A 138367-nucleotide genomic window follows, 5' to 3' on the forward strand; every position below is an offset into this window, starting at 1 on the left:
TGAGACAGTTTCAATTGTCACAACTGGGGGAGGGGGGGAGGGGTGCTATTGGTATCTAGTGGTTAGAGGTCAGGGCTGCTGCTAAGCATTCTACATTCCCTAGGACAGCCTTTCACAACAAAGAGCTATCTGGTCCAAATGTCAGTAATCAGGGTTGATAAACTCTGTTCTAGAGACTAGAGGAATCTTTTACACCTTACTTTACAATTTTGCCCAGGGCCAGGCATTCAAATTAGAGAGGATGGATGTGTCAATTAAAAACATCACCATTGATGAAAAACCAAATCCTACTGTTGTAAAATAAATTAGAGGTCATCTGTTCTTTTTTTTTTTTTTTCATGTTTATTTATTTTTGAGAGAGAGAGAGAGAGAGAGAGATAGAGACAGAGCATGAGTGGGGGAGGGGCAGAGAGAGAGGGAGACACAGAATAGAAGCAGGATCCAGGCTCTGAGCTGTCAGCACAGAGTCTGACGCGGGGCTTGAACTCAAGAACTGTGAGATCATAACCTGAGCTGAAGTTGGACGCTTAATTGTCTGAGCCACCCATGCACCCCAAAAGTCATCTGTTCTAATCATTCAGTTGATATATATATAAATGTTTATTTATTTTGAGAGAGAGAGAGAGCATGAGCAGGGGAGAGGGGCAGAGAGTGAGAGAGAATCCCAAGCAGGCTCCACACTTAGTGTGGAGCCCAACGCAAGGCTCAATCCCACGACCCAAAGCAGGCTCTGTGCTGACAGCAGAGAGCCCGATGAGGGGCTTGAACTCATGAGCCATGAGATCATGACCTAAGCCAAAGTCAAACGCTTAACCGACTGAGCCACCCAGGCATCCCCAAACAAGAAAACTTTATAAAGGCAAGGTAAAATAGCCAAGAATCAACAAGGAGAACTTATTAATTTTGGACAGAATATAGGAAAAGTTTCTAATGAAAATAAACCGAAGATTCAGATGATAAGTAGAATAAAAAATAACATGGAGTATAAAATAATGAAATAAGGCAGAAAAAATATACACAAAGAAGGAAAAACAAAAGAAATGGAAGACAACTCCCATTAAGTAAATAGCATCTGAATTTTCAAGAGAAGCACTACACACAGATGGCTTAGTAGCAAGCCATCTAGTGTGAGGCCCTAAGAAATTATACAAGGAGGCCCTTCCCCCTGAATTTTTATACTGGGGGAAAGCTGGTTAAAATAAACACCAAGGGTGTCCTCTTCCTCCTCCCCTTCTAGGGTTAGGGGTAATGGGGTTGTGGTACAATCAGGGCTCTCCATAAAAAGGTGAACATACAGAAAGTATACGGGAGGGGCTAACATGAGGGGCAGTTCTACACATTTGCTTTAACAACTGGAATGTTTTTAATACAGTATTATAATGAAAAAACTAAACTAAAAGTGTTTTCTGCCTTTCCCCTCTTGCAGAGTCACTGCTCAGTCATAAGTAGCCCAGATTCCCTGTACCCTAGAGAGGGGCCTCTGATCAGTACAGGGCACAGATCCTGTCATGTTTATAGGAAATGTTGCCTCACACTGACCGCCCTGCCTCTGTCCTGCTCAAACCCGTCAATCAAATACCGAACTTGGAGGAGCATGGGCTGGGCAAGCCAAGATGAAGCGTGGACACAAAGCAACACCGAATGGGCCTAGCCAAGAAAAAGGAATCCAGAAACCCAACGGGGTAATCTCTCCTCGCTGAGATTAAGAACATCCCAGCCCTGGGATGGTAGAGGCAAGAGGCTGCGGATCATTCATCCGACCAGGCAGGCGAGGCGATCTCCCATTACTCCTGGGTAGTTGACGGTGGCTCAAGTCCAGCCCCGCAGAGCAGACACGGAGGCCTGCTGGGGTGAGGAGGACACGGAAGGGCCCTGCGCCTCCCGCCTGCTCGCCGCGTCCAGGTTCCCCGCCAGGCCACGGTGCCTCGGCCCTGGTGGACCCGCTGCAGGGGAGGGATATGGGGAGCATCTTGCTGCTTGAAGAGGTTCTTTCTCCAACTGAGCCCCTGCCACACGCCATTACCTTGCGGGAAGGCTCTTTGTGAGACCTCGACCCGGGCAGCCAAGAGGCCACGAGATGGCAGCAGAGGACACAGCCCAGCACAGAAACCCTAAACCATTTGCAAAAGCAGATATTTGATTTGGGAGATACCGTCTGTTGTCTATAATCTGTATTCAAGGCCAGAAAAAAATGACTGAATTTCAAAGAAATGAGGGCAAAATTCATCAACACGGAGAATTTCTCAATCACCACAGAATTCAGCTGCATATGAAGCCACATGTGAATCGATCATTTCTACAGTGCTTAAAGCAAGGGATAGGGGTCAAGGCCTTGAAAAACTGACGTCAGCAGGAACCTTGTCACAGTCACTTCTTTCTGTGAAGTTCCAATAGGCAGTAATTCAAGTAAAATATGAGTGACTTTCACAGAGGCTGCCAAAGTGATAAGGGTGATTGCTGGGAAGCATTGTAGCAAAGCAGAATGCTTTCCCGCAGCAGCCAGGACTCTGGAGACAAGCAGTGTGGGGGAGAATAATGAAGATCACAGGATGTCTCAGACCATCTTCATTCGCAGCTGGGAGAAGATAATGCATATGGAAGGGGCATTAGTAACACTGAGACTAAATCTCTGATCTTCTGACTTCTCATCTAATCATCTAATGCTCCTTCCATTCTAACCCCTCACCTGCCCCCAACACCAGTTGTTAAAACTAAAAATATCTCTAGACATTGCCAAATAACTCCTAGTGGGCAAAATGCCCCCTCCCTGAGAACTAATGCTGTAGAGAGATATTGATTTAAAAAAAAAAAAAAAAAAAAAAAAGAAAAAAAAGGTTAAGAACACAATGTCTCTCCAAGAGTCTTGAATTTCAGAAAAGACCTCGAAGGCCTACAAGAAGTGTATTGCACACCCAAAACCTGAATTCCCATCATATGTTTGAATAACAAGGAGACTAAAATTGAAAGACTCTAGGCTGAATCTGATCCTCAATTTGAAAAGAAAAATATTGTTCTCAACATTGAAAAAATTAAAAAAAAAATTTAACGATTTATTTATTTATTTATTTGTTTATTTATTATATTATTTATGTCTCACACGAGAGACAGAGTGTGAGCGGGGAAGGGGCAGAGAGAGGAAACACAGAATCTGAAGCATGTTTCAGGCTGTCAACACAGAGTCCGACAGGGGGCTCGAGCCCACAAACTGTGAGATCGTGACCTGAGCCAAAGTCAGACACTTAACTGACTGAGCCACCCGGGCACCCCTAAAATATTTTTTTTTAAGTTTATTTATTTCTGAGAGAGAGAGACAGAGACAGAGAGAGAGCATGAACGGGGAGGGGCAGAGACAGAGGGAGACACAGAATTAGAAACGGGCTTCAGGCTCTGAGCTGTCAGCACAGAATCCTATATAGGACTTGAACTCACGGACCGTGAGATCATGACCTGAGCTGAAGTCGGACGCTTAGCCGACTAAGCCACCCAGATGCCCCTCAACATTTTAAAATCAGAAGAGCTCACATTTAACAAGTTAGGATTTCTGACTTTTATAGGAAAATTGGAACTATGCCAGTACCAGGCCCACAGTCCCACATTTGCAATAATTGGGTAGAGTGGAGTAAGGGTAACTGAGGGTAACGTCTTTTTTTATTTTTGAGACAGAGAGAGAGATGGGGCGGTGGGGGGGGTGGTAGAGTGTGAGAGAATCTGCTGACAGTGTGGAGCCTGAAGCTGGGCTCCATCTCATGAGCTGTGAGATCCTGACCTGAGCTGAAACAGAGTCCTATGCGTAACCCACTGAGCCACCCAGGCGCCCCAAAGGGGAACATCTTGAAGTAGAATGTGTGCTCTCTGGTTTGCTACAGTTGCCACCAATCCCTGTTACTTCATACTCTATCTCTTTCACTCCTTTACGCTACTCCATAACCCTGTAGGCAATTTATTTTCAGCCTCTGGAGTGCCTTGTAGTTTCAAAGTATTTTTCCATGTGTGATTTTATTTATTTGTTATTCCTTGATATTCCAATAAGGCAGAGACGATAAATACTATGATTATAACCTCCATGTAAGCAAAATGTAGTTCCAAAAGGTTGACTTCCCAAAATGTACACAACAAAACCAGAATCTAAAGTTCCGGGATCCCAGTCCAATTATTTTTTTGAAAAGTTTCTATGAAGAACTGCATTTAGGGATGCCAAGCTGGCTCAGTGGGTGGAGCATGCAACTCTTGATCTGGGGTCTCTGAGTTCGAGCCCCATGTTGGGTGTAGAGATTACTTAAAAAATAAAATAAAATCTTTAAAAAAAAAAAAAAGAACTGCATTTAGTGGTTCATGTAAAAAAAAAAATTAGAGGTAGATATAGGCATAATTGCTGGAATGGATGAGTTCCAGCTGCTAAGCTGTTCAAGAATCACCACAAATGATTTAACATTCTTCCTTTTAATGAAATATTTCTGCTTCACTTCTTCCAGACATTTGAAAAGATTGCCCTTCTAGCCCTCTTCAAGTTGGGTGTGGCTATATGACTGGCTTTGGCCAATGAAGTGAGTGAAAGTGGTGTATGTCCTGTTGAGGCAAAAGCATTTAAGAGCCCATGAACAACTCATGCTTACTTCACTCGGGTGGGGGTGGGGAACTCTAAGTCTCATGGTGATTTAGGTAGGATCTCAAAATGGTGGTGCTCTAACAGCTTGGGTACCTTGAGTAACTTCTAAAGAGTAGAGCTCACTGCCAGACTACTCTAGACATGTACTGTGAGACCAACATTTGTGGTTGAAAGCCATTAAGACTTGGGCATTTTGGGAGCGCCTGGTTGGCTTAGTAGGGAAAGCATGTGACTCTTAATCTCAGGGTTGTGGGTTCAAGCCCCACTCTGGTCACAGAGCTTACTTAAGGGAAGAAAAAAACTGGCGCATTATTACCAAAGCCTAGCCTAACCTGACTGATAAGGTTCATTTGTACAGTGGTTGAGCTTCTCCAAGAACCAGAATTCCTAGACTTCTGATCCTATCACTAAAAGCTGTCAATCCTATCTGGAAGACACAGTGAATTGTGTGTGTGTGTGTGTGTGTGTGTGTGTGTGTGTGTGTGTTTACCCCCAATTTCCTCATCCACCACCATCTTCTGACTTCGAAGAAAATAATTTTCGGAGTCTTGCACACATAAGCTCTGCATTATTGTGGCGGTTAGACTGGGAGGAGAAGGGGGAGGCCCAGATCTTGTTTTCTCCATTCAAGAGCCTAATTCCAGAACTGTCTCCACCCACTAGTACTCACACAACCTTGTCATAGGGCGACTATCACCACTCCCAAGGTGTCACAAACAGGAGCTCTGCCGCTGGCACCACTGCAATGTTAGGGCAAGGCAGCCAGGCTGCGCTCTTTCCTCACTGATGCCTGGGCTTGACTAAGTTCGGAGAAGCAGCATTCTCTAGGGAAAGAAGCCTTCTCAAGTGGGAACAAAAATGAGTGTGAGGCGCACACCCATCCTGGGCACTATGTGAATTTGGGGTGAGTTCTCTTAGTACTCCAGCTGTGCTCAATTTCTAGTTTCTCTAGCGGCTGGTGCTACTGGGTCTCCCAGTTTTCCTGGGCTTTTCTCAAGCCCACTTGAGCTTGTCATCTTTGCACACGTGCAAAGGTCATAAACTGTGGGGGTTGAGCCCAACCAGAGCTTCAGCAACCGGACGCAGCCGGGATCAAAGGTCGGCGGGGCTGCGAGGGGCTGAGCCTGCGCAGTCCCGCTCCCGCCTTGGAGAGAAAGGGTGGCAGCAACGCGGGCTCGTTACACCGGCGTGCTCGCAAGAGGCGGGAAAATTTTAGCTCGGGTCGCCGCGTCCTTTCCTCTTCTTGCCCCGTCCACCCGTCTGCCCCACGCGCCTGTCCTCGTCCGGCACCGGGGCCCGAAGGGAGGGGGACGAGAAGGGCCTTGGGCTTCTGACTCATCATCTCCAACCCCTTTCTCGCGCGCGCTCCAAGTCTCAGGACTCTGGATTTGGGCTCTATGGGAGGGGGCGCGGCGCCAGCATTTGGGGCACGCAGCTTTGCCGAGGGCCAGCTCCCAGCCCCAGCTCGTCCCCGAAGCTGCCAGAGGGAGGGCTGTGGACCCACAGTCAGCTCTCAGTTGCCGTGATTGGGGCCGCGGCGCCCCCGCGCAGGATAACCCGCCCGGCTCCTCCCTGCACCCAGGGCCAGTGGTCGCGTCCGAGGAAACTCTCGGCTAGGCCCCGACTTACAGCGCCTGGCGTCACTCAGCAGATGTACAGCGCCCCCATCCCGGAGGGAAGGCTCTTTATTTCCCATCAGGCCAGGGGCAGAGGGGCATCCTGGGACTCGTAGTCTTTGTTAGAGTAGAAGGGACCGGGATCGAAAGAGAAAACTAAAGCCCCCGTGGATTGACTTCCAAGAGTGGACGCATACGGGAACCCGGGCTTGGAGTATGGGATTGTGAAATGTGGAAAGAAGAGAAATAAGTGAGATGAGACAGATGCGAAGCTGTATGGGGAGGCTATGGGTAAGGAGGGGAAGGATGGAAGGGAGAAGTGGGTACAGCTGAAAGTTGGCTTAAGGATGTCCTGCAGGCGGGCAGCTTTTCAGGCTAGTGAGGTGAGGGAATACTCTGGTTTAGGTATAGCTTCTCCTAGCGAGGAAGGGAAGAGAAAGGGGCCGAGTCCGAATGAAATTGAAGGCACTCCACTGGACTTCATGTAGGTCTCAGAGGACTGACTCCATCTAGCTTCTGAGTTCTGTGGAGTGGGGACAAGAGGGTCTGGAAACTGCTCCTGACGGGTAGCAGAGCAGGACTTCTCTGCCTCCCCTCGCCAGCTCACTCATTTGTTCCATTTGCTGTGCTAGCCACCGTGGGGCCATTCTCCAAATCAGCAACTTCCTCCAACTCAGAGAGACCCTAAAAGCCAGATAGGTGTGAGAGGAGCAAACTGTAGGGGTGAGAAAGGGGGGAATCCCAGACAGAAACAACTTCCTCCTGTTCTTCCATTTTTTCTTGTTCCAATAGTCCTTCCTTTTAGGCAGCTTCCTAACGCTGTCCCACATTTCTAGTCCCAGGCATTTAGATGCCCAGCTCCCTCTTACCCACCACTATGAGAGAAACGTCTAAAACCAGAAAACCAGTTTCTGGCTACAACTCCTTCTCCCTCTCCACCTCCCACCAACCCCATGGTTTTCCCTTAAGTGCCACTGACCACAATAGCCAGTGAAAAAATCAGCTGCTAGCTAACTGCTCCATACTGTCCTCCAAGCCCTGAATACCTCCTGCAACTCCTGGTAGTGCAGACTCTGGGTCCGGCAGCATCCTGGCTTCCTCTGGCTCAGCAGGAATAGGGAGTGTGCTGAGAGGAGCACTCCCCCTAAGGTGAAGGTCTCAGCACTGAGCTCCACCACCAGCAAGCCAGCCAGCTGCAGGTAGACAGGGCTGAGAATGCTACAGGGGACCCAGCACCTGTTTGCTCTTGCCCCTTTCCCTCTCCATCTCCTCTTGCCTCCTCATCCTCCCACCTTCTTTATTCACCCATACCTGGGAGGGGGCAGTTGGGGCTGGCCCCAAGGCTGTCTTCATCACCTCGACCACCACCACGATGAAGCCCAAGATCAGATTGAAGATGTTGAGTATCATCATGGCCTGCACCTGCCAGTGAGCCAGCTCAGCTCTGCCCAGCCTAGGGGACTCATTGCAATCCCAAGCCCCACCTACAGCCTAGCCCCAAAACAAAACTCAGCTCCTATTCCTCCACCTCCAAACAGGGCCATCAGCCCTCTAACTTTCTTGCTTTCTCTCCTTTTAGGCCAGTCAGGGACAGAGAGCTGACAGGATTAGTTAACATCTATCCACTTCCTGGGCCGAGTCCTGCGTGTGTGTGTGAGTGTGTGTGTGTGTGTGTGTGTGTGTGTGTGTGTGTGTGTGTTTGGTGGGGGGCAGTGTTGGAGAACAGTGCTGTATTCTCTTCCCCTCTCACCTTCCAGAGGCGGGGTGATCTGCGCAGCTCAAGGGTAACCATCCCAGTGAGGAGACCCTGAATGTTGAGAAAGGCAAATGTTGAGCTCTGCCCCGTTAGGGAGGGGCTTCCAGGATCTTCCTTCCACCCTTCCTTGTGGTGGGTCTTACCAAAGCCCCAGGCACAAGTGGCAGCGCCGTGGCCATGTGACAAGCAGAATTCAGGCAGGCAACAGAGACAGCAAAGGGCATCACAGCCACAGCCAGCCATAGCTGGCTCACCTGGAGGCCAGACACAGGGGAGTTGAAGGGGATCCAGAGATCAGCAATTGGGAGGAATGCATGTTGGCAGAAAGTAGTCAACCAAGGACAAGTAAAGGAATGGGATATTATTTAATATTTTCTGCCTCCTGTCCAATTTTAGTTACTTACCTATGTGTTTTCCCCACATGATGGAAGCTAGTTAGAGATTAAGGGTCCTGCTTCATTGTTCTATGCCTTCTCCACCCTCCTCCCACTCAGAGCCTAGCACAGTTTCAGGCACATGGTGGGTGCTCCCTAAACATGGACGGAATTGAATTGGGATACAAGTGGGCATGCTGAAGCTTGGGGTAGGGCAGCCTGGCCTCACCGCCAGCACCAAGAGGTGCCCACTCTGCCTGTGCCTTGCCCAGTGCTGTAGCTTTTCCAGACGAACACTGGGTCTCTCCTGTTCCCGCTGAGCAGCTCTCTCCTCCATGGTTCCCTTGACCACTGGAGTTCAGTGCTTCCTAGGCTGGGAGAAATGCATTATGGCACCTAGCAGGAGATAGCACATGCAGCAATATCTCTTTGAGCTGTCCCTCTGCCCGCTTCCAATATCCAGGGAGTTGAGCCTCAGGGCCTCACACCTACCTAGTCTGAAGGAGCTACTCCAAGGAGATGGGGCCCAGCCTGGCCTGGAGCTCCTAGCAGGGTCTGGTAGCTTAGAGCAGACAATAAACTTGTGCTGGCAGAGACAGGCTGTCAGGGCTGGGTGTGGTGGGGCAAAGGTCCCCATGAAGGCCTAAGGATCCAGGGAGTGGCCATGGGCAAACCCAGCCTCAGTTCATTCCACAAGGCAATTCATTCCTGCCTTGCTCTGTCCTTTCCTGTTGCCCCCCTCTCTGCCCATCCTGAGTCTTCTGATTATTCACCTCATCCCCATGGACACTACCACCCTGGGCCTCAGTTTCCCCACATTTCCATCTAATCTTTCTCCTCCCCTTGTTTGGTTTTTGTTTGTTTGTTTGTTTGTTTGTTTGCTTCCTCTTCAAATTACCGGCTGTTTCTAGGGAAATCCCATATTACTGTCTAGTTTGGTCCCCTGTCATTACCACTTGCAGATTTGTCTCAAGACCAGGCAAGGTTTAATTCCCCTGCCTTCCTGTCTCTCACTTTCTGGACAGTTTGTCCTCTCTCCTTCCTTTCTTGAAGGATTTACTTTGGATTGGATACTAAGTAGATGGGGATCCCTACTTATAGTGGGGATTGTTTCTCACTCAGTGTTAATTTGCAGCTAGATATGTATAAAAGATTGTCCCTAAATGGTCAGTTTTGGGAAGGACACCAATGAATATTTTTTAAGTTAATTTTAAAATTTATTTATTTATTTTGAGAGAGAAAGGGTGCACAAGTGTGAGTGCAAGCCGAGGAGGGCAGAGAGAGAGAGGGAGGGAGAGAATCCCAAGCAGGCTCCATGCTGTCAGAGTGGAGCCCAATGTGGGGCTCGATACCATGACCCTGGGATCATGACCTGAGCCAGAACCAAGAGTTGGACACTCAACGGACTGAGCCACCCAGGCACCCCTACTGATGAATATTTTTGAGAGACAGAAGTTGCCTTGCAGTCAGGTGCCTGGACTAGAATCTCAGCTCTGTCACTCCCAGCTGTGTGAACTTGGATACACTATTCTACCTATTTGAACCTCACTTTGTTCAACCTGAGTGATAAAAAGGGGGCTAATGATATGGCTATGAGAGGTTGTTGACTCGTGGAGGGTACTTAATAACCATCAGTGGTGTGACGAGGTCACACTGATGTGCCTGATGCCTGTATACTAAAAGCTTATTCAGAAGCTAAGTTGGGGGGGGGCATTTATTTCTACAGTGTGAAGCAGAACCAGCTAGCCCCAAATATATACTCTATGGAGCAAAAATAGGAAAGACACATCTTGGTGCAGAGCCTGAGATCTGAAGAAAACCGAACCTATGTTCAAATCCCAGATCTACCAGGGTGACCTTGGGCAAATTACTTAATGTTTCCTTATCTATAAAGGGAAGTTAATAATACTGATCTCAATACAATACTCAAGGGGTTGCCTTGAGTATTAAAAGAAAATGCAACGAACTAGCTCAGCCCAGTACCTGGCACATAAGTGCTCAACAATTGTTAGTGGCTATTATCATTATTATTACTGATGGTAGAAGACTGGGCAGAAGACTCCTGGGAGTTAGTACCAAGAGGCAGGGTCCTGGATGGCAAGCGGCCCTTTGAAAGCCACTTCTGTCCTGCTTAGTGCTGGTCCAACACTCATTGGAGCATTGTGTCCACTTTTCTTTCCTGTGGAGTGGGAATCACACTTAAAGGGATTTGGAGAAGTTGTGTGTCTACTCCCTCTTCAGTCCCCATGTGCATTAATTCTATTTGGTGGCAATGGCCTTACAGAATTTGAAATGTTAGGCTTGCTCTGATGATCCCTGAGCTGGTAGGCCAGTGGAAAGAGACGCTTCAGCTTCATTCTCCTTACCTGTATATGCAGACTGATTATATTTCAGAGTGTTATTGTAAGGATTCTACACTATTAAATATGTAAACAGGCATTCGGTAAATACTGATAAAATCTGAGTGTACTATTTACAAATTTGTAGCCCCCGTCTAGATTACAGTCTGCTCATGGGAGGGTATCACAACCCCCCTCATATGTTCATCCCCCACAGTGCTGAGCATAGTGCCTGGCACTTAGTAAGCAATCAGTAAATATTTGTTGTATTGAAGAGCCATTAAAGTGACTTAAGGAGTGGAAAAGAGAATTCGAGAGGAAGGAGCAGGAATTGTTTATCAAGAACAGAAAGGACCGAAGAGTAACTTTAATAATGTTTCTTATACGGCAGACATTAACTATCTCTATAATCGCCCCTCCTCCTCCTCCCCAAAAAGAGAGACAGAAATTGTAAGGGAGAGGCTTTGAGATAAAACCCCAGGAAGAACTTCCCGAGTCTGTGCATGTTGGGGCAGAAAGAGCGGCAGAGCCAACTCCTTCCCTGGTATGTCCGGGTTTAGGGTGGGAGGGGCAGTCCGGCTTGGAGGCTGGGGGAAGGACGAGATGACCTTTCAAAATCTCTTCCAGTCTCCCGTTGGAATCGTCTGTGCGTCCCACCCCCGCTCACTCCCTCCCTCCCTCCGACAGCGCCCCCAGTCTCCAAACTGCCCGCACCCCGCCCCTGGCGGCCGCCTCTCGCGGCTCCCGGGGTCCCCAGCTCCCTGTCCCCGGAGCCAGAGCCCCGCTCCCGCTCCCGCGCGGCTCCCAGCCCCGCCGCGCCGCCCCCCGCATGCTAATGGCCGGGCCGCCTCCCGCCGCACACAATGCGGGCCAGGGCCGGGGGCGGGGGACCGGGGAGGGGGCGGGGGCCGGGCCGGGGGCGGGGGGGCCGGGGCCCGGCGCATCTCCCCCGGCCCCACGTAACGCTGACGCCCGCGCCGCCGGCCCGCCGCCCGCCGCCGCCGCCGCCGCCGCCCGCTCCGCCGCCGCCCGCCCGGGGCTCGTGAGTAGCCGCTCCCCCCACTCCCGGCCCCCCCCCTCCGCCACCCGGCCCCCGCCCCCGGCCCCCTCCCCCCCACCCGGAGGGGGGGCCCGCTCCGCGCGCCCGGCTCGGAGCAGGTGCAGGGGGCGGGGGCGGGGGAGGGGCGCCGGCTCGGCCCCAAGCAAACTTCGCCCAGAGCTCCTGGGGGGGCGGGGTGGGGGCGGCGGCTTCGGAAGCCCGGAGAGCTGGGGGGCCTCGAGGAAGGGGGGGGCCAGGTGGGGAAGACGGGAAAGCGGACACCAAAGGGGAAAGGCCAGCGTTGGGGGGGGGCGCGCGGGCGTCTTTGTAGGGGCCCGAAGGCAGGGCGCGAGGGGCCTGGGGGTGCAGGGCGGCTGAGCCGGGAGCCAGAGTGGATGAGCGCCCCCCGGCCCAGGTAGGGCTGATGGAAGAGGGGGAAGGGACCCAAACTCTCCCCGGAGCGGGGGGGGGGGTGGGGGAGGGGAGAGGATGGGGGGTGCTTCCCTCTCTGCGTCCCAAACAAAGTGTCACAAAGAGCTCGGCCGGCGGCAGCGGCGGAGGCGGCTGCAACTCAGCTTTTGTTCTCCCGGCCCGGGTAGCTGAGCCCTGGCCTCCCAGTCTCCCAACCCTGCCCCCCCCCCCCATCATCCTTCTAGCTTATCTTCCCCGGGAGGGGACTGGGGTGCTGCTGGAAGAATCTCTTGTGCAGGATCACAGGTCCTGCCCTACTTGCCAACCTACTTCTGGGAGGGAGATTTTCCCAGAGGCTCTTTTGCCCACTCCCCCCACCCCCTAATCTGAGGACTGAGGCTCATATGGGTGCTAAGGCTCTGACCTTTCTAGGTTCAGCTCCAGGTAAGGGGACTTAGGGTTGGCTCTATGCCCCCTCCCCAAAATCAAGGTTCTCTAGAACTTTCAGAAGAGGGGTCAAGTTGGGACATGCCTCTGGAATAAGATTCCAGAGGTGTGGTGGGGTGGCAGTAGGTCAGCAGGTGAACCTTCCTCTTGTCTCCTGCTGCACATTTGGAGTCAATGACTGAGGTGCCATGCCCCCAAATCAGGACAGTGAGGATGGAGGGAAGGAAGCTTTAGCAAGGACTCAACGTAAAAGATGGGCATGCTGTGATGTGGGGTCAATTTAGAGGAATTCCCTGAGCAGTAAGGTTCAGAAGGCCATGGAGAGGAGACGATAAAAGTGAGCTACTGGCATGTGGTTGTGTGATAAAAGTGATCTTGACTCTAGACCCCCTAAGAAGCTCTCTTTCTTTCTAACGTCATCTAGTGTAGTGTTAATCATAATTGGTAGTGGACTTTGGAGGTGTAGGGTTCTCAACAGAGGGAAAAACATCAAGTATTAGAAATGAACAATGACAGAGGCTTAGTTACAACTATACCTCAGAAATCCTGAATCCTTGCCCCTTACACTCTGACTCTAAAAACTTTTGAACCACAGACTTGAAGGACAATCTTCTAGGTCCTTCAGTCAGCAGATGCTTCTTCGTACCTGACCTTGTTTCTAAGACTCCTCTCACCAACCCTTCCATTCTTCCCTAACTCGGTTAAGGTTTGATGGTCCACATCCCCCTTCCCCACCAGCTTTCCTAGCACATAAAAATAATTGGCCTGTTACTTTAGAAGGAATTATGATCCCTAGCCCTAGCCCTATATCCCTATAGAACCCAAATAAGGTCCAGATAACCCCTGATTCCCAGTGGGAGTGGAAAGTAGGTCAGTACTACTGTCTGGCCAAATCTCGTGGATGGTGTTTAGGGCTTGACTATAGAAAACTCTAATTATTGCTCACAGGCAAAACATGCATGATCTGGGTTCTAAGCCAGTTCATAGATCTTGGACCCTGTCAGTGCTGTCTCCTATTGAAAAACAAACAAACACAAACTCATGGGATCACATGCCTAGGACCTGCTTTGGTGGGGAGATGATTCAGGAGGTCTTGACTGGGCCTAGGAAGGTGTCTAAGTGGATTTTGTTGATTTGAGGCTACCCTCTGGGGTACCCTGTTTGGGAATTCACCTTCAATTTGGGCCTTCTTATATATCATTTTTTTTTCTGACCTGGAAAATGCTATGTGCAAAGCAAGTCTTTGTTTTTGTTTTGTTTTGGAGAAGGAGACTTTGCCCTGTTCCTGCTCTACTTGCCTTATATATGAGGTCAGCCTCCCATGAGGTATTTTGCTTGCTGTCCTATAGGCAGTTTTAGGGGCCCTAGAATCTTCTCAGAATCAGAATATGTGCCCATAGGTTAGTCAGCTATGACCATGCAGTATTCCCAGCCTCCCCCCCCCCCCTCCCCCACCATCTGCTTCCTCTGAATATACCAGATTGGCTGTACACCAGGATGTTCCGGGAATCCCCAGGAGAGCAACAGAATGTGATGGACCCAAATACGATGCCTCAGTAACTCATTCCAGGATGTACAAACTGTAACTGTCAGGACACTCCTTATAGCTAATTAAAATTCTTCTAGTTACATCTATTTTCTATTACATTTATCTATTTTCAGTGACATCCAAAAGGCCAAAATAATCCCTCTGGTATCACTGTTCCCCCGGCCCGCTTCCCCATGGTTCCCAGATAGGAATTTTTAAAAATCCTCTAGCTTTTCTCAGTGCTTTATCTGTGGTGCTAAAATGGCAAATGTGGCCCTTCTAGCACTTCCTAGCTCTTTCTATGGTACTGAGGTGGCCAAAGTGGCTCCTCTGGTAGCCCACTGCACTCTCCATGGTACTGAAGGGATGACCATTTATTTCAACATCCCTCTGGGGTCCAGAAGAGTCCTGTGACTCAGAACCACAAATTTTCAAGCTGGAAGGGACCATCAGTATAAATTAGTTCAACCTTCTTGTTTTACAGATGAGTAAACTGGGAGGTTAAGTGATTTACTGAAGGTTGCAGGGCTATTAATAGTCAGACTGGACCCACAATAGCCTGTACTCCTTGGTCCTACTCTTTAATTCACCTTTCCTGACACTACTCACTGAGTCTAGCTGGGCTCTTAGTCTCAGGAAAGGGGTTTATTTGGAGGATCCAGAAGATGACCATGGATGCTCTAATTTGGAACTACAGAAATGCAAATATTAAAGATGGTGGTGGAGGTTGTTTAGTGACCCTTGGATGAGGACACTTTGCCAGTCAACCTCCTGTTCATAAAATTCCCTTAACCCAGATTTCACATGTAACAGGTACCTGCCCCTTCATAGACTCTTATCACATTCATTAAATGTCAAAAATTAAAGAAGGCTTGGACCTCCAGAGGCTTTTCTCTTTGCTGATAAGCAGGGCTGACTCCTGGCCCAGTTCTCTTCTGTTAAAGATCCTTAAGCAAAGTAATGCTTGAGTCCTTTTCTTTCTCAGTAACCCATTTCAGTTTCACAATGGCTATTGTAAGGAAGTTCTTTATATCTCAAATATTCTTTCTATCTCAGGCAAGAAAAATAGGTTAGGTCTACATTCATCTGGCCTCGACCAGACACAATTCTATATGTAAGTAGGAAGTTAGGCTGGCTGACTTCTGGTTGTCCTCTCAGGCCTATTTCTATGAATGTTAATTCTGGGGTTGTTTCTAAGTCCTAATGCTAACCTCTGCAGCTTAGAATCAGGAGAGCCCTCCTCCCCGCCCCCCCCCCCCCCCCCCCCCATCTTCTCAGTGCTCTTCTCCTTCCTTAGAACTGGAGCTCTGCACATCCCAGGCCCAGGGAATTTCAGCCTGGAGAATTTTAACCCTTTCCTGCTCAGAGCATGTGCTGAGCCCCTATCTGTGCAGATGGCCCAGCCCCGCCCCCCGTCCCTCACTCCAGCCTCTTGAGCTCAGAGCCAGTGTAATCCTCCTCTTGTGTGAGGGAGCCTCTCCCCTGCAGAGAGGAGGAAAGCCTGCCTCGGAACAGCCCTGGACAAAGGGGCTGAGATGCCCCATCAAACTGCAGGCTCCAAGGTTTGAAACACGGGGATGAATCCTATCCGGTATTTGCAGTTTTTAACCCCTTCCCCAGGCCAGCAGAGCCCCTTAACTTCCACTCCTCCCCCAACTCTCTCTTCATTCCCTCTCCCTCTGGCTCTCTCCCCCTTCATGCCCCTCCCCCTCTGTCTGTCTCCAGACTCTCTGCTGCTGGGAGGTGTTTCTCTCCCATGCATGAATGAGTCTCTGTAATGAATGGAAATGAATGGATCAGGAATCCAGGCGGAGGGAGGGAGAATGAGGGGGAAAAGACAGGATAAGGGCAGAAGGAAGGACTGTGGAGTATGGAAGGTTGTTTGGCTGGCTGGTCAGTTAGGGGTCTGAGAGCAACTAGTCCCACTTGGATAACTGGGGAGCATGGCAGGCCCACCCCATTTGCTCATCAAGCTGTATAGCCCGACTTAAATGAGAGAGGGGTGTATTGTGATGGTTTCCACCACCAGGGGGTGGTGATGGTGGTGGTAGTTGGTGGTGGTGGTGGTGGTGGTGGTTAGTGGCAGAGGTGGTGGTGGTGGTGGTGGTTTGGACTAAGCATGTAAAATGAATAATTTGGGGGAAGACAGCTGGGTTATCAGGGAGCCTGTGGGCTGGGCAAATCAAGGAGTACAAGTTTTGAAGACAGTAGTCCCCTCCTGTCTCAGGATACAAGGAAGGAGAATGAAGGGATAGGTTTCAGCTAAGAGTGCTAAGAGTATGGGGTTGGGGGTGCCTCTTTCCACTGCTGAAAACCAGGGCTCATCTTTTCCTCCAAATCTGTCTCCCTTGCTTTAGCTCTTCAGCACCTGTTGCCTTCACTAGCAGCTTTTCCTCCTCCTCTTCCCTGCACTCCCAAGAACCAAAGAATGTGAAGGGGGTCCATGGAGGTGAGTGAAGAAGCTCTGGCTTGAACCTGCAAGTACTTACAACTATACTCCTCCCCCTCCCTGTTTCTCTCTCTCTCTGACCTCCCATTATTAGAAGTTATGTCTGTGGCCCCAACAGCTCAATTCCCATTCACATCCCACCTCCCCCACGGTGAGTGGGAAGGGCACTTGGTGTTCTTGATTCAGGCCCCAACCCACCCTCCCTCGGGTGTTCTTCTGGCCTTCTGCGCCCTTGCTTTTCCCACAGCTCTCCCTTCTCCACCCCTTGCACTGTTACCATCTTTTTTCACAGGGCTCACGTCCCCGTGCCCCGGGCGGCCACTTAGCGCCCTCGCCGCCAGCATTCGACGGCGAACTGGATCTGCAGCGCTACTCCAACGGGCCAGGCGTGAGCGCCGGGTCTCCAGGGATGGGAGCAGTGGGCTGGTCCGAGAGTCGCGCAGGCGAAAGGCGCTTCCCCTGCCCTGTATGCGGGAAGCGCTTCCGCTTCAACTCTATCCTGGCTTTGCACCTGCGGGCGCACCCGGGCGCCCAGGCCTTCCAGTGCCCGCACTGTGGCCACCGCGCAGCGCAGCGGGCCCTGCTGCGCTCTCACCTGCGCACGCACCAGCCCGAGCGCCCGCGTAGCCCGGCCGCACGCCTGTTGCTGGAGTTGGAGGAGCGTGCGCTACTGCGCGAGGCCCGGCTGGGGAGAGCCCGAAGTTCAGGGGGCATGCAGTCCACCCCTGCCACCGAAGGCCTGTCGCGGCCCCAGGCTCCTTCGTCGTCCACTTTCCGTTGCCCTTTCTGCAAAGGCAAGTTTCGCACCGCGGCGGAGCGCGAACGCCACCTGCACATCCTGCACAGGCCCTGGAAGTGCGGCCTGTGCAGTTTTGGCTCCAGCCAGGAGGAGGAGCTGCTGCATCACAGCCTGACGGCCCACGGAGCTCCTGAGCGCCCCCTGGCGGCCTCCTCGGCTGCGCCCCAGCCTCAGCCTCCACCCCAACCTGAACCCAGATCGGTCCCAGAGTCTGAGCCGGAGCCCGAACGTGAGGCAGCTCCCGCCCCCGCTCCTGCTGCTCCCGAGGACCCCCCAGCACCCCCGGAGTTCCGCTGTCAAGTGTGTGGCCAGAGCTTTACGCAGTCCTGGTTTCTCAAGGGCCACATGCGCAAGCACAAGGCCTCCTTCGATCACGCGTGTCCCGTGTGTGGCCGCTGCTTCAAGGAGCCCTGGTTCCTTAAGAACCACATGAAGGTGCACGCCAGCAAGCTGGGCCCGTTGCGTGCCCCGGGTCCTGGTTCCGGGGCGGCCCGGGCCCCTCAGCCTCCTGACCTGGGCCTGCTGGCCTATGAGCCACTGGGCCCCGCGCTCCTCTTGGCCCCAGCACCCACTCCGGCAGAGCGCCGTGAGCCTCCGAGTCTCCTGGGCTATCTGAGCCTGCGAGCTGGCGAGGCCCGGCCCAATGGTGAGGGCGCTGAGCCTGGGGCTGGCCGCAGCTTCGGAGGCTTCCGCCCACTGCCCTCCACTCTCCCGGCCCGGGCTCGCCGGCATCGCGCCGAGGAGCCAGAGGAGGAAGAGGAGGTGGTGGAGGCGGAGGAGGAGACCTGGGCCCGGAGCAGGGCGTTGGGCCCTCTGGCTTCACTGCATCCCCGCCCAGGCGAGGGGCCAGGGCACTCTGCGCCTGCCGCGGGGACCCAAGCAAGGTCCACCGCCACGCAGGGTATGTAAGGGGTCTTTTCTCTCCAAGGTTTCCACACCCTGGGCCCACTCTGATGCCACCACTGCCCTCCTGTCCCCTCCTTTTAAAAAGACCTGTCTCTTAATTCTCCATTTTTTTTCGCTCCTGGAGGCCACTTTTCACAGGCACAGCACCACTCACAACAAATCCACCCCCTCAGGTTCCCTCAAATGTACTGTTTGCTTCTGGGCCTGGAGGGGAAGGAATCCTAAAGGGTGGGTGTGGGGACGCATGGCCCCGATAGGGTTAGGGCAAAGGGCCATTCTGACTTCCTTAATGTGTGTATTGCAGAAGAGAATGGGCTGTTAGTTGGAGGGTCCCGGCCTGAAGGGGGCCGGGGAGCCACAGGAAAGGATTGCCCCTTCTGTGGAAAATCTTTCCGCTCAGCGCATCACCTTAAAGTGCACCTGCGAGTGCACACAGGTGAGGGGACCAGTCTCTGGGGTGGGGAGGGAATTGGAGGGCAGGAAGAGAGATGAGAGGGGTACCAGATCCGCTTGCTGCTTTGTTAAATCAGAGGGGGTGGGGTGGCAGTGTTTTGTTTTGTTTTGTTTTGTTTTTCTTCTGGTCCAGAGGGGTCTGTACCTAGAGCGAAATGTGGGTGGGGGTGAGCGGTGATTGTGCCTCTGTGACCCTGTCCCACCCGTTTCTCCAGGCGAGCGCCCCTACAAGTGTCCGCACTGCGACTACGCAGGCACCCAATCCGGCTCGCTCAAGTATCACCTGCAGCGCCACCACCGAGAGCAGAGAAGCGGAGCAGGCCCCGGACCGCCCCCGGAGCCACCGCCCCCTTCCCAGCGGGGTTCCGCACAGCCGTCGGGAGCCAAGACGGCTCCGCAGCCTGCGACCTGGGTGGAGGGCGCGGCGAACCCCCGGCCCCCTTCGAGCGCTGCGCCGGGGTCCCGTCGGAAGCCTGCCAGCCCCGGGAGGACCCTGCGCAACGGGCGAGGCGGTGAGGCCGAACCCCTGGACCTGTCCCTGCGGGCGGGGCCAGGAGGCGAGGCTGGGCCGGGGGGTGCCCTCCACCGATGCCTCTTCTGCCCCTTCGCCACTGGAGCGCCTGAGCTCATGGCCTTGCACCTGCAAGTGCACCACAGCCGCAGGGCTCGGGGCCGCAGGCCGCCCCAGGCCGATGCGTCCCCGTCCTACACCCCTGTACAGTCGGGAGAGACCCCTCCCAGTCCTCCGCAGGAAGGGGAGGAGGGCCCCGGGCTGTCGAGATCAGGAGAGGCGGGGCTGGGGGGACAGGAACGGTAGGGAGCCCTCTTAGGGGCGGTTAGCTTAGTGAGCTTACCCCGCGGGAGCGGGGGAGCGCTAGAGGTAGTTGGGTAGAGCAGCCAGCAGGGGGCAGCGTGGGACCCATATCCCAGCCCCAGGCGGACCAGAGGTGGAGGGGGTGGAGGGCGTAGGAGGGTGGGCGGGCGCTACCCACCCAGCCCAGGGGAGTCACAGTGCCTTAGAAGTGGCAGGGGTGAGGATCAAAGAACGGGGTCCCAGGGCTGGCAGAGGGCTGTGTCCCTGTTGAGGAGCCGCTCTGCCAGTCTTTGCTGGTCCATAGGCGTGAGAGTTTATTTTTGTACAATGGGTGGGGGTGGGGGGCACTGTACCCTTCTAGCCCCTTCAGGGGCCCTGTAGACGTCGCTATTTTTGGTACGATTACTGTCATCCCTGTCGCAGAGTTGTGTCCCCAATAAACAGGTGTCTTGAGGCACAGGGCACTGTGTCTGTCTGCCTATGTCCTGTCCTCCTTCAGCCATTTTGTTCAGAAATAATTCACTTCAGGCACTTAGTAATCACACCCAAAGAGCTTAATGAGAAATGAGGAATCTTGGGCTTTACCCTCAGACTTTTGGCTTCAGCAACTCTGGGGCAGGGCCAGGAATTAGCATTTAACAAGTAGCCTAGGAGATTCTGATGCACTGTGGTCTAAGTACTTCATTTTGAGAACTGCTGGACTGTGCTGGATCCCAGCTTGACTGTGACCAGCTCAGCCTCAAGAAGTAGGTGCAGTGAGAGAGGAGAAACTTCAAAGGGTGCACTGAGCCTCTAGGCGCCACTGTGAAGAAGCACATTCTCCTACACCCAGGGCCTGTACGGGTACTGGGTACCTCGAAGCCTTGGTTTTATTTTCTGTGTTCTAGTTAGTGGTTGGGGAAGGGGAAGTGCTCAAGTTAGCAGTATCACCTCAACGCAGAGGTCTGCTCTAGCTCTGCTGAGACAAAGCGTGAGTAAATACATTTAATATAACAATAGTATTATAATAACAGTAATTACATGTATAAAGTTTGCAGTTCCCCACCCCACCCTCCTATAATGGTTTGCATAGCTCTGTTGCCTGTGACACCCCAGAATGGAGTCACCAGGAACAACAGCTGACCTGGCAGAGATGAGTGTTCTCAGGGAGAGTCGGGGTGGGATGGGACGAAGGGGAGAACTCAGGCTGACATGGAGCCGTGTCCTGGGAGTATGCAGCAGCCCAGGATGGGGCAGGACTGGATGAGGGATCATACTCCACCTCCGGAGTATGAAGGCAAGCAAGTGTGGTCACTCTGGTTCCTGCAGGAAGGCACTCGGCTGGAGAGCGCTAGAGATAGCAGCAGGGAAACACGCCGGTCCTGGGACCTCCTCTCTGTCCAGGAAGCAGAGGAAAGGAAGCATTCAGTGCCCTTCCAGTCCTCCACTATGTCCCACTGCCATCCCAGCCCAAAATGTGCTGAGAGGGAGGCTGGAGCCAAGTTCTCCGTCTTCTCTAGAAGCCAGGAGAGAAGAGGGAGATAGGTTGGGAGAGGGGAGAAGCTGACTTCCAAGCAGCCAGGAGGAGGGCAGCACGCACAAAAGGGAAGGCATGCTGGATGTAGTGAAGGGGTACGGACTCACCCAGGTCACAGAGGTGTAGTGGGGTCGCTCAGGGCTCGGGCATGACTCTGCAAGGAGAGGAAGTGCAGTGAACTTAAAGGCTAAGGAAACGTCCTCTTTTCTATACTCCTCCCCATCTCCTAAGCCTGCCAATTCACCTCTCTGTCTTCCTCCTCAAAGTTCCTGAATTTTGCTGATTTAATCCAAGTCCAAATGCTGTTGGCATTACCCCCTTTCCATCCACTCCTGCACTATGCTCCTTTTTTGTTTTTTAATTAAGTTTACTTTTTTTATCAAGTTTACTTATTTATCCTGAGAGAGAGCATGAGTGGGGGAGTGGCAGAGGGAGACAGAGGGAGACAGAGAATCCCAAGCAGGCTCCATGCTGTCAGCACAGAGCCCAATGTGGGGTTCATCCCACAAACCACGAGATCATGACCTGAACCGAAGTCAAGAGTCGGACTTTTAACTGACTGAGCCAGCCAGGTGCCCCCTATGCTCTTTACTTAAGATTCCTTTTTACTTCTAACCTTGAGGCTTCTCAGCCAAGCCTGTGGGAGAGGAGGAAGGCAGACTGGACAATATATACAACCTGCGGTCTTGCTGGGTGCACAGGCTCATTGGTTCCCACTGCCCCCGTGGGTTGAATGATCAGAATATCCCACCCAGAAAGTGGCTGAAGAGATCACCCCATTCCCAGCCCTAACGCAGGGACTTACCTGCCGGGACAGCCCTAAGATCCCTCCACTGGCCAGAGTGGGAGTGCTGCTCCCAGGGTGGGGGGGTTGCAGGCTGGGGCTGTTTCTTGGTCCTGGGGACACATCTCCAGAAGAGTCAAGTGTTTCTGGGGCTGGAGGGGAAGCTAGGGTGAGAGCAGGGTATAGAACCCCTCTAGATTACCTTAAGCAACCAAGCTGCTCCATCAGGGAAGAAAAAGCTCCATAGCAACAGGAAGCTGTGAGTCACCATAGCAATCCATTTGCAAGAGAACCCCCCTACCAAGAGGCAGGAAATTGTCAGCAGCATCATTAGAGCAACCAGGGAAGAAGCGACAGGAAACTATAAGGATTGCCGTGGTGAACCAGGAGGGTACAACAGGAAGCTGAGCAGTTTCCATAGAAACTCAAGGAGAGCTAGAGAGAGAGGTACAGAGGAAGTGCTTCTTAGCAACAGGCTGCTGTAAGCATTACCCTAGCAACCAGATGGAAAGCTCTTTTAGCAATGGGGAAGCTGTACATAGTTGTCATGGCAACTGGGCTACTTGGCTAGAAAAAGGAATTGCTTAGCAGCAAGCAGCCTGAATATCACCACGATGACCCAGCTGTTGAGAGCCACCCCTTGAGAGGTGCCTCACCCAGGGAAATTTGCTTGACGTCCAGATCCCAGGCCTCCTCCTCGACGCGGGCAGGCAGGGAGCAGGCTCCCGGTGAGAGGCCGGGAAGGGAAGGGCCGGCATGCTCAAAGGATGACACGGCCACGGAAGCCCGGGTGCGGGCGGCTGCAGAGAGGGGGGTGGTGGTGGGGTGGTGGTGTGGGAAAGCCCTTCCGGCTCTCTGAAGTGACCCTCAGTCTCATAGAGGGCCTCCCAGTCAGTCCCACAATTTCTGGGAGGACATGTCCACTCATTACCCTTCCTTACTTTTCCACCATGCCTCCCCACTGTGCCCTCACTCTCAAGGTCTTGACTTCTGGGGGCCACCCCCCCCAGCACTCTGGCCCTCACCTCTTCCAGTGAGCAAGGCACTCAGCGTCCGCTCCCCAAGGGCTTTGATGTCCAGGAAGGGTTTATTCCCAATGCCCATGGAGACCATCTGCTGCACTCGGAGCTCTAGGGAACAGAGACCCTGTTACCAACCTCCTTCAGCCCCTCTTCACTCCAAGCCCTAGCACTGGAATGGGAGACACTTCTTTTGCTCCTTGCCAATTCTCATTCATCTGGTATCTCCTATTACTCTTGCTGTCGACTGTTACTACACGGATGGTGATGGTGGTCCTAGACTTCCTCCTCAGACATCCATCTCTTGTATCTTATTTGTTGCATTCTGCCTATTTGGCATTCCAGCCACCCACCTTCTAATACTCACCTTCTGCCCTTTATTGTGGACATTAAGAGCAAACCCCTCATTTTTACATACATTTATAGTTTACCAAGTGTATCCATATATATCACCTTATTTAATCGGGCCTATCACACTAAAATGTAGCTGTTACTTTCCATTTTTCAGATGAGTGGAATGAGGTTCAGAGAATTATAAACAAAAATCCAGCCAAAAAACCCCAAAAAGAAACACACGTACTGGTCTAGGTCACCCAGCAAGTACATTCTGGACCCCAGGTCCAGTGAGCTGTCCCTCATTCCCTTTTGCCCTGCCATTTGCTCTTGCTTTCCTGAAATTGGTAGCTTCCTCTTTCCTTTTGGTACACCTTACACTAATTTCTATGTCAGCAATCTCTCTCAAGTCAGATCTTGAATCATCTCCGAAGTCATTCTTTCTCCATCCCACACCCTGTTTCCCAAGTGGTCTCCACATGCTCTGGCTAACCTGCCATAACCTTGACCCCAAGCACACCCTCCCCTGGCCCTGCCCGGTACCCTTGTTGTGGGCTGCTTGTCTCCACAGCAGCTGGGCAATAGAACTGGTCCACTTGAGTTTGATCTCTGGTGAGGCTGCCTGCAGAGTGTATGCCTCTCGTGCACGCCGCCGCCGAAACCACAACTCAAAGCAGAGGCCGCTGTCACCGATGTTTTCTGTTAGCCCCATGTCAGCAGTCTGAGAAAGAGCGGAGGAGAGTGGGTGAAGACAGAGTGAATCCTGGCTAGATGGTACCACATGGAAAAGCACTACACTTAGCTTGGCATCTGGTGGATGTTCAGTAAATGTTTGCTCAACACCTACCATATGCCAAGTGCTCTACATGTAGGCTTCCTAACAACCATAATTTACAGACGGGGAATGCCCAGAGACAGGAAGCAGCTTGCCCAAGGGTTTATCACAGCTTAGCAGAGAAAGAGGGTTCAAACCCATGTCTACATTATTCCAAACCTAGGCTTTTTTCCCTATACTGTACTCGCCCCAAAAGAGCTGGAATGAACGTAGGGGAGGAAAGTTTAGAAACCCTTAGAATCATGCCGCACTGCCTGACCTAGGTCTCTAGGTCTCTTTTATTTTATTTTATTTTATTTTAAATATTTATTTTGAGAGAGAGGGAGGGAGGGAGAGAGAGAGAGAGAGAGAGAGAACGTGCATGTGTGGGGGAGGGGAGTCTTAAGTAGGCTTCACGTTGTCAGCACAGAGCCTAACGTGGGGCCCCATCCCTCAAACTGTGAGATTGTGACCTGAACCGAAAACAAGAGTCAGGTGCTTAACTGACTCAGCCACCCAGACATCCCCTAGAGATTTTATTTTTAAGTAATCTCTACACCCAACGTGGTGCTTGAACTCACAACCCCAAGATCAAGAGGTGTATGCTCTATTGACTGAGCCAGCCAGATGCCCCTAGGATTAGAGGTCTCTACTGATGTTTATCTGAATACCAAAGCTGTTTCCTGAAGGAAGGCCTCCCTCATCTTGGGTTCAGTTCTACTCATGCCATCAACTCAAGATATAGATAGATAGATAGATAGATAGATAGATAGATAATAGAGTCCTCTCTCCTGACCCCCAGGGACCACCCCTAACTCAGAAAACATATATTCTTAATGGAAAGGTCCTCCTCCATTCTGGGTTGGAATGCCTCATAAGTGTCCCACATGAATGATAAGGAAAACCCCAATGACAGTAACAGGAGTTTCTATCACTCCCCCAACACCTTAACCTGATGGTTGATTAAGGTCAAAGCCTGTTTTAGATGATGCAGATTCTGAACCTCGGTTGGGGTTGAATGTCCAAAACATCTTGAGTTCTCAAGAAGAGCATGGCTTCTTGTCCCGTCCCTCTCCAAATCTCCCCTTTCCAGCATTGTACCTTAAAGGCCTGCTTGTAAACAAAGGTCTCTGACCCCCCCTCAGCGCCCTTGAGCTTGCTGAACAGGAGGAGATGCTCAAAGAGAAAGACATGGCGAAGGCACTTCTTTCGACCACAGATGACAGTGAAGGGGTCCCGGTGCAGGAGCTGTCCCTGCTCCTTCAGATCTGTCTGGGGAAAGGAAAAGGAAAGATAATTGGCCCTGGAGCCCTTTGAGTATATTTTGTGGGGAGTAAAAATGAGATTTATAGGGCAAGGGGCCTAATGTACTGGTTTTCAGGCTGAGTTAGGAAATCAGTGAGGGCCTTGACCTAGAATCCATCCATGGTCACCATGCACAGTGCACCTGACCTAGTAACATAGCCCTGCCTTTCCAGACAGAAGGTATGCTGTATAGTAGGGTTATAGCCTCCCCCTCCCATAGTGTGGTTACAGGGTTATAGTGGGGAAATCTTTGAACGTTGGGGATAAAGCACCATTCTGACCCAGGAAGAGAATCAGCAAAGAATTGAAGGGGAAAGAGGTCTATCCTATAGGAGGCAGGTTCCCTACCTATTCTGGAACTTCTGGGCTAGAAAGAAACTAGGTAGGGGAGAATAAGGTATGTATTGGGTGTTGAGGAAGAACAGAGTAGATAAGGAAAGAGAAGAATTGGGAATGGAACAGGAAAGCACATGGGATGTCAGGCAGGACATAGCTTCTTTATTTATAGATGAGGACACTGAGGCCCAGTGAATTTCAGTGACTTGACCAAGGCCATCTAGCTGATTAGGAATTAGAGCCTGGGCCCTCTGACCTTGAGTCTAGTTCTCTTGTCACCAGCCACACTGCATCTAAGGCCACAAGGCTAGACCGTTTGAACTGGAGTGATGAGCCACGGCCTTACCTCGCAGCCACGCACTGCCTCCACGGCCAGCAAGTCTCTGCCACGGGTCTCCTGTTCCCGGAGCAGCTGCACGGCAGCCCCAAGAGCCTGGCGCTCAGAACTCAGTTCAGGCCCAGCTTCCCTTAGGAGCTCCTCCAGGAGCCGTCCATACCGAGCAAGCTGCTCCAGGGGCTGCTGCAGGGCACGGGGCAGGTAAGGGCCACTCTCTGTGGAGCCCTAGTTGGGGAGGAGACAGACAGGGATGAGGAGGGTGGGGGCTGGAGCTGGTGGGGGCTGAGTTCTGTAGGGAAGGTGGATGGTAGTCCAGGCTTTCAGGGGTAGATGAAGCCCAGATACAGCCAAAGGTAAGATGAAAACTTTCCCCAGGAAGAAAGCAGGTAGGGGGCCTGCAGGAAAGTCAATCATCCTCTATCTTGAAGGAGAATGAAAGAGGAACACAAATTATCCCTTACAGTCTCTGGCTTTTAACTTTAACATCACTTTCGTATCTTTTGATGTAAAGTCTTTTGATCCTCAGAGCACTCTGTGAGTTAGACAGAGTGTATATTGCACCCATTGACCAGATGCAGAAACAGAGACCCAGAGGAAATCAAGAGTCTTGCCCAAAGTCCCTCAGGATAAAAATGCATGCTCACTTGGCTCCCAGGCCGGTGTTTGTCCCACCCTCAGCAATTCTGGGAGCTTATTAGTAGGTGATGTTCCTGGGCACATCCAGGAAAGCTTTCTTTCCCTGAGAGACTTTGAGGGTGGCATGTTTTGGGTACTCTTGACCCCTCTCCTTCTCATGAGGGTTGGAGCAAAGGTTACCTTGGTTGGGGGGCCAAGTGCAGCCAAACCATTCTCCAGTTTGTGTCGGTGCTTCACATACTGGGCATAAAGGCTGAACTGGTCCCCCTGTGCCAGAAGGGAAGAGACAAGCCATTATCTGGTGAGAGACAAGCCTCTCCTTTTCCTCCTCCCCATCCTCACTACAACGCAGAGGAGAGACGGGCCACTGGGTCTGCCTAGGAAACGACCGGCTTCCATGTAGTGAGTGAAGGCCAGGCTGCACTTGAGGACAGGGACACAGGCTAAGGAGATCCAGAGGGGCCCAGAGAACAAGACTGGGCCCCAGAGTCTCGGACCACATACTTTGGGAGGTGGCGGGGAATGGATACTGAGAAGGAGGGACAAGTGGATGGGGCTGAAGCATGAGAAGGGAGAGGACCTGGAAGAAGTTTGAGGGGTCACTCACGTGGCGAAGAAAGCAGGCCCCAATGCGCAGGGGGTGGGTGGCGCAGCCCTGAAGCTCCCGTAGGAAATGTGTCCGGTGGAAGCTGCGAAGCCTCTCCCGCGTACTCAGGGCGGCAGCCCAGGCGCCCCTCAGTTCAGGAGTCAGCTCAGGCCCAGGTGGCACTGGCTCACTCAAGGTGGCCACATACTCTTGCTCACAGGCAATCAGCTCCGACACCAGACGCTGCTGGGCGCTGCAGGAGCAACAGGAAGTAGTGTCAGAGGAGGTGGGGGCACGGGAGGGAGTCACCACCTCCAACAACTTCGCAGTCTTTTCCTGCTGGGCCGTTGGGCCTGCCTCTTGGGCACTGATTGGCCTGGGCTCTCACCTGATGCTTCGCTTGCGCTCCATCCGGGGGGTGCCTACTCCCCAGGGCCCGTCTGGACCTCCAGCTCGGCCCAGCAGCACATGTTCCCGGGGTGAGCACGTCCTGTCGACCACCTCAGTACTGGTGACTTCCAGGCCTCGGATCAGCACGGTCCTTGGAGGCCTGCCCTCTGCCTCTGGAGCCAAGTCAGGGCCCTCCTCTTCACAGTCCTCCCCACAGGGCGCCAGGGAGCAATGGGATGGGGCTGCACGTGGCCCAGGGCTGCTGGGGAGCAGCAGGGAGCTAAGGCTGGGCGAGGGGCTGTGGGGGCCCCGGGAGGCCCCTCCGCTGCTGGTGCTGTCTGCCCGTCGTCGCCGGTGGCCCTGTGGACTCGCCTCCTCTCCCAGGTGTTGCTGAATCCTCCTCTCCAGCTCTTGGCAGCGGGCCCGGCAGCGGCCCCATTCTCGCAGGGCTGCAGGGCTGCCCAGGTCCAAGGCCAGGGCCCGCATCTCCTGGAAGGTGCCGGCGCTCGGCTCCGGGGCCCGCCGCAGGGCCAGGGCTGCTAGCACTGCCTCCCGACCCGGTCCCGCTCCTGCCAGCCGAGCAGAACCTTCATTCACCCATTCATGTGCCTGCCAGGCCAAAGCGGGTGGTCGGGAATGGGGAGAGAAAGAATGAGGTTCTGTGCCACTCACACATGCTGCCCAGTGACAGCTCCTGTCCTCTTTTGCCGCTGGCTTCCCAGTGCCCGTCACCCTCTTAGTCCTCTGAGAGCACTCCCTTCACTATCCCAGCACCACTGCCTAACCATGTCACTCCAAGCTGGTACAGAGACAGAGGGGGCCTGGATGTGAGAAGAGCCAATACTTACCCCGTGTTTATCAGTGGCAGGCTCTGTACTAAGTGCTTTTATATATTACCTATGTCATCCTCACAGCAGCCCTGTGAGGTGGGTGCCTATGGAGGCATGCTCAAGTTTAGAAACTTGTCCCAGGTCACTCAGCAAGTAAGTGGCAGAGCCAAGAATCAAAGGAGATGGTCTCCTGAGTCCCTGCTTTTAGCTACTACCTGATCAGCTTCTCCATGCAGAAGGCAGGCAATGGTGGGCCCAGAAGAGGATCTGCACACACCTGCTGGAAGAAGCGCTGTAGCCGCAGGGCCCGATGGAGGCCACTCTCAACCTGCTCCAGCCGCTGTTCAAAGACATCCAGAACCTTCTGGGAGGTGGTGTCCTCCTCCAGGGCCAAGGCCTCCCGGGCCTGGGCCAGGCGCTCCTGAAGAAGGAAGGCTGAACTCAGACCCCATCCTCAGGCCTAGTCAGTCTGCCCCTCCTTCCCCGCGTGCTTCTCCTCACCTGCCCCTCTCCCCCTTCTCACCTGAACCTCAGTGCTGAAAGCCCGGAACTGTAGCTCTGTCTCTTGCAGGGCAGACAGGGAGTCCCCAGGCACAGCAAAGCTTGCTAGCTGCTCCTCCCCAGGGCCTGAGAGCCACTGTAGCACCTGAGACAGACAAGGGGGCACAGCAGGGCCGTGAGGGAGAAGGAGGCCATGTGGTGGGAAGGAGAGCTGAGATCCAGTTCCAACCCCACCACCCTAATCCATGGACCCCTGGGTAAACCATTTCATATCAGCTGTAGTGTGGGAACGGTAACATTGGTTGGTAGTAGTTCCCACAAAGGTCTAGTGAGAGATCATTTGTAAAGCACAAGAAGAAGGGGAAACTGGGCTGGCAAGGAGCACTGAGGGAGGAGGATGAGGGCTCCAGGGCTCTGTCTGCAGGTGACATAGATAAAGCTGGTGTGGGCCTGAGGTGGATGAGGATCCTCTGGATAATGGAGGGGGCTGGGAGAAGTTTCACATTCACTGAGTCCAACGACAAGTGGGCAGGGGTCCCAGGGGCCTGGCTTGGAGAGACAAGACAGTGCATGCACGTGTGTGTGTGTGTGAATGTGGGTGCGTGTGTCCACCTCTAGTTGCCTATTATGGCGATCTAAGGACTCTCATATTAGTTCTGGAATATTTAACCAAAAAGGGATGGTAATATTTTCTTCTGAAGAAAGGCTGGAAGCTGGCATAGGACAGCCTGAGGAGAAGTCTGAGAATGTTCCTAATAATTAGACCCCAACCATAAACACTTCTCTGTCCTTTGTTGAATTCATGTGGTCATCCCAACATCCTTGAGAGGTCAGTGTCATTATCATCCCCATTCTAAAGATGCAGACTTGAGAACTCAGAGACACTTCAAGATCTGTGCAACATCTCATTCCTAACAGAGCTAGAACTCAAGCTGGGAACTTTAGACTCCAAATCCTGCGTGCTAACGGTTTTGAAATGGGGAAAACAGCTAACAAGCAAGCAAACAAACAAACAGTAAGAGACACAACCCTTTGGATACTGGGATGGAGGAAGGCACTATGTGGAAACCCCAGAAAACAGAAAGCCCTGTCCCCCACTTTGACATTGACCCTGCGATGACTCTTTCCCTGATGCCCACATGCAGGTCCATGAGGTGTTCACTCACCATGCCTGGAGCTCTGAGGGAACAATCAGATTGCAAACCACCCCCATACCCTTCATGTTAGAATAATCCCTGTGGGGCTCTTAACCCCAGGAGAATAATGAATGTTCAGAAAAGCCAGCCTTATCCCTGAATCTTCCCCACATAAGAGGCCTTAGCATCTTCCATTGCCCTCTCCTTCCAAGGTGGAGGAAGCTGGGACCTTACCAGCCTCAGGTTTGGGGAAGACATTGTATAAAGAGTTGAGGGAGCTTGGGTAGAAGTGTAGTTAAAGAGCTGGTACCAAGAGACATTTATTATTTTAAGCTAACAGGCACGCTAGAGTCAATCAGCTCTTCCCAGAATCCCCTAGGGCACCCAAGCATCTCACAGTCTCTAAGGATTCTTGATCAAAGATCGACAGTGGGGCGGGGGAGATCTGGCTTCTCTTCTTTGCTGGTCCTTAGATGCTATCTCTCCCTTGTTGAATCTCACACTGACCAGACCATCCTCCAGGGTGGGGTGAGAAGGAGGTTAGGAGAACACTATCAACCATAAATGTCAGCAGAAAAGGGAGTGCTGGAGGCCAGGCTCCCGGGCCAAGTAAGAGAGGTCTGGGGGTCCAGGCCCACCTGCTGGAGTCGGTGTAGACGCTGCCTCCGCTCCTGCTCTTGTACATGCAGGTTGGAGAGGCGCACGAGCTGGTGAATGGCTTCATCCACCTCCTGGTACAGTGTAGCGGGGCCAGGGCCCTCCAGCCTGGGGAGAGGGGCAGAATGAACTATTGCCCTTATCAACCCTTCCCTGCCCCCACCCCATTCCATCCTTGCATCTTAGTATGAGATGTAGCACAGCATCGTGGGTCAGAGTACAGGCCTGGATTTGAATCCTGACTGAATTACTGACTAATCTTGGCCAAGGCATTTAACATTTGTCATCCTCCAAATCCGTCTGTAATCATAACTAGCACCTAGGGATGTTATGTGAAAATTATAATAAGTGGAAATGCATACTCTCCTGTCCAGATACCTGCTCAGTAAGAATTATCTGGCAGCTAAGGTTTATTGACAGCTCTCTGCTGTGTCTCCACACCCCCATGTCCACCCGCCCGCCCCCTCCCACCCCCCCTCATACTTGCTGCTATGGGTGGAGCGCAGCCTCATCAGGATGGCTCCCCCATCCCTCTGCAGCTCCGTCAGTCGGGGATCTGCCAGCACCTTCTGTAGGGGCTCAAGCATTCCTACAGCCTCCTGGGGGCAAGGAGCAGTTGAATGTTGGCGTTCCACTAGAGAGCCCCCATCCCAACCCTTTTGTCCCATCTCGTTTCCTACCTCTCCTTCTGGCTCTGCGGCTCCCTCCAGCTCCTCAATGGCTTGCCGCACAGAGCACAGCACACCTTGACACAGGAGGCACAGCCTTGCCACTTCCTGAAACACACACACACACAGGGATGGAGGTGGGGCAGTCCCAGAGACTCTTACGGAGACCATGCTCAGTTAGTTTCTGACTTTGTTGTTTACTAACTGTATGACATTAAGCAGGTCCAGAAACCTCCCTGAACCTCAGTTTCCTCAACTGTAAAGTGAGGACAAGACACACAGGATTTTGCGAGGTTTAAAGAGATGATGCCAAGTAAGCACTTAGCATGGGACTGGTACAGCATACAGCGTAGTAAATGTAAGTCTCCTTTTCCTCTGTGCGCTAGGTGTTCACCCTATAAAATGCTCCTTTCTGCCTGTTCAGACTGACATCCCCTTTGATGCATAGTTTAGAGACCATGTTACAAACCCTCTTTCATACTTAGCTCAGATCATGTTCACCTGTCTTTTCTTGAATATTCACAGCACTTAGATTCACAGAATCAGAGATTATATCACAATTGCTCTATTTTTTGGTTGAAGACCCTGAGGCCTGGATGTTGGTGCAGGGAATAAGTGCAGAAAGGGTACCATCTCTGGAAGTGGGGTACAGTAATTTGTCCTAGGTCACATGGAACTAGAACCAGACTTCATGACTGTCAGCTCGTTCCAGAACCCCAGTAAAACTACCTTACACTCTTCTCCAATAGCTTCTTACTTATGTCCCATCAAAAATCATATGCTGCTTGATATCACATTAAGAACCTGTTTAACAGGGGTGTCTGACTGGCTCATTCGCTTAAACATCCGACTTCAGCTCAGGTCACGATCTCATGGTTCATGGGTTCGAGCCCCACATCAGGCTCTATGCCGACAGCTCAGAGACTAGAGCCTGCTTCAGATTCTGTGTTTCCCTCTCTCTCTGCCCTTCTCCCTCTCAAAAATAAATAAACATTAAAAAAAAAAAAAAAAGAACATTTAACATACTCCTCTCATCTCATGTCCCCGGTAGCCCATGGTACATGCTAAATACTTTGATCATGGGTTGTGAGCCATAAATACTTATTGAATTGAGGGGCCTCTGGGTAGCTCAGTTGGTAAGTGTCCGACTCTTGATTTCAGCTCAGGTCATGATCTCACAGTCTGTGAATCGGGCTCTGTGCAGACAGCACAGAGCCTGCTTGGGATCCTCTGTCTCCCCCTCTCTTTCTGCCCCTCTGTGCTCACATACTCTCTCTCTCTCAAAAATAAACAAACATTAAAAAAAACAACCTTATTGAATTGAATGGAAAGGAAATCACTTTTTCTCAACCCCACGGTCATGTCTCAGATCTGCCCTCTCTCTCCCGGAATTTTCTGAGCTGGGTCATTCCTGGCTCCCAGTGTCCTGGGTAGGGGTGGTGAAGCTTACCTGGTGTGTCTCTACCCAGTAGCTGGGCGAGGGTTGCCTGTGACCTCCCAAGTCCCACGGCAGCTCCTCTGGCTTGGCCACTCTTTTCAGATCACTTTCTGACACCAACTCAGCGCCCTGTAGACATGTGAAGGCAGGGGATTCTGGCCTGGCCACCCAGGGGTTCAGGGACCAGCCTGGGGCTCTTCTCTCTCCACTATTAAGGGGGACTAGCTGGGAGTGAGGAGCTCAAACCTGAAGTCCATAGAATTCAGTCAGAGGGTCATCATGAGTGAGAAGCAGCAGACGCTGAATGAGAGGAGGGTCTCCTGAGTCCTAAGGGCAAAGAAGAATAGCCCTAAACTGTGGGCAACTGGGTGCCATTCCAGGCCACCGGGGAAGGGTTATGGTCAGGAGAAATACCTGTGTCAAGGGGTGGTTGGTTACCTGAAGTTGACTTAGAACAGGAATGAGTGCTGGAGGCAGTGGGGGTGCCTTTCGAAGGTCCAGCAGGATGGACAGCCCCAATATCTGGAGATCAGGCCTGTGGGGGCAGAAGAGCCAAGGAGGCAGTGTGTATGCACCTATGTGTGTACTGAGGGGATAGTGGCCCGGGGTCTGGCTTTACTGTTACTAGTTCTCAGGAGAAGTTAGTTCCTGGTACTTTTGGGAAGCAATGGGCAAAAGGCCAAAGTGTGAGTTTGTGTCCAAGAGGCAATGATCTAGCATTCAGGAGTCTGTATTCACATGGCTACTAAATCATAGGATCACGGTCTGAAAAATTAGGACTTCAATGCTCTGGAAGGGTGTGAATTCAATTTCAGTCCATAGCATGATGCCTACTAGGTTCTTGGGGCTTAGTAAATAGTTGTTGAGTGAGTAAATCAATACCCCGATAATCTAGGTAGTGCCTTAGGGTATTGAAAGTCAGCAATGTTGACTTTGAGGATTGATGAAGATATCCTGGAGGTTAGAGGTCAGCAAGGTCAGCAGTCAATGACTTAAAAATGTGAGGGGTGAGGAACTAGGTATCCTAGACGTCAAGAAGTCAGTGTTCTGAGAAGAAAGGGGGCCAGGGTCCTCATGACCGGGAGGTTAATGTCCAGGGTGCCACTGCTGGGCCTCGGTTACCTGAGCAATGAGTGGAGGTAATGAAGAGCAGTGCTCAGCATGTCTTGAGAGGGTGGGGGTTCTTCAGGAGGGCATGGTGGGGTAATGGTCAGCAGAGCTCGCCCACTCTGGTCCATCCCTCCTGAGGACACAAAATGGACAGGCTGTCCTGGCTGGGGGCAGGCCTTGGCTGCCTCCCATCCACCCTGCCTCCCTCGACAGCCCACCCTGGTTGCTTCTCTTTCCCTCCTAACACTGATGCCCACTGACCAGTCAGGACAAGGAATCCAGATGCCATCAAGTCCCAAGCTACATCCGGGTCATCAGAGATGGAGACTGGAGAGGCCTCTTCTGGGACACTGTCCCCTTTCATTTCCTGCACAGCCTCCAAGGGTGGTGTTGGTGGGTCTGATGGAAGCCCTTCTGGACCTGTGGGCCCTGCACAGACACAAGCAGAGCTGTTGGGCCTGAGGTGGGGAAGGTTCTGGCTGTCAGGTTCCCAGCTCCTCCTCTAGCCCCCTCCCTTGGCCCAACCTATGCTGACCCTTGCCTTACCGGCTCTGGTGCCATCTCACCTGCCATGCATACTAGGCTGGGGCCCTCCTGCTCCTTCTTTCTGGCCGTCTCTTCTATAGGTCCACAGGCTTCTGGGGGCCGAGACTCTTTTTTGTCTGCTGGTCCGAGCTCCTCTTTCAGCTCAGACTCTGGCTTCTCTGAGCCTTTGTGCTCCTCCTCAACCGGGCTGCATCCTGGAAGCTCCTGCTCATTTGGCGGGGGCAGACTGACATGGACTTCCTGATGGCTGGACTCTTCCTTGTCCCCAGGGCTCAGTGGAGCACTGTCCCCTCCTCGGCTAAGAGCCCCTCTGCCTGCAGCACGTTTCTTTCTCCTGTTTCCTTTGCCTGTTCTCCGAGGGGTGCCGGGTGGTCCTTCAGCCCCCTGGCCTGCTCCTCCCCCAACCTCCCCTGGCCTCAGGGGGCAAGATTCAGAGGATTCCCCCAATGTCTCTGCTGGAGACTCAGATACCTCTAGGGCTGTCGCTTCTGGGAGAGCCTCAGCTGCAGGGGGAGACCCGGGGGAGGCTCCAGTGCTGCTTCCCTCACCAGGTGGGCGTGCCCCATCCTGGTCCCGGGCCCCCAGACCCTTCTGGTGCATCCAGGCCCGGTGTCTCCTGTGCCGGCCCTTTCCTCCAGCACCCTTTCGGGTGGGTACCGTCCGGGTCCTGGAGAGGCCCGAGGAGCCCTCAGCATCTGTGGGGCTCCCCCTCGCAGGCAGTGTCACTTCCAGCAGCTCCACGTACTCGCCCTCGGGTCCTTCAGCGGGGGCATTGTGCCCATCCCCAGGACTCCGGGTGCCCAGGGCCTCCTCAGGGAGTGGAGGGCTGGGGAGCCCTGGGGGTCCAGAGGGCAGCTCGGGGGGCAGTGTGCTTGGCCGATGTCCAACCATGAGGCCTCCTTTGTGCACAAATCGTGGGCAGATGAGCTCTGCCCAGGGCAGCCGCTGAATGCCAGAGGGCGCAGATAGTAGGCAAGTACTGAGGCGACCTGTTGGCCGGTCCTTATTGATGCCTTGTAGCCACTCAGGTGTGAATAGGTAGGCACAGGCCTCATTGGGCACAGGCAACTCCTGTACCCGCCCGCCCCCTGGGGCCAGGCACTTGAGTGCCAGGCGGGGTGCTTGGGCTGCTGAGGGCACCACTTGCAGGTAGAAGTCTCCTGGACGTAGCAGCTGCCAGGGCAGGGCTGCAAGCTGCACCACCACCTGCTCGTGCAGGCAGAGGGGCCAGCCCTCATGGAAGAAGAGGAAACCGCTGTACTGGGCCTGGGGAGAGAGGTGGGACTACGCTCAGGCCCCCGCTGATGAAGCCAGCAGGAGAAGGCAGTTAGAATGGGACCACCCTAGGCAGGGCTGGCCTTTGGCCTGATAGGTCACAATCCCAGGGGAGCTGGAGGGATGGTCATGTAGCAGAGGAAAGGATTGGGACTGTTCAGTTTTCTGCTAGTAGGAAGCTTCTCTAGCAAACGAGTTCCATGCGTGGGAGGGTAACAACTGAGTCATTACATCTGGTATGGTCAGCAGATGCCATTGTCTTGGAGGGATCAGAGACTCTTAGGAGTCTTAGGAGTCTTTATATCGGCAGAAGTGAAGGATCTCTGTTGAGTCCTGTTTGGGGGAGTTAGTATCTTGAGAAATCCATATGAGGGGGGAAATGTCTGGAATTAGGTCTGATGGGACTGTGGGAGTTGATATTTTTTTTAGGGGTCAATATGTGGGGAAGATGAGTATCTGTGTGCGTTAGTATCTGAGTGGCCTGTGCCTCTGGGGGCCATCAGTGTTGGGAGCTGGCGTAGATGGAAATTAGTCTGGCTAGTCTTTGAGGCGAGACAGTGGGTCTTAGGGGCCACTCACACAGGCTTCCTGCTGGACCTTGGCAAGCAGGTGCTTGGCGGGCACCAGGAAGTCCAGCGTGTACCTCAGCGCATCCTCCCGATAAGTCCTCTCCACCACCTGGAACACCTGGCCCAACAATGTGGGGGCCGTTGCCTCGAAGGGCGGATACAGGGCGGCCAGCGTGCTCTGCACACAGTCTTCCACTGGCTCGGGCTCCTGGGAGAGAGAAGACGGGCTGCAGATCCCTGGAGAGCATGGCTCCTGGTATGGGGCTGGGAGTGACTCCCAGGGGCCACCTCATACACATTATGTGCTCAGAGAGGACACTCAGGAAATGGTGGCTGAATGAGCCTGGGATGGCCCCGGTGGGACTGGATCAGTCAGAGTGCACAGGACTAGTGGTGTATTCCACACTGGAGCTCTGAGACGTTGGCTTTGGAGGGCCAGGGAGAATTTTTGGTGAATGTCTCTGATCTCAGGGCCATTCCTGGTTCTTGAGTTGGGACGATTGCATAGGGACTCCTCAGGGAGAGGCAGGCCTCTGGGCCACCAGAAGATTCAGTGATGGCTGAGAGAGTTCTGAAGGGTGGAGAGCTTTCACACAGCCATCCTATAAGCCCCTCCTCACAGGGTCTACCATCTGGGGAGCTCCATCTCAAGTGGAGGTGCCACCATCCATGAACAATCATCTCCTAGAGATGGTCATTGGGTGGGAAGAAGGAGGACTAAAGGGCTGTCTGTGACGTCTTTCTAGCAACCTCTTCCTTCTCAGAGTGGCTCTAAAGGTATCACCCACTTCCCCACATGTGGGATTGGGTTACAAAGAACGGGGTGGGTACAGCTGAAAGAGAAAATAGTCACAAAAGGGACATGTGGGGAAGGGAGGAGGCTTCGATGTTATGTATTTTCTGATTCCAGTAGGACCTCTCCACCAACTCCACCTGTAGCCACTGTCTCAAAAGACTCAGCCCTGCTTTCTCTAAATTTGCCTCCCTAGGTGAATCAATGGGTATCTTTCTCCAATGTGTACCCTAAACAACCACTCCTCAGGCTATATTCCTTTGCAGACTAATTTCTCTTTCAAGATGGCTTTGAAGTTCTTTGTATCAGATTTGCTTGCTCTAAGTGGGCAAGGGGATGTTCACTGCCGTGTTCATCTAGTTCTTTATGACCACCCTCCCCCAGTCTTGTCTTTGCCCTGCAGACAAAACTGCGTATTTTACCAGTTGCCCATCTGTCCTGACCCTCTGAGAAGCCAGGGCAGCCACTCCGGAGTCGGACATTCAGTGCGTCAGCGCGGAGACCCAGCCCCAAGGTGTGTGGGCGAGCAGACAGACCCCCCAGTGTTCCGGGGACCCGGCTAGCGGCTAGCGCAAAGAGGGGCGGGGGGAGGTGGGAGGGTGGGAGAGTGGAGGGTGGCGGGGTGAGGCAAAGTGGGCTGTCCGATCGGAGGCCAGGAGGGGGTAGCTAGAGCTGGAGCAGCGAGGCAGCTGCAACCCATTAGGGGCGGTGAGCTCATGGCTGAGCGAGAGTCTCAGCCACAGGAAACTGCAGCGGCAGGAGGGGAGGAGGGGTCTGGGGTGGGAGGCGGCGGGCAGGAGCACAGAGACCGGGCCTCCAGTCGGCCAGGACCAAAAAGGAGACCAGAGAGACTGAGTCAGCTCTCCCTGGCCCAGTTCCTCTTTTTTCTTGCTCCAGCCTCCCTGCCAGGGGGTGCCCTTCCTTCTGTAGAGAAGCAGCCCCGGTAGTGCTCCTCCCCCCACCTCCTTGCAGTGAGCGCCCCCTGGCAGGGCCTCCCCCCTCCTCCACTCTTGCAGTGAGCGCCCCTTTAGCCTTGTACCTCCCACCCCCCTGCAATGGAGTGGGCGCTCTCTCTGGCAGTGCTCACTACTTGGAATGATTCTTCAGAGAGAACTTCTGGAGTGAAAGTTCCCAGAATAGTGTCCACTCCTGTTGGTAGGGGCTCCCCCTTAATAGTGCCACCCTGCTTCCTGTGTCCTAAGTTGCTGCTGCCAGAGTCTCCTACCTCCTGCGGGGAGCTCCCGCTAGTGCTCCCTCCCCTCTGCAGCTGAGGACTCTAAGACAGTGCTTCTGTTCCCTGCAGCGAGAGCCCTGGGGCACTCTCCCCAGACGCCCCCATCTCTTGTCTGCTCTGGCAGCGTCACGCCCCCTCCCCACTCTGTCCACTATCTTGAAGCAACCCGTCTTTCTCCACGGGAATTTCCCTCTTTGGCCACGTCCCTGGCCCCAGCCCAGCCACAGCTGTGGCCGGTCCCCCAGGGCCGGATGGGTGGGCCCAGCTCACCGGGCTGGGGACTGGGATGGAAAATGGTGGTTCCAGGCAGGTCAGTTCTCATGACCCGAGGCCGGGCCCCTTCCAGGGCCACTGCAGCACCAACCCGCAGGGGTCTCCCGCGGGTAAGGAGCTGGGACCCGGAGGGGGAGGGAAGATCCTGCAAAGGAAGGCACAGGTCGGGACAGAGGAGGGCGGAGGGAGGCGTGTGGACTGGGGAAGCGACCAAAGGGAGGATGGGGGAGGGGGCGGAGAAGAAGGGAAGAAAGAGAGTGAGAGCAATACCCGGTGGGGACAGAGCCAGACAGTGGGGCAGACAGACCAAAGAAAAGAAGGGGGGGATGGGCGGGAGGAGAGTCCCAGAAGCGCTCGACAGACCAAGGCAGGCGCTGGAGGCACTGGGCTGGGGGCTGGCGGCCCCGAGCGGGCTGCGCTAAGGCAGAGGGGGACACCGGGGCTGCGACGCCGGACTCACCATGGCTCGGCGCGGGGCCGCGTCCGACGCTCGGGCGGGCGGGGCCGGGCGCGCCGCCGCCTCCCTCCCGCCGCTCGCGTCTCGCCGGGTCTGGCTGGGGGACAGCTCCGGCCGCGGTGGCGGATCGGCCCGCCCGGGCTCCCAGGCCGCGGGGCCCCGCCAGGGAGGGCCGAGACGGCCGCCCCTCCCCGCCCCGCCTTTCAGTGCCCGCCTCCGCCTCCGCGCCGGACCCCCTGCCGGGACTCCTTCTCCCGCGCGGAGCTTCTCCGCGGCTTCCCCGACGCCCCAGCAGATCTGCCTCCCTCTCCCGCAACGCGCTTCCTCCTCCGCCCCGCCCTCCAGTGGGCAGCCCCGACCCTGGCCCTCGGACGCCCGCCTTGCCGAGGATGCCCCTCTTTTGCCGCCGCCGCCTCGCTCCCTGCGGGATCAGTTTAGCTTCCGCAAGGGACACTCCAGAGGGTGGGGCGTGCGTGAATTTTCTGGGGTACCTAGCCTAGGACTGGGGTCCTTTGGCGGCCGGCGCCTCCCGTCTGTAACTCGCCCGGGAACCTGTACTCCCCGTGGTTGCCAGACTTCGGCAGCACCTGGAGCTCGGAAAAGACCCCCAGGCCCCTGCCGACTCTGGTGGAGCTAAGGGCAGGGAAATCAGGGGATTCCTTCCACCCTCCAGGGGCTTGCCCGCCCTCTTTCCCTCCCATCTCCTTCGGCCTCGAGCCTTCTGGCTCCGACAATGGGATCCTCTGTGCGGCCCGGGGAGGGCGGAGGCGGGGGGGGGGGGGGATAGGCGGAATTAGGGAGCTGGGAAGGCTTGGGGTGGGGGGTGGGGGTGAACATCGTGACGGAAGGGGAGCAGGGTCTTCGGATCAAATCCTCCTGCAGGGGTGTGCACTTTGGCAGACGTTTTCTGAATTCTTTCCTCCCTGCCCCTTCCCCTCTGCATCATGTCTCTCCATTTTCGGCTGGTGGAGGGAAGGCATCAGACACCCCGCCCCTCTCCCCGAGTCAGATCCCATGATTCGAAAGACCCTTCCTTCTTATGGGGGTGGCGATACAAGTCTCCCAAGGTCGCTAGGGCTCAAGGCGGTGAGGATGGTTATCTGGCGCAGCAGACAAAGAGGGGTAGTCTAGTTAAGAAAGTTCTAGTCTCACCCATCCTCCACTGCGTCTGGATGTGAAATGAAGCCCCTGCGAGGGTTTCCCAGGAGAGCAGGGGAGGCTTAGGCATAGACGGGAGGTGCTTTTGTTCCTCCTGCGAGCGGGCAAAGGGAAGCCCTGTAGGGGGTGGGGGTGGGGGGCGGCACTCCCCAAGGGTGGAAGTTTGAGAGGAGATCGGAAAGCTAAATAGTCCCCAGAGAGGGGCGTGAAGGCATGTGCCACTGCGGTTGGGGGCTGACGTTTGGAAAACGTCCTGCCAGTGGGTGCAGCACCTGTGAGGCCAGGAGGCTGGAGCCTCTGGGCAGTGGTTGGAACCGCTGGAGAGGAGGGCGTCGCCTAGGTGATGAGCTCTTCTTTCACTACCTCTGAAAGCTAAACTCCATCCTTTCTCCACTCCACTGGGTCTGGAAAAGAAGAGAAATTGTTGATTCTTCTTGGAGACAAGAAGATCCCTCTGCTCCATGGTGTCAAAGAAAAAAAAAAAAATCGAGGGCAAGCAAACTTTAGTGATAATGTTCCCAGCAGAGTTAGAGGTAGGGAGCTGGAGTTCATTTCCACCACTGGGTTATGGGCCCTGAAGTCAAGGAGACTCTCTGGCTTCCTTGTAATTAGTGCTGGGGAACTGGGAGAGTGAGATTTTGCTACCCCCTGGTGTCCACTTTATAAATGCTGCCCAGTAGCTGGTTACAGAGGCCAACACTTAGGAAACTTTTGTAGAGAATATATTATGAACCTTATTCACTTGTTTCAAATCCAACGGACCCATTTCCAGTGTTGGGAAAGAGTCTGAACTTTCCCTTACCGGGTCTTACCTTCCTTGTACTCAAGCAGTTGTCTGGGAAACATTTGGTAGAATCCAAGTTTCCCACAATTAGGAAGTGGACATAAATTGAGCTGGCTCTGGGAGTTCATGCACTCCTGGGAAAAAAAAAAAAAGGGTGGATCATTTTTTTCTATGGAAAAAGGGGAGCCATTGAAATTTTTAGAGCCTGCAGGGTGATGGAGTTTAGTTGCAAGTTCTGGGATCCAGTTACTCCTTCCCAGATTTTTTTTTTTTTTTTTTTTTTTTTTTTAGTGTTTATTTCTGAGAGAGAGAGAGAGAGACAGATCGTGAATAGGGGAGGGGCAGAGATAGATGGAGACACAGAATCCAAAGCAGGCTCCAGGCTCTGAGCTGTCAGCACAGAGCCCAACATGGGGCTTGAACTCAGGAGCTGTGAGATCATAACCTGAGCTGAAGTTTGATGCTCACCCAACAGAGCCACCCAGGTGCCCCTAGGAGTTGTTTTAATCTGTACTAAATGAGAAAGATTTTATTTTAGTAAGTAAAGTGAATTTCCTTATAATGGTTAAATACACTTTCTGCAAGAATGCAGGCTGTCACCTACAGTGTGAATGCGTGTGGTATGCATGTGTGTGCAATAGAATGTATGTTGATGAGTATGTTTTGGGGAGATGTGAAGGGGACAGATGATATGGGAGGAATTGGAAGTTTGGAACAGCCCAGGCTTTGAAGCCTTCTCTTGTATTCACAAACAGTTCTCATCATATTTCACCAATTTCAAATTCCTTGAAGCTTACCAAACTCCCATTTTATAGATGAACTTCTGGCTTATTGAAGTTAAATAAATTTGCTGGAAGGTGCACAGTAAGTAGAAAAGCCAGGATTTGAGCCCACGCAGTCTGACTCCAGAGTCTTCACTCTCAAACACTAAGTTACAGGGTTTCGTCTAAACTGTCAGAGTCCAGAAGAGAAGCATATTGAACACTACATTACCTTTTCTATCATCTAACCAGCATATTAGAAGATGTTTATTTTTGTAATAGCCAGTGCTGAAAGAGCGTCTAAAAGTGACAGACACATCTCTGTGGGTCAGAGAATAAAAATCCTTTTTTCCTATCTGTTCTAGAATAAGCAATAGTTAAAATAATCCCCAAGAAATGTCCAAAATGTTTTTTGTAGGGAAGTAGTGTTATCGAAACATGAGAGAAAGTGGAAGAAACATTTGTTTCTCTAATGCTTATTACCCACTTTCTGTGCCCCAAGAGATGTAATTGGCATTCTAGGTAGGCTTGGGACCATAGGCTCCACTCTTTGTCCACTGGGAGTGGACTCTTTGTCCACTGGGAGTGACCAGGGCCCTGCTTTGGTCCCGGGCTTCCAGACAAGGGGGAAGTGATGAAGGACCACAAACGGGAATTGTAGAGACAAGAAGGGACAGACTTGAGAGAACATGTTTTTGTTACCTGTGCCTTCCAAGAAAACTGGAGCCAAGCCTTAGTTATTTTAGGATAAGAAATCTGTGTAGTATACAGTACATATGTTAATACTGTTTTTTGTTTAATTCTCCCTTAGTTTTGGCTTTATTTTATTGGTAATATTCCTTTAAAAATGTACAACTTACTTTCTCTGAGCTAGGTGTCATCAAAGTCCACACCACCACCATCTTGTCTGTGCTGGTGAATTAGTTTCCATACTGGTTGACGTTCTGTACTCTTACTTCCTGAGAAGCCATTCTCTGCAACCCGTCACCCAGAGCATCTTCTAAAAACTCCAGTCAGATACCCTCACCCCCTTCTAATGGCTTCCAATTTGCATATGGATCATTTTCTGCCTATCTCTCTGAGTGACCCTCCAGCCCTAGTGGCCTTCTTCCAGTTTTTTAAACATGCCTTGCTTATTCCTAATTTGGGGTCTTCTTATTCTCTTTTTCTTCCACCTGGAGACTTCTTTTCACAGTTCTAGGGGGCTGGCTCTCATCCTTTGGGATTTTACTAAAGTGTTGGATTTTCAAATCTCTTCCATGACCACCTGGTCTAAAGTGGTCTTTCACCCATCGTCCCTTCCAATGATGTTATTTTGTTTTGTTTTCTTCACGGTATTTATCTCTTTTTGATTATGTATGTATTTATGTCCTGTCTCTCATAATAGGTCCACCAGCTCCACCATGTATCATTTGAAAATAAGTTCCTTAAAGATAAGGACCTTTGTCTATTTTGTCCCTGCTGTGTCCTAGATAGTGTCTGACTAGATCCCAAGAGATATTACGAATCCAGGTGAAAATGGTAAGGGGAGCAGAAAGACCCACAGAACAGGAACAGCGGTGGGAAGAAGAGAGAGGTGAAAACCATGCCCAAGTGGTGCCTGAGGCCTGGAGTCTGTTGCTTAGCTCTCCTTTCTCCCTGGATTTGTCCCTTACAAGTTCTTTGTTTGGTGGTCAATGTTTACAAGTGGAAAATACACAGGAGACAGAATTAAAGCCAAATGTGGGATGCAGCTGCTATGGAAAACATCATGGAGGTTTCCCCCAAAATTAAAAATAGAATTACCATAGGGTCCAGCAATTCCATTTCTGGGTATTTGTCTGAAGAAAACAAAAACATGAATTCGAAAAGATATCTGTGCCCCTATGTTTGTTGTAGTGTTATTCATAATAGCCGAGGTATGGAAACAACCTAAGAGTTCATTGATAGATGAATAAATAAAGGAAACGTGGTGTGTGTGTGTGTGTGTGTGTGTGTGTGTGTGTGTGTGTATTTGTATGAATATTATTCAGCCATAAAAAGTGAAATCTTGCCATTTGCTACATGAGTGGATCTTGGGGGAATTATGCTATGTGAAGCAAGTCTGAAAAAGACAAATACCATATGATCTCACTTATATGTGGAATCTAAAAAAACAGAACAAAACACCACACACACACGCACACACACAAACACAAGCACACAGAGAACACACTGGTGGTTGCCAGAGGTGGAGGGTGGTCAAAATGGGGGCGGGGTCAAAAAGTACAAACTTCCAAATATAAAATAAATAAGTCGTGGAGATATAATGTACATACAGCATGGTGACCATTGTTAATAATATTGTATATTTGAAAGTTGCTAAGAGCAAATCTTAAAAGTTATCACCATAAGAAGGGCATCTGGGTGGCTCAGTTGGTTAAGCAGTCAGCTCTTGATTTTGCCTCAGGTCATGATCTTGTGATTTGAGAGATGAAGCCTCATGTCACGCTCTGTGCTGACAGTGTAGACAGAGCCTGCTTGGGATTCTCTCTCCCTCTCTCTCTGTCCCTCCCCTGCTTACACTGTCACTCTCTCACTCAAATAATTACACGTAAAATTTTTTTTAATTAAAAAAATTTTGTTCAAGTTCTCATCACAAGAAAAAAATTTTGTAAGTATGTGTGGTGGCTGTTGTTAACTAGGCTGTGGTGATCATTTTGCAATAAATATGAATTATGTTGTATACCTGACACTACTATAATTATGATTTGGTTATAAAAACAAAAAACAGGGGTGCCTGGATGGCTCATTTGGTTGAATGTCTGACTTCGGTTCAGGTCATGATCTCAGGGTTAATGAGTTTGAGCCCTGCTTCGGGCTCTGTGATGAGAACTCAAGAGCCTGGAGCCTGCTTCGGATTCTGTGTCTCCCTCTTTCTCTGTCCCTCCCCAACTCGTGCTCTGTATCTCTCAAAAATAATGTTAAAAAAATAAATAAAATAAAAAAACAAAAAACAAATGTGGAATGTCTTCTGGGTCACATGTAGGCTCACTGAGCTAGGTGAATCTGGAGGAAGCATGGCTTGGAGAGGATGTTCTGGAAGGCTCCCAAATTCACTTATGGCCTTTTTTGATGAACAAAGCCAGGGACTGTTTTATATAGTTGTAGTTCATTTGAAAGTACAGTTTTAGGGGCACCTGGGTGGCTCAATCAGTTGAGCGTCAGACTTCGGCTTATGTCATAATCTTGTGGTTCATGAGTTTGAGCCCTGCATCGGGCTCGGTGCTGACAGCTTGGAGCCTGGAGCCTGTTTCAGGTTCTGTATCTCCCTCTCTGCCCCTCCCCTGCTTGTGTTCTCTCTCTCTCTGTCTCTCTCTCTCTCTCTCTCAAAAATAAACATTAAAAAAAGTTTAAGTACAGTTTTAGGGGTACTCTTGATTTCAGCTCAGGTCCTGATCTCACAGTTTGTCTGTTCAAGCCTCATATCAGTCTCTGAGCTGACAGCGTGCGGAGCCTGCTTGGGATTCTGTCTCCCTCTCTGTCCCTCCCCTGCTTGCTCTCTGTCTCACTCAAAATAAATAAAAATAAACTTTAAAAATATTTCCAAATGAAAAAAAATAGTTGTATATTCTGATTTCTTCACACAGCATTGCCTGTACACATTTCCCTGCATCAGTATGATTTTTGTGTGTTTGTCTTCAGTCAGAGTGATAACTTTTGCTGCTTCAGTTAGAGCACTATGTAGTTGCCAGTCATTTATTTAAGTCACTCTCAATTTTAGGACTTTGTATTATTTCTAACTTTTCTCTGTTACACAAAGTGTAAACAGATGTGCACCAATTTACTCCTCCCCACTTGGGGTTATTTCTATTGAGCATATCTTATGGATATTATTGGAACTAGTGGATCACAAAGGAGAAGCCATTTTATAGCTCTTGTTATTGTCTGGTGAGCCAATATTTGGAGGGCAAGGGTCGTGAAACTCCCTTAAAATATTTCAGAGGTTGGGTGTGAAGAACAATTGGGTTTATTCTGTAGGGCTCACAGTGACTGGGCATCGGCGAATTGCTGCAGCGACAGAAATGTAGATTAGTTTCTATATAGGACAATTTAAAATATTTAGAGCTGCCAGAAAATGGCACAGGCTGTCTCCACAGGTAGTAGATTCCTCCTCTCTGGAAAATGTTAAACATAATGAGAGTTTTAAAAAAAAATTTGTTTTATAAGCTTTCCAGATTTGCAATCTGTATATTTTCCTAGCCCCATTCCTTTGCTCTGAAAACAAGTTTTGTTAAACAAACACTTATTAAGATCTAACATGTGCCAGGTATATCTAGGGACAGCCCGAACCCTCACTGGATGCCTCCCAGCAAAGTCCTCCAGGGGCAGGCAATCTGGGAATTACAACAGCATGAAATCATCCGTCCACCCCACCCCCAACTTCAGAACTGCTAAGCCGGTGAGTGCAGATTTCTCTCCAGTTCCTTAACATCTCCTTTCCTGTGCTCACTGACTACTTGTAGGCCTCTGCCCATATTCCACCCATTCTTAAGAGCCCTTACTACAAAACTTTCTCTCTATGCCATGCCTCCAAACCCAGTACCTAACTGATTGATTCCAAGTAATTGTTACATTGTCTTTTTTTTTTATTTCTGCCAAAAATATATCTGTATTTAAAATTGATATTTTTTTTTTTTAAGAAATGGGGAGTTTTTGTCCCCACAGTATCTCTAATTGGTGGAATATAGCACTCTTGATTCCGCTCATATAACTTCACCTCATCACCCTGAACATGATGGGTATTTTTTACACATACAAACTCTCTCTTCCAGGCAAGCAGCCTGATATATTGATGGAGCCAGTTGCTTAACAATCTGTTGTTTTTTTTTTTTTAAGTCCCCTACCTAGTAAAATGTAGTCTTAAAACTCCAAATTTGGCCAAGGAGGAAGAGCCCCAGTTGAGGATGAAGACTCAACCATAGTCCCTTGAGTGTTACTTTTTCTTGGAGATACTTTGCTGATGGCCTCTGCCAGCGCCACACTGGCCTCAGGGGAGTCCTGCTCCCCTTTCTCAGTTTCTCCGGAATGCAAGTCAGCGGAGTGAGCCACTGGGAGGCAGCGTGGGAAGAGGAGGGATACAGTTCCAGGTTTTGTTCTGGTGCTGAAGCCGCCCGCTGTGGGTCTTGGGCCTGAGCCTGGGCCACTGCATCGTCAGTGACCACCCTCCCTTCGAAGTGTTCAGTAAGCCCAACAAACATGGGAACACCAGAAAACACAATTACCAAAACTCACGGTTCACTGTATAGATGAAAACAGTGTAGAAAATGGACTGGTCCTGTAGTGTCAATGTGAATTTTTAAAATGTCCTTTTGGTTCCCGGAAAGAAAATATTCAGAGGGCTACTCTGGCTTTTAAAAATTTATGTTCCCTGATGCCTGGATGGCTCAGTCATTTAAGCGTCTGACTCTTGATTTCGGCTCAGGTCATGATCTCACGTTTTGTGAGATCAAGCCCCATGGTGGGCTCTGTGCTGACAGTGAGGAGCCTGCTTGGGGTTCTCTGTCTCCCCTCTTTCTCTGCCCCTCCCCTGCTCATGCTCTCTCTCTCAAAATAAGTAAACATTAAAAAAAATCATAAAAGGGGGTGCTGGGGTGGTTCAGTCAGTTGAGCAACCGACTCGGTTTTGGCTCAGGTTATGATCTCACGGTTTGTGAGTTTGAGCCCTGCCTGCATCGGGCTCTATGCTGACAGTGCAGAGCCTGCTTGGGATTCTCTCTCTCTCCCCTCCTGTGTGAGCCAACTGTCTCTCTCTTTAAGTAAATAAATAAATAAACATTAAAAAATAATAATAAAAGAAAATTTATGTTCCTTATATTAAAAATGCAAATCAGAAGCCCAGTTCTTCCTTAAGCTTTTATGTTTAATTTATAAACAAATATAATTTTTAAAAGGATTCTTCAATTTTATTTATTTATTTATTTATTTATTTATTTATTTATTTATTTGAGAAAGAGGGCTGGAGTGAGTGTGGGGGAGAGAGAATCAATCCCACGAGAAGCAGAAAGAGAGAGGGAGAGAGAGAGAATCCCACTCAGGCGCTGTGCTGACAGTGTGGAGCAGGGCTTAATCTCATGAACCATGAAATCATGACCTGAGCTAAAATCAAAAGTTGGATGCTTAACCAACTGAGCCAGCCAGGTGCCCCACAAACATACATTTTGATAATCACTTCATATGCTTGTATTTGATGACTATTTATACATGTTCTATTTATACATGTACTATACATGTACTATTTATACATGTAGTTAATAAGACTACTTTAAACATTAAAAAATATATTTTACACATTTAAAATATTCCCTGTTCTTATAAAGTAATTCAGTCATCTGGCAAACCAACAAGGCATTCCTGAATCCCTAAAACACTAAAATCTAAACAATTTATAAATATGGTGATTCATTTTGTTTCCTTCAATGTTCTAAAACTAATTTTATTATTAATTTTTTTAATGTTTATTTATTTGAGACATAGACAGAGAGACAGAGCATGAGCGGGGGAGGGGCAGAGAGAGAGGGAGACACAGAATCTGTAGCAGGTTCCAGGCTCTAATTGGTCAGCACAAAGCCTGATGCAGAGCTTGAACTCATGAACCATGAGATCATGACCTGAGCTGACGTCGGATCCCTAACTGACTGAGCCACCTAGGCACCCCTCCAAAACTAAATTTAAAGCAAAGTTCCACCTCAAATCACCCATCTAAACCAATTACACATTTTAAATTAGAATTGTAAGGCCAGTTTATTACTGTAATAGACTAAATTTTCTTAAATACTGCAAATACTTAAAATACCAAATATGCACAAATTACTTCATATAAACATATTAATGCTACGTGTTTGATTCTTTTAAATATTTCTATCCTTAATTTAAAAAGTTCTGCATGTTAAAACAAACTTACCTACTAAGAAGTAATTGTGTTGTCTTACATGGCTGGGGAGCCCCTTCTCAAGTGACTTTTCGGAAACATGTTCTCAGTGGCCCAGCAGAGATTTTGTCCCAAGACTTTTGGGCAGCTTCTCAGGCCCCAAACTGACCCTCTGAGCCCTCCTTCATGGATGCTGTGTCATTACACTCTGAATGGGCCAGTTTCACAGTCAAAGGCCCCCAAGGTTCAAGTTACACTTCATCTAATTCTTCAACCTACACACGGAAGTCAGAAACTCCCACCCAGGTTGCTGTACAACTTGTTTGGATATAATTAATCTATTGAAGGATTTATTCTTTTCTGAATTCTTTCCACACTCTCCAGCTTCTGAGGACTCCACTCTTATAGATACTGAATGGTCAAATTTCTCCTAGTGTTGCCTGACTCTGGTTATAGCCTCCGTGGTATGCCAGAAACATGTAACAGGGGGATTTGTATTTAACAGAGAATAGGTTTGCTTAGTTGGGATGAATGAGGGAAGTGGGAGAAAAATGTTATAGAATCTATTTGAGTCATTGTACTTTCTGTTATTGTTTGATGATGTTTCAAAGGTGGTGTTTTTATTTGCTTCTGAAGCTAGATAATGAATTCTTGATTGCAACAATTTATGTGTGTTTGTCTAACTCCAAATTACAGCTCCCCTCCAAAGCCATCGCATGTGTTGGGCACATGTTAGGAACCCGGGATATTTGGAAACAAACAAACAAACAAACAAATCAAGAGCTTTTGTGCCCTCTTAAGGCAGCACCTGGGATAAATGGTGAATTACCAGAGAAGGAAACAAGAATGAGTTGATACAGGTGTCTCTTAGATAAGGACCTTGAATGATTGAGTATGATGTTTCTACCAACCAAGACTGAGAGAGAGATTGCAGGAGGAGGGGCAAGTTTGGAAGCCAGGCAGATCATGAGCTCAGTTCTGAGTGTTTTTCTTTTTCTTTTTTTTTTTTTTAATTAAAAAAAAATTTTTTTAATGTTTATTTAGTTTTGAGAGAGACAGAGACAGAATGCAAGTGGGTTAGGGGCAGAGAGAGGGAGACACAGAATCCAAAGCAGGCTCCATCCAGGCTCTGGGCTGTCAGCACAGAGCCTGACGCGGGGCTCAAACTCATGAGCTGTGAAATCATGACCTGAGCTGAAGTCAGACACTCAACCGACTGAGCCACCCAGGCACCCCCTGAGTGTTTTTCTTAAGATGCATACAGGACATTGAGGAGGCTAGTAACTGCAGCTAGATGGCTTTACATGTCTGGAACTTGGGAGATCAGGGAGAGAGGTAAGATTTTGGGAACAGGTAAGTGGCAATTGAAGCCCTGGACGTGCATCAAGTTACTCAAGAGAGTGCTGTTGTGAGAAGAAAAGAGAGCTAAGAATAGGACCCTGAAAAACACCATCATTTAAGGTGCAGACAGAGGAAGTAGAGCCTGCCCACGACACTGGGGAGATGCCAGATGGGTAGGAGAATGTTTTTCTCTCACTTCCAGTATGTCTTCCTTGGTCAAGAGCACAGGAGTGGCCAGATAGTGATGGTGATGGGCAGGGTACGGTATGGCAAGGCCATATTTGGGGTGGGCTAGCGTGGTGTGGTAGGTCACAGGGAGCTCTGCCTTAAATCTTTCTAGAAAGCAGGGAGGGGGGCTGGGAGTCAGAATTGTTGGATTCTCTGCTTTCTCTGCCACTTCATGTTTCTCCAAACATCCTTTGCTTGTTCTGAGCCATAATCTGTGTAGGAAAGTCTCTTTCAAAATGTGAGAAGGAAGCAGAGTTGGTAGAGGGAAGGAGGGAAGGAGAGAGGTTGGTTCTCTGTTGAGTGTTCATGTGTGTCGATGTGTTTGTGTATGTTGTCCACACACGTGCACATGTGTGAATGTGTCCCTGTGTATGTATATGTGTATGGATGTGTATGTCTTATATTAGTATTTATGTGTACATGTGTATAATGTGTGTTTTTCTCTTGAAAACAGGAAAAGTATAGAAGAGGAAGCATCCAGAAACTCTTATGCCAATTCAATAGAGTGATTTTATGTTAATTGAATCTAATAATAAGAAATTTGGTCTTGTGTTTTCTTTTTTTTTAAGTTTAGTTATTTTGAGGGAGGGAGAGAGCGGGGGAGAGGCAGAGATAGAGGGAGAGAGAGAATCCCAGGCAGGCGTTTTGCTCTCAGTGAGGAGCCCGAGGCACGACTCAAACTCACAAACTGTGAGATCATGATCTGAGTGGAAGTCAGGAGTCAGATGCTGTTTTCTATATGTGTATGTTCTATTTCATTTTTCTAGTAATTCACCTTATTGTATTTTACAAAAGCATGGGTCTGGCAGATTGCATACAAAACTGCTCCTTCATCACGGTTAGAGAAACACTAATTAGGACCAGATCAAGATTCTCGGAAGGTCCTGATTCTGAAATTCCCAAGGGAGAGAGACTCACTTCAGAAATCTGAGGTTCCTGCTCTGGGTCTTATCGGTGATCCATGAGGATGAACAAGGGGGTCAGACCTCAGACCTGACTGGCATCTGGGGGCATCACCTGCTCTTCCTCCCCTCCGTCTCCTTTACGCGAGATGGGACCCCCAGGCAGGTCTCAGGTGGGTGGGAGACAGACCCTGCTGGACGTTCCAGCCCGAGCCTGCTCAGGATGCTGCCCTCCCTCCTGCCTGCAGAACAGGTACAGCTGATGCCTGAAAGATAAGAAAGGGTTTCCAAACCTCAGTACTTTCCTGGGATAGTAACACACACTCGTGAGGAAGACCCGAATCTCTAATTGCAGCAAAACCCGGCACCTTTGTCCAATACAGGGAACCCAGTGAAAATTCTCCTGCCTTTTTTCCTTGGATAATCTCCCCTGCCTTGGTCCCTCTGAACTGTCCAAACACAGCCCTTCCAAGGCCTGAACTTGGTTAGCATTTGTAATTTTATATTCCTTTTCTTTAAAAGGGTCTTCAACATTATGTATGCCCTGGGCCCCACAAAACCTGGATCCATCTTTGCTGAGGTCCTCAGTGCTTGACCCCTGAAGGGCCACACGGTATCACACACAGGAAGCAAGATAAACAGCAGTGAAGGGCCAAAGACAATGACTCCTCTTTCTGCATCATTGGGAGCATCCATAAAATCCCCTATGCAATTAAGTGTGCGTGAAGTTGGGTGTGTGGGAGGGAAGTGGAATTTACAAAGAGGGTAAGGATTAGTAAAGAACTGGAGGGTGGAAATGTAGCAGCAATGTCCAGAGTCTGCAGAGCTTAGGGTGGGGCCTTGGGGGGCGGGGTGGACACCGGCTTTAGACAATATTATTGAAGTGCACAGTGACCAGTCGACACCAGCTGGAACCAGGCCATCCTCCTGTTATGGAGAGACATGGGCCATGACGCAAGGAGTGGCCAGTTGCTTCTCTCTGTACAGCAGTCTGGGTACTTCCCTTAGGTGAGCTCACATGTAGTTAAGGACACAGGCCCTTGGCTCAGGTGGCAGTTTTCACAGCCCTTCTTGCAGGCTACAGTGGGGGTCTGACAGGTGGCGGCCGATGAGGGAGCAGGAGGCAGGCAGAGGGGCCAAAGCACAAGCTAACACCCAATCCCCTCCCCAGGTGGGATCTGTGTGATATTCCTTGGACAAGGAACAAGAACAAAGGAAAGGGGTTTAAGTGCTTGCCATGGTGATGTGTGAAACTAAGGCAAGTGGAAAATTAAATTCCCTTACTGCCTACAGCCCACTGACAAGTCCTTGAAACCAGCAGAATGACCTCCCTCTAGGAGCTCAGCTGCCTCAAGGATGACACTTTGCTGGGGCAAAAGAGAATCTTAGCTTAACATTATCCCAACCTTGAGGATCCTTTAAGTCTACTTCCTTTATCTCAACTGTCCCAAGATATATGCTGGCAATCATACTCCAAGCTTATGCCCCCCCGTCATTATACATCGATATATCATACCGATGTACATAAAGGGCCTCATGACTGAGGTTTTACTAAACGGTAATAAATGGCATTTCCCTAGCAATAGCTAGTCCCTTGAGGTCCTGGAAACCTTGCTTCCAAATTCCTCAGGTCTATCCCTGAGCCCCCTCCCAACCTGAAGATATATAATGAGTTACCATCAGGACCCCCAGTGCAGCTCTTCCTGCCCATGGGTCCTGTCCCCGTGCTTTAATAAAATCACCTTTTGCACCAAAGAAGTCTTCAAGAATTCTTTCTTGGCTGTTGGCTCTGGACCCCATGAACCCCCGTCGCCCCAAAACTTCATCAGCGGCCACACTGGAGAGGCTTCATGCAGGAAAGTGTTGAGGTCTTTGCAGTGTTTTGTGTACTTGTCCATGTTGCCCATTGCGGTGTTGCACCCCTGCTGCACGTGCTGAGTTTCAAACCACCGAGCTGCAGTCATGTCGCTGGGCTTGGCACTGACTGGGACCTCAACTGGCCACAGCCCCAGGAGCAGCCGCAGAGGGCATGATCCCCCTCTGGCTGCTGCCCTCTCTTAGGGCATGGAGGAGGAGGAGGAGGAGGAGGAGGAGGAGGACGACACCATGGGGACAGCCCTGCTAGCCTTTCCAAGAATTTCATACCCCAGGGCAAGTATTGCAGACCTTCTACGGCAGACATTTAAGAACACCACTGGAATTTTATTGTTCAGTCTCCGCAGATAATGTGCCTTTTTATGCCCTCAATAAATACTGACATTGTTCATCCCTCTTAAGAGTTTTATGAGGCGAGTATGATTACTTTTTTAAATGTCTGAGAAAAGTTGAGAAAATCGCCCATCATCACACAACTAAAGAGTGTCAGACATAAGATTTTAATCAACGCTTCTCAGTTTCCAATGCCCCTATTCCTTCCATGTGCCCATGTTTCTTCTTTGAAACTCTGAAACATCAGACCACAGGGGAAACCAATCTTGGCAGAAAAATGGGCTAAGTAAGGGTCCACACCCCACTCTCCCAGGTTAGCTCAGGAGTTCCTCAAAGAGTCAGCATTAAGGCTGGGGAGTGAGGCTAATGCCTTTCTGTTCTTACAGAAGCTAGAAAAACAGTCACTTCCAGTAAGAGAATCACTGTTCCAGCTGGCCAAGCAACATGGTGAGTGGGGTTCTTTTGTGGCAGAAATTTGCCCTGTTGGAGAGAGTCTTTTTTTTTTTTTTTTTTAAATTTTTTTTTTCAACGTTTATTTATTTTTGGGACAGAGAGAGACAGAGCATGAACGGGGGAGGGGCAAAGAGAGAGGGAGACACAGAATCGGAAGAGAGTCTTGGGATAATAGAGGGTTAGAGCTGGAAGAGTCCTTAGAAATACCTCGACCAACTCCCTCTTGTACCAATGAAGGAGCTGGAGTTTGTGAAACAGCAAGTGCCCTTCCCAACGCCGAGTGAATGGCAGAGCCAGGGCCAGGAGCTTTCTTTCAACCCACCCCTTTGGTGTGATGCCAGGCTGAAAAGGGAAGGAGAAAATGGTTCCCATGGAGGCAGAGCACAGTGAGTGTGTCTCTGTTTGTAGTCTTAGGTGGTGCATGAACATTGCCTTCAATAGTTCTCTTATGATCCCTGTGATAAAAATTTAGGAGGAAGTCTCGTATTAGAGCAGGGAGGTAAATAAATTGTTTGTTTCTCTCCTTTTCCAACAGAGACCACAGACTTCAGCCTGAGTCTTCAACTGAAAACAATATCTGGGTAGAATTTTTAAAAATTGGATGACGTTGGGGCACCTGGCTGGCTCAGTGGGTAGAACATAGGACTCTTGAACTCAGGGTAATGAGTTCAGGTCCCATGTTGGGTGTAGAGATTACTTAAAAAAATTATAATTAAAAAAAAAAAATCAACGGTGCTTTAAAAAAACCCTAAAAATTAGATGACATTCATTAAGCTTATTTTTTATTTACTAAAAAAAATTTTTTTATGTTTATTTTTGGGAGAGAAAGAGAGAAAGAGAGACAGTGTGAGTGGGGAAAGGGCAGAGAGGGAGGAAGACACAGAATCCAAAGCAGGCTCCAGGCTCTGAGCTGTCAGCACAGAGCCCGACGTGGGGCTCCAACTCACGAACTGGGAGATAGTGACCTGAGCTTAAGTTGGACTCTCAAGCGACTGAGCCACCCAGGTGCCTCTCATTAAACTTATTTTTACTTGTATTTATTAAGTGACACCAGTATTCCTTGAAATAAGGTGTTGCACAATTTCATTGAAAAAGAATTATCTGAGGGGTGCTCGGGTGGCTCAGTTTGTTATGTCCAGAATTCGTGATCCCCAAAGACCACCAGGGAGCCAAGTCCCTGGTGAAAAAGCAAAGAGCCTTTATTAGAGCTAGCTCGAGCTCAATCCCCTACCTGAACCGAGACAGCGGTGAGATACCGGAGAGAGAGCAGGTTTTAAAAGCACAAAGGTTTTATAGGGATCATGGCCTTAGCCGATTGGCTGGGGAAGGATAGAAAATGGCTGCCAAGGTGTGGTCCCAGATCAGCAATTATCAGCTTCACCTGGAACTTGTTAAAAATGCAAATGTTGGGCCTGGTGGTCACAGACCTACTGAATCAGAAACTCTGGGGGTGGGGCTCAACAATCTATGAACAAGTCTTCCAGGAGATTCTGATGCACCTGAAGTTTAAGAACCACTGTGTCTGAGGATCTCTAACATGTTTGGCCTCAGTGTATACAGAACATTTCTCACTGGTCACCTATTAACCATTGGCTGTCAGCCTTGCTGTGCTATACAAATACCTAGCACCGAACACCATCCCCAGAGACTCTGATTAATTGGTTTGGGGAGGGGTAAAGCTCCCGGCTCATTCTAAGCCTGGACAGGGTTGAGGGCTCCTGCCTCTGGCCCCTACCTGGGAGAAGCCCTCCCTCTTCTACTCACATTTTCCACGCCTCTCATACTCCCTTCCTCCCACTTTAGCCTTCGGAAGAATGCATCAATCAGTAGCCCGCTTTCTTAGAAAACATGTTACTCAAGGGGAGGAGTCGTGGTCTGAGGTTTGAGCAGGAACCTCTTTCTTCGGCCATGTCAGGGACATAGTCACTAGTCGGCCGGCCTAGGTCTGCTCTTTCAAGTTGAGCATCTGACTTTGGTTTGGGTCATGATCTCCTGGTTCTTGAGCTCCACCAGAGTCAGGGTCTCTGCTGCAATTAGAGAAGAAATTAAAAAATATATGGAAACAAACGAAAATGAAAATACAACAATCCAAACGCTTTGGGACGCAGCAAAGGCAGTCCTGAGAGGAAAATACATTGCAATCCAGGCCTATCTCAAGAAACAAGAAAAATCCCAAATACAAAATCTAACAGCACACCTAAAGGAAATAGAAGCAGAACAGCAAAGGCAGCCTAAACCCAGCAGAAGAAGAGAAATAATAAAGATCAGAGCAGAAATAAACAATATAGAATCTAAAAAAACTGTAGAGCAGATCAACGAAACCAAGAGTTGGTTTTTTGAAAAAATAAACAAAATTGACAAACCTCTAGCCAGGCTTCTCAAAAAGAAAAGGGAGATGACCCAAATAGATAAAATCATGAATGAAAATGGAATGATTACAACCAATCCCTCAGAGATACAAACAATTATCAGGGAATACTATGAAAAATTATATGCCAACAAATTGGACAACCTGGAAGAAATGGACAAATTCCTGAACACCCACACTCTTCCAAAACTCAATCAGGAGGAAATAGAAAGCTTGAACAGACCCATCACCAGCGAAGAAATTGAATCGGTTATCAAAAATCTCCCAACAAATAAGAGTCCAGGACCAGATGGCTTCCCAGGGGAGTTCTACCAGACGCTTAAAGCAGAGATAATACCTATCCTTCTCAAGCTATTCCAAGAAATAGAAAGGGAAGGAAAACTTCCAGACTCATTCTATGAAGCCAGTATTACTTTGATTCCTAAAGCAGACAGAGACCCAGTAAAAAAAGAGAACTACAGGCCAATATCCCTGATGAATATGGATGCAAAAATTCTCAATAAGATACTAGCAAATCGAATTCAACGGCATATAAAAAGAATTATTCACCATGATCAAGTGGGATTCATTCCTGGGATGCAGGGCTGGTTCAACATTCGCAAATCAATCAACGTGATACATCACATTAACAAAAAAAAAGAGAAGAACCATATGATCCTGTCAATCGATGCAGAAAAGGCCTTTGACAAAATCCAGCACCCTTTCTTAATAAAAACTCTTGAGAAAGTCGGGATAGAAGGAACATACTTAAAGATCATAAAAGCCATTTATGAAAAGCCCACAGCTAACATCATCCTCAACGGGGAAAAACTGAGAGCTTTTTCCCTGAGATCAGGAACACGACAGGGATGCCCACTCTCACCGCTGTTGTTTAACATAGTGCTGGAAGTTCTAGCATCAGCAATCAGACAACAAAAGGAAATCAAAGGCGTCAAAATTGGCAAAGATGAAGTCAAGCTTTCGCTCTTTGCAGATGACATGATATTATACATGGAAAATCCGATAGACTCCACCAAAAGTCTGCTAGAACTGATACATGAATTCAGCAAAGTTGCAGGATACAAAATCAATGTACAGAAATCAGTTGCATTCTTATACACTAACAATGAAGCAACAGAAAGACAAATAAAGAAACTGATCCCATTCACAATTGCACCAAGAAGCATAAAATACCTAGGAATAAATCTAACCAAAGATGTAAAGGATCTGTATGCTGAAAACTATAGAAAGCTTATGAAGGTAATTGAAGAAGATTTAAAGAAATGGAAAGACATTCCCTGCTCATGGATTGGAAGAATAAATATTGTCAAAATGTCTATACTACCCAAAGCTATCTACACATTCAATGCAATCCCAATCAAAATTGCACCAGCATTCTTCTCGAAACTAGAACAAGCAATCCTAAAATTCATATGGAACCACAAAAGGCCCCGAATAGCCAAAGTAATTTTGAAGAAGAAGACCAAAGCAGGAGGCATCACAATCCCAGACTTTAGCCTCTACTACAAAGCTGTCATCATCAAGACAGCATGGTATTGGCACAAAAACAGACACATAGACCAATGGAATAGAATAGAAACCCCAGAACTAGACCCACAAACGTATGGCCAACTCATCTTTGACAAAGCAGGAAAGAACATCCAATGGAAAAAAGACAGTCTCTTTAACAAATGGTGCTGGGAGAACTGGACAGCAACATGCAGAAGGTTGAAACTAGACCACTTTCTCACACCATTCACAAAAATAAACTCAAAATGGATAAAGGACCTGAATGTGAGACAGGAAACCATCAAAACCTTAGAGGAGAAAGCAGGAAAAGACCTCTCTGACCTCAGCCGTAGCAATCTCTTACTCGACACATCCCCAAAGGCAAGGGAATTAAAAGCAAAAGTGAATTACTGGGACCTTATGAAGATAAAAAGCTTCTGCACAGCAAAGGAAACAACCAACAAAACTAAAAGGCAACCAACGGAATGGGAAAAGATATTTGCAAATGACATATCGGACAAAGGGCTAGTATCCAAAATCTATAAAGAGCTCACCAAACTCCACACCCGAAAGGCAAATAACCCAGTGAAGAAATGGGCAGAAAACATGAATAGACACTTCTCTAAAGAAGACATCCGGATGGCCAACAGGCACATGAAAAGATGTTCAGCGTTGCTCCTTATCAGGGAAATACAAATCAAAACCACACTCAGATATCACCTCACGCCAGTCAGAGTGGCCAAAATGAACAAATCAGGAGACTATAGATGCTGGAGAGGATGTGGAGAAACGGGAACCCTCTTGCACTGTTGGTGGGAATGCAAATTGGTGCAGCCGCTCTGGAAAGCAGTGTGGAGGTTCCTCAGAAAATTAAAAATAGACCTACCCTATGACCCAGCAATAGCACTGCTAGGAATTTATCCAAGGGACACAGGAGTACTGATGCATAGGGGCACGTGTACCCCAATGTTCATAGCAGCACTCTCAACAATAGCCAAATTATGGAAAGAGCCTAAATGTCCATCAACTGATGAATGGATAAAGAAATTGTGGTTTATATACACAATGGAGTACTACGTGGCAATGAGAAAAAATGAAATATGGCCTTTTGTAGCAACGTGGATGGAACTGGAGAGTGTGATGCTAAGTGAAATAAGCCACACAGAGAAAGACAGATACCATATGGATTCACTCTTATGTGGATCCTGAGAAACTTAAGAGAAACCCATGGGGGAGGGGAACAAAAAAAAAAAAAAAAAAGAGGTTAGAGTGGGAGAGAGCCAAAGCATAAGAGACTGTTGAGAACTGAGAACAAACTAAGGGTTGATGGGGGGTGGGAGGGAGGAGAGGGTGGGTGATGGGTACTGAGGAGGGCACCTTTTGGGATGAGCACTGGGTGTTGTATGGAAACCAATTTGACAATGTCATATATAAATAAAAAAAATAAAATAAAATAAAAAAAAATAAAAAAATAAAAAAAAAAAAGAAAGTTGTCAGAAAAATATAAAAAAAAAAAAAATGCAAATGTTGGGCCTGGTGGTCACAGACCTACTGAATCAGAAACTCTGGGGGTGGGGCTCAACAATCTATGAACAAGTCTTCCAGGAGATTCTGATGCACCTGAAGTTTAAGAACCACTGTGTCTGAGGATCTCTAACATGTTTGGCCTCAGTGTATACAGAACATTTCTCACTGGTCACCTATTAACCATTGGCTGTCAGCCTTGCTGTGCTATACAAATACCTAGCACCGAACACCATCCCCAGAGACTCTGATTAATTGGTTTGGGGAGGGGTAAAGCTCCCGGCTCATTCTAAGCCTGGACAGGGTTGAGGGCTCCTGCCTCTGGCCCCTACCTGGGAGAAGCCCTCCCTCTTCTACTCACACTTTCCACGCCTCTCACACTCCCCTTCCTCCCACCTCAGACTTCGGAAGTATGCATCAATCAGTAGCCCGCTTTCTTAGAAAACATAAGTTACTCAAGGGGAGGAGTCGTGGTCTGAGGTTTGAGCAGGAACCTCTTTCTTCGGCCATGTCAGGGACATAGTCACTAGTCGGCCGGCCTAGGTCTGCTCTTTCAAGTTGAGCATCTGACTTTGGTTTGGGTCATGATCTCCTGGTTCTTGAGCTCCACCAGAGTCAGGGTCTCTGCTGTCAGCGCAGAGCCAGCTTCAGATCCTACACTCCCCACTCCCTGCCCCTCCCCGGCTCTCGCGCACACGTGCTCTCTCTCAAAAATAAATAAACATTAAAAAAAATAAAAAGAACTATTGGAGCTAAATGAGTACATATATATTCAGTAAATTATAATACTGACAGTAAGGGGATAGTGCAACAGTTGTCAAGGGACCAAGCAAATGACTGCAGTGGGGCGCTTGCTCTGGGCTTCTCAAGTCCGTGTTGCTGTGTTGGCTCTCACCCAGCATCTCAAGCTCTGGGATTTGTGTGACTTCACTGCCTTTGAGATAAAATGTTCCTCAAAGTTGCAAAAATCTCCAAGGCTGCTAGGATCTGCATTGCCAGAGGCGAAACTTCTGAGACATCTGTCCCTCCGCCTCCCAGGTGGAGCCTGGTTGCCTTTTCCACAGCTGGGATCCCTTCAGGCGCTTCTCCCCACAAAGCTAACAAAACATTGATTTTTGTGCCCAGGAGAACATTATCCAGCAAACAGTTGACTTGGGCCCCAGGGAGCAAATATATATATATATATATAACTATATATATATATATAACACTATATATATATATAGTTATATAGTTATATATAGTTATATAGTTATTTATCCAGGAAGTCATTTCTCTTTTGCAGGCCCTCAGCTGAGCCTCTCTCATTGGGATGGGAGGATCACCAAGTGGTTATTCATCAACAGTCGCAGACTCCAGCGTCCTGGATGGGGATGACAGCAGGGGCCAAGTGCTGGCATTAACATTTTGTGCTGACAGGGACGCCCCAGGGGGCTCAGTCAGTTAAGCTTCCTCCTGATCTCATGGTTCGTGAGATAAGACGGGCTCTGTGCTGACAGCTCAGAGCCTGGAGCCTGCTTCGCATTCTGCATCTCTCTCTGCCCCTCCCCCATTTGTGCTCTGATTCTGTCTCTCAAAAATAAATAAATGTAAAAAAAATTAAAAAAATAAAACATTTCATGCTGACAGAGATGGCTGACCACAGACTTTTCAATCCCTGAATCCAATTAAGTTGCAAACATGCTTTCCCTCAGGTAGGTGCTGACCCTGCAGGTGGCCAGCCCCACTCAAGGAAGCCTGGGGAAGGGCTTCCTTTGTGTGTTTGATCCTAGTCATTCGTCACAAGTCTTTCCAACTGCCACAGACTCAGGGCCCTTACGTCCATTAAGTGCTAGAGGCTCAGTGCCCAGGGTCTGGGAGGTTTCCAAGGGCCTATGCGTTCCAGACTGGGAAGAAAACTATATGGAGTATGGAAAGCGTCCACTGCAAAATCTCAGATTTAAAATGTGTACTTACCTGCTACCACAGGAACAAAGTCGACTTCATCTATTTTGAAATTTGGCAGCTTTGGCAATTTTGGCAACTTTTTTGAGAAAAAGTTGATCAGATTGCAAAACAATCTTAGGTTAGATTTTCTCATCTTATAGGCATTCCCAGGTACAGCAATGGCAGAAGGAGCGGTGCCAGTTACAAATTATTTGCGGTCGATTTCAAAAATAAAGTTTTAAATATCATTTCAGATACATTTCTGCAAGAACGATGTTGAATGAGGGATATGTATATTAACTATATTCAATGTGATGCAGTGTTAAGGTGCCTAGGGTGGTATGGTGGCATGAAACACGGGCCTACTTAAGGGTCAGGTCAGCCCAGGGCTGACAACAGCAACAGAAGGAAAGGGATGACATTAACCACCGTTTCGTGAAGGTCTGCTGTGTGCTTGGCATAGTGCTGGGTACTTCATGAAGAATGATAGCTATCATTTAAAAAAGTGTTTCCTGGGGCACCTGGGTGGCTCAGTCGGTTAAACATCTGACTCGTGTTTTCGGCTCAGGTCATGATGTCGAGGTTCGTAGGTTCGAGCCCCATGTCAAGGCCTGGGTCGGGCCTCTCCTCCCTGCTTGAGTGGGAGTCTCTCTCCCCCTCTCTCTGCCCCTCCCCTGCGTATGCCCTCTCTCTCTCAAAATAAATAAATAAACTTAAAAAAAAATTAAAAAGTGTTTACTGTGTGTCAAAGCATTGTGCTTTATATACAATTTTATCTACAAAGCAATATTATGTGTTCCATGTTAATAGTCCCATTTTCCAGAAAAGGAAACTGAGGCTTGGAGAGGTTAAGGTCACAGATTTAGTAAGTGGCAGATGTAGTAAGTGGGATTGAAAATGAGGTAAAGTCTGACTCCAAAGTTACATTGTCTCTTTATGTTGCACTGCCTTCCTGTTTATTGAATTTACCTAATGGGTTAAGGTTGGTGACCAAATTTCTGTTCTAACAGACTGGTCTTCCTTTTGTCTCCTGAACACGTTTTGTTCTTTTTTGTTTCTTCCCTGAGAGCCCTTTCTCAAATATTATCCATCTCGCAGAGCTCAGCTTGATCGCCTATGTGAGCTTTCCTGAGGCCAATTAATCCCTCCTGAACCTAACCTTCTTCAATGATACTTCTGGTATCACTCATTTGGGTACTTAGCTGTGTGCTACCTTGTTTTGTTATTTGATTCTTAGATTTGTATCCAGTCTTCCCAACTAAATGGAAGACGTCCTCCAGCGCTCCGCTGGCTCAGAGGGACACTCAGTGACTGTGTGCTGCCTCTCGGAATCCACATCATTTGTTTTTGTTTTTGTTTTTTAGTGTTTATTTACTTTTTATTAATTTTTTTAATCTTTATTTTTGAGAGAGAGAGACAGAGTTAAGAGGGGGAGGGGTAGAGAGAGAGGGAGACACAGAATCTGAAGCAGGCTCCAGGCTCCAAGCTGTCAGCACAGAGCCCGACTCAGGGCTCCATCCCACGAACCGCGAGTTCATGACCTAAGTGGATGTTGGATGCTCAACTGACTGAGCCACCCCAGGTGCCTCCCTCCTTTTTTTTTTTTTTAACGTTTATTTTATTTTTGAGACAGAGACAGAGCATGAACGGGGGAGGGTCAGAGAGAGAGGGAGACACAGAATCGGAAGCAGGCTCCAGGCTCTGAGCCATCAGCCCAGAGCCCAACGCGGGGCTCGAACTCACGGACCGTGAGATCGTGACCTGAGCTGAAGTCGGACGCTTAACCGACTGAGCCACCCAGGCGCACCCCCCCTTTTTTTTTTTTAAATGTAATGCATTTTTTTTTAGTTTTTATTTTTGAGAGACAGAGAGATACAGTGCATGAGCAGGGGAGGGCAGAGAGAGAGGGAGACACAGCATCCGAAGCAGGCTCCAGGCTCTGAGCTGTCAGCACAAAGCCCGATGGGGGCCCGTACTCAGCCCCAAGATCATGGCTGCGAGATGATGACCTGAGCCAAAGTTGGACACTTAACCAGCTGAGCCACCCAGGCGCCCCACTTTTTGTGGCCTTTGACTTACTACGAGCCTGTGTGCAGCATTTGGACCTCTCAGGGATGACAAAAACAACAGTGATAAAAATGATCATAGCTAATATTTATTGAGGGGTTTCTATGTTCCAGTCACTGTTCCAAATGCTCTATGTCTGTTTTCTTTTTCTCTTTCTTTCTCTTTTCCTTCCCTCCTTCCTTCCTTCCTTCCTTCCTTCCTTCCTTTCTTTCTTTCTTTCTTTCTTTCTTTCTTTCTTTCTTTCTTTCTTTTTTCTTTCTTTCACACGTGAAGGACCTTCCTACTGCCCTTGCCCCATAACTATCTTATCTTCCTCATCTAGTTCTTGAAAAGAAATACTGGTCAGAGACTAAGGCCCATTGAGAGCAAGTTAAGGAAAATCCCATTAAGGCCAGTGCACTCCTACCCTTGACTGAAATGCAGATGTATACCAGGTATACAAAGACACAACATAAATGTATTCTTTCCCAATTTTCCTGAAATTATTTTTGGGGGAGAGGAAGTAATTTAAAGTACTATTTTTACATAAAATAAAACTGTATGATGGAGTATGTTGAAAAATTCAAATTACCGATTTTTTTCAATTTAAAATGTTTTTGCTTTGAAATAATTTCAAATTTATATGTAAGTTTCAGAAAGAGTACACAGAACTTCCCTATACACTCCAACCATATCCCCCAATTATTGACAATCCTGAACTATTGAGAATAGGTTACAGACATGATGCTCCATTACCCCTTCATATGAGAGTGAGTATTTCCCAGTTACAAATACCCTGGCCCACATAAACACAACACAGCCATCAAAACCAGGAAATTAGCATTGATCTATTACCCACAATGAAATTTTAAGATAACATATAAGACATTTATGCATATGTCTATTCTATGAATATTAGTTAAGTGAAAAAAGGAGGCTTCAGAGAAGGCTCTTGTTGCTAGGCACGACTTAAGGTGTTTTAATTAATTCTCCTCTGTCATTTCTAGTACATTTCTAGCAAAGTCTGAGAAACATTGCTCTGGGGGCTCTAGTTGACCATGAAAACCCAGCCCTGGGTATACCAACTTTGAAGGTAAGGAATGGTGAACCTTACCAAAGATAAAATATTTGGGGATGTCTCAGACCCACCTGGAGGTCCACCAAGTGGCATCTCTGCAATGTTTTCACCCTGGCCCCGAATGGCAGATAGGAAGTGAAGACCTTTGTTCCTGCTGCATGCCCTTACTTATGTGTCCAATAGCCAGTGACATGACCCAAGGACATGCTTGACTAGTTTATAATCAAGTTCTTGGGTACTATGTTTTTCCCCATCTCACTGACACAATATGGAACATTCAGCTGAAGGGGATGTGGTCCGCGGGTGAGAGGCAGAAATGTAAACATGTCAGGATTATGGACACTGAACACTCTTTGGGATGAACGTGCTTTTGTCTCAAGTCCAGGAATCTGCCCATTTGCAGATTCATTTGCCAATCCATGGATAGTGAATTTGACCTTGGAAAATGTCTGAGATCCATTTGGGACAATTAATTAGAATGTCAGTTTGTAAATATCACTGGACTGGTTGAAGATAACTGAGTACTTACTTAAATTAGCCACGTGATCTTGGACAAGGTGTTTAAGTCCTCTGGGTTTTACTTTTCTCATTTGCAAAATGGAGAAGGCTGAACTAGATGATGTCTGAGGTCAGTGGATACAATCTCTTGTAACATTATAATTTTATGAATATCTGCTGAAAGAGTCTAAAGCTATGAAGACATGTAGATCTGTCTTGTGCTAAATGCCATGGCCTGAGCAGGAATCTGTACTAATTTGCACCAGGTCAGTTTACGTTTTAAATGTGTAAGCTCAACTAAGTTTCTATGTGAAGACCATAGAAAGTGACAGCTATGATGCTTTCCCACTGGAAGTCCATTGGAAAGCAGTGGAGGATGATGACCCGTGGGCACTGGTGGCAGTTTTGAGTAATGGAAGACAAAGTATGAAAGGGAGCTGAATCGGAGAGTGGGAAAAATGTAAGAGGTCTTCCATGATGGAGGTGAGGGCATACCAAACTCACCTGAGGACTGGTTTAAATGTCTCAGGAGGGAAAATTGGAAATGTCACTAGAGCGCTTTCTCCATCAATTGCTGTGATACTTGAATCCTTTGGAGAGGAGCTGACATGGTGGACACCCTCAAAAGTTAGTGGCCCTAAATCCTATGCCTTCTTTTTATATCTTTTGATTCACGGAAGGTAGAGTTGGGGGAAGGAAAAAAAAAAACCCTTAAGTAAAGTAGTCTTAACAGAAATACTTGATAGCCACCAACCCCCCCCCCCCTTTTTTGGTCCCATTTGAAAGTATTGCTCCCTACCCCACACCACTCCAAATTACTTTTCCTAGAGGGATGAATGCATATTGTCCTTTTTGTCTGACCTTGAGCCTTGCTTTATCCACTCTTGGCTAGGAACTACAGTTGGCAAAGGAAGGCTGAGGAGGAGTTTGGCCTCTGTTGAAATCCTTTGTTCTTCTGTCACGGAAGTCACGCCTGCTCCATCCATCACAGATTTGGCCACCCAACATTTGACACCACAGTAATAAATATGATAACACCTCTTGAACTTTTCCTACATGCCAGCCACTGTACTAAGTACTTTAAACATATTGTCACATTTAATCTACCTGATACTCCCATGAAGTAGGTTACCTTTTTATAGATAGGAAATTCCCATCTCCCTAAGTCAGGAGGATTTTCCATCAGAGTGTGTATTTCCTTTAGGGGTAGACATCTTTCCTTACCTCCCCTCTTGTGAACCAAGGGCTTCCAACAAGGCCCCATTAGTGATGTGTTCTCATGCTCCTGTGGCTTCATGGATGCTCCTAGGCTTACTGGCTTTGGAGTCTTGCACAGGTAAGCATCCTGGCAAGAGCTGTATCTGCTCTTCTTTCTAACTTCCATGGTGGAATGGGGGTAGGAGGAGACCTTTAAAAGACTGAGGATCTAAAGTCTTCAAAGTCCTTTTGGAAGCTGCAAGAGCATAAGAATGGGCCAAGGCTCTCTCAAAGGAACATCCCTGGATGTTATTGTCATTGGTGTATTTCTTGCCTTAGCACTAGAGTTATTCTCTTAGAGCCATAGATCCTATGAAGAAAGCCATTGACACTATGAATCAATGTGTGGAGAAGGGCCTCATCTCAAGGGCATTTCCTCTTCCTACATTCTGCCCTTGAGATCAGGACCTTTTTTTTTCACATTGACTCAGCTGGCCCTCTTTGTAATGTCTATGGGTCATTTACTTCAGTGTATGGAGACTCTGGGAAACCAGGGTGATGTAGAAAAGTTTCCTACCTAATATACCTCAGTTTTCACTTGTAGGAAAGTGAGTGAGCTCTAGAACCAGTTCTGGGGTTACTTTCTTTTCTTTTTGAGAAAGAGAGAGAGCAAGTAGGGGAGAGGGGCAGAGGGAGAGAGAGAATCTTCAGTAGGCTCCATGTTCAGCATGGAGCCTGATGTAGGGCTTGATCCCATGACCCTGGGATCATGACGTAAGATGAAATCAAGAGTCATACACTCAACCAACTGAGCCACCCAGGTGCCCTTTGGGTTACTTTCTTTTCTGGATTCCATGTCTGCTCCATATTAGGTCCGGGTTGAAACAATTTTCTTTCTCTTTTTCTTTTTTATTTATTTTGAGAGAGAGAGAGAGAGAAAGAGAGAGAGCAAGCATGAGCAGGGGAGGGACAGAGAGAGAGAGGGAGAGAGAATCCTAAGCAGGCTCTGCTCTGACAGCACAGGGCTCAAACCCACAAACTGTGAGATCCTGACCTGAGCCAAAATCAAGAGCCAGATGCTTAACTGACTGAGCCACGCAGGAACCCTGAAACAATTTCCTTTAAAGCCACCTACACAAGGCTGGACAATGTTCCCCTACACACTCTCCTCCCCTCCCCAAGCTCCCACTCCCAGAAACAGCAATGTTTAATAACTAATCAGCCTCCTTTTCCCATCCTTCAGCCATGAGGTAGGACTGAATCAGGCTTCAGCCGGCCTTAGTAATTGGCCCAAACCTGTTATTCACTTTGGACCTCACCTTTGACCTTTGGAAAGTTGAATAGTCAAATGCTTATTTCAACATTATTCTTGGCATCTCTCAACTTGGCTGTGATCAAAGTCATGTGAAGGAATGGGTGACTGTTAAACCTAATCAGTTAAATCATCAGTGATGAGAACAAACAAGTCATTTGGATTCATCGTTAATATCTGAATCACTTTCAAATATTAGTGGGCATTCTAGATGTAACTTAGAGTGAAATTTTCCTTATGAATTTTTAAGTGTCGAAATTCTGTCAGTCAGTAGAAGTATAAACGCACACTTATTATTTTAAGAAAAATGCTGAATAATTAATGATTGTAAAAGATTTTATTATATATAAAACAATGAAGAATTTTCACATAAAATAGGAAAATCAGTTGACAGTTAATATATGAGAAGAGATAGTGTATTAGCCGGACAACTTTAAGAAGAACCTCATATACTTTTTGAGCCAAAGTATTTATAACAATTTAATAAATAGTATAAGTACTATTCAATTCAAAAAATAGTATAAAGCAGAGCAACAGAAATTCAACTAGATCATAATTCCATCTATGATTCCATTATATCATAATCTTTATAGAATTGATTGGTGTATTAGCATTTATCATGTTAAGTAAAATAATTGTTAAGAGCTATACATTCAGAAGGATTTTTTATTGAGGTGTAATTTACATACAGTTAACTATACAAATCTTCAGTGTACAACTCAATGGGTTTTCACAAAGTAAACATCCAGACCAAGAAAGAACATTTCCAGCTTACCTCTTACCCCTTGCGAGTTAGTACTCCCCAATATACCACTATTTTGAACTCCATCACCACAGATTACTTTTGAATTATGCTTGATTTTTAGTTACTTAGTACTATTTAGGTCATGAATCTTTTAAGAAAAAGTTTTATCTGGAAATTCTTTTCATTTTGAGAGGATGCACTAAAAGCATCATTATAGCCACTTCAAAATTTTGTGAGGAGGAAGTCTTCAAAACCGTAATATCCATAAGAAAAAACATCAATATATATAATTTATATTTATATATGGTATATATCAACTTATACAATTTATATTTATATGAATATATAAAGAGTTGTGAAAAAAAAGGGAAAAAGTCAATACCCCCAAGTATCTTGCTTTCTATGCACCTCATTGAAACCATCTATTTAAAGTGATAAATGGGGTGCCTGGGTGGCTCAGTTTGTTGAGCATCTGACTTCGGCTCAGGTCATGATCTCAGGGTTTGGCTCATGGTGAGTTCCAGTCCCTCATCTGGTTTGCCTCTGTCAGCACAGAACCCACTTTGGATCCTCTGTCCCTCTCTCTCTGCTCCTCCCCCACTTGTGCGTGTGCTCTCTCTCAAAAACAAATAACATTAAAAAAATAAAGTGATAAACGCAGAGTATAATGACCATAGGATATATAGATTTACACTTTGTAATTTGGAATCTGGCCACAATGTGTATTTAGTGCACCTCTACTTCCAAGACTCAGCAACGTAGTGCCCCACGTTCTGCTTGAATTGTTCAACGTTCCGCTCTTTCTTTTGACCATACCCTCCCTACTTTCCCTCCGCCTCCTCTCCAAACACCAGCCCACCCAGCAGGACTGTGCAGACTTGTCCTCTAGCTACTCATGAACATCACTCTAGCAGAAGAAGGCCTTCAAGGAAAGTTGAGTGGGGCATTTGCCTTCGTCAGCATGTTTGCCACCGTGGATTTGACTGGACAACTATTTGTTACTACTAGTGGTCATTATTAATTGCCTACCAGGGCTGAGGGCTGCTTAAGGCATCATAAATATCATTTCTAAATTTTCCTGCAATCCTATTGGGTAGGTGGTATCACTCCCATTTTGCTGTATGGAAGCACAGCTGCAGAGAGGTTCAGTAGTTTGCTCGAGGTCACTTGGCCAGGAACACTGAGCCAACCAAGATTTACACCCAATTTTTTTTTTTTTTCAACGTTTATTTATTTTCTTTGGGACAGAGATAGACAGAGCATGAACGGGGGAGGGGCAGAGAGAGAGGGAGACACAGAATCGGAAACAGGCTCCAGGCTCTGAGCCATCAGCCCAGAGCCTGACGCGGGGCTCGAACTCACGGACCGCGAGATCGTGACCTGGCTGAAGTCGGACGCTTAACCGACTGCGCCACCCAGGCGCCCCAGATTTACACCCAATTTTATCCGTCTCCAAAACTGACTCTGACTCTGGTAAGGAGTACAGGAGCATGGGTGGTGTCGGGGAGGGACGGGTAGGGAACAGACTCCCCAGCTGGGAAGGGAAAGTCTAACAAGGTAATTGGACAGTGAAGTAGGGTGGGCATGGGCATAGTCAGTTTAGGACTGAAATGGAGAATGTGCTGGTGATGGTGAGGGCTGCAGGCAATGTGGTGGCGGGGGGTGGGGGGCACTATCAGAACAGAGCCAGTGTAAAGCCACAGCTTCTCCAGTTCTGCTCACTAGAGAGGGAGAAGTGGTGTCTACACCTGGGGGGACAGGGAGATGGCATTTCCACATCTCAAGCCCTCCGGCCTGGGCAGACCGCCAGATTGGAGAGCCAGAGAAGCACCGAGGCAGGAGAGATCATTATCAGAGGAAGGAAGCTCTGGCAGCTCCCACCAGCCTGTTTGTGACCAGCAGGCTCTGGGCCACGGAAGTCCCTTGAGGTCAAGGGAAATGTGATCCTGGAGCAGGGGAATGAAGCTGGGACACTCCCCTGACCCTATGCCTTCAGGCCAAAGGGATCTAGCCACAGCCAGGCCCGGGGTGGGGGGGTGGGGGGGCTGGGTCGGAAGAACAGTGGGCTGGAGAAGGGGGAGCCCGGTTAGAGAGGCAGAGAGAGAATGGATTAAGATCCCTGGAGCACCTCATAAACAGCTCTTGGCTAGAGACGTAGTGACCTTTATTGCAGCCAGCACAGGACAACTGGCTCTTCGGAGAGCTCTCAGGGGATATGGGTGAACTCTTACCTAGTTCTCTAGTCCCTGTAGAGGTCTCTCCATTTCTGCACAACGGTCAAGTACAAAGTACACCGTATTTAGAATAAGGAGTCCTAAGTGCAAGTCCAGGTTCTGCCACTAACCAGTTTGACAAGCTTTTTAATGAATTACACTTTCTCAAATCTCGATTTCCTGCCCTAAAGAAGGCACATAATCCCTCTCAAGTCTATCTCACAAGGAACTCATGTGGCTCCACTATGAAAGCCTAAAATGCTACATAAATATGAAGTGGTACTTTGTTTTCTTTCTTCCCAGCTGCCTCTCCACACACAGGCCATGTCACTACCACGTTATCTGGGGAAGATTCCTGGTTTAGGAACCGGAGCAGCTCTGTCCATAACTCCCATACCCTCCTTGTCCATTTATTTCCCCCTCTTGTCATGCTGCCATGAAAAGAGGGGACAGGGGAGAGATGTACAAGGCACAGGCCAGGGAACCCATACTCTTAGCTTGCTCAACCCCTCTCTTGAGGGTAAGCTTCCGGGAAAACAGCAACAAAAAGATGAAAGACCATCTCTTCTGGAGCTTAGCCCTCCAACCTGTCTACCTCAGCTCACCCTCAGCCTCTCAGAAGAGCTAGGAAGGACCCTAAGAGATGAGAGGAAAAGAACCTTCTGGACATATGAAGAGTGGCACAGAGGGGTGCCTGGGTAGCTCAGTCAGTTGAGCATCTGCCTTTGGCTCAAGTCATGATTTCAAGGTTTGTGAGTTTGAGCTCTGCATTGGGCTCGCCTCTGTCAATGCAGAGCCCACTTTGGATCCTCTGTCCCCCTCTCTGTCTGCCCCTCCCCCTCAGTGTCTCTCTCTCTCAAAAATAAATAAACATTAAAAAAAAAAAGACTTGCACAGAGGCCTGGAGAGGGAATTAAGGTACAGCCCAAGAGGGAGGAAGGCTGCAAACCTAAAGGACCTAGTCCAAGTGCACAGGGACCAGCTTGAATTTCCCAGAGCCTCCTGCCTGGGGAGCGTCACAGGCTACAGTGTAAGAAGCGACCAGTTGCTTCTTTTTGTACTTGCAGTTTGGATACTTCCCCGAGGTGAGCTTACATGTGCTCAGAGACACAGGCCTTTGGCTCTGGTGGCAGTTTTTACGGCCATTCTTGCAGGCTATGGTGGGGGTCTGACAGGTGGTGGCCACACTGGAGAAGGATCCATGCAGGAAGGTGTTGAAGTCTTTGCAGCGTTTCGTGTATTTGTTGATGTTGTTCATTGCAGTGTCGCATCCCTGGGGTTTGGGCTGCACGTGCTGAGTTGCAAACCACTGAGCTGCAGTCATGTTGCTGGGCTTGGCACTGACTGGGACCTCAGCTAGGCACAGCCCCAGCAGCAGGAGCAGGAGCAGAGGGCCGTATCCTGCTCTGGCTGCTGCCATCTCTCTCAGGGGAACAGTCAGGACGGAGGGCTGGGTTTGCTGGGGATAGAGAACAAGAGGTGAGAAATTAGTCTTCCTGTATGCGCTCCTTCTATCTCATCACCGTTACCCTCCACTACTGCCTCCTTCTTCCCTCACCCAGGGGTCTCATCCCTTCTTCCCTGCTCTGGGTGCCCTTCTCACCCACTGTGACCCCATCCCCCTCACCTTGTATCCTGTCTTCCCTCATTCTGTCCTCCTACTCTTTGTTCTATCTCCTCTCCCTCAAGCCCCATCCTCTTTGTGCCCTTATCCATTGGCTCTGTGTCTCATCTACTCCATGACACCCCCTGGCCCCCGTGTTCCCACTCTGTGCCTCCATCCTGGCATCACTCTCCTCTGTCCTGTGTGTGTGTCCTTATCCCTTCTTCCTTCGTTTATCTCATCCCTCACTCTCATCAGAGCCTGTCCCTTCTCTGTCCTCTCTCCTCACCGATGTCCCTCCACAGGTCTTACCTCCTCACTGAGTTCCCGTGCTTCTGCAGCTCCAGCTTAGCCCCTGTTTAGGCTGCCCCTACCTGCCACTGGCCTCAGATCACTTGCCTTTTAACTCCTTAAGAGCTGGCCTGAGCTATGTTGCTTCTGTTTGAGGGTGGGCTGGGGAGCCATCCTGGATCAGGAAATGAATCAGGTTCATGCCTTTCCACCTACAAGTCCCAAATAAGTGGATACCTATGGAGCTAGTGTACCTGCCTAAACAGGTTTGGCAATGAGGAAGCTTCAAACCTCATGCTCAAAGAATAGATTTGGCCCCCAGCCACATGGTTTTAATGACTCTAATAAAGCACCTGACCCAGGTGTCAACCCCAAACGAATTTCAAGGGAGTTGCCATTTATCCCCCATATACACCTTTGGTTCATGATACCGGAAGAGCCAGTCCCTGCAGTGGTAAGGATGGCTTTTTCTCTGACCTGATGAGATGCAGAGAGAACAGCCTAGAATATTTGTATGATTTCTTGTCATCAGGACTTCCTGCTTATCTTTTGGAGGAGATGGAGGAGACAGGGAAGTGGATGATTCATCACAGTCACGATGCCCAGCACCACCCCAACTCAGCTATTCTCTGGTCGCTCACTCCTCTGGGCCCCTCAGTGCCAGATGCTGAGCAGGGCCACCTGACTTTACCTGGAGAAGGCCCCCAACACCTTTCATCCCTCACTCTTTTCCTCCTTACTTTGTTAAAATTTGAAAAATTTAAATATCATCCAAATTTGAAAATGCCGTTGGGGGTGGCAGTTGCCTCATTCTGCCACAGGCCTTTATCTTGCAGGCCTTGTTCCTTGGGGTAGTTCTAGCTGTGTGGAAAGCCTGAGGTGGACTGGTCTGGGGGCTCTAGTGAGCTTGGCACAGGGCACTCAGGAGAACCGAGACACTGAGGAATAGAATCATCACCATCTGTGGGTGGGAAGGCCCGGGAAACTGAGATGAACAACAGTTTTGTTTTCAGGATTCACCTGTAAGTAGTAGTTGATCTCAGAACACTGAGTTCATGTTCATCCACGCAGTAAACACGTATGTATTGAGCGTTATGTGCTGAGGCGCATAGATCAGTGAATAAAAGAGACAAACATCCCTACCTGTGGTGGAGCTTACATTCCACTGGGAGAAAGATAGTAAAAAATAAACATACACTTTGCTTGAAGTGATAATTGCTAAGAAAAAAGGTAGAACAAGAGGGAAGTTGGTAGGCAGTGATTTTTTTTTCTTATTCAGCAAAGTTTATGTATTTCTTTTTAAATATTTAAATAATCTAAATCCAAGTTAGTTAACATATAGTTTAATAATGATTTCAAGAATAGAATTTAGTGATTCATCACCTAAATAAACACCCAGTGTTCATCCCAACAAGTGTCCTCCTTAATGCCCCTTACCCATTTAGCCCATCCCCACTCCCACAACCCTTCCAGCAACCCTCAGTTTGTTCTCTGTATTTAAGAGTCTCTTATAGTTTGTCTCCCTCTTTGTTGTTTTTTTTTTTTAATTTTATTTTTGAGAGAGACAGAGATGGCGTGAGTGGGATAGGGGCAGAGAGAGATGGAGACAGAGAGTCCCAAGCATGCTCCATGCCACCAGCACAGAGCCTGATGTGGGGCTTGAACTCACAAACCGTAAGATGATGACCTGGGCCAAACCCAAGAGTCGGTCACCTAACCGCCTGAGCCACCCAGTCACCCTTCCCTCTCTGTTTTTATCTTATTTTTGCTTCCCTTCCCCTTTGTTCATCTGTTTTGTTTCTTAAATTCCACATATGAGTGAAATTAGATGTTTGTCATTCTCTGACTAAACTGACTTATTTCACTTAGCATAATACACTCTAGTTCCATCCACGTTATTGCAAATGGCAGGATTTCATTATTTTTGATCGCCAACTAATATTACATTGTATATATACCACATCTTCTTTATCCATTCATCTGTCGATGCACATTTGGGCTCTTTCCATACTTTGGCTATTGTTGATAGTGCTGCTATAAACATTGGGGTGCATGTGTCCCTTTGGCTCAGCATTTTTGTATCTTTGGATAAATATCTAGTAGTGAAATTTCTGGGTCATAGAGTAGTTCTATTTTTAATTTTTTGAGGAACCTCCATACTGTTTTCCAGAGTGGCTGCACCAGCTTTCATTCCCACCAGCAGTGCAAAAGAGATCCTCTTTCTCCACATCCTCGCCAACATCCATTGTTGCCTGAATTGTTAATGTTAGCCATTCTGACAGATGTAAGGTGGTATCTCATTGTGGTTTTGATTTGTATTTCCCTGATGATGAGTGATGTTGAGCATTTTTTCATGTGTCTGTTAGCCATCTGGACGTCTCCTTTGAAAAAATGTCTATTCATGTCTTTTGGTTAGGCAGTGATTTTTAAACAGGGACATTAAGGTAGGCGATGTTGGGACAAAGACCTGAAGATGAGAAAGTGAATTTGTGCTTATGTGGGGAACAGTCGTCCAAACAGAACAGCACTGCAAAGGCCCTAAAGCAGACAGATGCCTGGGTGTTGGAACAGCAAGGAGGCCAGCGTGGCTGGAGCAGGTGAAGGATGATCAGAGCAGGTGAAAATGCGTCAGAGAGGGACCAGTGGCCAGATCATGGAAAGCCTCAGAGACCAGTAAAGGATTCTGACTTTTACTCGGCACACACTGGGGAGGCCCTGGGGGTGGGGGTGTTCTAAGCAGAGGAAGTGAAAGGCCCTTGTTGTAGATTATAACTGTAGCGAAGCCATGTGAACGTTCTTGATTGTAAAGTTTGTGTTCTGGTCTAGAAGTCAGAATTTCAAGTCGAGAAGAGGAGGTTTTTGTTTTGAGGGCGGTGGAACATGATTTTAGTAGATGGAGTGACCTGCTGAGGGTCAGGATGATTTTTGGAAGAAAAGGTGGTGTTGGAGATGGGAAGCACCACTAGATGGCGACAGAGAACCAGGAGCAAGTTCACACAGGTCTCTGGCTCCTGTGCTCTGCCCTCAGCGAGACCTTGGCTGTGGAACAGCATTCACTGCTTTGTTAAGGTGCCTGAATCTTTGCAGTTTGAACTTCTGGATAGAGAATTATGCCTCTGCTGCTGTAGAAATGCAAATGTTTGGAAATAAAATTCATGGTTTAAAGCAGACTGTGGACAGAATGTGGATCAGCACAGGCCTGTCCAGCCATGGACTGGAGGCAGCCTGGGGTGGGGGGGGGGGGGGGGGTAGGTAGGGGGGTGGGAAAGAGCTCATTTGAATTCCTAGCCAGGACTCTTCACTTCTCATTATTCTAGAGTGAGATGTTTCCAAACCACGACTTGCACTGCCCTGTGCTCTTGTGTTTTCCTGTCATTATAATTATCCTAGTTTGCTCTTCAGATCCATTATGCTGGGTTCTCCAGAAGGCCACCTTAGTGCTGCATGAAAGTAAAACATGGCCCTACTGTGTCTCAGGCCGAAAGGGAGAGACAGTAAAGGTTTAGGTTTGCACCCAAAAATTAAAGGGTTGAAACTACCATCTGTACAATTCAAGCTGAAACCCCTACTTTGCCTCAATTATTTGGAGAAGGCAGGTGATTTTGTTTATTTGCCCAAAGTATCCAGCTTCCAAGATCTGCTTCACTTTGCAGTCAGTGGGATAATTTTGCCAGTTCTCCTACACCACATGTAAGGGGCAAGAGAAAAAGATGGAGGAAAGGGGACAAGATTAGGGAGAACAAAAAGGGTCAGGTATCAGGCCAAGGACTGATCAGAGAGTCTGGCAGAAGGGAAAAGAGAAAAATTAGAAAGGGGTGAGCAAGAAGACAAAATAGTGGGAGAAGATGGGAGTGAAGAAAGCCCCTCACACAAGCAACCTCACCCCAGGGATATGAGGTAGCTACCCTCTATTTTCTCATTCTATCGCCGCAGCCACTGCTCTTTGCCCAGCCACTCCCAGGCTAATGCCATGCTGCTGCATATGTGTGTGTGTGTGTGTGTGTGTGTGTGTGTGTGTGTGTGAGTGTGTGTGTGTGTGTGTTTAAAGTCACTGGGGCGGGTGCTCTGAAAATCCCAGCAGTGCCAGGTGGACCTCTGCCTGTCTTCCCCACAGGACAACAGCTGCCACTTCCTCTCGCCTGGCTGAGAGGGGGTGAGGGGAGCTGGCTGGGAGGAGGGCCGGGCCTGGATTGGTGCCCACCCTTCAGAGCCCGGCCTCTCCCCCTTCCGGAGTTCCACACAGCTTCTGGATACCGATGGAAAGCCCGTGAGAGTTTCCCTACAAGCAGGAGCAGATCCAAGTTCTGTTACCCTAATTTTGTTGCTCCTATAGGATAAATAAAGGTAATGGGCTCATTTCTGTAGACAGGGAAAGTGAAACAAACAGTAAGTTAGGGTCAGATGCGGGACTTGCTTTGGGTCTTTGAATTCTCATGACCTTTCCTGGAACAGCTGTGGATCTGGAGGCGGCACGGTACTGACAGAGGTGGGAATCTTTATAGCTCCCAAACCAATGCTTTTAGACAAGCTGGGATGTAGGAGAGGGAGACCTGCTCCGGGGTTGAGAGGCCTCATTAGGTCACTCTATCTCGGGAGCCACTGGCAGTTCTCCCTTTATCTGCAGAATAAGATTCAAATTCTGCAGCCTGATATTCAAGGCCTGCCACAATTTGGCAAACCCATCTTTCGAACTTTGTCTCTGACTTCTCTTCCACCGAGAGCCTCAATTCTAGCCAAGCTGGTTTTGTCTATTTTCTTAAACATACCTGTCATAATCTTCTTTATCTCGGTTTAATTATTGACTGTTCCTTGAGATGCATCCCAAGGTCCCAGGATGACCCTCCTCTCACACAGAAAATTTGCTCTGATCTTCCCAATTCAGAGGGATCTTTCTCACCTCTAAATTCCTACAGTTAGGGGCACCTGGGTGGCTCAGTCAGTTGAACTTCCTACTTGGGCTCAGGTCACGGGCTCACAGTTTCATGAGTTCGAGCCCCGCATCAGGCTCTGCGTTGACAGTATGGGGACTGCTTCGGGTCCTCTGTCTCCATCTCTCTCTGCCCCCCACCCCCCGCCCGCCCCACTCTCTCAAAAAATAAGTAAACATTTAAAAATAAATTCCTACAGTTACTGTCTTCGAGATGTGTACTTTTCTGCCTTAAATCATTGGTTATTTCTTCACATTTATCATTTTCCTCCAGTTTAGACTATCAATCTCCAGAAGACAAGGACCATCTGTTATACTTCTTTTGTACTTCTCACAGGGTGTAGCTTAGTGCCTTGCATATAAGTGATCTTAACTGATTTGATCTCTGGGTTAGAAGGCATTCATTCAGCCCCTGGATGACCCCAGTCATGCGTGGGACCCCCAGCAACCTGCAGCATTGGTTGGCAGATGGAGGAACTGACAAGGCAGCTCCTGGACTTCAACCCTGGGGCTGAGGTGAAGTAATGACAAGAGGTTGAGATGCATGAAGTGATCCCTTTGGGTTCAAGGACAACCCAGGAAGCGCCCATGACCTGGTCTGCTTGTTGGAGGAATTTGGGTGGACAGGGCAAACAGTGACATTACTGATTGTGGTGAGCTCACTTTGGGCAGAATCTTGGGGTTCCTCTCATCCCAGGGAATCACCGTTGAACCTGCCACTCTAGCCAGCTGTTCTAGAAATGCTTACCACTAAGGAGAGGAGGTAGGAGAGAATGTGTAGAAGACTACAGGCAGAGAGTCACCTTGACAGGAAAAATGACTCAAAGTTATTTCAACGGTGAACTCTCAGTGCCCCTTTTGCTGGCAGAAAAACCCAGCACCACTGAAAGCAAAATCTAACAAAAACATTTCCAAGGTCTGCCTATTTACTGACCCTTTTCAATATATGAGGTATAAGTAATTCTGCCATTGTTAGAAAATCGGATTCACTCATTGGACCAAGGTTTTCTTTTCTATTTTTTTAAGTTTATTTTTTGAAAGTATTCTATACACCCAACGTGGGTCTTGAATTCACGACCCCAAGATCAAGAGTCACATGCTCTTCTGACTGAGCCAGCCAGGTGCCCCAGACAAGGGTTTCTCAACCTCGGCACTATTTACATTTTGATCTTGATAATTCTTTGTTGTGGGAGCTGTCTTGTGCAACCGTGGATGTTTAGAGGCATCCCCTGGCCTCTTACCCACTAGATGCCAGTAGCCCCTTCCGGTTGTGACGATCAAACATGTCCCCAGAAATGACCAAATTGCCTTCCCCTCGTTGAGAACTACTAAATTGGACATACGACCTTGAGCAAACTACTCTTTCTCTCTCAAACTTAGTTTCTTCATCTCTAGGGGAATTCTCGTGGATGTAAAGCCTGGAGTACTGAGGCAATGAATTCCACAAATCTCAGGCTGAGGGAGCAGATGAAACCATGACAAGGATGTCAGCGTGGAAGCAGCAGGGCTATGGATCAGCACCTCGAGGACAGGATTTTAAAGACCGGGCCTCTAGAACTACAGTCTGGAACCTGAAGGCCCATCATACATTCACCCCCTTTCCGAGGCCTTTGTAACATATGCTTATATGTGTGTCTTTCCTGCTGCATTATAAATGTAATCTGGGCTGGAGCTGTTTTATTTACCTTTGTATTGCCCCAATGTTTGTCATACTGCTTTTCAGAGGGTATTTAACAACTAAAAACTAAGTTCAAAAAATCTTAAGGTAATCCACACAGGGCCTGACTAATAATAGAAAGCTTCATGAAGATGAAGCTTAAGTCAGGTGTCAGAGGGGGCTCTACACTGGCAGAGCGGGGATGGGGGGAGGTCACTTGGATCATTTGGGGAATATAAGGAGCTTTGCCAATATGGAGTTGGGGAAAAAAGTGAGTTGGTGTAGAACCTAGGAGATAATATCCAGTTATAATTGTTTATACACTGTGTAATGGTTGAAAGTCATGTTCATGATGACCATCTCACTTTATTCTTGTAGTCTTATGAGGCAAGAAAGGTATTAGTCTCATTTTATAGATGAGGAGGCAGAAATTCCGTAGGTTATCTATATCAGGTACCGAAGTCTCTCCTCTACAATGTGCTGTTGCATTTCTGTAACTGTGTGTGCAGAGGTGAGTGGTGATAGGTGGGTAATGAATGAAGGAAGACGACGACCAAGGGCCATGACAAGCCCTTTCCTCTTCTCAGGGAAGCTGCAGCCTTGAGCAAATAGGGAAGAGGAGGCATGCTTTGAGGTGGGGACCACAGCAGCAGACTTCCTCACAACAAAGATATGAGTCAGCCAGTCTCAGGAGCCACCCTGCATGGCTCCCACTTGGTGCTGGCTTGTAGACCCAGACTGAAGGATACAGGCAAGGCACCTGCCCGTGTAGGCTTTTCCTTCACTCGCTTGGCTGTGCACACTTCCCTGGGGAGGTCTTCCAAGCAGAGGCTTCTTAAACAGGATCTCTGGGTTGAGTCTTCACGTGAGCTAGCTCAGTGGAGGTGATGGGGGCAAGAGTGGGAGGAGGAGAGGAACAGTATCAGGGGTAAAGGAGGCGGCATGAACAAGGACAAGGAGGTGGAGGGTGACACAAAGGGGGAAACAGATGGGGATGGGTATGCAGTTGGAGACATCGCAGGGGTCAGGTCATGGAGAGCCTTCTGTCTGTCCTATGAGACGCAGAGCCTTACTGGAGATGGAGAGCATGTGGTGTCCAGGAAAGGGGGGAGCCTGAGGAGGGGCAGAGATAGGGATGGAAGGGACAGGTTCTTAGTCTTAGATAAGACTGTCAGGACTGTGGGACTGATGGGCTCATGCTCATATTAAGTACTCACCATGTGCCAGGCACTGAGCTACAAGCTCTTGATATACATCTTAATGAATTCTAATACTGCCGTGAGGTATATAAAGTATTACCCCTATTAGTAGATGAAAAATTGAAGCTGATAGTGTTATAGCAAACTTAGATTGGAGATACACAGCCTGTAAGCAGCAAAGCAAGGATTCAGCCAGGATTTCTGGTCTGTTTTACTCAAAAGCCTTGCTCTTACCCACCTTGCAACCACAGGTGGGGTCAGGGAGAATGAGGGGTCTAGGATCACCTGTAACAGAGGAAACAGAGACAGACAATACAGGAGGAGAAGCAAGTTGTGGGGAGGATGGGTTCAGTTTTGGACTTCAGTTCATGCTTCCAGGAAGAGCAAGGCTAGGGGGAACATGAACAAACAATGCCAGTACCCCGATACCTCCAGTACTCTGCACCACCCCCAAATTACCCATTGGCCTTGGAACACTCAGGGGTCTGTGTTCTGACTCCTCCATCCCATTCTTCCTACTAGGAGGCCCACAACCCAGACAACATCCTACAGGGAGGCAAGGCTGAGAGGCATGTGGAAGTCAAGGACAGTGGCTGGCAGGCTCTAGAGGGCTAACTCTTTAGTTCTGATGAAGGGGCAGGTATTGACGAAAAGAGGAGTCCGGCCCTTTCCCAGCATGACAAGCTACATTGAGAGTCTGATTCTCTGGACTCAGATGGCCCATACTTCCTCAAGTCCAACTCAACCTGTGTAACCCAACTTGACAAGCCTGAGGCTTCAGGGTCAGTGTGCTTCAGTTTTCAGGAGTGCTCTGACTCTGACAGGGCCTGAAGTTACAGGTGAGGGAGTTGGTGTGACAGTGTGATTGTGACTGGTGGGAAGGTGATGATGGGGACTGTGGGGAGTCCACAACGAGGTCTCTGATTCTCAACCCAGCACTCTAGAGGGAGGCCCTTGAGTGCACGTGTGGCCTCCTGGGCCACGGTGAGTGGGATGAGTGGCAGACCCTCTGTTCTCTGAGGGTTAGGAACAAGCAGCACCTTGTTCCTCAGAAACACAACAGTGTTTTCCTCCTTACCTTTCCGCAAAGAGGGATCTATGGACCAGAGAAAACATCAAAGAAAGCCCAAGAACGTAGGGCCTTTTGGCAGGGAGCTGGAACTAAGTGTTCCGATGACAGCAGAAAGGAGGGGACCAGACAGCAACGTCCCTATCCTCCCACCCACCCAACCCCCTCAGTCCAGGGGCTCTTCAAACTTAGGGGACGTGCCCTCCTCCCAGACTGGTCTTTATCTAGAAATTTCTGGCCTCTTCTCACCTTTGGGCTGTCTTTGGCTCCAGACAAGAATTCCTGCTCCTGTCCCACTGGTCTTCCAGCTCCTGCCCTTTCTCCAGAGCAGTCAGAGAATTGTGCTTCAGCCTGTTCCTTCTGCCCCCTTTGCATTTTTTTTTACCAGAAAGGTTGACCAGAGCCAGGGATGATTGGGAAGAGTCACTCGCCCAAGGACCAGTTGGACCTCTTCTTCTGTAAGTGTTACAGCTCATGGACTGGCTGAGGCTGAGACCCCGAGGTGGACCAAGGGAGTGGGGGGAATGGCTAATATAAGGTGGATAACCAGCAAGTGTCTCCTCTCTCTGGGGCATGAGGACTTGGGCTAGGTGATATTTGAAATACAGTACAGCTCTTAGGGTATAGGGGAAGGCTGCGGGGACGCTGGAGACTGTGGGAAGGGGCAGACAGCCACTCTAGGCCCACCTCTGCCTCCAACCACCTTAACTCTACCAGCAGGAGGAATGGCAGTAGCTGTGGCCCGGCTTGTGTTTCTCCAGCTTGCTTTCGGGCCAGCTCTGGTTGTGGACATCGAGATGCAGATTGCCATCAAGGACTTCCACATGCTACACGTCGATTATCCCAGGGTGCACTACCCAAAGGGTTTCCAGGGCTACTGTAATGGTCTCATGGCCTATGTAAGGGGCAGAAAGCAGAAGAGCTGGTATTGCCCGCAAATCCATTATATGGTGCATGCCCCCTGGAGAGAAGTCCAGAAGTTCTGCAAGTACAGTGAGAGTTTCTGTGAGAATTACAACGAATACTGTACATTCACAGAGGACTCCTTCCCCATCACGATCTGTTCTCTGGCCCCTAATCAGCCGCCCACCAGCTGCCACTACAACAGCACCCTAACCAACCAAAGGCTCTACCTGCTCTGTTCCGGAAAGCGTGATGCGGAACCGATAGATATCATTGGTGTCTACTAGGAAAGGGAGGCTTTCGATTTGAACTACCCCCTACTGCCACCATTCACCAGCCTGTTCCCATTCCCAAACCTCTGATTTCTGATACAAGGCTTCCTCCCTGACTTCAAAGGCAGGCAGGGCCCCCTCCCAAGAGACCAGGGAAGTAGGACAAATGTCCAGAGCTTCAGTCACCATGCAAATTCATACTGCCTTGTAGACCCTTTCCAACTTGTTTACCTCCTCTCTTCCCCCGTCATCTTCCTTCTCCCACAGACAGCCTTACCCACCCAAGAAGCTGACTGTGTCCAGTTGGCAGTGACTGTCCTTCCACTGGGCCAGATCCTGAATCCTGGATGGAGGCCCAGAGCCTCAGCTCACACCATGACAACAGGCACCCAGCTCCATGTCTCAACTCCCCATCCCCACTACCCTTCTCTCCTCAGCTGTCCCCATCTCCCTTATGATTCTCTCCACTCACTCACCTACATGGTAGGTACCTCTAGCTAGAGGTCCTCCCCAAGACCCTTAGAGTGTTTCTAGCCTCACTTCTCCAGAATGCCCCTCAGTCCCCAGTCTGTTCCTCTCTACGAAATCATTGCTCTTCTCTCCATGTAACCTGTTCTTTCTTTTCTCCTTCTACCACAGAGCCCAGGGTAGTTTCTCCCCTACACTCCCCTCCTTTAGTCTCCCTGTATTCCTCTCTCTGACTTCTTTTCCTTCCATTCTTCTCACTGTGGCTCACTGGAGTTTCAAATGATCTTCTCTGACCTGTTACCCCCAAGATGACTGCATCCCTTTCCTTCCCAAAGCTCTTCCTGACAACCTGCCCCCCCTCCGGTTACAGGATCTGCCACTGACAAGACAGGTGTGAGGTGAGCCTCGCTGTGGTCACAGAAGGTTTTAAAACCACACCTTGAGTTATAGAAGATATAACCACTGGATGAAACTGGGTGAAGGGTATGTTGGACCCCTCTGTACTATTTTTGCAATCTTCCTGTGAATCTATAATCATTCCAAAATAAAAATATAGAAATATATCTGAAGCCATTCTGATTTCATTCCTTTTTCTTCGGCACACAAGCACTCCTGCTCTGGGAGTCCTGGAGGCACTCACCTCTGGCCATCTTCCTGGGCTACCCTTAGCAGTCAGTGGGATTTTCTGTTCCATGTCTCCAACACCACCTGGGCTACAACAGGGGAGGGAGGTGGAGGGACAGGGAGGGGTCTAACAAGTGGTGTCTGGGTCATACTAGGTCCAATCGGGAATTGCCACTTCCCTTTGGGAGATAAGAAGGGTGGATACCAGAAATGTATGAGTGCAAGGAGCAAATGCTTTTGCCTCCGCATCTGGTTTATCTCTTATCCCCAAATATATTCATTCCTCAGCTCTGTTCTTAGATGCAGTTGTAGAGGGGAATGCTAACCTAGGGCTGGGAGGCATGAGGTTAACTAGAGAAAGGGTGCAGAACTCAAAACCCTGACTCCTGGGGTCTTCTCTTCTCTCTCTCTGCACCAGTGGGTCTATCTATCCCTCTCTCTGAAGGAAAGACAGAGCTCATTGGCTGATGCACACACAGATGTTTATTGTTCCCTACGCTCCTCCGTGGTGTGTAAGATGCTGGGTCGAGGACTAACTGACCCTAGTTGTTGAGGCTACTTCTCATTTGCTGCTCTTCTTATCATAGGTGCCAGCACCCTTGTAGCCACTCACATAGCCTGACTTGTCGGTCATCTCTTCCCGTCCTGCGATGCCTTTGCCTTTGCCACTCTCGTCAAAGCGCTCCTTGTGGGTGCCGGTGTACTTGCTGGTGTCCGTCAGCCGGCTCACTCCACCCACTGTTGTTGCCTTCTGCAAGCCAGAGGATGATGGGTCTGATCCTTCTCTCTTCCCCTTTGCTGTCACACCCCTTCTCTAAAGATGGACTTTGGTTCTGCTAGGACCCAGTGCTCTATTCTACTGTTGGCATGGGGCTGCTTTCTTTAGGGCCCAGATGCAGCCATGGGTAGGAACGTGGCAAGAGCCATCCACTCACGAGGGTGGAGGAGTCTGGTGTCTGGGAATGAATGGGGTGTGTGTGGAGTTTTCTGCTTCCAGAGGAGCTATTTTGACCAGGTGGCAGCCAGAGGACTTCAACCCCAGACCCAATATGCAAGGTCCCTCCAAGTGGGAGGGCCCTATTTGAAACCTAGAATAGAAGGGGCTTTAAATAGAGAGGGGACAGGGGGCACCTGGGTGGCTCAGTCCATTAAGCATCCTATTTTGGCTCAGGTCATGATCTCACCGGTTTGTGAGTTAGAGCCCTGCATTGGAGTCTGTGCTGAGAGCTCAGAGCCTGGAGCCTGCTTTGGATTCTGTATCTCCCTCTCTCTGTGCCCCTCCCCTATCATACTCTCTCTCTCTCTCTTTCAAAATTAAATAAACATAAACAGAGAGGGGACAAATAGAGAACAGACGGTGGGTGGGAGGCAGGAGGGCAGATATTACATCTTATACAAGAGTGGGAGGAGGAGTGGGGATCAGATACCAAGTCCTTTGCACTCAGTGTTCCCCCAGAGCCCACTGGACACTTGGAAGCAAGGCTTAACTTTATTATTAAAGTAGATGTGGACCCTTCTCTCAGCCACAGTCTCTTCATCCCTGAAATTACTAGATGATCTCTAAAGTCTGTTCCAATCCCAACAGTGCCCCCAGAGACTTTCTGCCTTGTCTCCCTACAGTATTACTAATGACAGAGGTTAGGGACATTGGAAGGGGGAAGGGAGATAGGAGCAGCAGGGATTTAGAGAAGTAGAGTCAAGGGTTAGGGATGAAGAATGTCACTCACAGTAACACCAGTGGTAGCTGGATCCTTGCCTTCCATGAGTTTATAAATGTTCTCCAGAGCTTCATCTGGCTTCTTGTCTTTGAATCGTTTCTGGCCCAGCTCCTTCATTGCTTCCTGGAACTGCTGAAATGTGATGGTTCGGGCATTCTTGGCTCTGGTCAGTCAGACAGAAATCCAGGAACTTTGGAACATGAATTCATAACCTTCCAAGGCCCAACCCTTCCCTGACTGAGATTTGGTCTCTTGACACTGAGGGTCCTGGGACAGGGAACAGCACAGGACCAGGTACCCAGCAGGTGCTCAGTAGACCCATTATTGTGTCCTCCCACATGAACCTTTCTAGGTCCCACTGCCTTGTGTGCCTGGCCCCCATCTCTGGCCCCTTACTTGACTTTGCTGAATACGATGTCCACATCAGTGGAGGTGACTATCTTGCCATCCATGATGCCACAGTCTTTGCATAGCTTGGAGAAGTTCTTATTGCTCATTTCAGTGCCACTGCTTGATGATTCTCCAAAGACAGCAAACCGCTGGAACGTTTTCCCTGCTTCTGATGCCATGATCAACTGGAGGTGGGGGAGGGCCGCAGGGAGGAAGACTTGGGGGTGAGGGAGGAGGGGAAGGGACGACTGAGGAGTAATGAGGATGGGTGTTAGTCAACAAAATAAGAATCAGCAACAGGAACAAAGTCCCTCCTCCCTGTTCTTCTCTTTCCTTTCCCCCCATCGCTTCCATCCCCCCTACTGTTCCCAGCACCAGGGATACTAGTATGGATCCTACATACTGAATAATCACCACTACCACCTATGTCTTCACCACTTTTGTGCACCTGAGAGTAGCCGGATGGTGTCTGCCTCTTCTCAGCCTTTGTTTATCAGTGTGTGCAGATATGTGGGAGCCAGCTGGTTGGGGAGACTATGTAGCAATGGGGAAACAGGGGAGGAGAGGGAAGCTTCTATGACCTCAGCAGTGTTTATGTGACATCAGCTTGAAGCTACAGCCTGAGTCTTGGGAGAGGGGTCCTTCATTTCCCCACTTTGCATTGAGCAAGTTGCCACCCTTCTGATCTTTCCAGCTGATCAAACTTCCCTCATCATTCCCCCCAGCCTGACCCAGTCCTCTGGGTCCTGGTCAGATTGGTTTATGGTCTGTCCCACAGTGCTGAGAGGAGCCCAGGGAAGGGGTTAATGGAAACAGGTTGGCATCAGTCCAGCAGTGCCCTCCTTTCTAGTCTCAAGTCCAAGTTAGTGACCAACATGGAGAATCCCAGTGGCTCTGACACACCAACCTCAGTAGGAACTTTAATGTTTTTTTAATGTTCATTTTTTGAGAGGTGGGGAGGGGCAGAGAGAGAGAGAGAGAGACACAGAATCTAAAGCAGGCTCCAGAGTCTGAGCTGTCAGCACAGAGCCCGACATGGGACTTGAACTCACAAACTGTGAGATCATGACCTGAGCTGAAGTCAGACTCTTAACTGACTGAGCCACCCAGGCACCCCCACAAAACTATTTTTTATCCATTAATCCTGCTCAAGAATGCTCTAAGGATCTTCAGTGACAAGACAAAAAAAAAAAAAACAAAACAAAACAAAACAAAAAAAACTGTCAAGGACTTTCACACTTGGCCCATGCTTTTATCAAACATCACCTACCTCTCATCAATATTATTCTTCCTCTGGGGGCCATAATGACTTTAGAGGCTAGCTACCTCATGGTTGAAAGAGAATAGCCTTGGAGTGGGATGAATCTGGGTGGGGATTTGAGTCCTAGATTTGTCATTTACAGCACTGGTTGGTTGGCCTTGGGCAAATCACTAAAGCTTCTGTTTCAGAAATGTCTGAGCTGTGGTTCCTCACCTGTACTGTGTAACAATAAAACTTACCTTATAGTATTGTGGGATGATATATGGGAAGTACCTTGCACCTACTAGCTACTATTCAATTCTTCCGAGTAACTTGTGTATTTCTTCTCCCAAGCTTTCCCTCTTACTCCTTTCTTCCTGGATAGAACGTTCCTTTCTCCCACTCAAATACCCTGTGGTTGTACTCCTCATGGGTGGTACACTCTAGGAAACAACAACAAAAACCCTTTTCCTCTGAATTATAGCAAAATAATGGTTCTTAGTCTGTGGGCTGCAGTCTCCTGGGGAGAGGATTTCTGATTTATTGCAAGGGACCCTGGGATTTATATGTACAGAAAATATTGTCAACTGAATAAATAGCACGCTTTGCACATGTAGATATTACTACATACATAGGTTTTAGAAATATCAGAATTCCGTACAAACGGCGGAGCCTGACTGGCTTGGTCTATGCAGCACGCATGTGACTCTTGATGTTGGGGTTGTAAGTTCTTTGTAGTTTGAATCCCACATTCGGTGTAGAGGGTACTTAAAAATAAAATCTTAAAAAAACAACCTTATTTAAAAGTATTGTTGAATTCATGGTTTGTCTCCGTCAAGGGATACTAAAACCATCAAGCGGGAATGGAAATCTCTCATCTCCCACTTGAGAAGAATGGGAAACACTTGGCACAGGATTTTTTGTCTAAACAATTAAACTTCTATAGACCTCATTTTTCTTAACTTTCTGTCTTTATTCCCTCTCCCACCTACTTCATCATATGCTTCCAGAACGGATATGACCACCCTTCACACTTCTTTGAATTGCATCTATACAGTGGCTGGCACACAGCAGGCTCGCAAAACTGTTGCTTAACTGAAAGTACAGTTTGAAGCTGCTTCTGGCCCAAGAGAAGGGAGTTAGAGATTACCCTGGTTGGGCGACTTATGGCTGGGCTGGGACCTACCCTGACAAAGGGAACCCTACCTTAGGGCAGAACCAGCCTCATTTCTGCCTGCAGGAGCTGAGACCCCTAGGCCTCGGAAGCAAACAGATCCCAGTGGAAATTTCCCACCTCCTGCCCGCCCCACGCCCCTGCGTAGGCCCCTTATCAGGTTCCCCCTGAGTCATCCTGACCCAGAGACGAATTTAGATGCTGGAACCTCCAGGTCCTTCCCTCCCCCACTCCAAGTAAGACTACTTTATACACATCAGAGAACACTGCAGGCGGAAGCTCTAGGCATTCTTTCTTCCCCAGCTCCTGGGGGGCTGGTAAGACCTCTCTCCTGCCCTACACAGCTCTGTCTATGATCCTAAGGCTTGCAAGCTTTTCCTTGTCCAGGAGAGTGTTAAACTGGCGTCCAGAGGGGAGAGGGGACTAGGCAAGCTGCCAGGGTGCCCAGCCTCTGGGCCAGTTTCTGAGGGAAACAGTTATGAAGAGGGTGGGGGGAGGGAAATGAGGAAAACTTCGATGTTCCAAATTGGGAGAAGGTTCGGGGGTCCTTTAGATATGAGGTTGTTGAGACCCGGGGTTTGATCCTGACCAGTTCTCCTACTCTGGGTCACCTCCTCCCTCTTGGCCCCTCCTTCTTTCCAATAGACCCTGCCAAGTGGGGATGAAAGGGGCATTGATGTTCCTTGGATGGGAGGGGGTTGTGGGTGGTGAGGGGGGTGGGGGGGTGGTTCCCAGGCAGGAGGGGGGAGGGCAATTTGGGGGTCTTGGGGGGGGGCAGCTTGTGCTGGTGTTGCGGTTGGCAGCTCCACTTCCATTGGCCATTGTTCCCAACTGGCCTGCCGCCCAGCCCCCGAAATGGTAACTCAGGAGCCAGGCTGAAGGAAGATGGGGTGGGAACCCTGGTGGGGTGGGGGTGGGGGCGCTGGAAGGGTGCAGGTGGGGAGGAATTCAATCTGGTTTCCTTTTGTCTAAGACAACTTAGGAACCCCTCGGCCACCCAACTATCCCATTCCAGGTGGCCTTCCTCTAGGGGCACAGGGAGGGTGCATCTAGGGTGGGGGTCGGATAGGGCTAGTGAGCAGTCTAAGACCGCAAACCCATCCCAGGCCCCGAAAGCGACACGCAGCAGTCTCTGAGAAAACACCGCCTGGGCACTGAGATACAGCCGGGCCGAGCCTGTCTCACCCTCCTCCTCTGGGCCGGACTAGGAGGGGTTACCGCCGAAGCCACAGGGTCTCTTGGGTTCCAGCCCGGGACACAGCGTCCTCCCCAAGCCCCTACTCCACCCCCGCAGAGTTAACTCCGCCCCCACGCCTGTTTACCCTAGAGTCAGAGCCCCTGGGGGTCCCTGGCCCCTCCTCCGTCCCCCCTTGGGGCCTTGACCCGGGAGTCCCCGTTGGCCATCCTCGCCCCCCCTCCTGCGATCTCCCTCTATTTATAGCGGCCCCCCGCATTCCCCGCCCCCCCTCCCCGCCTTGTTTTCCAACTTCTCAGCAGCCGAGAGCTGGCGTCGGGACGCAGCACAGAGAGGAGGTACCAGGACCCTGGGCACCCCGAAGTTGAAACTCCTGCGCCCTCGACGACCCCCACCCCCACCCGTCGGTGCTAGCACACCTGCCCCTCCCAGCGGGCGAGACCCTCGCCTCCTCTGCGGCGATCCCCGCCCACCTCCTCCTTCCTTAACCTAGCTCTGTGTTTACGGGCAAGCGGAGTCGAAATCGTGGGGTGTCAGCACCCTGGGTTCGTTTCCCCCCCTACCCGTCCTCATACTGGGTCTGGGGGCGAAGGAAGGAACCACAGTGCGATAGGCAGATCCAGGTCACGGGTGGGGGCTGTGTGGAGGGCAGGCGTGAGGATCCCCTGCAGGACTAAGGGATCCCCGCACACCCCACAACCGCTGGGTTGCGGGGGGGATGTCGTGGGGAGCGCGAGCAGAACGCGGAAGCACCCAGCAGTTTGCTTCCTTTAGGGTACCCCTTGGGTCGCCAGCCCAGCCCCTCCCTGAGCGGCAGACAGCCTGGGGCGGGATAAAGGGGGGGGCGTGTTTACTGGGGGTCTGGGGCGGATCTGCAGGGATCTGTCGGCCCGTGGGCGGGCTGGGGCGGGCCGGGGGCGGGTCTGTGGGGAGCCCGAGCCGGGCGGGCCGGAGAGTCAAAGGCAAGTGAAGGTGGAAGCGGCCGCGGCGGCAGCAGGTAGGGGGAGGGGCGGGCGAGGGGCCGCAGGGCCTGGATGGCGCCAGTCGGGCCGGTGGGCGGTTTGATCCCTTTCCCTCGGAGCCTACCGCTCGGGGGAAGGGGCCCGCAAGGAGGGGGCGCTGCGCTGCGGCGCACAAAGGCGGAGGCTCCGCGAGCGGCAGGGCGTGTTTGGGGCGTGCGCGAGGTTGTGTCCAGGGTCCCGGGCGCTCCGCGCCGGCCGCGCTAGAGTGTCGGTCCCCACGCGGGCGAGCAGCGTAGGTGCGGACGGGTGCAGGTCCGGGTTAGTCCCATCCTTCCTACCCATCCCTTCCCAGCTGGCGCTTGGCCCTTGCGGGTCGTCGGGGCGGGAGGGGCGGGGGGGGGTGCTGGGAGGAGACTGTGGGGCCGCCCTCCCTTCCCTTCTCCGCTCGGGGCACCCACACCGAGACTGGGTGGAGGAGAGACTCGAAGGCACGAGGCTTTTTAAATTTCCTTTTTAAACGTTTAAGTGCGAAACAGTCATGCTCAGCTACCCTCATCTCACTTGAGAGCTGTCAAAAATCTTGAGGATCCCCTAGTCCCCACTTGCAGTTTGCAAATAGGAAATTGAAGCCAAGAGAAGTAACTGAGTGGGCCAAGGTCACACCCTCAGCTACAGAGCCGGGACTAGAATCCAGAGGTTCCGACACAAGCCACGCTCTTTCCTCCACATCAGCACTTCCTTCTCTCCTCCCCCAGCCTGGGCTGATACCTGCTCTCCGTGTTGCCCCGCAGGCCCCTCCAGCCTGTATTGATTCTAGCTGAAGCCTAGAGAAGACATGTTCATTGGACTCAGGGGTACAGATTAGGGAGGGTTAGTGACCTGGGGAGGGTGGGTGACCCAGGTAGTCCAGATCTTGGCTGAGGCTTTCTGTCCCTAAAAGACCCAGGGTCTGTCTCCCGTGTCATTCACCTCATTGCCTTGTTTTCTCAGACCCCTGAGCCAGGAGGGGAGAGAACCCTGACCCCTGACCCCACTGCATCCAGCCAATAGGAGCCCAGTAAGTGACCCCACCCCCAGGCTGCACAGGTGTTCTGCTCCTCACCAGCCCCACTAATGTTGAATGTATGCTAATTTATTCACAATGGGGAGGGAGGGAGAGTCTTGGAAGGAAGGGAAGCATTGGGTCAGTTGGATACAGGTGTCCCTTGTTCTTCTTTTCTTTTTTTCTCTCTCACCCTCTTGGTCTTGGTACTTGGGTCATTTTTAACCCCTTTCCCTTTGAGCTGCTGACCTTGATGTTTAGTTGAAGGTCACAGTTAATTATGAACTCTCACTACTCTGTTCCTTAGTATCATTGGCGTACCCAGTCACTGAGCCATGAGTTTCATCCCTACCTACTCTGGGAGTGTGGGGTGGCCCCTAAATATAGCATGGGAAACCCGAGCAACACTCCTGCCCCACCCTGGTATTTCTATGCATGACAGGAGAGGGGGGTCTGGAGGTGTGGGTGTTGAGGGATAGCCAGAGGGATGGCGAGTCTGAAGAGAAGTGGTATCCTGAGTCCTCTGCCACTAGCCTGCCTTTCCAGCAGCCTGGACATGGAGCTGGGGGCGAGAAAGGCTTGATGTGTGCTCCCTCTCCTAGGGCCCTCTGCACCCTACACTGTCCTGGGCTGAGAGAGGGAGCCAGGTGTATGAGATGTGCAGGGGTGGAGGCAACCTCCCCAGTTTTGGTGTTTCTTCATCCTACCAGGCCACCATGGCGGAGCTGCAGGAGGTGCAGATCACAGAGGAGAAGCCGCTGTTGCCAGGGCAGACGCCCGAGGTGGCCAAGGTCAATAGAGACCCTCCGACTCCCAGGCCCGAAGTCCAGGCCTGCGGGCATCCCCCTCGCCTCCTGCCTTCCCAAATCCATGATCTCTTTCTAACCCACACCCCTGTTTTCTCCACCTGTACCCATGTCTCTCCCCCATACACCACAATGGGAGTCAGGCCTTTGTCCTCTCACTGCACTAACCTTCATCCTCTCCATGTCTCTTTTTGTCATCTCTTTCTGTCTTTCGTCTCGGTTGGTCTCTTTGCCTTTCTTTATCTGTGCCTGTCTCTCCATCTATGACTCTACATGGCTGTGTGTGTCTGCGTGTGTCTGTCCGTGTGTGTCTCTCCAGGAGGCTGAGTTAGCTGCCGGAATCCTCCTGGACCAGGGACAGGTAACAGCTTGGGAGTAGTCCCAGGGTGGGAGGAGGGGTTCTCCTGTCTCCCAGTAGGGAGAGGACTGCTACCTGGCTCTTTCTCCCCTCTCTGCTCCCTTTCATTCCAGTGCTTTCCCTTTCCCATCTCTCCCTTTCCTTCCTTTTTCCTCCTCCTCAGAGTTCCTTGGTGCTCTCCCAACTTTTAGGATTCTTTTCCACCCTCTGAATCATCTTCCACTGTTTTATTTACCTGAACCAAAGTCTTGCTGATCCTATTTCTAAATCTTTGTTCCTGTCTCCTCACTTTGCCCCTCCCATACCTCAACTCCCCGACTTTTGACTTTGACTTTTGTGGGCGTCCTTCTCTTGCCTCTTTTTCCTCTCAGCCTGACTCCTCCTGATGGTGACCTGTTTTTCTGCAGACTCACTCTGTGGAGACACCTTATGGCTCTGTCACTTTTACTGTCTATGGCACCCCCAAACCCAAACGCCCAGCGATACTCACCTACCATGATGTGGGACTCAATTGTAAGGACCTCACCTTCCCCTCCCACCCCTTTCTGGGAAGAGGCTGGTGGGAAGGGTAAAACCCTAAGGGATGGGGAAGGGTCAGCACCCATGTGGCATGTGAAGGGGAGGTTCTGTCCTCTGACTATGGCATGAAAGAAAGAGGGTGGGTTCTGACTTCGGGTTGCTTTTCCCTGGCTGATTCTACCATCGGGGTGATGGGGATTCTCTTTAGATAAATCTTGCTTCCAGCCGCTGTTTCAATTCGGAGATATGCAGGAAATCATTCAGAACTTCGTGCGAGTTCATGTGGATGCCCCTGGAATGGAAGAGGGGGCTCCTGTGTTCCCTTTGGGGTGAGAATTAGCTCCCTCCTTCCTCACTGGGCTGTGAGGCACAGGGGGTGTGGGGAAGAGTGGACTCAGGGGAGGAGGAAACAGTGGAGATTCCAGGAAAGGATGGATAGGACACCCTGAGGTGCGGGGCAGCGGGGACAGGTTGGCATTTTCCTTAACATTCTTCTTTTCCCCAGATATCAGTACCCATCTCTGGACCAGCTGGCAGATATGATCCCTTGCATCCTGCAGTACTTAAAGTGAGAAGCCTGGGTACCCCTCCAAACCGTAGTTCTCTCTCTGTCTGGCATAATGGTGCCCTTAGATCTCCTGTGTCCACCAGGGTTCCTAGACGGGTTGTGGGCTCTGTCCTAGATATATCCTTCCTCCTCCATGCCTCCACCTGACTGTTGAGAGGAAGGGGTAGGTTTGGAAATGGACTTGAATCAGCTGAGTAGCCCTAATGGATAGAGGCAGGAAAGGGAGGGGTTATGTGTGGCCCTGCCTTAGGCTGAGGAGGGGCTTCTCTGATTCAGAAGGTCGGAGGAAGTGGAGGGGTGACATAATTTCAAGGAGCCAGATGGACTTGTCTTTCCCTCCTACTTCCCCTCCTCCACACACACACACACCTGGTGATCTGGAGCCCTCACACCCTGAGTGTGAGGGAGAGAGGGAGAAGGAAGGGAAAGCCAGGTGAGCCTCTGTGGTATGTATGCTGAGTGCAGAGGACTCCCGGCTTGGCTTTTCCTGGGCACCCGGGCCATGGGCAGCTCTGGTTTGCCTTGTTGGCTCTGTTTCCCCCATTGTCTCTGTTGTTCACTGAAGTTTTTTTTTTTTTTTTTTTTTTTTTAACATCTTGCTTCAAGTTCCCTTCTTCCCAGTTTCTCACGAGGAACCAGGAACTAAAACAGAACAAGTTGAACTAGCTCTTGAGAATTGAGAATGGACACAGAGCTATGTAGGAAAACAAGTGGCTGGTTGTTTGGGGGATGGGTGTTTCTTTTCAAGACCCTGGCTTCCCAAGAGAGCTGAAGATAGACTTCAGGGACCTACACTGACTACCAGTGTCAATTGTTAGCTCCCTGGCGCCTTCCCTTTTAGCACCCCTCAAGGGAAGATGGTGTTCTGTCCTTTGTGCATGTGGCCTTGGGAGAGAGGGTGAGGAGTTTGAAAAGCCAAAGTTTTGGACACCAGGGCCCATTAGACATGCATTTCTCTTTCACAGTTTTTCCACAATAATTGGAGTTGGTGTTGGAGCTGGGGCCTACATCCTGTCACGATATGCTGTAAGAAATAAAAACAAAAACAAAAACACAAAAGCAACCCAGACAAGGTTTAAGGCCCATGGCAGACTGATTAGGAGAGTGTGGTTTAATAGTATGTGTTTGTGGGGAGGGGGTGGGGGGCAGGCCCCATGGGCCCCTAAGACTGGCTGGAGCTCAGTGGGAAGGAATAAGGCCCTGCCCAGCCTCTGATTTCCCATCCTCCTGCTACTCCTCAGCTTACTCACCCGGATACAGTCGAAGGTCTTGTCCTCATCAACATTGATCCCAATGCCAAGGGCTGGATGGATTGGGCAGCCCACAAGGTTTGGAGGAGCCTGTGGGTTGATGTCTGGTGGGGCGGGGCTTGCGTGGGTCCAGTTAGGCTCTACTAGCATAACTGCTTGGCCTGTGAATGTCAAGAAAGGGGAGTGGAGCAGGGGAGATGTGTGTGTCACTTTGTAGCCTGGGTTTCTTCTCCTCATGGTATCCTGAGCTTGCTCACCTGCCCTTTTTCCTCATAGCTAACAGGCCTCACCTCTTCCATTCCGGAGATGATCCTTGGACATCTCTTCAGCCAAGTAAGTGGTTGTGGAAGCTGGAGGAAGTAGAGGGGACCTTGGGGTCTTGAATGCTTGGGGTGACTCCCTTAGCTGGGACGGGGTCTGGGGAGGGAGGAAAGCGTGGCTCTTCTCATCCAGTAACTGTTGACTTCTCTTCTCAATCCTGATTTTTTTTTTTCTCTTCATTCCTTCAGGAGGAGTTGTCTGGAAATTCTGAGTTGATACAAAAGTACAGAAATATCATTACACATGCACCCAATCTGGACAACATTGAACTGTACTGGAATAGCTACAACAAGTGAGTGGGTGGTGTGTGTGCACACAGGTGAAGCAAATGTAGAAGCAGCAGCTGGGGGTCGTGGGGAGGTGCAGAGAAGGAGAGCAAAGTCTGGGACATACACAGTGCGAGGAGGGCAGGATTTGGTGTGCAGCTGGGGCAGCTGTGGCCCAGACCCCGTGGAATGAATTATATGGAGCCGTCCCCCTTTCTTCTGTTTACTTCCCTTGGATTTTTGGATTCCCAGAAGTGAGATAGATGGTCTCTTGTCCATGTGCCCTTCCTCCCCCTTCACTGACCTCTGGCCAGAGACCTGGGGCAAAAATGACCATAGGGATTGTGTTTGAGGCCTGCCTGCCACCTTGGTTCCCACTTTTTTTTTTTAACTTTATTTATTTTGAGAGAGAAAGAGAGCGAGAGCAAGAGAGAATCCCAAGCAGGCTCTGCGCTGTCAGTGCAGAGCCTGACGTGGGGCTTGAACTCATAAACTGTGACCTGGGCCAAAGTCAAGAGTCAGATGCTTAACCAACTGAGCAACCCAGATGCCCTTGTTTCTCACTTTTAATTATTAATATTTGACTGTAATTTCTGGGAGGAAGAGAGCTTCCTCAGGGAGGAGATGGCTTCCATCCGGATAGACAGCATTGCCTGCCTAACATTCCTGCTCCTCTTTGAACCCCTCTCTAGCCGCCGAGACCTGAACCTTGAGCGTGGAGGTGCTGTCACCCTCAAGTAAGACGTTAAGAGATAAAGCTTTGCCTCTCTCTCTGGATCTTCCCTAGGTGCTTATATTCTTTAGAAGGAAAGTCTTTTAACAGGGAGTTTTCTCGTTACCTCCCACACTGTCCTATGAAGCAAATCTCACTGTCTAGGTCCATCCCCCTTTGAATTGTCTTGGTAGGGTCAGAAGACCGTCTCCTCTTTGGAGTCAAACATTGTCTAACTGCTCTTCTGGGAAAAGGCAGGTGACAGAGCACCAGGGCCTTACCCTCTTCTCCCGACACTATGCCTCTAGGTGCCCTGTGATGCTGGTGGTAGGAGACCAAGCACCCCATGAAGATGCAGTGGTCAGTAGGGAATTTTGGGGTGGGTGAGGGAGGGTTGGAGATCCAGGGTGGTGGTCAGAGGGGTATCTTGCCAAGAGGCCAGCTCTGTTTGGAACAGGGAGAGTGACTGTGGGGCATAAGAGGTTGATTCCTGGTAAGAAGGAAATGGGTACGAGGCTGATGGGAAAGAAACTGGGATCTGGGTCCTTGGGTCCCTTCGAAGGGAGGGGCCACAGGGAGTATGACCTCATTCATTCAGCCTCCTGCTTACTCCAGGTGGAATGTAACTCAAAGCTGGACCCCACCCAGACCTCTTTTCTCAAGGTCAGTAACCCTACTCCATACCCCGCCTGACTCCTGGCCCCCTGTCCAGAGCCATAGATCCTCTCTAGATTTAGCTTCTAGGCCTTTCAGGTCCTGCATGGGAGCAAGTGGGGCGGATAAAGAAAGCAAACCCTGAGGGCCTGGAGTGGGGAGGCTAAGGAAAAGAGAACCTTTTCTATCTCTTGGCATGGCTCCGTTTATTTATGTCTTCTGGATGGTTGTCTCTATCTCCTGCACAGATGGCTGACTCTGGAGGCCAGCCCCAGCTGACTCAGGTGAGTACCCCTGCCGTCCATGGGATGGGATATTAGTGACTCTGAACCATACACTTTGTCGCTCATCCATTTGCCACTCATTCCACACCTAACCTGCCATGGCTTGGGGTTCCAGCTTGGCTTCTTTTTCTTTTTTAATGTTTATTTATTTATTTTGAGAGAGAGAGAGTGAGATCGTGAGCAGCAGAGGGGCAGAGAGAGAGGGAGAGAGACAGAATCCCAAGCACTAACAGTGTGGAGCCTGGCGTGGGGCTCGATCTCACGACCCTGGGATTATGACCTGAGCTGAAATCAAGTCAGATGCTCAGTTGAGTCACCCAGGCAACCCTCCAACTCAGCTTCTAACCTCACCTCACTGTCCCCCTCTCCTCTTCTTACTTCCACAGCCAGGCAAGCTGACCGAGGCCTTCAAGTACTTCCTGCAAGGCATGGGCTACAGTGAGTATGGGAGTCAGAAGCTATCATGAGAACAGTGATTGCTGCACAGGAGTGGGGAAGGGATGGGCACTGGGGGGGGTGGGTAGGAGGGGGTGGGGGAAGGGAACCATTTCAGGCTAGTTCTGGAAGTTACCACCGTCTGCCAAATCATTGACCTCCCGCTCCAGCCCCATTTGTGACTCTCGGCTCACCCAAGCACCCCACTCTTGAGTTGCCAGCCTCTCTGTCTCACCTCCTTTATGCCTACCTGCTCATCCTTCTGTCTCCACAGTGGCCTCATCCTGCATGACTCGCCTGTCACGATCGCGCACAGCCTCCCTGACCAGTGCAGCATCCATTGACGGCAACCGGTCCCGCTCTCGCACCCTGTCCCAGAGCAGCGAGTCTGGAACTCTCCCTTCAGGGCCTCCAGGGCATACCATGGAGGTCTCCTGTTGAGTGACCTTTGTTGCCCTGGTGTAGGACCCAGCCCTCACCTCCCCCAGCACTAACCTGGGAGGTGCATAGGGCACTGGGCCAGAGTAAGGGAAGATGGGCAGATCATGTGGGGAGATGACCTTGATCTTTGATTGCTACCCTAACCTTGACCTCTAACCTGTGATTCCCCTCAGCTCCTGGGAGAGATGTCCCAATATCTCTTAGGGACCCAGACCCCTAAAGTATCCCTCTCCCTCATTGTGGTGTTAAGGTGGTGAGGGCACGTACCCCTCTCCCTAATCTAGGTGTCTGTTGATAAGGGACAAGAGGTTGTTGTAGTTGCCCATGTGCCTCCACCAGACTCTCCCTACTTATCCCATTGCAAGGGTGGGGGACTTGGGGCCAGGACTCCATTCACCAAATCTGATAGGGCTTCTCATGAACCCTTCAGATCTCTGACGGGTATGGACCTAACTGAATGTGTGTCAGGGGAGGCTTGCTGGTGGGTTAATGGTCCTCAGGATGGTATAGAAACACCCAGTGTGTGAAATGGAAGTTGGAATGGGAGGTGGTGGGCAATGAGCAAGTATGAGGGAAGGATCGGAGCTGGGGCAATAGGAAGGGGCCTGGGGCCATTGGCTGCACTAACTTTGGTAGCTGTCTAGACAGTGTGTGTCTAGAGTGGGAGGGGGAGGGAGCTAAGCTGGGGCAGGGCTGCTTGGGGCTTGTCATAGGGGTGGGAAGGGCTATCTTGGGGCTCTGACCACACTGTGTTATGTGTGGAGGGTGCCCTCCTGTGTCCCACAATTTCTGCTGTAATAATAAACTGTAGAGGAACTGAGTGCCATTCTTCCTTGTCTGAGTATGCCCGCATCATGCCGCTGTTCATGACCCCCTGCCCAACCACATTCTCTTCTCAGATATGGCATGGACACTTCACAGAACGTGACTACATGGTCACTGGCCCCTATTCCAATAGGATGGTATTGTCCTTGATATTGATAGTATTTTCAAGTTTTGGGAGAGAGGAGCTATGTAGGTTTTATGGGACTTATTATTAGTTAGTTGATGTCACCAACATCATGATCTGAAGCAGGAAGTACAGAATACTGGCTGAAGTGTCCAAGGACATCTTGTGACCACTTTCCTGCAGGATCCTCCCTAGGGGTCACCTAAATTCTATTTTATTTTATTTTACTTTTAATTTTTAAAACTTTATTTTGAGAGAGAGAACTTGTGCAGGGAAGGGGCAGAGAGACCGGGAGAGAGAGAATCCCAAGCAGGCTCCACACTGTCAGTGTAGAGCCTGATACAGGGCTCAAATTCACAAACCATGAGGCCATGACCTGAGCCAAAATCAAGAATTGGACGCTTGGCCAACTGAGTCACCCAGGTGCCCCTAGATTCCACTTTAGATGGTTCAATAGAATCAGTAGGCCAGGCCTCACGCAGTTACTACAGGGGTTGGGTTGGTCATAGTTGACCCCAATCTGAAGACTCCTTCAGGAGAGCAAGAACACAAAGGATTTCCTCTCAGGAATCCTACTCCCCCATGAATCCAAGAATTCAGGGAGTTTTAGACTGTGGTTCTCTGAGAAGCTTTTCAACAAGTATGAACAATACTCAGCAAAAGGACTTCAGATATTGTGGCTGTTGCAGGCTGATTCTTGGGCTCTTGGGGCACAAAAAGTAAAAAATGGGAAGGTACTTTTTTACAGTGTTATTGTTAAGAGTGCTGTGGATGGAATATTACAAGGTCACTTGCCGGAGTACTTTCTAGAGTACTCCACACACAATTATGTGCTTTCCTCAATGAAACTGAGCTGAGGACTAATGTAGCTTGCTGTCTGGTGCTGACACACTGACATGGAAGGGAGGCATGGAATATGTTACTGACTCTTGAGCATTTCGTCACTCTCTCAGGACTGAGACTGCTATAAATGCGTGAGGCCAGGACTGGAGGGGGCTGGGGTCTCAGGTGACTCGCAGGGTTATAGAGCTAGCTGTTGATGGCAAGTGTGTTGGGTGACCTCATGCCGGGCAGGTAGCAAAGAGTGCTTTAATGCCACCCTAAAGAAATAGCACAATTGGAATCACTGGACTGACTAGCTCCTAGGTAAACAAAACGTGACAGAAAGGCAAAGAACTCCAACCAGCATCAGCCTTGCCTGGCAAAAGGTGCTACTGTGCATTATGGGAAGGAAGGCAGGTCTTCTCACACAGAGAACACCGTTAGCAAGGTAATCTTCAGAAGAGGGAGGATACCATGTGTACATGTGTGAGTGTGTGTGTATGTATCTGTCACGCAGGTGGTGTGTGACATGGTGGTGACTGTGTGTCTCTCTCCTATAAATGTGTCAGCATGAGAAACCCAAGAGCTAGGAAGAGGGAGAGATGTTTTCTGCTGGGAGCAAGGGAGAGGGGGTTCGCTGTCCTTGTCTGACCTCTTCACTTTGTTGGTCCTAGACATTCCAGGCTAGCCCATGGGGACGCAGTGCCCTCCTGTGGTTGGCATGGTTCTTCCTAACTCCCCCCCCCCCCCCCCCAGTCTCGGTTTCCCTCCCAAATCTCCCAGTGTTCTTTGTGATTCTATGCAGTAGCTACATAGGGAAGCCACGGTCTGTGGCTCCTGCCTGTTCTGAAGGTCAGAGCTCAGGAGAGGTGAGGTGACTTCACAGAAGGCTGAATCACAAACTCCCTACTTTTTGTCTCTGCTTCAGGCTTAGGACTCCTGTTTCTCTCTTCCTCTCATTCTCAAGGGATGTGTTTCCCTGACTTCAGGGATGGAAGTCCAAGATAGCTAAGAGAGGGTTTACTGGGAAAGAGAATAAAACTAGAAGACTACGGTGATGAGAATCTTGTGGGTCAGCTTGGAAAGTCTGGAACTCATGAAGAGATTTGAAAGAGTGAGTCTCTGAAAGTACACACAAAACTGATCCTGCAGTAGGAGGGAGAGATGTGAAACTTCAGAGGGCACTCCTTTACAGAGTTAGGGCAATGCCAGAGTGGGAGACGCCACCTTTCTAGAGATTTTGGTACTAAATGGAAAGTGAGAATCAGTTCTCACTAGAGGCCAGGGGTGTGGTCAAGGTAAATGGTGCCCAGAGCAATTACGTTGTTTGCACCCTCTCTCCTTGCCAACATCAGAATTTCCCCCAAACTGGGTAAATAAATAGTAAAGGTAGAATGCATTCTATATTTGACATTCACTACATCTAAAGATAGTAATTCTGAACAAAATTGAAATTAAAAGGAAGTAGTCAGCAACTGGCCTCTTTAAGCATCCCTGCAGACTGGGGCCTGGGGGGGTACCACCTGTCTACACACCCCTTTTGCTTCACCTTTGCAAGTGGCCACGGGCTCCTCCCTCAGGTGCGGGGGCAGGGAACATGAGGGTGCCTGACCAGCTGGCGCACATACACTCACACATACCAACCCATTCTGATTCTGGCAACCATTCTTCGAACTCTAAAGCCGGGAGCAAGGGACCGTTTCCTATGGGCACTGTCTCCTGTGAGGGAGGCAAGACACTGGCAAAGGGGTGAAGTGGAACGGACTGTCTCACAGGAGTTAGCCTGGAGCTCTCTGGTTTTGTTCCTGGGGCATCTTGTTCACAGGTGCCCGTCTTTGGCTGACCTCCCATCCTGCCCCAGGATATTCACTAACCTCCATTCTCTTTGATGCTGTGCCCCATCTCCTCTCCTTTTCTTCACCGACTGTCAGCTTACAACTGTAAAAACCCAAGCCTTGGCCTGCATGCAAATGAAAGGTGGGGGAGCTCCCAAGGGTTACTTCAGGGAACCATTTATTGTTGCAAAAGTGGAAAGTTGGTTCTAGGTGGGAGGGCAGTTGGAGGTCTCATTCTTCCGGCTTTTTTTTTTCCTGTTTAAATATATAAAAAATACATGTGTGGGGATGGAAAATAAGGGATGGGGAAAGGGCACAGGGGTTCAGGAGACTTGAATACACTTCCACATAAATTCTTTGGTGACTATTGCAACTAGCTTCTTCTCTATCCTTTTCCCCAACCTGCATCTTTCCTCTATTTTTTAAAAACTCTCATGATTCTAAGGTTTTTCGGTTACAACCTGTCAAGGCTGAATGAAGTGTGTCAGAGTTTACTCCTGAATCTGGCTTCTAGTTGCCAGGGCTCAGCTATCTCTGCTCTCCCTCCTTCCCCATGGCTCTCTTACCTGTTCTCACTCCATCCTTCCTCACTGCAAGCTCATTTAAAGTCACTTTCATCTGCTCCTTTATAGCCCTCTCTGACTCCTCGCTGGGGATTCATAGCTTTTGGAAATGATCCGATTGTTCCTTTTTCTGATCCTGATGTTCTCTCTAGGGAGCCATTGTCGAGCTTTATTCCAGCTCTTGATATGATATGGTTCCAGCTCAAGATGGTTCCTGTCCTGGTTAGTAGGTCTTGGGAAAGGAAAGGCGATGGCCGTGGAAGGAAAGAGAGTGCTGATGGCTGAAAGCACAGGTGGCTGAAAGGGAATGTAAGGGCTCCTGGGCTGGGAGGAGGCAAAACGTGCATGACTCACCCTTGCTTGAAATCTCCCAACCTCTGCTCATTTCCCTCAGATGCTGATAGCATCAGTGACCCAGAAACATATGAGGAGCCCAGGGTCCCATGTCCTCAAGTCTCCTTTCTGTAGTCCTGCAAATCCTTTCCACCTGAAGTAGCTACAATTGTGTCCCTCCCAATTCAGCCTTGAAAAGGCCTGGCAAGACCACTCAGGTTGAAACTAGCAGACAGTCGATGGCATGTTGGATTTGAGCCTCCAGATTTATGTGCCTCACAAGACTGATATGCCTGCAATGCACCAACAGGCAATTTTGTCCTTTGGCTTCGCTTTGGGCATGAGCAAAAAGAGACCCTGGCAGTAGATCACAGAGTAGAAGTGGAGTGAGGGTGGGAGGGTGCTCCTCTAGTGTCCTCCTGGTCGGATCCCTGCAAACTGGTTGTATCCCTCCTCTGAGGCCACAGCTCTTACTGGACGCCCCTTTCTCATTTCTGCTAACTGTTCCCTTCTCTTCAGCCGGGGTAGCAACTTTGTTTTTGCTCATCCCCCAGCGGACACTTGCGCCACCAAGCACAGGAATGTTCTTTCTCAGCCCCAGGGGATTGCACCATCCACTCCTTGCTCTGTCCAAACCCTGCCCACACCTTCCTATATACTCCCTTTATTAAACTTGCCTCAATTACCCATGTGCTCTCTGCTTTCTTCTGAGACCCTAACACATAGGATGGGGAGGTAAAGGGAAGGAAAGGGAAGGAAGAAGAGAATCTATATAGTTGAGTTTTTCTTAAAATCAGAGAAACATGGGTTGGAAGCCCACCTAGCTATGTGATCAGGTATTTAACTGTTCTGCATGTGTCTCCCTCAACTTACAGCAGGGATAATACCTACTTGGCAGGGTCAGGAAGGTGAGATCATACTTGTGAATGCAGTAGCACAGTGCCTGGCACATAGCAGGTGCTCTGTGTGGAGACTCTATTATTATTACTACATCTGAGGCTCTGTTCTGAGTACATATTACGTTACCTAATACTGATGGGAAAACAGAATAGGATGGTATTTCAGGGAAATGGTTTCTTGTATCAGACATTTTTATTTAGTTGTACCTGAACCTTGCCTTCTCACTCATCCTTGGGTACGTAAGCTGGGCTTCTGAGGAGGTTTGTGTATCATAGTTTGTGGGGAGGGGAATGGGATGGACTGGAGACAACTCTGGCAAGAAGGAAACTCGGGAGACCTTGTCAATGTGAAGGTGACTTGGCTTCTGCAACTGTCAACATCAGAAGGGGCAAAGTGGGGAGAGTGAGTTCACAGGGTACACCTTCTCTCTTCCTTTTTTTTAAATGTTTATTTATTAACTTTGAGAGAGAGAGAGAGAGACAGAGACAGAGAGAGAATGAATGGGAGAGGGACATAGTGAGAATCCCAAGCAGGCTCTGCGCTGTCAGCCCAGAATCTGATGTGGGGCTTGATTCCACAAACCATGAGATGAAATCAAGAGTCAGACACTCAACCGACTGAGCCACCCAGGCGCCCCTCTTCCTCCTTCTCCACTAAGTCTGCAATACTCCTCCAATTCATGGGCGAAGGGGCTGGGTAACAGGCAGATAATTAGCTCCGTATTTGTCCTTGGTAGTTTTTAAGAGATGTAACACAGTGTAGGGGCTACTTGAACTGAAAGACAGATGGCCTAGTTGGGAGGGGCCGGAGGCAGAGGGGCAGGTAGAGCAGGCAGAAGGAAAGCCACTAAGTTGTGGCAAAGCCAAGTAATCGCCCTAGGCATTTATCTGGCGCCTCTCTCCCTCTCTAAACACTGCTTCTTAATCCCGCAGCTCAAGGCAGGTAGCTGGATGGAGACAGGGGCTCAAAGGAGAGCAATAGCATCCTCGAGGCCACACAGGGCTCAGTGTGAAAAATAAAAGCCAGATGAAAGGAGGCTCTATTTAGCCTGATCTCATGAGTCTTTTGGACACACTGTAGTTGACTGATAATAGGTACTGGGAGTGACGTGGGTGTGGTTAGTGTAGGAAAAAAATCTAGATCCCGTGGTTTCTGTTTTTACACCTCTTCTCTCTAAATGCTGGGAACTCTGGCTCAGTTTCTCAACACCTGTGGGGAAGACAGGAGCAGGTTGTTGGAATTTCAGCAATGCTGCCATGTTTGGAGGGCATGGTCTGCAACTGACAGAATGTCTAGGGGCCCGGATTCCAGAAGAAAATACCCCATCCAGTGTCCATTCTCCCTTTCCACTCCCCATTCCACCACTTCCTGTACTGGGCAGCTCCTAGGCAACCTACAGAAAAGATGTATAGCATGGCTGAAGGGGAAGGGTAAAATGGACATTTTATTGTTTACAGTAGCATAAATGGGACAGGAGTCAAATCTAGAGTGATTGTGTTTATATCAATTCTCCAATTTATAGGCACTCAACTTAAACATCTTTCTCTCAGTCCTGGATGAGAAATGGCATCTCATGTAGGGAAAAGCTGGGGTCCAGTTCATGTGGACGATGCCTAGTGAATGTCACTTAGTCTCAGTAGAGAAATATCTGAGGGCCAAAGCTGTCTGGGAAGTGTCTCCCAGGGGCAGGAAGGCCATTGTAGATAGGTCCATCAGAAGAATCAGGAATCTCTCAGGCCCACAAAGCAATAATGGCCATGAAGGCAAAACCGGCAGCTACACAGCCCCACTTGGCCAGAGGGGCCTCGGGGCCAGCTAGCTCCCGGGGCAGAATTTCTAGGAAGGTGACATACAGAAAGGTGCCGGCTGCCACACCTTCTAACACAGCCTGGGTTAAGCCACGCCCCCCTTTAGAGTCCCCCTGAGTCACAGCCAGTCCTAGGACCAGGCCCAGGGGGGACATGAGAGCCAGTGACAGGATGGACAGCGTGGCCCATCGCGAGCCACTGCCTATCTGCACCAGCCGCAGTCCTACTCCAAACACTATGAGCCCCTTGTGAGCCAGGACTGCGAGACAGAGTTGCACGGTAGCTGCTACTGTTGGCTGCAGCCCCACAGCCAGACCTTCAAACACTGAGTGGAAGGAGAGGGAGAGCAAGAGGACAAGGGCTCGGAGGGGACCCTTTGAGGGGGAGGGGAGAGGTCCATGGCTGTGGAGTCCAAGGACGTGAGCCCCGTCCCACTCCTCCTGCACTGTGACCCCTTCAGCAGCCCCAGGATAGCACTGCAATGCCAGCGACTCCAAAAGGAAGACAAAGAAGAAGCCCAGGGAGATGATGAGCTCTCCATAGGGATACTCCATCTAGGAACAGAAAGAGGGGCTGTGAGGTGGGAAGGGAAGATAAGAAAGTACACTGGGTGGCCATGGGAGTGGGAGACCAAGGAGAATGGGAAATGTGGGGCTGTGCCCAATTAGTAAAATCTGGCTATTTGCCCGGCCGGCTCTCACTCTGGCCAGTGGCCTTATTACCATCTGCTTCAAATGTTTCCAGATTGATGTGGCCTATGGTGCAGAAAGAAGGGCAGGGGAATGAAGCCAAGAGCAGGTATGGACAGTGACAACCACCACCCTTGAGGGACTAGGGGACACAAAAGTGATAGGGTTAGAAAAATGGGAAAAGAATGTGTGGCATGTGAAAGGGTCCAGAGAAAGAATGAAAGAGTAAAGCAGAGTTTTTTTAGGGCGTCCACAAACCCAAAAGGATTGGGTGGGCTCCTCTTTGGTCTGTGATGTCTGAGCTGAGGAGCAGAGGGGATTTCTGGTTCTCCTCACATACTTCCCTCAAAAGGGTCTGGGTGGGAAAGGAGTTTCGGCTCCACTCCCGCTCCCGGGAGGGACTGGCAGGAGATACTTACCTGTGCTGAATCGGCATCATCAGAAACACTTCCCTCCCTTTTTGTCCTGTTCTAGGGTGAAAAAAGCAGCAATCAATGGAAGATGGAGCTCAGCTTCCTGTCCTGCCCCTTCAGCTCCACTGCTTTCCTTAAAGTCCAACCTGTTTTCACCACGCCACAGGAGAGCTGTCTTCTTCCCTGTCCCTCCCTGCTGGTCCTCAACTCTGTCACCTTTCTCCCTTCCTCCCTTGGTTCTGCTCATCATTCTGGCCTCCTGGCTCTGCAGCTCAGCATTTCTGCTGCTCACCTGCATCATAAACTTCTGGATCTCTGATTCAATTCCCTCCAGGGCATCAGCAGTCATGTGCATGAACCCTGCTCCCAGGAAAACACCTGCAGAAGTGCAGCCCAGGAGGCTGAGGACCCGGCGGTGACGACCTAAAAATGGGGAAAGTTACAATCTAGTTGGCAGTGAGATAGAAAAGGTGACAAGAGAGAGACAGTGGCACACAATACCCCAAGCTTGGGGATGATGAGAGAATCAGAGCAAAGCATCAGGACGGGGTGACAGGGTTGTTGTCAGGATTAGGTCATGGGGACATGTGCTGCAGGGCCATACCTGTGGCTGCATCCAGCTGGAACCATTTGAAGCAGATGGGAATAAGGCCACAGATCAGAGTGAGAACCAGCAGGGCAAACACGCAGCCAATTTTTACTCCCAGTAGTGGTTCCATCCTTGGGGTACAGGGTGAGCAGAGGCCTCGGGATGGCAAATGGAGTTACAATCTTCAGAGGAGTGCTGTCTTAGGTGGTCAAAGCTGGAGTAGCTCCTCTCCTGAGTTTCAGGAGGCTCTTGGGATCCTCCTCCTTTTCGGTGTTGCCTCTGCTTGCGCAGCCTTGCATAGCTGACTGGGGCCTTGCCCCAGATTCCCGCCCTCCCCCTACAAGGAGGCCCCTCCCCTGGCTCATGCCTTCCAGAACTTGGAAACCAGAAACTCCAGACTCCCTGCCAGGCACAGCCTGTGCTGTAGGTCCTCTTCTCTTCGCTGCCATGACTAATCCAAATGCTGTGGACAGTCTTAGTTCATGCCTGGGGCTGGTCTAATCCAAAATGGGAGTTTGGGGAGGGCCTTCCCAGCTGTTTTGTACTGGGGACACCTGGTCCTGCCTTATTCAAGACACTTCATCTAAGACTTCCATACCCTCTCCACCCCACCCCACTCCCTGTCTCATGGGTTATGCTGATATCTGAACCCTCCCCTTTCAGAGGGGATTTGGGGCCACTTTCAGGTAAGGAGGTGGGGCTGAGAGGTGGTGCTGCCACCCACCATTCTGTGGAAACTAGATGAGCGGACTCCCCTTTCCTGTAACCCCAGAAAAATAGCTCTAGGCATGGTAATGTCTAGTGGGGAAGTTGAGATTTCTAGTATTACAACACTGATGCTGTTCCAGCTTTTGACTGTGCCTATTTTTGGATGTATGCAGATCTTCCTCAATGTACGATGGGGCTACATACTTAAGCCTCCTAAGCTGACAATGCATTTAGTACACCTCAGCTACCAGTCATAGCCTAGCCTACCTAACTGTGCTCAGAACATTTCTATTAGCCCACAGATGGGCAAAATCATCTAACCAAAGTCTATTTTATAACAAAGTGTTGAAATTCCTTATAATTTACCAAATACTGTACTGAGAGCAAAAACCAGAATGCTTCTAAGGGTGCCGTTTACTGTCGCTATCGCGTGACTGCCTGGGAGCAGGCAGTTGCCTGCCAGCAATACGAGATGATCATACCACATATCGCTAACCTGAGAGAAGATCCAAATTCAAAATCCAAAGTACAGCTTCTACTGGATGTGTATCACTTTCATATCATCTTAAAGTTGAAAACTTGAAAATCAAGCCATGGTAAGTAAGTCAGGGACTGTGTGTATCGGGGTAGAGGGGTGAGAACTTTAAGACAAGGAAAGTTGCTCTAGCTCTGAAACAGGAAGGTCTCGGGGAATGCTGAGAAATGAACCAAGCAAACTGAAGGGTCCTGCCTGGATCTGCAGTGGGGGGAGATGGAAAATTCAGTCTTGATGAGGACTGACACTTGAGGAAAATATATCCAGCAAACTGGGGAGCTGATGGACCCTGAGAGAGACAGAACGAAAGGAGGGAGAAAAACACAGAGGTGAGGCAGCTGCTGGCCCCCTGTTCAGGTGGCCACCTAACAACCATGACATCTGCTGAGCCAGTGCTCAGAGAGCTGGGGGCAGCTCTCCCCACCTCTCTGCCTCGGGTGACTTCCCTGGGCAGCCCTGGTCTCTGGCAGAGGGAACAGTACTCTTATGGGAGAAGGTGAGCTTGAGATCTGTATGGGAAACAGGCACTGAACATCTGAGGATTCTCTTCGTCACAGGATAGGCCATGACAACTGACCTCTGTACCTTTTAAGAATCACAAGATCCATTTCTACTCTTTGCAAACTTTTTATTATTAAAATTCAAACAGATACATAGGGCTGCGAGTACTCCCATCCTGGATACCAGGTACCTTCACCCTTGGCAGGCCTGTGTAAGCAAATACTTGTTATGCATCCTCGTCAACTTCCAGGGAGATCTTTAGCAGGGTACGGAGGAAGCTCCGACTCTGAAGGTGTGATCACAGGTAAAAGATCTCCCCAAGAGCTGACACGAGCACAGCGATACAAATTCCTATGGAAAAGGGAAGTCAGTGTGGGCTGCAGGGTCTTGCCTCCTCCCCCTAATTTTGGTCACACCCTTTATACCTGCCATGCCGGTGGGCTGTGATCACAGCATGCTGCATATGCCCATCTGGACAGCACAGGTGACAATGCACATGGCGTGGCCGTTTGAGGACAGGCTGAGTGATACGGGGCCAACGATTAGCCTCTTCTGGAGACCCCCGGGCAAGAATTACCATGGAGAACTTTTCCTCTTTTAGATTCTTCTTATTCTAAGATAAGGACATAGAGACTATTTGGAGGAAAAAGAGATGGGAAAAAAACTGTCCCCCCCCCCCCCCCATCCCTGCAGCCTTTTCATAAGCCATGCACATTCAGGCTTGAAAATCTCCAGGCTCTTCTCTGACTTCTCCAACTCTTTTTCATGCTGTTCCCCCAGGCTATTTTCACCCTGTTGCAACATTCTCAGGATACATACCCAACTGAAGGGGATGGAGTGGTAAGCCTGAGAAAAGCTACAGGCCAGGGGCTTAGAGGCTGTCAACTGGGGACAAGGAAGTTCATGTGGACACTGTGAACACACACAAAAGACATGAGGTAAGACAAACGAACCACAGAGATCATACAACTGAAAAACTCAGAATGATAGAGTCAAGAGGGGCTAGGGATATGGGAGCACAGGAGCAGGAGGCAGGGAGGGCCAGGGGAACAACTAAGAAAGAAACTGGATAGGGACACAAAATAGTATAGGGTGGCTTAGCTTTACCCTCTCACTTTTCCTGGCCATAGCTGAGTTCAGATCTTTGCATGGTGGGAAAGGCAGAAATAATACTCACTGGAGCAAAGACAAAGCCAGGTCGAGGGTCTGAAGGTGACTTCTCTTTGCCCTAAAACCAAAAAAATTAAGCTGGTGGGGGCATGCCTGGTGGCTCAGTGGGTTAAGTGTCTGACTCTTGATCTCAGCTTAGGTCTTGATCTCAGGGTTGTGAGTTCAAGCCCCGCGTTGGGCTCCATGCTGGGAGTGGAGCCTACCCAAAAAAAATATTAAGTCTGAGGGGTCTATTCTCATAATTCAATCTCTGCACTCAGTAAAGTGAGGACTCCTTTAACGTTCAATTCTGGTATTTATTAACTATGTTCCTTGAGTTAAGCTGGCTGCTTCTCTAATACTCCAAACAAAGAACTTTCTCTTTGTAGCAGGAGAAAGGCAGGAACTTGGCACATAGTGTGGTGCTCTCCCTTGTCAGCAACCTCCACTCTCAAAAAGAACCCACTCCAGGACGATTAAATTTATGATTATACACTGGATCATACTGTCCCCAAAAGATAAGGTTCTTGGCTTAGTGATGCCCTAGACAGGGGTTGGCACACTTTTTCTTTTTTAAAAGCCCAGAGAACAGGTAAAATCTGTTTTTGTCCCAACTATTTCAATTCTGCTATTTATAGTGTGAAAGCAGCCACAGACAACACACACACCAATAAGCATGGTTCCTATAAAAACAGGTGGCAGGCTGGATTTGATCCACAGGTCCTAGTTTGCTAATCCCCATAACATGTCGTAATGACTTCATATGCCTAATATCCTGAGAGTCACCCCTACCATTGTACAACAGAGTCTCTTCAGTTTTTAAGGGAGTAGCAATAACTGGTGACAGATTGGGGGTGGTTATGAAAGAAGAAGAATCCTACCTTAAGGACCAGGTCCCTGGCATCCATGAGAAGGGAGTGCCCAGCTTTTGTTCCATTCTCTACCAATATCTGTTCACAAAAAAGGAAAATAAGCACAAGCCCTGAATTACATGAAAACATAAATGTTAGCAGCTCTGTAAGAACATTCGCAGATGGGAGGAGGGGGCCCTAAAAGAAAGGGCCTGCCCCATATAAGATGGGGATGAGACCCTAAAAGAGGGATGAAGGGATCTATGCATGAGAAAATGGTTAAGAATGAACACAAGTTCCAGTGGAGAGAAGGAAATAGGTGAAACCAATGAAGCTGCTTTAAACTTAAAGGGAGGGGCGCCTGGGTGACTCAGTCAGTTAACATCTGACTCTTGATTTCAGTTCAGGTCATGATCTCACAGTTTGGGAGTTCGAGTCCCCTGTTGGGCTCTGCACTGACAATGTACAGCCTGCTTGGGATTCTCTCTCTCCCTCTCTGTCTGCCCCACCCCTGCTCTCTCTCTCTTTCTCTCAAAATAAATAAACTTAAAAAAAAAAACAAAAAACAACTTGAAGGGAAAAAGCAATTTCAACTCACCAGAAAATGACTTGTCTTGCGCCATAAGGTGTGGATTACCTCAGTGCGGTCAGCCTTGCTGGGCAGTTCACTTAGGGAAAAGGCTGATACCACCACATCGAATTGTACCTGAGAACCAAGATAAGAAACATGAATAGACCTGACATTCCCCCTGGCTCCCCTTCCAAGACTGTAACAAAGTTCTATCCTCTGATATTTCTTCTGTTCTCTTTTATCTTCTATCACTCGGTGCTGGGTAGCAGAGCTGAAGCTACAGTTTTCTGTCTGCCAAATTCCACATTTAACATACTCTAAATGTTGTCACTTGCCTTGGGTGATACAGGTAGAAACTGTCTGAAAAAGACACCTGGAACATAAGGCTCCCCAGATTCTGAGCCACCTATGGAGTAAAACAGAGACGTGGCAACTAGGACTGTATAGGTATACACTGAAGGGATCTCTCGATAAGAAACATGGTCCTAAGAATAAAGAAAAGCACTAGGTGAGGGTGAGATGCAATAGGGTAAGAAAATATTGGGTCACCTGCCCTGTTAATCTTACCCAAACCATCCACAGTCCAGCAAAGGCCTCCACCAGCCTCTGCTTGACCATAACACTGGAAAGAAATCAGACTCATTTTTAACTTTGAGCCTTCCTCTACTCCCCAGTAAAACACTCTTTCTAGTTCTCTGCCTAACTCCTTCAACTTTGAAAAAGTCCTTCCTTATACTTTCTTCTCACCTTTCAGCAGCTTCTCCGCCAAATCCAACATAGCAGCTGAGCTGTCCACACACATATATTCTCGTAGGCTCTGGCCCCAAGTACTGTGAGCAGCCCTAAGATGGCAAAATATAAATGGCCAATTTTCATGATAAAGAGTCATCCCTACAGGACACCTCTCTGCCACCAACCCCACCCCTGGGAAACAGAGTATTATTTTACAACAGTTGGAAAAACTACCAATGTTATTTTCTTATTTCATTTATAACTCTTTAAAAAGGGGGCAGACACATAAAAACTATTTGTAGGCAAAAAAAAAAAAAAAAAAAAAAAAATCTTGGTGATATGCCCTAGACTAAATTCCTTTCCTTTTTTATCTTTCTAAACATGGGTCTTTTTTCACTTGAACTTTCTTTAAGTTCTGGCCCTAACCCATATACCTTCTTATGCCATACTGAATCTCAGAGAAGAAACATTCCAGTTCCCAACTTTCCTATTCTCCCTCTGGTTTCCCAGTCTCTTGGAATGTTGTACACATGGCTCTCTAGAGCCAGAATTGACAGAGACAGAAAGATACTTACCAAGTGACAGAACCAGTACCTGAACCAAAGTCCAGTAAGGTTTGGGGCTGGAACTCTGGAACTCGAGCCTGGATCTGAAGAAATATACAACACCCCACAGTGGCGTAAGTGGACACTTATTTAGGGCCTTGGTAAATATGAATTAGGGGACCTCGGCAGAGATGAGATGTGAATGTTTTTTGATATTCAATGTAAATACTTTATAGAATGGAACCTCCTAAAACAATGATTTTAAACCTCTCTTGGGTCACAAAATCCTTTCAGAGGATAAAGAGAGCCTCTTTAAAAAAAAAAAAAAAAATCACATGCCAAGTCCCAAGAACCCTACCCCAGAAGACTATTTTATGAATAAAGGAACTGATGGTAAAAGGTTTCAGGTTGGAAGCTGAGGGGCTTTCACCTCATGGAATGCCCTGGAGACTGCTGCAAAGCCACCATCCAGTCTTGCTGCCATATACACCAGGCTCAGTTTCTCACTGTAGCTGTCAAAAAAACAAAAACAAAAACAAAAACAAAAACAAACCAGAGAGTCATACCGACTGCGAAATAACCTCCATGGCCTCGCTAACCTTTAGATTTTTAGGAAATGAAATCTTTGAAAAGAGCTCTTCCAGTTCAGCACTTTCAGTCCTCAAAAGGGAAGAGTCTTGAGCTATGAACCAGTAGCCTTTTCTAATATGAATTGTATAATTGCACTTCCCCAGTCTCCTAAAGATTTTTTTCTTCTGTAGCTCTTCTAATCCTCCTTACCTCAGTTCTTGCCAATGGTATGTAGTTTTGCGTAGGGCACGCAGCACCGTTTCACGAAGTTTCTCCTCTGACTGAGATAAATCTGGGGTGAGAACGAGAACTGGGAGTGAGGACCTAGGAAGAACATGGCTCAGATCCAATAGCTGAATATACTGCCTGTCCATTCCTCTGCAACTCCCATCGGAGGCAAAACCTCAGCGCTTAAGAGAGAAGCCAAACCTAGAGAAAACTTTCAGGTAAGAATAACAGCAACCGCCATCATCACCACCAGAATGTACCCGATAGTATTTTGCCTCTAACAGCAGTTTATGCAATTCAACTAGCCCTATCCCACAAGTTTTGTTCTCTTTTAAAAAGAAGTGTTTGGCGCCTGGCTCAGACGGAGGAACATGTGAATCTAGATCTAAGGGTTGTGAGTTCGAGCCCATGTTGGGTGTACAGGTCACTAAAAAAAATTAATACACTTAAAAATAAACAAAATAAAGGTAATCATGAAAATAACCTGAGGAATAATATTCATTCTCTTATCCCCGAAGAAGGCTTTTGTACTGGACAGGGAGCCATACGGGGATTTTATTTCACTTGAATAAAAACTTAGTCCGAATCCAGTGGATTTAGAGGAAAAAAACCCAAAGATCTAGATTTTGACAAAATACCGAAGCACCTCACTGACCTTTACCAAAGCCCCAAGACCAACCTCTGAAACAGTCTATCTTCTAGTGAGGCATCATTGTAACAACTGCTCTGGCCAGAAAGTGAAACAAGAAACCACAGTATCAATTTGAGAGACAGTAAAATTATTTCTTGCTCTTCATTTCCCACCAATATTTCAATTTGGTCTACTCTTTATTCTCAAGCCCTACCTGGGTTTTCCAAGAATTTTTCCTCAAGATACACAGCCCGTCTTTGCAACTCCTCCGGCCCTACAGGTAAATGCCGGCTCCAGAGATAATTCGTCAGTGCCCGCACCTGCTTCTCCACATTGGGCATCGCGCTCTCTATGGGCCAAAGATGAAACGCGACATCACTTGCATGCACACCCGCTTTCCGCTACTTCTCGGGCCTCCCCTTCCCACCGACACTCACGCAGCAGGAGGAGCTGCGCGGCGGCAGCCAGTGCTTTCGGCAGCTCTACGCATGGCAGCTGCAGGATGCCGGGGTGCCGGCGATGGGGCCTCTTCCCCAGAAAATCGGAGCTGTTATCCACCTGAGATACGCCGGGCACAAGGGCTGCGAGCGCCTGCAAGCCGGGAAAAACGTGCTGATTGCGGGGCAGAAAGGAGGCTTATGGCGTTTGCTAAGGGAGGAGCTCCTAAGAGCGTTATTCCTCCGAGCGGAGCTATTTTCGAGATCCAGGGTCTCTCCGAGGGCAGGGAAAGTAGGCACTCACGCGGGACTGGGGAACTTCTCTACGGCCGAGACGCCATCTGCTTGAAGTCAGCAGAAGTCTCACTGCCCTCGCGGTCGCCATGGCACCGGAGGCGAGCCGGAAACGGAAATGCTGTTGCCTGTGACCCGCACATCCTCCGCGCAGCTTCGGCACGGCGCAGCGTCAGCCAATGAAGAGAGCGAGTGCTTCCAGTAGCCAATAAAAATCGATATGTAAATCACCTCGGAGAGTTGGTGTACGCTGATGGGACCAGGACCTTGGTGCCTGGGTAACGAGCTGGAGGCGAGGTGACCTGGAGGTAGCGTTGGGACTGGTCTCCGCCTTCCGAAGTCTAGGGGCAAGGGTGGGCCATTTCCTAGGGCCTCCAGAAAAGCGCGCTAGACAGGGAACGGTATTTCTGGATGTATTAACTACCTGCGTTCCTTCTTTTTCTCTCTGGAGAACTCAAGTTTTGGGATTTATTTCCCCCTGTGTGAGAACGGGAGAATGCAGTAAGGGAAAGATAAGAAAAACTTTAGGCAACCGACGATAACAAATTGATGGTTAATAGATTTAATGTTTTTTTACATATTAGTTTCTCTCCATATTAAGCAGTCTTCTTGGATAAATACTAAATTCTAACACTTAGAACATTGGGTACCCGACACTGTGGCAAGCACATTGACTCTATTACCGCATTTCGTCCCTGCTAAGAGATAGATTCTGTTAACCCCATTTTGCAGTTGAAGAAAGTGAGTATTTAGAGGGTTAACTATCACGCGCAAGATCACAAAGCTTGTTAGATGACAGCTAGATTTAAAACTGGGCAGCCTAAGTCCCAGCCTCACCTTTAAACATATGCTCTATCGCATATTGTTGGCACTTGGAATGCAAGTTAGCAAGTTACTTAAGAACAATATGCTAAATGTCCTGAAGTGCTAACTTAACATGTAGCATTAAAACGGACTCACTGTGTTGTGTGCCCTCTTGATTGCGTTAGCAAACATTAGTCACCTATGGAATATCTTAACGTTTTGATCTCTGGTGACTGCATGGGTGAAATTCTTGCCTTTGCTGCAACTGCAAGCAAAATTATGGGGTAAAATATAGGAACTAAATCAGCCAGAACTGTCTGGTTTGCATTTAGGTTATTAAACTTTGATTCTTTTTGTTTTTTTTAACGTTTATTTTACTTTTGAGACAGAGACAGAGCATGAACAGGGGAGGGTCAGAGAGAGAGGGAGACACAGAATCAGAAGCAGGCTCCAGGATCTGAGCCATCAGCCCAGAGCCCGACGCGGGGCTCGAACTCACGGACTGTGAGATCGTGACCTGGGCTGAAGTCGGACGCTTAACCGACTGAGCCACCCAGGCGTCCCTTAAGCTTTGATTCTAATAAGGGCGAGTTTGGCTTTATAATCTGAATGCTCTGGAAGGAGTCTTGAGAGTTGGTTAAGACAGGTGTAAATCCAGCAGTCACTGCTCTCCTTCCTTTTGGGTTCACCTTCTTCCCTCCTCCGTCACTTTGAGTCACAGGGACACACTTTGCCTCATCTCTTGTGACAGTTTGCTTTTACTTTATTTTCTTTTTAAAAACTTTTGAGGTTTATTTTTGAGACAGAGTGCACAAGAGAGTGAGCACAAGCGGCAAGGGGCAGTGAGAAAGAGGGAGACGCAGAGTCTGCAGCAGGTTCCTGGCTCTGAGCTGTCAGCATAGAGCCTGACTTAGGGCTCGAACTCACAAACCACGAGATCATGACCTGAGCTGAAGTTGGATGCTCCACCAACTGAGCCACCCAGGTGCCCCAGTTTGCTTTCACTTTAAATTGTTGGCTCAAGTATTAGCAAAATAAAAATATCCTCATCACTATAGGTTAGATTTAACATAAATTGGCCTTATTATTTTTGTCATAGGAAGGTAACAGAACGTAGGGATAAAATGCTTGCCATCTGGAATCTGGCAGTCTGAATTTGAATTCTAGAAAAGTGAGATAGTAATGGCTGCTACCTCACAGGGTTATTGGGGTGAGCGTTTAATGACATAATGGCTGGTCCAAGTAAACTCCCAGTATGCTGATGATATTATTATCATATGTGTTATTGTATGTATTTTGGGAACTTGAAGGGACATAATCACATTTTAATTTTTATTATACTTTCATGTTGTATTTCAAAAACAGACTTGAAAGGGGGGATATTTGGGGCAAAGTATGACTGAGCTCTAGAGACTTTGAAATAAGGAACAGGAGAACTTGGTGGTACCTCTGAATGTCCCTCCTGTTTTTCCTATTAACTGCCAACATACAGGTCATTTCCTTTATTCTGACACTGACGTAATTGGGATTGTTCTCTTCCTTCAGTAATACATCTCCAAAGCTGACTTAGACATAAATTTATCTGTCTTTGTTCTTAATCCAAAGTATTGTTCATGAAAACAAAACAAAATGAAAACCTCCACACCACCCTTCTTATGGATTAAGGATGTCCTTAAGACATCTAAAACAGTGAACACAATTCTTTATTCATTGAAAATGCTTAATCAATATTTGTTGATGATGTTGATAATGTGACCACTCTTTGTTTTCATGCTTGGAAACACTTAACAGGGTAGACTGGGTTGAGGATCTGAGTCTAATCATTTGACTGGGTCACAATCCCCCCCAAAGCGTAGATGAGCCTGTTTCATAACTAATCTATTAATTCTGCTATATTAATTCTGGTTGCATACCTTGGATGGAATAGTATTTCCAGTTAGAAAATACTACTCCAGAGTTAGAAACTCTGAATTACCTTTAAAAAGACAGACATAAATGTGGAGAAATTAGGCAACATTAAAAAGAAATACCCCCCACCTCCCACTCCCAAAGTAAGTAAAGGGAAAAAAGTTCTCCGAGAAAGGTTTGGATAATTCAGTTAGAGAGGCATGATGTTCATCTGGTTTTCTTCATAAGTTTATGAAAGAGGGAAATGGCTAACAATTAGGTTGAGAGAAACAATGAAGGTATGAAGCAACTGAAACAAATTTCTTGGGAAATTAAAGAAATTCTGCCATCAAAGATCTCAAATAGTATGATTTTTTATCTCTTTCATTTCTTTGTATAAAGTTTTCCCTCTAAAAATATTCTTTACTATTCTTTATTATGTTTATTTTCTTTATTATTATTATGTTTATTTGCATTTGTGTCTTCTAGATTAGTCTTTATCTTTTAAATGATTTTACTTTTATTATGTAACTTTTCCTGAATTTGTCACCTTTTTTCCTGAAATTTTTTTCTAATTTTGATGCATGTTGTTTTTTCATGTCTTGGATTTTTTTAAAAAAATCATAGGTTACAGTTTTATTTTTTATTTTTTTAAAGTTTATTTATTTATTTTGAGGGGGGGCATGAGTGGGGGAGGGGCAGAGAGAGAGGAGAGAGAGAGAATCACAAGCAGTCTCTCTGCTGTCAGCTCCGAGCCCAACACGGAGCTTGAACCCACGAACCGTGAGATCAAGATTTGGATGCTTTAAACAACTGAACCACCCAGATGCCCCTTTAAGATTTTATTTTTAAGTAATCTGTACATCCAACGTGGAGATTGAACTCACAACCCCGAGGTCACCCGCTCTACTAACTGAACCAGCTAGGTGCTCCTTGTAACTGCTCTTCTTATCTGCTGGTCCCTGGACCCAAGAAATCCAGTGTCCTGGCAGCAGCTGTAGTTTGTAGTTCAGTGGCACCTTTGATGTATCACTTGGCAAAAGAGCATCCACTTTGGGGACCTGAACCTTTGGCCCCACCGAGCCCAGAGTTACAGAGGAAAGTACAAAATTTCTCAATGGGTCAATGGGAGTGGTGATAGGTGGAGCCATTCCTGCTTCTACTCTTTGGTTGCTGGAACCATGTATTCTTCTTGTTAGAGACACAGTATTATTTAGAGGTCTCTGGTTTAACAAATACACTGTATCCTGAAGAATGGTACCCATCCTTTCAGAATGTTGCTTCTGAGTTGTTGCTTTAGCTATGCCTTTAGAAAACCAGTCTCCCTGCTCTTTGTTCCCTTCCTCCTTCTCTCTCTCTTGTCTCTCTCCTTCTTTCCTTCTCCCTTCACTCCCCCTCCACCTCTCTCCCTTGGAGCTATAGTGGCCCCTGTCTTTTCTTTTTTTCTGAAGTAAACACCAATCCACTCTTCCCATTAGTCCTCTACTTTCTTCCAAAGTTAAGTGATATTATTGAAGTATCTTCAGCAGAAATTAGGGGAGCTGTTCTGAACTGTGATTAAATAGCATGTCATACTTAATTCTTCTTGGTTATAGTCCTGTATGACTTTGATTTGACTTATTGAGCTAGTAGAGCCATCTGCTCATGACCTGCACTACTTTTCCATCTTTTTAAATTTTTTTGGTAAATTTTTATTTATTTTTGAGAGAGAGAGAACACAAGCAAGGGAGGGGCAGAGACAGGACACAAAATCTGAAGCAGGCTCCAGGCTTTGAGCTGTCAGCAGTTCGATCCCTCGAACTGCGAGATCATGACCTGAGCTGAAGTCGGACACTTAACCGACTGAGACACGAGACACCCCTACTTTTCCATCTTTGACATTTGCCTTTTATCTTTCCAAGATTTTTAAAAATTGTATTTTTTAGAGAGAGCCGGTTGGTAGAGAGGGAGGGAGGGATGGAGGGAGAGAGAGAGAGAGAGAGAGAGAGAGAGAGAGAGAGAGAGAGAGAGAGAGAGAGAATCTTTAACAGGCTTCAGGATCAGCTCGGAGCCTGACCCAGGGCTTGATCCCACAGCCCTGGGGTCATGACCTGAGCCAAAATCAAGAGTCGGCCACTCAACTGACTGAGCCACCCAGGTGCCCCATATCTTTCCCAGATTTAATGATTTGTCCTCACTAGATCCACTAATGCAAGGTACACAGAGATCCCAAGCCATAGTCTTGGTGCCCAGTGTGCAATGTCCCTGGTTATGATGGGCTTTTACTGAGGATAATTAACTGCTACAATAGAAAGATTTTTCTCTTCTTAGTTAAAATATACACCTTGGAGCTAGTTTGAGAACTATCCAATCCTTATTTTTGAGAGAGAGAGAGAGAGAGAGAGAGAGAGAGAGAGAGAGCACGACAGCATATGTGGGGAAGGGGCAGAGAGAGAGGGAGACAGAGGAACCACCCAGATGCCCCTCTATCTCTTTTCTTTTTAAAAAAAAATTTTTTTTAAGGTTTATTTCTGAGATGGAGAGAGACAGAGCATGAACAGGGGAGGGGCAGAGAGCGGGAAACACAGAATCCGATGCAGGCTCCAGGCTCTAAGCTGTCAGCACAGAGCCCAATGCGAGGCTCGAACTCACAAACCGTGAGATCGTGACCTGAGCCGGAGTCGGTTGCTCAGCTGACTGAGCCACCCAGGCGCCCCCCCCCCCCCCATCTATTTCTAAAACCAGCCCCACCTTCTGCCAAAGAATGTCTCTTCTATTTTTGATTATTGATTCTGTGTCTTGTGTTCTAAGTTCATTTTTGGAATCTTGCTGTATTTTAGGTTGATTTCTCTGGGAATCAAGTGAGATGCATTATCCTTTTTTCCCCTTGTAATTAAGGGGAAAAATGTCATTATCAACCAAATCACCAAACTCATTCTAATGTTAGGTGTTTAGGTACCTGACATTTGACTGAACTTTGTAAGCTATACTTGGTACAATGTAGAAATAGGGAATTATAAAGACATTAATATATTCCCAAAGAGGGATTTTGTGCCCTTTTAGGTTAGTAGGTCCTGTTAATAATTTTGGGGACCGAACTACATATTCAACAGGTGGACATTGTGTATTTCTACCAGCTGGACTTCTTTATGACTGAAATGCAATTAAACATGACCCTGGTCTCAGGGTGATGGTTGTCCAAGAGAGGAGGATGAGGCCAGGAAAATTCTCTTAGAGTGACAAAGACTCATTAGATTGACAATGCTGAGTAACAATAGGTTGCTCTTATCACTCTTAGGGCTTTCAAGGATTCAGCAGGTCAAAAACTACAAAAGGAAAGGATGCATGTTTTATTTTGAGTAATAACTTAAGGTTACATGTAAAATCTTTGGTTCATGATTTCAAAATGTAGGTAGTACTGAGAGAAAATATTCAGGACATATATCCACACATTTGATTAATACAACATTGACATTTATTTCTGTCAAGTGGCTAAGCAGGGAGCAAGTGAATGTGTAGGGTACGACAGTAGGGAGACACACGAACTTATGTAGGAACAATCAGTGTCTCAGTGCCAGGCTGCTGATGATGCCAGAAACTGATGTTAATCAATGACCTCCACCTGCAAGTTATTCTTCCTCATTTTTGCACAAGGAGGCTGGAGTAGCCTTAAAAACTGGGCTTCATGGTCTGCAAAAATCCTATGCAACTTTCCCCATTAAGTGCAGAAGGGACACCTGGCAGGTTCAGAGAAGCATGTGACTCTTGATCTCAGGGTTGTGAGTTCTAGCCCCCATTGGGTGTAGAGATTACTCAAAAATAAATAAGTAAAATAAAAAATAAAATAAATTCTCTTAAAAACAAGTTTAAGGCATCTGGGCGGCTCAGTTGATTAAGAACCCAACTCTTGATCTCAGCTCAGGTCCTGATCTCATGGTCATAAGATTGAGCCCCACATCAGCTCCATGCTGGGCCTGGACCCTGCTTGGGATTTTTCTCTCTCCCTCTTCTTCTGCTCCTCTCCCTCTTTTCAGTAAATAAATAAATAAATAAATAAATAAATACATAAATAAATAAATAAGTAAATAAGTAAGTAAATAAATAAATATGAAAAACAAATTTGAAAAGATTACATAAACATGTTTATGAGATTTCTTTCTGTCTTTTCTTTTTAAAGATTGTATTATTTTTTAGGTAATCTGTACACCCAACGTGGGGCTTGAGCTCACAACCTGGAGATGAAGAGTATCATGCTCCACCAACTGAGCCAGCCAGGCAACCCTGTCTATGAGATTTCTTAAGAACAATATAATTTTGTAATTTGACAAGGTAAGGTGAAAACCTTCTGTCAAAACAAGCTCACTTCAGTGGAGATGGGGCATCTATTAAAAATACTTAAACAAATCACATGATTTATGTGGGAAGTGAGATGATTCACTTTCAAATACCAAATAAAAGCTGTGCTGTCTAGTTAACAGTAGGTTTACTGAAACTATGTATGAAACTATGTATTGAAACTATGTATGAACACTGCCCCCCTCACCCCACCCAGCCTGACAATGGAGTCCCAAACCCTTAGACACTTCCTTTCCTGGTTCTTCTCTTATCCATTTTGAGGGCTTATTTTTTGCGGGCTTTGCAGTGAGCATGTGCCAAAGAACTGAAGTCTCTGCATCGCCCCAAGGATTTGTTCCAATCAGACTACTTTTTGGCTTCATGTGGGCATAGGCAACTTCTGGGTGAAGGCTGTAACCTCTGTAGTACTCAGCCAATAAGGATCCAGGGGAGGGACTTGCATGCTAGGAGATAAATTGTCTGCTGTAACCACCCGGAGTGTGCCTGTCCATCAGACACCTGCTCTTACAAGAATGTTGATTAAAGCCTCCCTTCACTGTGCTCCTAGTCTCTGTGTCCCTCCTTTGACTGGGGAAGTGGGCTTATTTCTCACAATTTACAATACGTGTCCAGTATTAGGTTGACTGACATCCTTCTGATTTGTCTCTATGTATCTTAGAGCTATAAGCAATCTCTTCTTGTTACTCACCTTCCATTGTTGAAGAAAAAAAATCCAACTGAGTAAATTAGAAGATCTCATTGAGATAGGGGAAACTGAAAGGACCCCATGAAAAAAAGCTGTTTTTTTCTCCTTCTCTTGTTTCTATTCTTGCTAGGACCTGCACCTCTACCTTATGCATGCCTTAGTGTATGTCTTCCTGATAAGGGACAAGGAGTTAATGATTTCTTTGGAGTCTTCCAGCAGAGTAGATAACATCTAAGGAGTGACCAGGCAAGAATGAGCAGGTGAGGCCACATGTGTGTATTTTAGACCATTGGCACTGGACATCTGGGTGCCTAAACCCCCTGCCTCCAGGGAATAAGTGACTTATGATGGATACCTGGCCCCTGTCCTTGTTCTGACCAGTTCCTGGATGCCTGAGAGGGCATGTGCACCAGAGCACAATTGTCAGTAAAAACCTCATACTGCAAACAAAGACAAAACTTTCTCTCCTTTCCTTTCTGAGTGTCCCAGATGTTCTGTCTGTATCTGTCTGCACTCTATGTCTTCAATAAACTCTGCTTTTACTTCCTGTCTGCTCACTCATGTTTGATTTCTTTCTATCCTGTGTGAAGCTGGGGATCCTCTTGGCTGGTCCTGCGGAACCCCTCTGGGTCCTCAAACCTGGCCAGGCTGCATCATAATTGGCTGTATTAATCAATGCATGAATCAGAAAGCATGCTCTCTAGCAAATAGAGGGGAGCTCCTAGGAATTGTACAAAATAGAAGGTCTTTATAAGAAGGTTGGGACAAGAAGTTATTAGCAAAAGAAAAGAAAGGATTGTTTCAGGCCAGGAAGTCTTTTGGGGGGAGAGGGGCAGAAACACAGGGTTTTCATCCTACAGATTACTGCAGTAGTGATCAGGAGATTTCAGATTGACTCTTTAAAAGTCCTGTTCCTGGGATAGAGTGAAACTAATTGAGTCTTTCTTGGCTGTTGTGGAGGGCAAATGACTCTATTTTGGGCCTTTTTTTTTTTTTAAACACCATCAATTTAGGACTGCAACCTGGGGTGGCCAGATTCCTTTGAGGGAACTGAGTTTCCATCACTGGCTCCTTGTCATTAACCTAAAGGAAACCTGAGTGATGGAAAGTGCATGGCTTAAGGCAGAGCCTCCCCACAGGAGGAAAAGAACGCAGAGAACTCCCTTCTGTCTGAACCTGTAACAACATCTCTATGCCACAGGATGCCACTTACTGGGTCAAGCTGTGCTGTCATCTCTGCAATCGGGCAGGAAGTGAAAAATAATGACAATTTTTATAACATTCTGGAAACAGGAAAATTCTGGAACAGTCATCCATTTTGTTTTATGCTCACTTTGGGAAAAATTGTAGAAGAATGAAACTAGAAGTGGGTGAAGTCAAGCCAGTACATCCTCTTTCGGTTTTTTTTGTCTTTTTTTTTTGTTTTTGTCTGTAAGATACCTACAGCCATTTAGGCTGGCCCAGATATCCTTCCATTGATTAGAAGAGCATGCATTTTTGTTTTGCCAGAAGTGAGGTATGTTGTTAACATTGTTAAAAAAGAAAGAAATCCAAAATGGAGTCATTTGTCCCTGACAACAGCAAAGAAAGATCGAATTAGTTCTGTTCCACGAATGCAACCTTTTAACAGTCAGTCTGAAATGTCCTGATCAGCACTAATGTGGTAACCTGTATGATAAAAACCCTGCCTTCCCCCTCCCTGCTTCTTCAAAAAATGTCCTGGCCTGAAACAATCTTTTCTTTTCTTCTGCTAATAACTTCTTGTCCCACCTCCTTCCTAGGAAAACTTTCCATTTTGTAGAATTCCTAGGAGCTCCCCCTCCACTTACTAGATAGGATGCTTTCTCATGCATTGATTAATAAAGCCAATCAGATATTCAGATTTACTTGGTTGAATTTTGTCTTATAACACCACTCTAAAATGAAACAAAGAACAAGAACTTCAAGGAGAACAGGTCCCCACCCTGGTAATCGCATGCACTTGAAACAGCTTGTGGGGAGCTGCCACCACTGAGGCAAAATTTCAAACTCAGCTCTCAGGCTGTTGTCCTGAGTAGGGAAAATATCCAAAGCACTCAGCAATAAGAGAAAGAATAAATAAGTGATGACACCAATTGAGGAAGGAAAACAATGCTGCCACTAATAAAATACACCCCAGGAGAAAGCTTATGGAAATGGGGAAACATTCCCTTTATATCGTTAAGGGGAAACAAAAAAAGCACAACATAAAATACTATGTATCCTATGACATATTTTAGTTTTAAATATAACCAGAAAAAATACTGATTGGAAATTTATAAAGATGAAGAGTGTTTATCTTTGGTTTATGAGATTACAGATAGACTCTTTCTTTCTTTCTTTCTTTCTTTCTTTCTTTCTTTCTTTCTTTTTTTGATTTGTAGTTTTTTTTTTTTCTGGTTTTATAACATTTCTGTATTGAATATGTGTTACTTCCCTAGTAAGGAAAAAAATGAAGGTGTTATTTAAAATATTGGCTCCTTAAATCAGACATTCTGAGGTTCTTTACAGACTCACCAAAATCCTCTTCTTGCTATGGTGGGGACTGCACACTCACCCAGACTTTTGGACTCCTCCTCCAGGTGGGTGATACTTATACAGGAAGAATGTTTGGAATTCTAGAGTTGCTCAGAGAATTTTTGACTGCTTTTTATGAGGCCAATCCACTTCTTTCTCCTCAAGAACACTTCAAAAAAAATGGTTTCACCCTCTGGCCAACTGCAGTTTTCTCTTTGTTGTCTTTCAGAAGGCTGATTGGTAACACACATCATCCAGGGAACCTATGTTTTGATACAAGGGAACCTATATTTTGATACAAGAATATTTTTCTCTAAGATGAATCATGATTGACTTCTTCTTTGATCTCCTACCCTTCTTTCTTACGAAGGCAAAGTTTGGTGTCAAGAAGAACATATGAACTTAGTATGAGGACAGGTAGGATATTGCAAAAGCCCTGACTGAAAAATTGAACGTTTGACATACAGCATTGTGTAAATTTAAGATGTACAATGTGCTAACTTGATATATTTATATATTGTGATACAATTGCCTTTATAGCTATATTTAGCACCTTTAACGCATTATATAATTATCCTTTCCCTTTAGTATTTGGGATAATTACATTTTAGTCTCTTAGCAGTTTTGATAATTGTAGTACAACATTATTATCATATTCACTATACTGTGCATTAGATCTCTATGACTTATTTACTACTCATTTCAAGTTTGTACCCTTAAGCAACATCAGTCTTATTCCCTCACGCCCTGTCCCCTGGTAACCACCATTTTACTCTCTGGTTTTTACAAGTTTGACTTTTTTAGATTCCACTTATAAGTGATATCATACAATACTTGTCTTTTTCTGTCTGACTTATCTCACTTAGCATAATGTGCTCAAGTTCCATACATTTTGTCACAAATGTCAGAATATTCTCCTTTCTCATGGCTGAATAACCCATTGTGTGGATTATTATTTTTTTTAAGTTTACTTATTTATTTTGAGACAGAGAGAGTGCAAGTAGGGGTGGGGCAGAGAGAGAGAGAATAAGAGAGAGAGAATCCCAAGAAGGCTCCACACTGTCAGTGTAGAGCCCAATGTGGGGCTCAAATCCATGAACCATGAAATCATGACCTGAGCCAAAGTTAGATGCTTAACTGACTGAGCCACCCAGATGCCCCGGATTATTATTATTTTTTAATCCATTTACCCATATATGGGCATTTAATCTGCTCCCATATCTGTTTTTTCCTTTAAACATTTTTTTTTAATTTTAGAGAGAGAGAGTATGTGTGCAAGAGGAGGAGAGGGGCAGAGGGAGAGGGGAGGAGAGAGAGAGAGAGAGAGAGAGAGAGAGAGAGAGAGAGAGAGAATGAGAATATCTTAAGCAGGCTACTCTCTCAGTGTGGAGCCTGTCTCAGGGCTTGATTGTACAACCATGATATCATGACCTGAGCCAAAATCAAGAGTTGGATGCCCAATCCACTGAGCCACCCAGGTACCCCAAGGCTGCTTCCATATCTTAAAGCCCTGATATTTTTAAGCTGAAGGAAAGGCAAAGAACTCCAACCTGCATCGGCCTTGCCTGACAAGAGGTGCTATTGTGCATTATGGAAAGGAAGGCAGGCCTTCTCCGCTCATTTGCTACACAGAGAACACTGTTAGCAAGGTAATCTTCAGAAGAGGGAGGATACCATGTGTACACGTGTGAGTGTGTGTGTATGTATCTGTCACACAGGTGGTGTGTGACATGGTGGTGACTGTGTGTCCCTCTCCTATAGATGTGTCAGCATGAGAAACCCAAGAGTTAGGAAGAGGGAGAGATGCTTTCTGCTGGGAGCAAGGGAGAGGGGGTTCACTGTCCTTGTCTGACTTCTTCACTTTGTTGGTCCTAGACATTACAGGCTAGCCCACGGGGACGCAGTGCCCTCCTGTGGTTGGCATGGTTCTTCTTAACTTTCCCCAGGTCTCACTTCCCTTCCTAAGTTACTCCTGAATCTGGCTTCCAGTTGCCAGGGTCCAGCTACCTCAGCTCTCCCTCTGTCCTCAGCTCCGTCCCTCTGCCCTTTCTTACTCCATCCTTCCTCACTGCAAGCTCATTTAAAGTCACCTTCATCTGCTCCTTTATAGCCCTCTCTGACTCCTCGCTGGGGATTCATAGCTTTTGGAAATGATCCGATTGTTCCTTTTTCTGATCCTGATGTTCTCTCTAGGGAGCCATTGTCGAGCTTTATTCCAGCTCTTGATATGATATGGTTCCAGCTCAAGATGGTTCCTGTCCTGGTTAGTAGGTCTTGGGAAAGGAAAGGCGATGGCCGTGGAAGGAAAGAGAGTGCTGATGGCTGAAAGCACAGGTGGCTGAAAGGGAATGTAAGGGCTCCTGGGCTGGGAGGAGGCAAAACGTGCATGACTCACCCTTGCTTGAAATCTCCCAACCTCTGCTCATTTCCCTCAGATGCTGATAGCATCAGTGACCCAGAAACATATGAGGAGCCCAGGGTCCCATGTCCTCAAGTCTCCTTTCTGTAGTCCTGCAAATCCTTTCCACCTGAAGTAGCTACCATCCATACAATTGTGTCCATACAACTACTCTTGTTGAAAGCAGCATACAAGTCGATGATGTGTTGGATGTCTTCTGTTTGATGGAAGGAAGGCAGATAGATTGGCCTAAAGGCACAGCTGAAAATTTATTTTTTTTGCCTCCATTTCAGCAATATCAGTGGTTTTTACAGTCTAGATTTTTACACAATTTATGTTCCTCTGACAGTAATGGATATCCAATTAGCTAATCTTTCTTGGATCGTTGTAAGCTATTACTTTTTATTTATATTATTTTATTTTTAATTTTTTTTTTAAGTAGGTTTACACCCAGTGTGGAGTGCAGTGTGGGGCTTGAAGTCACAGCCCTGAGATCAAGACCTGAGCTGAGGTTAAGAGTTGAATGCTAAATGACTGAGCCATCCAGGTACCCTGTAAGTTATTAGTTTTTAAAAATTAATTTCTGTTTGAAGATATTTTGCAAGGTGATCGTGATTAGTGTTGTCAATACCGTTCTTAAAGCAATACTTTAAGAAATGAGTTGTGAGTTTTACAATGTTGTAACATTGAAATGGGGTTGCATATGTTAAATTAAGATGATCACACTGTTATGGATTACTTTCATTTTATTATATGAAGTTCTACAACTTCTATTGCGATTTTTCCCACTTCTTACAGCAATATCTGGATAGATAGAGCCTTGTAAAGAATTAGTAAGAAGAGTCACACTACATATGTACAAACTTAAAAGAGTAAAGAAATTGTTGAATATTGCAAAACATGCCTCAGTTGCCATGTACAACCGTTGGGGGAAATTGTGCTAATTTGTGAGTACCTTCAGAACTGTGCCTTGGAACATGAAGCAAAAGAAGGAAAGAGATGCTTGGCACCAAGATACATCACAATATAAAAATGTGCTTCATTCATGCCACCTGAAGGGAAGAATTTGACAAGTCAGTGTTTTCTTTCACTGACATGCTTCTGCTGCTCAGATTCTTCCAGAACTTGGAAGCAGTGTTTGTCTCCTATTCTGGCAGAGGCACAATCTGTAAGCAGTGTCATTACTCAGACATAGCCCTGTTTTAAGGATCTTGGACAAGAGAAGTGTAGAGGTTTAGGGTTATTGGTCACATTGGACCTCAAGCCACAGAAGCACCTCTGTGTTCTGTAATAAATTTATTATTTTATATAAAATAATAGTGTTAGTTACCTGTGGGCCTTTCTTAAATGTGAGGCCCAGGGAAGGGTCTTGGCCCAAGGGTAGTTCTGGCTGTATCTTCAGCACTGAGGCAAAGTCAAGTACAAAGTAATAGGTGATTCCTAATAATTCCTGATCAAATAATTTTTCAGTGAATGGGATGAGCGCCTGAAAGAGATGTGTTGCTGGCCTTCTGGATGTCCTATAGTTAATGAATTTTAAGAAGAGTTTCTTTAGAGTACAGATAAGGGAAAGAAAGCCTTTGGGGCAGGAGGAGTTTAGAATTGCTGGCCATAAAGAGATTAGTTTAGAAATGTTCTCCAAACAAAATACAGATATACTCTTGAGCTGGCTTTGTATGGACAAGTGAGGAGAGCAGTTTCTCTTTGAGTCATGAGGGCCCTAAGTTCAGATGGAAAGAACCTGCTTCTTCCAAGATCAAGGGATAAATGGCCCTGGCCTAAAATGGGGACTGGGAGTACAGGACTTTGAAATAAACTGGAGCAGGCTCCAAAGTCTGAAGAGTGGGTGAGATTGGGCCAAACCAATTGTCTGGCATGAGATAGTAGCTATAAATCTTCCCTAACACTATCTAGTATGTACTGTGGAAAGTCATTGTTACCCTGGTAAAATAATATTTATCCATTATGTAAATGTCAATGAGAGGAAACAGAGGGAGGTCCATATGTGGGAGGTATAAGGGTAGACTAAAATCTCAGGCTACACTTTTTGAAGAAAAAGACTTTGTATTTCAAATTTGTATCACAACAACTTAACCAACTGATCACACAGTTGGCTAAAAAGTTCTCAGTGTGGACTTGTCCTTGAGCTATGCTCTGTCAATACCACCTGTAGCCCACTTCTGCTTTCCCTCTCCATTTAGAGGTTTAAGGGGAGAAGTTCTAGAGAACAGACTTGGCAGGTTTTTGTTTGTTTTGTTTTTGCTTTTTTGTTTTTATTTTTTTAATGCTTATTTATTTTTGAGGGAGAGAGAGAGAGAGAGAGAGAGAGAGAGAGAGAGAATCCGAAGCAGGCTCCAAGCTCTGAGCTGTCAGCACAGAGCCTGATGTGGGGCTTGAACTCGTGAACGTGAGGACATGACCTGAGCCCAAGTCAGAAGTCCAATGAACTGAGCCACCCAGGCACCTCCAGACTTGGCAAGTTTTAAAGGAAGGAAGGACCATTTTCATATACTTGCATTTTCCCAGAAGTTTTAGCAATCTGCTGAAAACAGTGAGACTATATTTCTTTTTTTTTAAGTTTATTTATTAATTTTTGAGAGATCACAAGCAGGGGAGGGGCAGAGACAGAGGGGGACAGGGGATCCGAAGTGGGATTCGTGCTGACAGCAGAGAGCCTGATGTGGGGCTCTAACCCATGAACTGTGAGATTATGACCTGAACTAAAGTTGGGCGCCTAACTGACTGAGCCACCCAGGAGATTATTTCTTACCTGAAGCTCATCCCGAGAAAAGAGTCCATAATGCAGAGAATCCTAACTGCCCTAGGCCTTGTAGCAAACTTAGTTTCTAAGCTGCCTTCTGGGGCACACTGATATGGATCTACATAGTTTAGGAAAAGTCCTCCATTTAAGGTTGGGCCTGTGGCTTCTTGCGTAGGGAGAGAAAGAAATTCAGCTATAGTCTTGGCAAACTTTGAGAAAAGGATTACTGGGATATAAAGGATTACTGGGATACAATTCACAATAGAGGATTATGTTTAGTAAAATGAACGTTGGAGAAGATATCTAACCTCACTAGTAAAGAAAGACATGTCAAAATATTAGGACATAGTGGGGCGCCTGGGTGGCTCAATTGGTTGAGCATCTGGCTTCGGCTCAGGTTGTGATCTCACAGTTTGAATTCCAGCCCCTGCTTCAGGTTTGCTGCTGTCAGCGCAGAGGCCACTTCAGATCCTCTGTCTCCTACCACACCTCCCTGCTTTCTCTGTCCCTCTCCTACTTGTGCTCTTTCAAAAATAGATAAACATTAAAAAAACACATTAAGACACAGTTTCTCCTAATAAAATAGGTTGCAGTGAAATCTATACTCTATGCATAGTAGATGGCATTGTAAATAGGTGCAAATGTTTTGGAGGGCAGTTTGCAATATGTTTGAAGCCAAAAAGATGTCCTTTGATCCACTGATCCCAAACTAGTTATACTGTAAACATTTATAGAGTCCCTTCCATATGACAGATAATATTCCGGGCAGAGACATCAGAGACTGGTGTTGTAGACTGTTCCCTTCAGGAACGGACATTCTGCAGGGGGAAAGCACACCTATATATATATATTTTTTTTCAACGTTTTTATTTATTTTTGGGACAGAGAGAGACAGAGCATGAATGGGGGAGGGGCAGAGAGAGAGGGAGACACAGAATCGGAAACAGGCTCTAGGCTCCGAGCCATCAGCCCAGAGCCTGACGCGGGGCTCGAACTCACGGACCGCGAGATCGTGACCTGGCTGAAGTCGGACGCTTAACCGACTGCGCCACCCAGGCGCCCCGCAACACTACATTTCCTGATGAGGAAAGGGGGAAGACACTGTGTCTCAGGCAGGGACTGATGCTTCCTTCATGTCTTTCTCAGAAACCATGATTCTGACGTGGACTCTTTTGCTTCTGCTGCTAGATCAGACTATTTTCTCCCAGGCCTAGGACTTCTATGGTGGAATCAGAGCTCCTGGAGGTCCAGTTCACCATGGGGGTCTAGTTGATATGGCCAGGTGAGGAAGCAGCTCAGGGGAATGGTCTCCAGGTCTGCAAGTCCATCATTACCTTCACTCACTAGAGCTTCTGAAGGATAAATGACATATGCAGTGCCCTACCTGCAAGGTGCTGGGATCCTGCAGTGGACAACTAACTTACCTCTGAAAACCCAAGGTCACTGAGTGTGTGGTCTTCCAGGGGTCCTATCCCCATGACTATCCTTACAGATCTAGGATCTGGTCCCCAAGCAGGCCTGTGTGCAGAGCTAGCCGGTTCATCTGGAGGGCTAGACTCCAGGACCACTGTGGGCGGTTTGGGGAGTTCAGCACCACTGTGCCCAAGTAGGACTGCCTTCTGTGGTCCTCCCCTTCACTTGGCTTCCCAGAAGCTGCACACCTCACTGACCCCTGCCTGCCAGCTTTCTCAGGCTCCTCAAGTTCAGGGGTTGGGAAGAGGAATCATGGGTGGACAACAGGAGAAGGGCCACTCACTTTGTCTCCTCTGTGGGTAAATGCCCTTTCTGGCCAGATGTGACATCCTAGGCTGACACTTGCCTCTTTTCCAAGTTTTCTCGGCTCCCCTTTCACCCGGAGAATCTTTGCTGGGTGCATAGTGTGAGGGGTGGGAGTGGGGGAAGCATCTACTTCAGGAAGCCTTGATCCCACCCTAAGGTGATGCTCTCTGAGTCTTGGGGCTAGTTTGTTCAAGAGCTGCTCTAATAACACTCCTGCAGTCGCTGATCCTGATCCCCACTGGCAGCTTCTCTCTTCTGGCGGCTGCACCCCCTTCTCTCACAGAGGCACTATTGCCTTGCTCCCCAACAGCCAAGAGGGGAACTTCTTTTCCTCTTGGTTCTGTGAGCAAAGGCTGAGACCAGCTTTAGCTTTTAAAAGGCTTTTTGAGGGATGCCTGGGTGGCTTAGTCGGTTGAGCGTCCAACTTCGGCTCAGGTCATGATCTCGCAGTTCATGAGTTCAAGTCCCGCATCCGGCTTTGTGCTGACAGCTCAGAGCCTGGAGCCTGCTTTGGATTCTGTGTCTCCCTCTCTCTCTGCCCCCTACCCCCACCCCCATCCCTCCTCATCCACTCTCTCTCTCAAAAATAAATAAACATTAAAAAAAAAAAAAAAAAGAAAGGCTTTTTGAGCCCTGTGGAAGACGATGGAGAAACAGACACATAGGATTTAAATATCTCAGAGCAGATTGGCTTCCAAAGCATAAAGGTTTTTTTTTTAGTTATTTTTTAAACTTTTTAAATGTTTATTATTTTTTTATTGTTATTATTTTTAAATTTTTTTAACGTTTATTTATTTTTGAGACAGAGAGAGACAGAGCATGAATGGGAGAGGGTCAGAGAGAGGGAGACACAGAATCTGAAACAGGCTCCAGGCTCTGACCTGTCAGCACAGAGCCCGACGCGGGGCTCGAACTCACGGACCACGAGATCATGACCTGAGCCGAAGTCAGCTGCTTAACCGACTGAGCCACCCAGGCACCCCTAAATGTTTATTATTTTTGAGAGAAAGAGACAGAGAGCAAGCAGGCGAGGGGCAGAGAGAGAGGGAGACACAGAATTGGAAGCAGGCTCCAGGCTCTAAGCTGTCAGCGCAGAGCCTGACACGGGGCTTGAACTCACAGACTATGAGATCATGACCTGAGCTGAAGTCAGCCGCTTAACAGACTGAGCCACCCAGACACCCCCAAAGCATAAAGTTTTAACCCTTCTTCTGTGAACTGGCCCCCAGGCTCTGTCTCATTCTACCTGTTGCCTTGGGACAGTCACACTTTCCAAAGAGAGAAGGCCAGCAACAGACACATCTAATGAGCATCCATTGTGTGCCATGAGCCTCCAACAGCAGGGTGAGGATGGAGGGGGAGCTGGGCTGGAAAGAGAATATCAGCAGAGCTCTTGGCTCTTCTGTTCCAGTCCCCAGTTTCTTTTCTTTTTTTTTTATTTTAGAGAGAGAGAGAGGTGCAGAGGGGGAGAGAGAGAGAATCCCAAGCAGATCCCACCCTCCGCATGGAGCCCAGTGAGGGGCATCATTCCATGACCCTGAGATTATGACCTGAGCTGAAACCAAGAGTCGGCTGCTCAGCCAACTGAGCCACCCAGGCGACACTCCCCGCCCCCGAGTTTCTTTTCTAAAAGCAGCAAGTATTCACTTTCTTTGTGTCTTTTCACATATGTTATGTGTACATAATATATAAGCCTGTACGCATACATAAACTTATTGGTGTGCATTTAGGTTTGTGTGTGTTTGTGTGTCTCTCCCCCATTTTACCCCACATATAGTAGCATCCTATACACAGTGTTCCGCGCCTTATTTTTTTGGTCACTAACAATATATTTGGCAAAGGATGTACCTCACTCTAGTTAATGGCTGAATAATATTCTCCTGGTTCTATGGCTGTTTATTCATTTCCTTAATCAATCTGTTATTCAGGGTGTACACTTTATTTACGATTATAAAGCTGGAATATATATCCTGGAACAAAACAGCAACAAGCCCTGTGTATTTAGCTACTGACAAGCTCACTCCTATGCACACTGTCAGTGTTCCGAGGACCTGGCGTCGGATCCTGCGCAGTGTGGGGCAGAGGGACCTGTGGGTTGGCAACACCCAATCTTCCAGATGCCCGTGTATATCATTGGCTCCAAGGAATTCTGGGAAGTATTATTTTTCAGACTATAACAACATTACCAGCAAAATGTTTGCCTTGTAATGAGAGCCCAGTAACGTCTCTGTACATAGAAGTCAGCACTATTGTTTCAACATTCTGATCTTTTAATCCTGGAGAGAGTGAAAGCAATACCTGTTTATATGTGTGAGATAAACTTGGATACAAGGGCAACTAATTTAGTTTCTAATCACATACAGAAAATTTTTGACAAAATCGTAGGCTCTCATTTTCATGCAACTTCTATAGGATAAGCACTGTACTTAAATTGACTCATTTAAAACATCCAACAAATTGACCCTCAAAAACAAAATTGACCCTCAAAACATCCCACAAAATAGATACTATTATTTCCATTTTAAACATGAGCAGAGGCCCACATAGTTAAAAGACAGTAGTGACAGAACCAAGAGTGTTTCCCTCAAAGCCAGAGTGTTCCCATTTATTCTGGGCTGTCTCTTAGAGGGATCGAGGGTACACAGTCTCTTTAGGGTAAATCCTTTCTTTCTTCTTGTCTCAGTTTCTTTGTCTCTAAAATAGGGACAATCATTCAGGATAACTTATCTGTATTATCCTGTTTATTTTCTAGGTAATAATGTTGTTGCCATAATAAAATATGCATTCTAGGATGTAAGGGGGGGGGGGGGCTCCATTCTGGTGGTCCTCACCCTTTTTATCCCCCAGGACCTGTGTCATTATCCCTGCCTGTGAAACACATGTCTTTAGAACATACTAAGTAAACTGGTATGTTTTGGGGGCCGTTTTTTTAGTGATCAGCTACATATATAGTTGTCAAGCAGTACTTCTGATTACCTGATTTAAATGGTATTATCTCTGGGTGCTTGGGTGGCTCAGTCGGTTAAGCATCTGACTCTTGATTTCGGCTCAGGTCATGATCTCACGTTTTGTGAGTTCAGGCCCCGCATCAGACTCTGCACTGACTGATAGCAAGGAGCCTGCTTGGGCTCCTCTCCCTCTCTCTCTGCCCTTCTCCCGCTCACTCTCAAGTATGCATATGTGCTCTCTCTCTCAAAATAAGTAAATTAATTAAGGAAATAATTAGTATTAGCTCTACAAAAACACTTCACATTCAAATGCTTTGTTAGCTCATCCTATTCATGTGTAATGTGAGTAAATGTGTTTTCATTAGGGTTTTGGATATATCATGTACTAGTTTTATCAAGTGTGGCATACTTAGGCAGAGGGGAAGGAGTTGTTTCACACTGGCATGTCTTACATTGAATTTGTATCATCCCTACGGCTGCTTCTCTGCCCCACCATTCTTTGAGGCTAAAGATATAAATGTGGTTACCTGTGATCAGGCTAATATCCAAGGCAAGGGCAGGAGGATGTTAACTGGAGCTGAGCCAAACATCTGGGTTTGGTCACTCAATCAGTGACTTTTCCTAGATGTGCAAAAGAGCAGTTATTGCATTAAAGAGTCAAATAAGGTAGGATTCCAGGAGGATTTTTGTTTTTGTTCTTTTGAGTATTTATTAAGATGCCTAAGAAGACTTTAAGCCTATGTGCTGATCACTAATATATAATCCTTGTGTTCCCCTGATTCATAAAGAGTCCCATATTAAGTGATTTTTGCCTTTTCTTGTATTGTATTTGGGAAATTGCAGAATTTGGAAGCATTGGAAGTATTTTTGTTGCTCTGCCCTCAACAAAGATGAAAACCAACTGTCTTTATAAAGCCCTTCATTACTGGAGAGCCCACAGGGATGGAGGGGCTCTGGAGGTCAAGAGATCATGAGGAGAAGAGTTTCATTGTCCAGCCATTCTAGTGAGGCGACTAGTCTAGCCTTCACCATTTCTTCAGCTTGGTGCATAAGCCCTGTGTTGACTTGGAAAGTCAGCAGGCCCAGAATGGCTGCCAGAAAGAGCTTATAAACCTGCTCCATTTGGGGATGGAGGCTGCAGTGATCACAGAAACCCTGATGGAACCTGAGGTGGGAGGTCTTGGTGAGCTACGCATGGTTGGGGCTGTGGTAGGAATTTATGCTTTTGCTCTGTAGTAGAATATTACAGAATGGCCCCTGGTCTATCATACTACATATATGACCTTGTATAATCCTCTCCTGCATTCATTCTAAGATGCTTAGACTGATGGAAGGTGGCCACATACATCTTCCAAGTTTGGATCTTGTGACCTCTGTGCTCACTCTTATGGAGCTCTGAGCATCTCTTTCTAGAGAACCATGTGGAGAGGGGGGTCTTAGAGGGTGAATGAACCTGAGGAGACAAAGGCCCAACATCCAGTCATCCCATCTGGGGGAACTCAATATGTGAGTGAAGTCACCTTAAATGACAACCACAAGAGCCAGCCCAGTTGATACCAGAGTTGTCCAGAGATGAGCTAACCTATCTGAGTTCAGGCAATTTACATAATAATGAAAATTAATAAATAATTGCTGTTTTAAGTCACTCAGTGATTTGCTATACAGCAAATATATGCATCATATATTTACAAATATATAAGAAATATATAGTAAATCTCTTTCTATATGTATATAGGATATATGTGTGTATGTATATGCCTGACACAAAATAGGTGTTTAAAAGTGTTACTGGTTTCTTTCTATATTTCTGTGCCTTCTTAGATAGCCATAGGGATGATAAATGAAGGATGCTGAGGGGGTCTAAGCTATATATCACAACTCATCACCCAGGACATCCTCCTAGAGTTAAAGATATTTTGCCCTTTTGCTTTCTATTGGGCTAGAGGTAGTTAAGGACAGGAAGAAAAAGACTTCCTGGGGCACCTGGGTGGCTCAGTGTGTTAAGCGGCCAACTATAGATTTCTGCTCAGGTCATGGTCCCCAGTTCATGAGTTTGAGCCCTGCATCTGGCTCCATGCAGACAGTGGAGCCTGCTTGGGATTCTTTCTCCTTTCTCTATGCCTTTCCCTTCTTCTTCTTCTCTCCCTCTCAAAATAAATAAATAAACATTAAAAAAAAGGGAAGACTTCCTGCTCTAGAGATATCTGAGGAGTGAAACTGTTAGATTAATACTTACTGATGGATTGTTCTCTCCATGCTGTTGGCAAATCCACTAACCCAGATGGTCTCAGAGGTTGTTACTACTGAGATCACCCCTCACTCTTTTGTGTTAATCTTTTATCTTGCTCAAATGCAAAGGTTGTTCTGCATATTTTATATAATAATACAATATAATAATATAATATAATATAATATAATATAATATAATATAATATAATATATAAATTTGAGTTTTTACATGCAGGGACTCATGCTTATAATGCACCATCCAAATAAAATTATTTGATTTAATTTAATTATGCATGTAAACCATATTTACATGCACACAGGCCATTGTTGGGTGTCCCAATTGGGTGGGTGTTGGTGGTGTGGATGGTGAAAGAATTTGCCCAAAGTAGACCAAAAGAGATAGAAGGGATGCCTGGGTGGCTCAGTTGGTTGAGCATCTGACTTTGGCTCCGGTCAGGATCTCACAGTTTGTGAGTTCAAGCCCCATATAGGGCTCTCTGCTGTCAGTGCACAGCCCTCTTTGGATCTTCTGTCCCCCTCTCTCTGCTCCTCCCCTGCTTGTGCTCTCTCAAAAATAAATAAAAACATTAAAAAAAGTAATTTAAATAAAGAACAAAAGAGGGAGAAATTTACTGACTACATTGCAAGGGAGCAGTAGGCAGGACAGTAGAGGAGAGACTGTGATGAGGCGGTAGTGAGGAAGAGGGAGTATGGGGATGTATGAACTTTTCCCCTCTTTTGTAATCTTAGGAACTGTGCCTGGTTGTAATTGGTCAGTTAGGGCCTATGGCTATTTTGAGGTGAGTCGCTTAATGAGACTGTTTGCATTCAGCTCAGTGGCAAGGGCCCTTGCCTTGCTCTATAACCATTTTGCAAGTGAAGAAAGGAAGGGAATATCTACTAAGATTCTACAGTCAACTAATGGAAGAAGATCTGGACCAAATCCCACATCCTGTTTCCCTCAGACTTCTACTCACATAGCTGAGACCATGTCGTGACCCCAAGTGTCACTATCAAAATTATGGGCGCACACTGTGCTTTGTGAAATGAGTCCAAAGAAATCCCCAGATCTCACTTGCTGTCATCAGGGCCAACCACCCAGGGACTATTCAGGGGCTTTCCCCAGTGTCTGTGCTCCAGGAGAGGAGAGGAGAGGAGAGGAGAGGAGAGGAGAGGAGAGACGAGACACAGGTTTCACCTCAGCTCGTAGTGTATGCATCCAGGGGAACAGCACCTGCAGTGTGACTTGTCTGAGATTCTCAGTCGTTGTTGGTTCCCCTGCAGCATTAGGAGCCATCTTGACTTTGTCCCCTTATTCCCAGTGCCTCCCACTGTATTACTGGTTGTAGTAGTTGCTCAGTGTTTGCCCAAGTGATGGTGTCTTATCTATGGCTGTCTGTAAGGCTCAGGGCACACTCCCTTTCCTCTGTTTGGGCCACCAGAAGGACAGAGGATGTTGAAGTGTTCCCTTTTTTTTTTTTAAATAATTTTTACAAAATTATTTATTTATTTTGAGAGAGATAGAAACAAGAGTGAGCAAGTGGGGGAGGGGCAGAGAGAGAGAGAATCCCAAGCAGACTTCACACTGTCAGAGTGGAGCCCGAACTCATGAACCATGAGATCACGACCTGAACCGAAATCAAGAGCAGGGCGCCTAACAGACTGAGTCACCCAGGCTCCCCGAAGTGTTCTATTTTCGTTCTTGGTCTCCTGTCTCTTGCTGCTTTCTTTTTATATTTCTTTTTTTCTATTTTATTGTTTTATTTTCCTCCCTCCTTCCCTACCTGCCTCCCTCCCTTCACCTTC

The 138367-nt window shown here is 48.1% G+C and overlaps 9 protein-coding genes and 2 long non-coding RNA genes across 29 annotated transcripts; 5 read left to right on the forward strand and 6 right to left on the reverse strand.

Annotated features, from left to right (window-relative positions):
- Positions 1–4457: 4457 nt before the first annotated feature.
- Positions 4458–8796, reverse strand: TMEM253 (transmembrane protein 253). Its single transcript, XM_086710237.1, has 6 exons — positions 8582–8796; positions 8122–8232; positions 7973–8029; positions 7534–7644; positions 7269–7415; positions 4458–6906 (listed from the first exon to the last, which is right to left on the reverse strand). The coding sequence occupies exons 1-6, from the start codon at positions 8687–8689 to the stop codon at positions 6826–6828; spliced, it is 615 nt and encodes a 204-aa protein (XP_086566363.1). The 5' UTR covers positions 8690–8796; the 3' UTR covers positions 4458–6825.
- Positions 5366–20018, forward strand: ZNF219 (zinc finger protein 219). Of its 6 annotated transcripts, none has more exons than XM_086710225.1 (5): positions 5366–5510; positions 16474–16565; positions 16858–18265; positions 18575–18706; positions 18939–20018. In XM_086710225.1, exons 2-5 carry the CDS (start codon positions 16560–16562, stop codon positions 19538–19540), a joined length of 2148 nt encoding a protein of 715 aa, XP_086566351.1. In that variant the 5' UTR covers positions 5366–5510; positions 16474–16559; the 3' UTR covers positions 19541–20018. The 6 variants fall into 6 exon arrangements, with proteins under 6 accessions (XP_086566351.1, XP_086566353.1, XP_086566349.1 ...); XM_086710227.1 differs by lacking the exon at positions 5366–5510 and adding an exon at positions 11108–11235; XM_086710223.1 differs by lacking the exon at positions 5366–5510 and adding an exon at positions 11345–11733.
- Positions 14415–98367, forward strand: NDRG2 (NDRG family member 2). Of its 6 annotated transcripts, none has more exons than XM_086710232.1 (17): positions 88011–88051; positions 90882–90948; positions 91644–91724; positions 92059–92100; positions 92505–92610; positions 92825–92945; positions 93122–93184; positions 94150–94210; positions 94426–94512; positions 94711–94767; positions 94944–95047; positions 95714–95758; positions 96042–96093; positions 96349–96396; positions 96636–96671; positions 97058–97109; positions 97381–98367. In XM_086710232.1, exons 3-17 carry the CDS (start codon positions 91650–91652, stop codon positions 97545–97547), a joined length of 1116 nt encoding a protein of 371 aa, XP_086566358.1. In that variant the 5' UTR covers positions 88011–88051; positions 90882–90948; positions 91644–91649; the 3' UTR covers positions 97548–98367. The 6 variants fall into 6 exon arrangements, with proteins under 6 accessions (XP_086566359.1, XP_086566358.1, XP_086566357.1 ...); XM_086710231.1 differs by lacking the exon at positions 88011–88051 and adding an exon at positions 89169–89267; XM_086710230.1 differs by lacking the exon at positions 88011–88051 and adding an exon at positions 89829–89926.
- ARHGEF40 (Rho guanine nucleotide exchange factor 40) lies at positions 20508–37660 on the reverse strand. 6 transcript variants are annotated; one of them, XM_086710217.1, is made up of 24 exons: positions 37560–37657; positions 36334–36531; positions 34500–35745; positions 34195–34362; positions 33946–34066; positions 33262–33358; positions 33070–33150; positions 32836–32952; positions 31398–31493; positions 31201–31316; positions 30699–30825; positions 28947–29069; positions 28701–28844; positions 27592–28202; positions 27225–27456; positions 26798–26884; positions 25991–26206; positions 25105–25275; positions 23733–23910; positions 22863–22967; positions 22494–22637; positions 21859–22001; positions 21161–21207; positions 20508–20912 (listed from the first exon to the last, which is right to left on the reverse strand). In XM_086710217.1, exons 1-23 carry the CDS (start codon positions 37596–37598, stop codon positions 21166–21168), a joined length of 4602 nt encoding a protein of 1533 aa, XP_086566343.1. In that variant the 5' UTR covers positions 37599–37657; the 3' UTR covers positions 20508–20912; positions 21161–21165. The 6 variants fall into 6 exon arrangements, 5 of the variants coding, with proteins under 5 accessions (XP_086566343.1, XP_086566345.1, XP_086566348.1 ...); XM_086710219.1 differs by having other exon boundaries at positions 21859–21989; positions 37560–37613; XM_086710218.1 differs by having other exon boundaries at positions 20912–21032; positions 37560–37660.
- LOC112856425 (ribonuclease 7-like) lies at positions 71149–71661 on the reverse strand. The gene is given in 1 exon segment (XM_025919989.2): positions 71149–71661. A coding segment is annotated over 1 exon segment (471 nt). The 5' UTR covers positions 71620–71661.
- Positions 76240–78691, forward strand: LOC147580117 (uncharacterized). Its single transcript, XR_015251881.1, has 2 exons — positions 76240–76437; positions 78416–78691. It is a non-coding gene; the product is annotated as an uncharacterized LOC147580117 (long non-coding RNA).
- On the forward strand, positions 81218–83076 carry RNASE13 (ribonuclease A family member 13 (inactive)). Its single transcript, XM_086710216.1, has one exon. The coding sequence runs from the start codon at positions 81671–81673 to the stop codon at positions 82133–82135; it is 465 nt and encodes a 154-aa protein (XP_086566342.1). The 5' UTR covers positions 81218–81670; the 3' UTR covers positions 82136–83076.
- On the reverse strand, positions 83678–86990 carry TPPP2 (tubulin polymerization promoting protein family member 2). Of its 4 annotated transcripts, none has more exons than XM_025919785.2 (4): positions 85769–85903; positions 85327–85568; positions 84940–85093; positions 83678–83963 (listed from the first exon to the last, which is right to left on the reverse strand). In XM_025919785.2, the coding sequence occupies exons 2-4, from the start codon at positions 85497–85499 to the stop codon at positions 83775–83777; spliced, it is 516 nt and encodes a 171-aa protein (XP_025775570.1). In that variant the 5' UTR covers positions 85500–85568; positions 85769–85903; the 3' UTR covers positions 83678–83774. The 4 variants fall into 4 exon arrangements, with proteins under 4 accessions (XP_025775570.1, XP_086566341.1, XP_086566340.1 ...); XM_086710215.1 differs by lacking the exons at positions 83678–83963; positions 85769–85903 and adding exons at positions 84013–84300; positions 86821–86990; XM_086710214.1 differs by lacking the exon at positions 83678–83963 and adding an exon at positions 84013–84300 and having other exon boundaries at positions 85724–85957.
- Positions 98368–104375: 6008 nt separating the features above from the next.
- SLC39A2 (solute carrier family 39 member 2) lies at positions 104376–106725 on the reverse strand. Its single transcript, XM_025919771.2, has 4 exons — positions 106464–106725; positions 106152–106282; positions 105866–105916; positions 104376–105311 (listed from the first exon to the last, which is right to left on the reverse strand). Exons 1-4 carry the CDS (start codon positions 106576–106578, stop codon positions 104682–104684), a joined length of 927 nt encoding a protein of 308 aa, XP_025775556.1. The 5' UTR covers positions 106579–106725; the 3' UTR covers positions 104376–104681.
- Positions 106726–107261: 536 nt separating this feature from the next.
- Positions 107262–110292, forward strand: LOC147580118 (uncharacterized). Its single transcript, XR_015252544.1, has 2 exons — positions 107262–107752; positions 108973–110292. It is a non-coding gene; the product is annotated as an uncharacterized LOC147580118 (long non-coding RNA).
- Positions 108299–114336, reverse strand: METTL17 (methyltransferase like 17). The gene is made up of 14 exons (XM_025919602.2): positions 114211–114336; positions 113907–114060; positions 113684–113818; positions 112821–112902; positions 112471–112552; positions 112071–112144; positions 111511–111605; positions 111099–111169; positions 110791–110898; positions 110223–110291; positions 109370–109420; positions 109012–109104; positions 108618–108805; positions 108299–108543 (listed from the first exon to the last, which is right to left on the reverse strand). Exons 1-14 carry the CDS (start codon positions 114289–114291, stop codon positions 108432–108434), a joined length of 1395 nt encoding a protein of 464 aa, XP_025775387.1. The 5' UTR covers positions 114292–114336; the 3' UTR covers positions 108299–108431.
- Between the last annotated feature and the right edge of the window lie 24031 nt (positions 114337–138367).

The sequence above is a fragment of the Puma concolor genome, chromosome B3, assembly GCF_028749965.1.
Source record: "Puma concolor isolate L17-30 chromosome B3, mPumCon1.1.hap2, whole genome shotgun sequence".
In the NCBI taxonomy this organism is placed as follows: domain Eukaryota; kingdom Metazoa; phylum Chordata; class Mammalia; order Carnivora; family Felidae; genus Puma; species Puma concolor.

Excerpts from the sequence above, each read along its gene's own strand:
- NDRG2 (XM_086710232.1), top strand. The coding sequence starts at position 91,650 with ATGGCGGAGCTGCAGGAGGTGCAGATCACAGAGGAGAAGCCGCTGTTG. Across the intron at positions 94,513-94,710 it reads TGGATTGGGCAGCCCACAAG|CTAACAGGCCTCACCTCTTC; the intron begins GTTTGGAGGAGC and ends TTTTCCTCATAG. Across the intron at positions 96,672-97,057 it reads GCCAGCCCCAGCTGACTCAG|CCAGGCAAGCTGACCGAGGC; the intron begins GTGAGTACCCCT and ends TTACTTCCACAG.
- ZNF219 (XM_086710225.1), top strand. Across the intron at positions 18,266-18,574 it reads AAGGTCCACCGCCACGCAGG|AAGAGAATGGGCTGTTAGTT; the intron begins GTATGTAAGGGG and ends TGTGTATTGCAG. Across the intron at positions 18,707-18,938 it reads GCACCTGCGAGTGCACACAG|GCGAGCGCCCCTACAAGTGT; the intron begins GTGAGGGGACCA and ends CCGTTTCTCCAG.
- SLC39A2 (XM_025919771.2), bottom strand. The coding sequence starts at position 106,578 with ATGGAACCACTACTGGGAGTAAAAATTGGCTGCGTGTTTGCCCTGCTG. Across the intron at positions 105,917-106,151 it reads TCCAGAAGTTTATGATGCAG|AACAGGACAAAAAGGGAGGG; the intron begins GTGAGCAGCAGA and ends TTTTCACCCTAG. Across the intron at positions 105,312-105,865 it reads ATGATGCCGATTCAGCACAG|ATGGAGTATCCCTATGGAGA; the intron begins GTAAGTATCTCC and ends TTCTGTTCCTAG.
- METTL17 (XM_025919602.2), bottom strand. The coding sequence starts at position 114,291 with ATGGCGACCGCGAGGGCAGTGAGACTTCTGCTGACTTCAAGCAGATGG. Across the intron at positions 110,292-110,790 it reads GCAAGACAAGTCATTTTCTG|ATATTGGTAGAGAATGGAAC; the intron begins GTGAGTTGAAAT and ends TTTTGTGAACAG. Across the intron at positions 109,105-109,369 it reads CTGGCTTTGTCTTTGCTCCA|TGTCCACATGAACTTCCTTG; the intron begins GTGAGTATTATT and ends GTGTGTTCACAG.
- ARHGEF40 (XM_086710217.1), bottom strand. The coding sequence starts at position 37,598 with ATGTCCGACTCCGGAGTGGCTGCCCTGGCTTCTCAGAGG. Across the intron at positions 36,532-37,559 it reads CTGCCCTGGCTTCTCAGAGG|GAGCCCGAGCCAGTGGAAGA; the intron begins GTCAGGACAGAT and ends TCTCTCTCCCAG. Across the intron at positions 34,363-34,499 it reads CAGCCTAGTATGCATGGCAG|GGCCCACAGGTCCAGAAGGG; the intron begins GTGAGATGGCAC and ends GTGTCTGTGCAG.
- RNASE13 (XM_086710216.1), top strand. The coding sequence starts at position 81,671 with ATGGCAGTAGCTGTGGCCCGGCTTGTGTTTCTCCAGCTTGCTTTCGGG.
- TPPP2 (XM_086710215.1), bottom strand. The coding sequence starts at position 85,499 with ATGGCATCAGAAGCAGGGAAAACGTTCCAGCGGTTTGCTGTCTTTGGA. Across the intron at positions 85,094-85,326 it reads ATCGTATTCAGCAAAGTCAA|AGCCAAGAATGCCCGAACCA; the intron begins GTAAGGGGCCAG and ends CTGACTGACCAG. Across the intron at positions 84,301-84,939 it reads CAGCTACCACTGGTGTTACT|GTTTCAAATAGGGCCCTCCC; the intron begins GTGAGTGACATT and ends CTTCTATTCTAG.
- TMEM253 (XM_086710237.1), bottom strand. The coding sequence starts at position 8,689 with ATGGAGGAGAGAGCTGCTCAGCGGGAACAGGAGAGACCCAGTGTTCGT. Across the intron at positions 8,030-8,121 it reads CACTTGTGCCTGGGGCTTTG|GGTCTCCTCACTGGGATGGT; the intron begins GTAAGACCCACC and ends CTCAACATTCAG. Across the intron at positions 7,645-7,972 it reads GATCACCCCGCCTCTGGAAG|GTGCAGGCCATGATGATACT; the intron begins GTGAGAGGGGAA and ends GCTCACTGGCAG.